Genomic DNA, 109,919 nt, shown 5'->3' with positions numbered 1-109,919 from the left:
TTAGATTCTATTGGTTCGAAACTTATTCTCTTTAAATATAATATTTTAAATATAAGTCTTATAAATAGAAAAAATTTATGTTGAAAGATTTTACTCATTAATAGATCGACTCAGTTCGATCTTGAATTATTGAAAGTTCATTACATTTTTGGATATCGATGGTGGGCACCGAAAAAAATCCTTCTTCCTGATGTACTGAGAAATGGAGTTAGCGCAGTAGCATTAGTATTCACCTAAAATTAAGAAGTTAGATGGGTAATCAAGCCGGGCCTTTACTACGGCATGAGATTTCAATTTGAGAAACTTGATTCTACAGGCGGATTCTGATATTGTTTTTCAACTTATTCTAGGACCTCGGCTTCCAGCAGGCTATAATGAAGCTATCGTTTGAGATGTTCGAGCGCTGCTTTAATAAGATATACTATCTTTCACAAAGGAAATAGTTGTGTGGATTGGCTGGCAAATTATGCATTCATGCTTCCATTTGAAATTCATAAATTTAGTCTCTGCCCTCATGGACTTGATCTCTTGTTATTTGGGGATACTATAACGGCCACTATACCTCGGCTTTGTACTGCTTGGTTTCATTTTTTAAAGAAACCAGGCTTCCACTCCTTAGTTCATCAAAAAAATAAAATTTTGATGTTTGATTCTCATTAATAAGACATTTCGTGTCCATTTGTAACGAAGGAACAAATATCTATATATATATATATATATATATATATGAAAGCATGATCAAGGTGACCTTGTCAGGTGGACTTAAAACGCTCCGTTGTTGAATGAAATTTTCTCGGTTTTTTGAAAAATTTTCTAAAAGATATAAATTTTTGAATTTTTAAAAATATATAATATAGATTTATGGGACCGTTTATAATTTTCTTTTTTAGCTTTCTTTAATTTTTTTTTCTAATTTTAAAATATTAAAACAAAATAAATATAGACTTGTGAGACCGGTCATTATTTTCTTAATTTTTTGATTTTTTTAAAAAATAATTTTTATTTTTATTTTTAAAATTCTAAACATATAGATATAGATTTATGGTAATGATTTATTTTCTCGGGTTTTGAGCTTTTCTTGGAAACGAATTTTAATTTTTTTTATAATATATATATGTATATTTAATTTTTATAGATATGACGTATTATACGTTTGTTCTTCAAAAAGCAAATCGAGTCATATTTTTTTATATAGATAAAGACATCATATACTATATATACAGTATTTTGTATGATGCTCTATAAATGGTGGATGTACCACACCGATTTGACTCTAAAAAATATTACTACCACTATCTTCAATTTTTCGCACGCATGCAAGTTTATTTTAGTTACATCCACAATCAAATTTTTGGAGGTGAGTTCTTCAACTTTTTTATTTTTTCTCACACATAAACTTTATAGAATTTTTGGATTATTCAATTTCATGTTAGTAGTTTAAGTGTTCAATTTTGATAATATTGAAGATAAAAATTCATCTTGTCATGGTTGACACTTTTCTTTTTAATTTTTAAGCATGATCTTGACAAATATTGAGTTTTTATGTAATTTTTTTCCTTATTTTATTCGTGAAATTTAAATTATCATTAGTCATATATGTTTAATAATATAGAGTTATTGATTATAAATTAGTATTTTTAATGATCTATAACACATATTTTATATGATACAATTAGTGAAACAAAATATCACATTTTATCCCATGCAACGCATGGACTGCATTATTATATATATCCTATCCCCACTTGATTCTGATACCATTTTTACCAGCCTTTGAGTTCTACTGGGTAGAAATGGTATCAGAGCCAAGTGGGGATAGGATGTATATTCCGTTTTTATTCTTAGATCCAGTAGAACTCATAGAACATGTCATCTAGGACCGCCTTCATGGCTGGTAGAAATTCATGTAGCGTTTCTCTTCAGGTGTGGCGAGGTACATATCTATACAATGAACTGAAGCTGGTAAACATAGTAATTAGGCAGCTATAGCGTAGGTCTCTCTAGGAGTCTAGATCCAATATCACAATGAACTGATGCTAGCATAAGAAGTAATGTTAGGGGGCTCTAATGTCCATCCAGTCGCTCTAATGGACCCTACACATTCACCGTTCATAGGAACCCGGGGGGAGTCCTAAGGTATTCCCGTTTGTAAGTCCCGACGGTTAGGGCAGTTTCAGGGAAAAAATTGGACAATGGCCCGGTAGTGTTATGAACACCGTCTAAGTAGATGGAGGTTATCGACTGGAGTAGAGTTATCCTCGTGCATTATCGTTCGTTTAGGTACAGCAGTTGGGATAGGAGATAGATCGATAGAGAGTCTTACTGAGTTTGTCTGCCTACTATTATTGTTAAATCCAAGTACAGCAGTTGGGTAAGGTATGTGCTAGATCTTGCAGGGAAACACTGTGTGAGGCTTCTTCCGATCGTCCAGGTATGTTTTAGATCTTGATCTTGAGAGAAGCTGGTAGGAGAATTAGATACGGATTAGCATCTTCAAACCACTAGGCTATTGGTTCTATAGAGCTCTAGAGATTTCGTCTAGGATTAGATTGGAATGCTGAAAAGGTAAGGAACTGATACGCTATTTGAATATCTTGATAAATATTTGAGAGACTGGAAGGTGTATTGTTTTGAAATATGGGTTTGTTTAAAATGATACCTCCTCATGCATGCGTAGGTTTCAACCATAAAATCGATAAAAATTCTCTGCATAAAAGAAATTCTTTTCATGAAAGAATTAATAAAAAAATATCTGAATTAAATTCCCAAAAAACACTATCTGTGTCAGTTGTCCCTAGGGTAGACACAGTAGTCAAGGAATTTAAGATAGATTACGATAAGCTTAGGAATGATTTCCTAGGGTCCCATAATGACGATAAAAGAAAATGGCTCCACGAGTCATTCTCTGAAGAATATACCAAGTCTCATATTAGGGTTAGTTGGATAGCATTCGTGCTAAAAAACTCCACAAACATCCTGTTTTGGGATTAGTTCGAAAACCATTTCGTACCAGAAAGAATGGTATGTGTAACTCAGAAAACCATAAAGTGGGATCTTGCCAATGCAGACCCGATTGAGTCAACACATCCACCCTTAGGTACCCTCAAAATAACCCATCAAAAAGAGGAGATCAAGGCTTCTCCTTTCAAAAAGAAAGTGGACGATTCACTGGGCCCCCAAAGATATTAAAAATATCTTTGAACAAAATAATTTCACAAACCAGTGTCTTTCCACCATAGGTTCCCAATTGGATAGGATAGAACAAGAAGTCACCAGGCCTGTAGCCAACCAAGTAGGGACCTCTAGTCGTCCAACCCAACCAAGGCCTGCAACCATAGATCCCAATCTCTAGGAAAAAAGAGTTTAATCAGGAGCTTGAGAGGAAAATAAAAAATATAAATCTCCAGGAAGTTTCCACATCCCAGAGTCTACCTAAAATGATTGTCCCAGACACTCCTCTGTCAGGAATAGAGCCGGGAACACCATTGAAAGCAACCAAACATAAGACACAAGAGTCTGAGGGCTCGAAATAGTGTGGCAGGAACCCCAAAAACCCTACTACACTACCATAAGTGCACCAGACCTAGTGCTAGAAGAAAAACCTAGCATAGTCCAAAATAGGTACAGTGCCAATGCCATCTATGAGTGGAACATAGACGGGCAGTCCGAATATAACATTCTGAGCGTCTTGCAGCAAATGACGATGGTGTTAAATGCTTACAAGACCCAGACCCGTTTGTCTGACCCAGCCATAGCACACATGCTCATAGCAGGGTTCACTGGTCAACTGAAAAGATGGTGGGATAACTACCTATCGCCCTTTCAACAAAAATGAAATCCTGACCAGCGTCAAGACAGATGAATCTGGTGAGATCATCTGGGATGCTAACAACGAAGACATCCCTGATACCGTAGCAACTTCAGTCTTTGCCATCTCCCAACATTTCGTAGGAGACCCCTCTCACCTCAAAAACAAAAACCTAGAGCTGCTGTCAAACCTAAAATGCAAAAGACTGTCTGACTTTAGGCAGTATAAAGACACCTTCCTCACTAGGGTCATGTCTAGGGAGGATTGTAACCAGCCGTTTTGGAAAGAAAAGTTCTTAGCAGGTCTGCCAACCTTGTTAGGAGAACAAGTCCGAAACGAAATCAAATCCATAAATCATGGCCAGATACCTTACAAAGAACTGAGTTATGGAGAGCTCATCAGCTTCATCCATAAGGAAGGTATCCGAATGTGTACTCAGCACAAACTTCAAAAACAATTGAAAAAAGAAAAGGCCCAGACCAGGAAAGAGTTTGGCAATTTTTGCCAGCAATTCGATCCCTCTTTTCAGGTCGACAAAAAGGTCGAAAAAACCAAAACCTGCAGTGGGGACTGCAGCAGAAAACATAAGCCAAACATTTCCATAAAAAGCCTAGATTTTCCTCAAAACCACAAATCGCTGGTAAAGAAGAGAAAAAATTCAACTCCTCTTACAAGTGTTTTAAGTGTGGGAAACCTGGCCATACCCAGAGGTATTGCTACCCCAACAAAAAGATTCATCAACTGGAAATTGATGAAGAAACCAAAAACCAGGTCTGCAACCTGTTGATAGAGTCTTCCGACTTCGAAACAGGATCCTCAACAGAGGATGATGACGGCCTGCAAATGGATGAACTTGATTGGTCGTCCGATGAAAAATCGATAAATGTCTTAACTAGAGATCAGGAATTCCTGCTTGAAATAGCGGATCAAATCCATAACCCTCTGTTAAGAAAACAATATCTTGAGAAGTTGAAACAGGGCACTCTCGATTGCGAGATCAAAACCCCTAATTACAACATCTCTGAAATCCTTAAAAGGCACGACAAGAGACGAGCTCATAAAACCTCGTTTGATGCCCAAAAGGAATTTGAAATTCTTCGGAATGAGATTGATTGTCTCAAGTTTGAGCAACAACAGCATTCCACGATAATTGGACGTTTAGAAGAGCTTATCACTAGGGCAGCAAAACCCTCAGCCAGCTCTGACCACGTCCTCATGAACCAGGACAAAAACCCAGAGGAGACTCTGGCCCTGGACCAAACAAAAAATGACCAGCATGAGACCTTAACCATGGTAGGGGAGCTCTCTCCTAACAGATGGTTGATCAAAATCACGCTTATCATAAACCATAATCTGTTTATTGATGCAACTGCTCTGTTTGACACAGGTGCAGATGAAAACTGCATTAATGAACAAATCATTCCTGCCAGATTCTATGAAAAAACAACTGAATCACTTTCCTCGGTCAGTGGTACCAAACTGGACATTAAATACAAGTTGAGTAAGGTAGAAGTTGAACAAAATAGAGTCCGGTACAAAACATCATTCTTGCTAGTACGAAACCTTAGCCATAAGGTCATACTAGGCACTCCATTCATCCAGCTTTTAAAACCGTTCCTTGTCACCTCATCTGGCATAGAGACGCATAAGCTTGAAAACAAAATAAAATTTAATTTCATCTCTGATAAATGTATTTACAAAACAGACTAATACATTTTGCGCAGGAAATGGCCGTGGAATCTGCTCAAGAGTGGTTACACAATTGGCTGCTTGAACTGTGGCAAGACGACAGTCTTGAGAAAATACAAAATGATATACAGGACGGGGAAACAGATTCCATGGATCGTATGTACACTGCATATATCCATAATATATGTGCCCTCATCGATCATCCTGTATCCCATGTGTTATGTGCTTTCTTCGACAGGCATTGCAAGGATTTTCCTCCGTGTGATACAAAACCCTGTTTTCAGCACATAAACTCCACTTTAAAAACCAGAGAAGACTATGAGTTGGTCGTTGGCCACTTGGTCTTCCAGGCACCTGGAGGAATTCCAGTAAACATAAATCTGCAATAACATTTGCTGTGACTTGCAGGATCATGGATTTTCCCTGGTTTGACCAAGAAAAAGGTGGCTCCTCCTCTAAAGGCCAAAAACATGGGAACTTGCCTCCAAAAAAGCGGTTCCAGTTAAACTCCAGCCTTACGGCTTGGAAGCCTGATCCCAGGCAACAACTCATCTTGGATAATTTATGGGCTTCCATAAAAGATCCTCAAAAAGGTGAGGAATCCATAAATGCATTGGTCCTTCTCATGGAGGAACAAAGCAACAGCAAGGTATCCATGCAGCAGGAACTTTGCCTGAAAATCGATTCGCTGCAACAAGAGCTATCCCTCCAAAAAGCTCAGACTCAAGCTTTCCTCCAAAACAGATTAGTTAAGTCCGATAATTTCACAGAGCACTTTGCTGAATTGCAGAGAGAAAACAATGCTCTGAAGAAAAAATTGAAAAAGAGTGAAAAAAGGAGAGATATTCTGGAAAAAGAAAAAGAGGGCTTCAAAAAAGAAATCGAAAGCCTCTGTGCAGAAAGAATAGAAGTCTTAGAGTTTTCTGAGATCTGCCTCAGAGAAAAAGACGCTCTTGAAAAAGAAAAAATAAAATTCAAGCAGGATTTGGAGTCATCATCAACTCCATCGATAATTTGGTCCCAGTATCTTTCAAAACCTGTGACTGAAAAAATATTTTCTAAAAAACCCATTGAGATCACTTTTAGTGGCATCTTTCCACAAGCTGGAGAAATCCTGTTCTTGTCAAAACTTCCTGAGGATCTCGTCTCACGAATCTATGAGGTGAGTCTCCAGGAATTCTCTTCAAACATAATTTCTTTTTTTACCAGGATCCTCCAGTTCTGTACTAACACACCAAAAGGGACTGACGGGTGGTACTGGTCATGGGAAAGAAAAAACTTTTTTAAAAATGATTTTGAAAAACCCTGCGACTTATATGGCGAAGATGAAAACCACGAAAAGGTGGACATCTTACTAATGGAAAGTTACAGGCACAGTCTGGAGTTCTCCATACCCAGATTCAGTTTTTATGTTTTCCCTTCTAAAAACCATTTCAATAAACACCATTTCGATTTTTGTGATCTTCTGAAATATGGGATTCTCAAATCCATAATCCTCAGACTAGAAGATGCACACCGCCCAGAACTCCAATCCCTCTTCGGGAACAATGCCTGGAGTCTGATCACCAAATCTTTGAGGCGCTCTGCCAGCCTCTCCATCCACATTGAATCCTCTCCTCCAGAGTGGGTTTCCCCCATAAAGGTTCAACCTGCCATCCATTACATCTTCATTTCCCCAGTAGTTTCCGAGGACATTTTCCCTCCGGAAGTAAGTTACTGGCCATGTGAAGGTCCAATCATATCACAGATCAGCAAATGGCGTGCTTGGGTTCAGACAACTGAATGGCACTGGCTCAAATATCCAGGGCACATTCTTCAGTTCTCAGCTTACAGCCAGGGTTCAGCACCCGTCATGACGAGTGGCTACAAAAGTTCGGTGAAGAGATTAAGATGAGATCCGGCACATTTTTACCGCATGAGCGGTTCTAATGTGATTGCTTAGCCTCTGCATACCGAGAGCGTCCGCCCACTGCTCATACACGTGGATCATTACCGGACAAAAAACCTTTCAACTCAAAGGCTATGCCCCACATTCAGCGCAATCTCTGGAAGCGTCCCACCACTACTCACAGTGGTACCATAACGGACAAAAAACCTTTCGGCGAGCGTGCCCAACATAAAGCAGCAATCTGTCACTATTTGCGACAAAAAAGGTCACTGTAGCTGCATAAAAGTGCACAGTATAAGAGTGGTCACAGTATAAAGCTGCACAGCGACAAGGCATCTTTCCATCGCCTATAAGAGTGGTCTCTCCTCCAGCATCGAGGAGGAAGAAAACTCATCCACCACAATACTCTCTTCCTCTCTTTCTTCTTCTTATATGTAAACATCCGGTTCTCATAATCCGGATCCTCCAACCCCCATTCTGTGTCTAAGTGTAAGCTCGGGTCGAGTTCTTACAGACTCTTCCCTTTTTCTTCTTCTCATGTCTTCTTTTGTTTTCCTAAACACCATGTACTCCCTTCCGCCCATCATGGGCTAAGTTTCTGAATAAATCTTCCATGTTGATCTTATATTTATGTTGATATTCTAAGCATATCAGATTCTTGTCCTTTCATTATTCCATGGCTATCCCTTACGATAGATCTTGGTTAGAAATGGACATATAAATGAGGCTTTCTTTGTAATTGTCCCCATAAGACAACTAATACATAGGAAGACCCGGCATGCATAGATAAAGAAAACCCCGTTTGTTTATTAGTGGCCCCTTGAAAAGCCACGCAAAGGAATAATAAGGATAATTTATAGTATACAATAAAATGTTATATAACCGAAGAATATTGACTTGGGGATAATATTAAATGATCTTTCGTCGAGGAGATTGGGCCATTTGGCCTACAATTCGAATTCAAACAGAGCCTGCACTGCAAGCAACCTGAAAAAAAATCATTAACAAATCGCATAGTTTTACTTAATATCAAGGATCGGAGTCCGTGATACAAATATTAATTCGACTTAAGTTTCACATGTATTCTGATGCAATCCATGCATATGAACTGCTAACACTATAACAAAACTGTGATATAAAATAAAAACGGATTTTTAAGACAGATTTTAAATGTAGATATCATAATTAGTCAGAGATTCGGTCCATAAATTCGTCCTCTTTTAGGGTTTTATGACACAATTCATGCATATAAACTGCTAACACTATAGCAAAACTGTGTTACAAAAAGGGAATTTTAAGATTGACTTTAAATTCAGATATTATAATTTGTCAGAGTTTCAGTTCATAAATTCTTCGTCTTTTTTCGGATCGATGCTCGTCACGTAAAGCACCCGGAGATAAAGAGGAGCTTTGCAAGGCATACAGTTCTTTTTCCTATCGCGAAAGGAGTTTCTTTCACTATCTCCTTACAATTAATCAAATGATTGCTTTGCACCCGAATTGACAGCCTAACCGGTGCCCTCCATATATTATATTATATATTATATTAATTAAATCTCTGCTACATCACTTTGATGATGGCCTTAAAATTAATTAATCAATTTATCGCTAAGTAATTAGCTAATCAAAGAGTTCCTCTGTTTTTAATTAGAGGCCAGTAAAATTCAGTATAAGAATCTCCCCAAAAAAATGTCCTTTGTTTTGATTTCATTATCACCCCGATTGATACAAAACAAGGTGCGTTTATATATATATATGTCGTGTTCATTCAAAGATTATCTTTAACTTTTAATAGATTTTATTTAATTTGTCTATTCGCTCACTTCCTTTTCCTATCTACGACATTAAGAGAAAAGAAATTCTCTACATGAAAGGCTAAAAGTCATGTAATGAACCTTTGCCCTAATAAATTATTTAGTTGTCTAATTTTGACTAGGGGACCCTAAAATGCATTTTATTATCAACTTGTCTATTATTCCATCAAATCATTCGTACTTTTATTTGAGGAATATTAATAGTTAATTTAATTTTGCTAAATGCCTATAAATAATATTAATATAATGGGGTTTCTTGTTAAGAAGGGAAAAATAATTAATCGGGAATCTCTTTACAAGAGTCAAGATTAGCCGTCTCGGTTTGGCTACATGGTGGACCATACATGAATGAACCGGAGCAAAACGTCCCTGTCGTTTAATAAAAGACTACATGTGTCGTTAATTATTTTTTCCCTTTGATAAGATCATAAGGTGTCTTTACAGCCTGTTACGTGAGTTTAATTTCGACATATAAGCCTTCATCGTGGTTATGAGGTTCTTTAAATGAGTCGGTATCTCATGTAGTACAAGTTAAATTCGTTTACATTGAATACGTACGTCATTAATTAATCAGCAAGTTATTTGAAGCGAAAGACCCTCTCTCTTGTTAGGTAAAAAAGGCTAACATCTATCTTTTCTCTTGGACCCTCCAAACCCAAGGATCGCAATCACATGGGGAAGAAAAAAAAAAGACATTTTTGATTTTATAAATTTAATTTTCAATTAATTTTGAATCTCTAAGTTTTATAAATGATGAATAAGTCCTATACGTTTGCTTCACCGGGTAATTTTGGTATATTTCGTGACTTGTAGGACAAAAAATATATTTCTTTTTCATAACTTATAGAACCACATTTTAACTAAAAGTCAATTTATAGGATCAAAAATATCTTTTTCAAAACTTATAGGATCAAAATTATTTTACAGAAACTTACATGATTAATTCAATAGTTTTAAATCTTATAAGATTAAAATTCACTTGATGCCAAATATATATAACCAAAATTATCTTTTTCCCCCGTATCGAAGCATCCACTCGTGAAATCAAGTGGCTACATTTACCTAACTTTTCTTTTGTTCTTAATAATATGTAATCTATGTGATCATACAATTTTAGGTGGCTAAATGATCGTGAATTAGTTGGAAAACCCCATGATTTATAATTATATAGCAAGCTACGGAAAGAAAATTCAAGGGCCATGGAAAAATCACGAGCTCGATCCCAACTTAGCCAGATGAAAATAAAAAATTACTGCTTATATGTGCGTTAGATGAAAATTGAATACTAATCGGGTTTTACTTACATCTGTAACCAAAGCATCCAGAGACGAGAAAATATACTATAGTTTTTATCATGCATACATGAAATTTGTATAATCTATGGTCGGGGGCCTTAATTAGATAGGACTTTGGAGTATTCATCGATAATTTTTTATAATCTCTTGGACTTTGGAACATTTCTTGAATTCAACTTAAGACTGAGGCCCAAGAAAGATTACACATATGAGCTTACCATTTTATGATGAGCCGAGAAAAGGTAAGCCCATATGTATACAGTTAGGGCCTCTATTGATCATGACTGTGCTTTTGCATTTTTATATTGGACCTAGGCATCATTAATTTCGATGAGTTAGATTTAAAATTCGAGCTTAAAGCAAAGTGAATGATGAATTTAGAAGAAAACTAAAGTTTTAATTCGAAATCCAAACCCATAATTTACACAACCACAAGCTTAACCACATCTTGCGAGCTTTTTACGCACCCAGAAGAAACTAAAGCAGGAAATAGTACGTATGATATTTGCGTGACCAATTTCACAATATACTAAACATCGGCTCGTTCGCATGACAATGTTCGCGGATTAATTTACTAGGCCGTAGGGTAAGATGAGTCCATCGCGATACCGCAAAGACCTTCCTTGGCGTCGATGTCTCTCTGCATTCTCACGTACCCTTCCTCTCCCCAACTAGTACCCCACGAATTCTTCACCAGCCAGTACTTCATCCCGTCCTCGGTTGTGTCATACCCGACTGCAGTCACCCCGTGGTCGAGCATTGTGCCACAGGAGCCAGTGAACACCCCGCCACTGTAGAACTGGAAGGATCCATCACCAGCATCGATGGAGACGGAAACCGGCTGGTTGGCCACTGCCTTAAGGAGGGCAGCCTCGCTGTTGGCCGGGACGGACTCGTAGCCCTTGATCTTGACAACATGGGATGCTTCCTTGGCTGAGTTGCATGTGCCATCGCTTCCAGCATAGGGGTAGTTGGCTTCTGTGGTGATGCCTTTGTTGTGGATGATGAACTCGAAGGCATCCTCCATGAGGCCGCCCTCGCAGCCTTGGTCCTCGCCTTTTATGTCACAGTCGACGAGCTCTTGCTCCGACAGTGAGGTCAGCTTCCCAGTGGTGAGCTGGTTGATTCCCTCTGTCGCCGCTATCGCCGAGAAAGCCCAACAACTTCCTGAAATCCCGGAACGTGGAAAGTACATTGTTAAGATAATTGTCACGTGTAATTTATGTACTAGGATTATTACTTGTGATCGTGCTTACCACATTGGCCTTGATCCTTAACTGGCGTGACGGCTCCTTTCTTTCTCCAGTCCATGGATTTCGGCACTGCGGTCACATTCTCATACCTGAATGACCCCTCTCCAGACCTAGCAACGCGGCGCCTGTATCCGTTCCGGGAAGCACGGAACTCTTCCGGGGTCAGGTCAGCAAAGGCATTAACACCGAGCACATACGGCTTCTCGCCAGCAGCATTAAATGACTCGATGAAGTCCACATTGCGGCTGAAGATCTCAAGCCGCCTCTGTCTCTCAGCGTCATCCTTGTACACACGCCCATACTGGGCCATCCACTGCTCATGTCTCTCTGCCATGGTCGATGCCTCCTGGAGCTTCCGGGACATGACCCCGGGTGCCAGGACTGCAAGGACAACAAGGAAGAGACCCGAGGCGCACAGTTGCTTCCTTGCGATCGAAGCCATTTCGTCAATGATCCGATGTCCAACCGAATGCGCTAATTCCTAGCTACTGAATTGTTGGAGTGAGCTATGTAATCTCTACCATTCAGAGAGGTTTATATAGGCAGTTGAAGTTAGTTACTTGCCAAATGAAACGGTTTGTCTTCTAACAGGTCTGCGTGCCGGGCGAATTCGGAATGATTTTGATGGCCCGTAAGCAAGTTGTGTTCCGTGCAAGCAGCTTTGCTGTGGACTCGAGAGTTGTTCCCATATGATAAAACATTTTGTATGGTTTTGCCTTATAATTTTGTTATCAACGATGTCTACGTTAAGCGTTAATGTAGGATTTTGTGTGCTTGTGCTTGTTTTCTTGAGCAATTAGAAGTGAGTTTCGTGGGGATTCCTTCAATTTTATTAATGAGTTCTGTTGTGTTTTTTCTTTCTTGGGCCAATATTCAAACGTGATTGTGGCGAATAATATCAATTTTAGATCAACGTGGGATGACTGCAAACTAAACGTCGGAATTTCAGTCGAAACAACTTTTTCATTTTCGTTTTGTTGTGCTTATAGGACCAACTTTGAGCTGGACCGACTTGGCTTGCAAGTCATGGAACTACGCCCGGGGATTATATGATTCGGGCAGGCTAGAGCTCGACTTAAATTGGCTAGACGACTTCCCTTAGATGATGATAAATTAGGCAAAACTCATACCCGAGAGTAAAGAATTAATATTGGTCCACATCCATATCGCAATTTAAGCGTGGGATTAGTGTATTTGGGGGCATCATTACAAAAAAACAGTATATATGGCTATAACATTCTCCGCAACGTTCCGATCATAATTATGAGGTAGAACTTGCATATTAGGCAGCAAAATAAAAGTATAGGAATTGCTGGGCACTTGCCCCACAATTCACCGAAATAAAAAGAAAAAAAAAAGGATAGGAATTGGAGAACCTCAATTAGACTTACGAGCCTTCACGGTCTCGAGCTAAGCACCCCTGGCTTGGGGCCTCAAGCTGAAGTTCGATGGAACAAGTAGACTCCGAGTAGCGATGGAGCTGAGTCCGAGTAGCTTGGAACCTCAAGCTCGTTCAAGTTTGACCATAACAATTCCGATCGAGTATGGCTACGGAGCCGAGTCCGAGTAGCTCACGATTAGTTTTCGCTCGACTATGCCTCTAGTGTACTATGTGCCCTGGGACAGCCCTAATTTTGGGTCCACTGCATGAGGTTCGCACCTCCTAAGCACATTTAATCGATGGGAAATTAATGATGACTTGTTCTCTGAAAAGTTCTGTCAATTAGGACCATTTTGAAGAACTTGGAGCCCCTTTACAGAAGAAACCTGTTTTCGGATTTTCCATATTTCTAATTCACATCGTCCCAAATTTACATATTCTAATTTTAAGATAAGAAATAAAAAGGAGAAGTTGGACTACAAAACGTCTTGTCAAGTGCAACCTGCAAGCTGCAAAGTTCTTTGTTCATTTTATTACTCAGCATTTTCCAAATTTTCAGCAAAAGAAAAACTCCAGTTTTCCAAATATTTTCGAGGTAAAGAAATGGAAACCTAAAAACATGCAAAAGTCAAACGGAATTTTTTTTTTCTTTTCCCAACGACGCTACAAGATATCCTTGGATTAGCGGTTGAAATTAATTATTACTCATGTCAGCTTAGCCCTAATACAAGTGCTTTCGTTGATTTTTGAATTTCTACGTTGCAATTAAAATTCATTTATTTGAAATACAGTTTATCAATTGTATTAGATCTCAATTTTTCCAGAGAAAAAATGATTCATTTCCCTATCTAATGTTATCATTTTGCAGGATTCTATCCTCACCTTCCTAGTGTCCATATATATATTAGAAGTCCATATTGCCTATGACTTATAGTGGATGGCTAAAAGGGGTACGCATGGTCTGAGAATCATCCATTATATATAAAATGAAACTGATCATTTATTATCTCATGACAGCATGGACCGTAGCAAAGTCATAGACAATCCCATTAAATAATCACCAAAAAAAAAAAAAGAACGAAAGCTAGAAACCTTAAAAAGGTTTTAAGGCTTAAAGGACAAGCAGCTTAATTATGTTTTGATATTCAACTATGTTCGTAAAAACAATACAATCAATTTTATCTTTGAAATCCAAACTTTAATTTCCAAATATTGGAAGTACCATGTGGGAATTCGAATCGGCTTGCGAAATCAAGAAGATCTTATTAGAATTCAATTCAATCATAGGTCAGTTTTTAAATTCGAAAATAACAATTCTGTAATTGTTGTGCTTTTCTTGCTTCAATTTTTTCTTTTGGAGAAAACTATTAATTTAGTCCTTGAGATGGACGAATTACATCAATCGGGTCCCTTACTCGAATTTTACATCACTCTAGTCTCTCTTTACATCAATTTGGTCCTTCTTAACATCAATTTAAACTTGTGAAACTTATATGACACGTCATCTTTTTGAAATTTTTTATTTTTTCTAAATTACCGGTTTTCGTGTTGTTCATTAATTAATGGTCACCCTTCTGGTAATACTTCAAGAGGATAAAAGTATTTATAGTCGTTAAAAAGGTTGTTTTATCTACCACGTACCTAATATAGGACCTAAACCATCAACATACCTGCAACTGCCGCCCTTCTGGCCCTTCCCTTAAATTACTTCTTTATGTAACCACAAAATGCCCATTGACAACACTTTGAAACTTAATCACTGCTATATTCCAAACTTAGCAACGAATCATCCCCTTATCGTTCGGAATCTGGGGAATGCCTCGAAGTATGTTAAGTCAGTGTTGCAGCTCCATAAACTAAAGTGTCCTGAATAGAGTCAGCTGCTGAACTAGTTCCACCACAGTTGCTGCAATGGACTCCGTCAATGTACGATGGAGGATCTGCACATTGCTTAGCTTCATCGGAATCACATTCCTAGTTTTTGCAGTAAAGCACAGCCACGACGGATCAGGCTTCTGGAGCCCTCAGAACATAGCCTTCGTGGCGAGACCCGCACATGAGTCCTCCTCAGAATCTGATACTCGGGTCAACGACCCTCCGAGCTTCATTGAGACGGAGAAGGAAGTGAAAGGGTTCTGGAGCCCTCAGAACATAGCCTTCGCGGCGACACCGGCACATGAGTCCTCCTCAGAATCTGATACTCGGGTCAACGACCCTCCGAGCTTCATTGAGACGGAGAAGGAAGTGAAAGGGGACGAAGATGAGTGTGATATATTTGACGGGAGATGGGTTTACGACCCGGGGTCGAGTCCTATGTACAGTGGAGCACAGTGTCCATTCCTTAGCGATCAAGTCAGCTGCCAGAGGAACAGGAGGCCCGATTCTCATTACGAGAGGTGGAATTGGGAAGGCAATCGGTGCAACATTCCATGGTGAGTCCTGAACGATCTTAAATCCTCAAAGGTACTACTGTTCATGGAGCTGAGACAATTACTCCTCTTTTTTTTTGGTGTTTTTAAGGTTTAATGGGACAGACATGTTGGAGAGACTCAGGGGAAAGAGAGTTGTCATAGTTGGGGACTCCCTGAACAGGAACCAGTGGGAGTCGCTTGCTTGCCTTCTCTATTCCTCAATTCCTTCGTCAGAAACGCACGTCGATGTAAGAAGCGGCACTTACAAGATTTTCCGAGCAAAGGTAAACATCGGAATCGAACAGCACGGTTCTGTCTCATCCATTAACATTGTTCGTCTTTCTTACTGTATAAATACACGAAGATGAGAACTGTTGAACTGTTTCAGAGCTACAACTGTTCAGTGGAGTTCTATTGGAGCCCATTTCTGGTTCAGCTAGAAACGAACCGCATCAATGGTAGCAGAGTCCTCATGCTCGACCGGCTCTCCACCTCAGCTAGGAGATGGAGGGGTGCCGGTGTCATGATATTCAACATGGGCCACTGGTGGGTTCACCAGGGGAAGCTCAAGTCGTAAGACTCCTGCCCCAAAAATTATCCTGAAAAAATCAGTTTAGCTAGAAGCTCATTGTTTCATAAAATGCTCGACTTAGAGAGGAAAATTTGCAGGTGGGACTTCTTGCAGTATAAAGGAGTGCTGAGACAGAACATGGAGATGGAGACCGCCTTCAAAAGGGCGATGAGGACTTGGGCAAGATGGATCAATCAGAATGTGAATACAAACGAGACAAGGGTCTTCTTCCGAAGCATATCGCCGGAACACAAAGGGCAGCGCTGGTGCCACAATGTGACAGAACCCTCCCTCGACCGGTCCTACAATACTTCATTCCCCAAATCCATTGCAGAGATTGCAGAGAGGACGATACAGAACATGAGAACACCGGTGAAGTACTTAAACATCACGAAGCTCTCCGAGCAGAGAAAAGATGGCCACCCGACAGTTTACACAACAAAGCAAGGGAAGCTGTTGACAGAAGAGCAGAGGAAGAAACCCGAGGTTTATTCTGACTGCAGCCACTGGTGTCTTCCTGGGGTGCCTGACACGTGGAACCAACTTGTATATGCATCCATGGTATTGGACAGCTCCAGAGACGGGTCTTCCTCTTCTCACACGATTAGCTTGAAGCTGTAATGGATCAAAATTCTTTCCATTTTCTAGTGGAAATAAAGGACATCTTGCAAAAATATTCAAGCATAGAACCAACAGTTTTTGTTGTTGCACGACCTCGAAAACACCCTTTCTGCCAATAGCAAAATCATGCAAAAATTCCGTTCTCGGGACCAATAATAGACGAAAAACGAAGATGAGATACAAGATATAAGCAGCACCCTGCTAACATAAGCAAATCGATTATTATTATTTTAGATTACGCACTTGATTCCAGAAAAAAAAGCTACAGATATACAGGGCTTTGATCATCTCATGTGCCCCATAGATTGAGCATATATTCAGGAATGTATAAAGCCGTTGTGAACATTTTTATGCCATCCTGCTCAAATTTCTACACCGGGAATAATTTATAACCCAGTAAATATTAACATCCATCAAGCAGGCAATCTTCAATCGCCTTCACCAACAAGGGGAGGCAGCATATACTACGGGAGAAGCTTTATTTACACTAGCTTAGTACTATAATGATAATGATGATATCAGTGGGTATTCAAAGGAGCTCCCATTCAGATTCACCTAGTTCGTGGTCTCGTGAGCTCCCTGAAGATTTCGCAGAACTGAGAGACGTTTTTGAGATTGGGGCCCGTTCATCAATGGATTTTGAATTGTCAGCGAACTGTGCAGCAAGCTGCTTATACTCTTGGGCTCTTGATCCCCTCTTTCTTGAAGAAAGAGCATCCCGAATCTTTTTCTACAAGAGGAGAGAGAGCTCGTGTTAGCAATTGTTGTTGTGCCTTAGAGACGGGCCATGGGCAGGTAAGGAAATGGAATAAATACCTTATACGGCCTGCTCTTGCCTGGTGATACAGCAACAAACTGCAATTCATCCTGATTCACAAAAATGCAAGATTCCTCGAGCTTTGCCTTCGCAGAAGAATCGATTGCTCCATCCTCTGTGAAATTGAGTAAAAATCATTGGAAACAATTCAGCAATAAATTTAGTCAAATAAATCCGATTACAATCTACTCCCGCCTCCTGGTCATGTTAAGGACAGAACTTATAATCATTACAAAATTTTAGCTCTTAGATTAACTAATACCGGTATTAGATAAGCCAATTTCTTTATCGAGATTGCTGCAGAAATCTTCATTCATGGAGGATGCTCCAAAAGAAACAGCGCTGTCATCCCATGAAATATCTGTAGCTGAAAAATGATTAGCACAGGTAGAAAGTCCAGCAATGACAGGCTAAAAGCAGATACAACTTTCCAAAGTAACAGTTAATTAGGGATCGAAGATTACTTACCCCGTGATACAGCCTTAAAGCCTTCCGATGACGAAAGACTCTTCACCCTTTCACTACTCTGAGCCAATTCAGTTTCCGACAAACTTGCCTTGGAAGGTAAACCATGCACTGAAGGGACAGGAACAGCTTCATTGCTAGATTCAGTCTCATCACTTTCTCCAACGAGATCACCCTGAGCAGATTCAGATGAAGCTAAACATGCAGGTGGAGACTCTTGATGAGACGTCTCAGAATTTCTTTTCAAAACCTCATTCACACAATCAGTATCCCCTGAGGAAACAGTTGCCCCTGCAGGTTCAACTGAACCCCTTAGCAAAGTCCCATTGTTGCACTGCCTTGGGCTCAACAATTCCGACTGAGCTTCTTTCTTAGAACCCATAACTGGAGATGGAAACGAATCATCTACAGCATGAGTTCGTTGAGTAGCATGATTTATCTCCACACTACCAGCAACTTTGGAACGTTTCCTCAATTGACCAATATCAACCTTTAAAGGTTCTTTCTTTATCACTGGTTTTGGCTTCTTACAGATGTCAACATCATTAAATTGTTCCAATATAAATTCAGAGGTTACGACTTTTCCAGGATCAAGAGAAGTTGGTGGAACCAAATCTTCCATGACATCTGAGTAGAACTTCTTGACACTTGTTCCAACAGTCTGGACCTGATTCTCCACATACTTAACAGTGTCCTGGAAAAAAGGACTCAAAAACCAACAACAACACTGGTCAGTAAAAGAACAATAGCACGAAAAACAAAAACAACATCAAGCGCAGAGCATTTATCAATAAGATGAAATCACCGAAAAGCAATAAAAAGACAAACCATGAATAGCAGCTCCAGCTACGTAGATGTTACCTGTCAAAACAGTACAAATTTGCTTTTAAGGTTGGTTGCAGAAGGTCGAGTTGAATACCTGATACATAATTTCTTCCACCTCCAAGCACATGGCTTCGAACTTCTGGTATATGTTTGCAGCCCATGTTATGCCTTTAACATCCATAGTATACCGAATAACTTCCAAACTGAGACGCCTGAAACTTGATGCAGCTATATCCTTAAGTGTCCACCGTGAGAGCTAAAAGGCGAAATCATCAAGAAATGAGAAAGACAGCACCAACCAGCCAGCTTACTGAAAACGGTTCAAAAACCTCTCCAGTATTTTCGATGATCAGATGAAACAAAGCCATACAAATCAGACCAAATGAATTAACATGTAATTCTAGCAGAAAATAAGCTGGAAAGCTCCATAGATATAGCAACACCAGACTTAAAATCTCATCAGTTCTCGAAGCAGCCTCCAAGAACCCCCAAATTAGATGAACTCGACCTACCCAGGGATCAATTTATTCGAGCTGCCCAAGAGTACTACTTCTTCTCTATCTTCCATTAAACATACCGAACAGAGGAATTTTACAGTTTTGAAGAGCTCAAAGAGAAGCTGCAGCTCAAATTGACATCAGAATCAAATTCAAGGAAAGCCCACCAAGAAACAAGCCAAAAACAACAACTTGATCAACTTCCCAGCACGATCGTCCGATTATAAGCAAAACAAAAGTGGGGCAGAAGAATCATCAAACATGTGAGGCCGCTGATGTTTTCATGATCATCCGTGCAGGGTGACTTACGTATAGTACAGGGCAAAGACAGCTCCGGAGGTGGGAAGCTCGGGGGAGTTAAGGATTGTTTGCAGAACCCAGCTTGGTTTTGCTTTTACAGCACACAAACGGAGAGAGAGATGGGGGAGGCGAAGTATGAAGAGCAGAGAAGAAAGGGCGGAACAAAGAAAGATGAAGAAGAAGAAGAACAGGGGAGGAGAGGGGGAGAGAGAGAAGAGGAGAAGAACGTACGGATTCAGCACCCTAGGTTTCTTTTCCTTTCCTAAATATGAAATATTGCCCAATTCACACGTGGCAAGAAATATATATCCATAAGAAAATTTATTCTGGATAAAACTATATTTATTTATTTATCCATAAGAGAAAATTTATTTTACGCTTTTTTGTAAAAAAAAAATCTTTATTTTAACCCAAATATTATTCTTGGAAAAATCATAATCTATGATTCACTTAAAAGGAATTAAATCAGAACTTAAATGGATATGATTGGTATAACAAGACGGATAATTATTCATGTCCCATATATTATTCGTTAATAATAATATTATTATTCAATTCTTGGAGCAGTTTTTTCCTTCTTTTTTTAATCCTCTTTGTCTCATAAATAGATTGAAAAAGAAAAAAAATATTAATGATGTTTTCTGAAAAACCAAGAAGCAAGAAAATAATGAAATATTGGATTTTCATATAATTCACTTTGTTGTTTTCCCTAAATAAAAGGGAGAATATCGAGCATCACATAATACCTCCGGCAACTTGCAAAACTCAGGTGAGGCTGCTGCTGGCCCACTACAAGAAACGCTCGCACACCCTCATACATATGTTAGACGCACGTATATGTCTATCCTGAAAATGGAAATTCTTGGCCAAATGTAATGGCTGAGAAAGATATCAAAACACTTGATTTTACCCATTTTACAATTGGCATATCAATGAACATTCCTAGAAAAATGTCATGGTAGAGAAAAACAAGAAAGCATCCCACAAATTATTTGGGTATTTACCAGATATTTACGGGACATATCAGAGTTACAAAGCCACGAACATGACTGAACATCGCAAGGCCTCACAAGATGAAAGGAAGAAAAAAAAAACCCGCAATCAGAATCAGATATCTAAGTATAAACAGGTGTCCTTTACACTCCAATTCACCCTGCTGTTTGAAAATCTCCGAAATCATCGTCGGGTACATCCTCCTCAGCGCATTGGTTTTCCTGAGTATGTGATTCTTTCGACTCTTCTTTACTTGATTCTTGGGCTTCGGTCTTCGGGTTCTCCACAGGGCTAGAGCTCAAAGGGAAGCTTAAAACAGCTTTCTGGATTGTTGCAGCTGGTGTTACCGTTGCTGCAGGAGGCGGCGGTGGTTTGAGACTAACAACCGGCTCCTTCCCATTGCCTTTCTCCTCCAAGGAAAGATTGCTCATACTTTGTTCAAACAACTTTGACTTTGGACTACGACCGCTTTTCTGCTAATATTTGCATGATAAGGTAACCCTATAAATTAGTCCGCCTAAATAGAAACGAATCAGGATTCACAGACGTGAAGGATCTCAGTGCTTACATTCTTAAGCTGGAGCACAATGGTCTCCCCTTCTTTCAAACTGTAATCGACTGAGGATGTATGCTGGTACTGCTGTTCCATCTCCTCAGCAGTCTTCTTTTTGTTCAAGTACCTTCACATCAATTTATGACAAATTAGGTAAGATTCTACTAGATAAAACTAATTTCTTTCAGTGGATATGCAGGAGAAAAGCTATAAATAGGCTCAAAAAAGATGGAAAGATCTATACTTCATATGGTCATGTAATGCAGCTTGGAAGTCATACGCCTCTGTTCTTTCTCGAAATCCAATGCCTATGAATGCATGCCGAAGTCGACCACCTGTACCATTCAAACCGATTAGCATCCCCTTTTTTTCCATCTTCAGTACTTCCTATTCTAATTTATTGCCAAAAATGGGTGATCCAACAGGTGGTCATTCTCTTTTTGGAACCACCAGCCACGTGAAAATGTTCATAGTTATTATGATCAGACTGAATGAGAATTTCAAGCTGGAGAAGAATCTTGAAAAGAAAGAAATAAACAGGATGGAGAGGTGATAGCTCACTAATGTTCTCTTCAACCCGAAGAACAAAATATCTGCAAAGGAAAAGGGTTCCATGTGAGCATAATTCAAGATCAATACTATGGTACTGGAAGAGAATCTGAAGCGAAACTTAATGCTGAAAGAACTCCAATCACGGAATTGATAGCATAATATTCTATCATTTGCATGAAATACTCATTTAAGTTTAAAAGAAGAATCAAACCTGCTGCTGTCAACTACAGGTTCAACTGGGTGTGGCTCCCCACTTCTCAAAAATGCCCGAGCATATAGTTCACCTATCTCAACAAATAAACAAACTTTGAGAAACAACAATCACTAATAACGCGGACCTATTTTCTATCCAGTAGCCACACAAATACAACCACACCTGTTGCCTTATCTTCAAGTCTAATAATGCACTCCTCTCCCTTGCTGATGACTTTTAGTGTCCCCTCCCAAGCCCATTTGTTTACATTCCATTCATCAGCCCTAAATGATTTTCATCGTTACGAATAATCACCACCAATCAATGGAAAGTCATCAAAGTCCACTCGCTCAACCATCTTTCAAGTAAATCAATAAGTAGAAGATATCATGAAAATTTCCGAAACAGACAAAAGGAACTAATACATATAACACAATTAAGCAACTCTCTAATGCAACTACGTTCACTTAACCCGCGATACAAACAAAAAGTTTGAGAGATTCAGCTAACTTTCAACCTGCAGATCATTAAAAGTCGAGCAAGTACCTGTACGAAGCTGTGGTTTTCCTCGGGGGTATCTGCAGAAAACACAAGCAAAATTCAGCTCAGATGATGAACAACACACCACCAAAAAAGCCAATCTTTATCAGCACCTCATACAAATCAACTACTTGACATTAGCATACAGAGAGGTTACTGATCCGTTGCTTCACCAATTCCTGCAATGCCCCAGCTTCTGTTACTCCAAGTCCATCACAAGCTCTCGAAGGCCAATCATAAAGGTACAAAATTCATGCAAACCCATGATTTCTTATTCATTGTCGAATCCATAAATCACTGAAAAATCCTAAATTCGTCTGATTTATTTAATCCGCTGACCCAATCCATCGACGTGAACAGATGAAACTAATACAGGGCACAAATTCACGAGCAAGCTCAGGGACCCAGAGAGCAGCATTGAGACTTCGTGCTCAGAATCAAGTGAACTAACTCACCAGATAAACGTAGCACTCGGAGACTTGGAACAGGACAAGCTCCACAGCTTCAGTCTCCTCCGCGTCGTCTAGCTTCTCCTGATCCTTTGACTTGCTCTGAGCCTCCATAGATGCCGATGCAGACCAAATTCGGATCGGTTCGAGATCAGTCGGAGTTCCTCCGAGAAGGATCGAATTTGTCTTCTTGAAGGGATTGAGCAAGAAATTCTCGGGGAGATCTCTGCGGGTTCTTCTTCTTTCCAGTATTGAGAGAAAAAAATAAAAAAATAAAAAACAATAATAATTATTATTCATTGATTATTATCCTTTTTATTTTCAATAAATTAATTGTTAGGGATTGGATGACTTTATTCCAACCGTCAAGGCAACGTTTGTTGGGAGGGAATCGGGTCGGGTTGGTAGGAGTGGGTGGGCAGGGAATAAGTTCGGTAAACAGTTCCTTCTTCGGGAATGCCCGTATTTCGCTTGTGGGCCTACTGGCCCGTTGATGGGCCCATAAAGTTGTTAGAAGTAATTATTTTTCTTAGGTATATACCCAGGTATTCGAAAGCTCAATAGATTCCGACTAATTCAGTTCGAGTCGAATCGACCCACTGCTAGGCAAAATTCTCCCAACGTGAATTTTCTCCATTCACAATACTCGAACCCCGAAATTTAACTTAATAAAAACAAGCGTTGAACTACTTGAAACAACTTACTTCAATTCTTATTTTTAGTTTATTATAAGGGGAGAATAATCATGATGGTCCTAGAAGTTTTAGATTTTTTTTTATTTTGAGTCTTATAAGTTTAATTTTGCAAAAAAATAGTCCTAAATCGGATGAATTTAACGGTGTTAAGTCCAAATCAGAGACTCTGTGACAGCGGGTTTCGGAATGGACTGAAATAGTCACTTTTCAAAACGATGCAGGACTGTTTTTCATAAAATTAAACTTATAAGATTTAAAGTAAAAATATACAAAACTTTTAGGACTATCTTCGTCATTCTTCCTTATTATAAGTGAACCCATGCCACGGACCGAGAGAGATGGGAAATATTGATGGTAATGAGTCCCTCTAGTTATTCGGAGCATTTGTTCCCAAGTTGAGGACACTGCCACGCACTTGAAACTCTCTTCCCAGTTAATTATTTCGAATTCTAGTACATATATTAAGTATATTGTATGGTGTCAACTATTTTTATTGGTGAGATCGTGAGATGTTCTAGACTTATCATCGAGACTATGTTCCTATTGAGTGTCATATCCTCAGATTCAATGATAGTTCACATAATTTCGTATAGACTATTTTGTGAATCTGTATGGAAATTCAATTTTTTCGTATCCATAGTTTAAACTTGTTTGGATTGCAAGGGTAGAGAATTATGTAGAGATGGGTTACAGAGAGTCCTAAACCTCTTGCCATGACTAATCCCCTCTCGTGTTATGAATCATATCCTCAAACTCAATGATAGCACATAACTTCGTATCGACCATTTTAGCGAGTTTGTGTAGATGACAAACAGGTATTGCTTACTCAGAGTTTGTTCAAGGAGTCCTGGAACTGCTCATTCTCTATAAGGGGCGGCTTCTACCATATTAATTTTTGAAAATTTTGTATCTCTTAAGGCAGTCGGATCACTATAAACTCGATTGTCGACTTAACAGTTCGGCGAGGAAATGCAAGGGTGATGACGGGCACTTGCCAACTATGTTCCACCAACTTCTATGAGTTGAAGAGCAGCCTACAAAGTATAAATTATAGCCCCCATCCATATGGATCGATGTAATATTTAATGAAGCATGACATTTTGCAAAATCTTGCTTGACTCCATTAAAAAATGTTATAGTTGAATTTCCCAAACAACTTGCAACAAGAGCAAAACTACCCTTGTAAAGACATTTCGCCCAACGATCTTCCCACTAGATGGAAAGTTAGATCAACCAAGTTCAAGACCCAGTAACGAATACAACGAGTCTGATGATTCTGACCGTCTGCAAGTGAAACTCATGCAATATCTTCTCCTCTCATGCCCTTTCACCACGTATGTCGGAACAGCCCGAACGCAACATAGCCACCTGAGGTTTTATCTCATCATATCTGCGGGAGTCCTTGGAACCACCGAAAGGACATTTACCTGACGCTGATAGACCATAACTGCTCTTCCCAACCGATCACATGGTAATGGCTCCAACTCAAGAAATGAACTACAGCAAAGCATTCACATTTACCTGCAAACTCCTTTGAAACCGTCAAAAATCCTGACTGACCCCTTCTGCAATTTTTTTATTTATAAAAAAACACCGCAAGTTGTTCATTTCAGCTCACCGTTGGTTTCGATTTCGTTTCGAATCCTGAGATGTTTTGCGGCCTTTTTTTTTTTTTTAATGATGTTTAAGAACCGAAGGAGTTACCAGAAGAGCAGCAAGTTTGGTGTGTGTTAGCTCACATTCTCATCTGTTCTAGCCTAGCAAGTTCTTCATCCTTCAGTCCCCCTCATTTTTCTGCAATGGAGAAAACTCGGTACACGATAAGGACGAAGAAGATTTCCTACAAACTATCCCCTCAGTCCCACCGGTTCGGTCCTTTTAGATGGAGGAAACCGACTGCAGCAGCTGAGACAAGTGCTGATTATATTCTTCGGAATGTGGACTGTGAAGCCAGGCCCGGAGAGATCACAGCGATTGCAGGCCCGAGCGGGGCTGGGAAGACTACTTTGCTGGAGATACTCGCGGGAGTGATCTCAACGAGGAGAGTCTCGGGTCGGGTCCTCATCAACAATCAGCCCATGAATAAGGCACACTTCAGAAGAGTGTCGGGCTATGTCACGCAGGACGAGGCTCTCTTCCCGTATCTCACTGTTGAAGAGACTCTGATGTATAGCGCTTGGCTTAGGCTGGGTGGTGGCACCGATGGGGCTAGGGCCCGGGTGAGAGAGCTGCTGAGAGAGCTCGGGCTAGAGCGAGTTGCGGATGTAAGAGTTGGTAGTGAGACTAGCCGTGGAATCTCGGGTGGCGAAAGACGTAGAGTTTCAATTGGAGTTGACATAGTTCATGAACCGGCAGTTCTCCTGCTTGATGAACCGACTTCGGGGCTGGACTCTGCATCAGCTCTTGATGTTGCCCTGCTGCTGAAGTCCATGGCTTCGAAGCTGAGGAGGACTATAGTGCTCACCATTCACCAACCCGGGTTCCGAATACTCGAGCTCTTCGATCAGATTCTGTTACTGTCTAGTGGAACTGTTCTTCACCATGGACCCCTTGATCTTCTCGAGCAACGGCTCATATTCTCGGGCCATTCCATTCCCAGGCATGTTAATGTGCTTGAGTTTGCAATCGAAGTGGCTCAATCCTTTACAGATTATACCATGCAGAATGAAATGGATGAAATTGATTTAGAGGTATCGAATTACGAGCTTTTCTCGAGAATTTCTGGAGAAAGCAAGATGTCCTATCCAAATTCCCGAATCAAGGAAGTGCTGATCCTTGGGAAGAGATTCTCCAGCAACATTTGTCGAACAAAGCAGCTCTTCATTGCAAGGACAGTGCAATCACTGCTCGCCGGGGTTGTGCTCGGGACTATCTTCCTGAATGCTAGCGACAATCCAAGCAGGGTCAACGTGCAGACACAGCTCGGGTTCTTCGCCTTCAGCCTCACATTCTTGCTATCGTCCACCACGGAGGGCCTCCCGATATACCTGCAGGAGAGGAGGATCTTGATGAGGGAGACCAGGAGAGGAGCCTACAGGGTCTCCTCCTACGTCATATCGAACGCTCTCGTGTTCCTCCCGTTTCTTCTAGTCATAGCCCTCTTGTATGCCATGCCGGTCTACTGGCTTGTGGGATTGAGGAGGGATACAGCCGCATTCATTTACTTCACACTCGTAATCTGGATGGTCCTTCTGGCATCGAACTCTTTCGTGGCATGCTTCAGCGCACTTGTCCCGAACTACATCATGGGGATGTCCCTGATAGCGGGGCTCACTGGATCCTTCTTCCTCTTCTCGGGGTACTTCATATCAGAGCAAGACATGCCAAGGTACTGGGTGTTCATGCACTACCTGAGCCTATTCAAGTACCCGTTCGAGTGCTTCGTGGCGAATGAGTACGGCGGGAGCCGGGGAAGGTGCGTGGCAAGCGTGGAGGGACAGTGTCTGTTGAGTGGGGATGCGTTCCTTAAACAGCAAGGTCTCAAGGAGTCCCAGAAATTGACCAACTTGGGTGTCATGTTAGGTTTCATTGTCGGGTACAGGTTCCTCTGCTTTCTGATCCTCTGTTACAGATCTTGTAGGACAAGAGGGTAAGGCATTATTTGATCAACAAAATGTAAAGAACAAGAAGATAAAGGTGAATTTTTATCTTTCGACTTGTCCCTCTATACTCTATATAGCGAAACGAATCGGCACGGGTTCTTGATTGATGCAATAATATGGTGCACAAAGTTTTGAAAATGTTTCAATCAAGGGCAGTTCGACGTCGTCGGTTCGATGCTTACATGGCTTATGGCGTATCAGTACCTATCCAACGTGACTCATGTCAAGTCGAACCCGCATATTTTTTTGAATAAATTTTTTCTAGAAAATAAGAAAAAAACCAAGGGGACAAAGAGGATCGAGCAATGGTGGTTGAGATCGAGTCCCCACCCACCGAAATTGGGACAATTCCCAATTTGGGAGATTTTCTCGATTCCGACTAGTAGGTGCTTGGATCCCGACCACTACCCCTAATTGGGGTCGTCGACACCCTCTAGGGTAAGGGCGACCCTAATTGGGGGGTGGTCGTTGGGATCAAGGCCCCCACTGCCCCTTCTCTTTGTATCTCGATTTTTTTTTTACTTTTTTTAAAATTATATGGATCTCACTAAATAAATCATGATGAGCCCCGTAGTATCGGTAGTACACGTCAGCACTTTCCATTCAAATAACGGAAAAGTTGGCATTGGGTCGACGGTGTTAGACTGAAATGGCGAACTGCCCTTGATTGAAACACGCTCGAAACCTTACGCATCAAATTGTTGCAATTTTTTCTTTTTATCCAAAAATTTTACACTTTAGAAATATTTTGCGCTCCTGGAGTAACTTACGCAGGCATTGGAAACTCTGAAAAAGTCTCAGTTTCGGTCAATATGCCGAGGATGCCTCGTGAACTGATGGAGAACTCGAGCTCGATCTCGAACTCGAACGTGACCCACCCCATAAAGGGATCTGTTCTGCTACAGTACGGATTCTAGCGCACGTAACCCTGCAGAAAAGGCCAAGTATGAAAGTCCTTTCTTAAGCTATGCGTCGTCCTTTCTCTCGCTCTCTGTCAGAGTCACTAGTGCGCGCTTCCACTGTTTCAGGGTCACCTATGGCGTATTTCGCATTTCGGTTGGCGGGGCCTCCACCAAGACTTTAAGGCCGCGACCCGAAACGGTCAGCTTAAGGTTCGTCCCGTCCACCTCGAGGTCCTGGAAGGCCCTCGTAGCCGTAAATGCTGGCGGCTTCCGCGTCGGCTCAGCTCTCGGAGCTCGCATAGTGTCGACGCCAGCTGTTAAAACCGGGACCACGCTAGACTTCGAGGCGTCCCTGTTCAAGAAGGAGAAGATCAACCTCGCCGGTCACGATAAAGTAATCTCTCTCCCTCTTCCTACACATATATCTACATATACGAGTCATATTGTCGTCAAGCATCAACTTTATGAATGAAATGCTAATGGGCTCTTTGCGTCCGTCTTCTTCATTGATTCATGCTACTAAAGTTGACGATCTTTGCTATCTATGCTAGAACTTTGCTGAATATATATATATATATATATATATGAAATGTGAGTATATGTAATAATTCTTATACCGGGTTCTTTGGTTGTTCTTCGAAATGTAGTATATTGTGAGAGGAGGGAGGGATTTGTTCCCGCTGTTGCCTAATGCTTTCAGGGGTATCAAGCAGATTGGAGTGATCGGTTGGGGTTCTCAGGTACTGATTGCTCTCGCACTCTTGTTCTTTGTTAAGCTTTAACGGAGACGCTTAGCTTCTCAATTTCGTAAAGTTATCATTGTTTTTCTTGTGTATCTATATTTTTTTCGGGCATTTTTATGTACTCTTTGCTGATTTTGTTTGTTAATCTTGTGTTGGGTGTCTAGGGGCCAGCTCAAGCTCAGAATTTGAGGGATTCTCTTGCTGAAGCAAAGTCTGATATTGTGGTCAAGGTTGGTTTTTTTCACCAGCAAGCTATTCTTTTCATTGTTTTTAAGGTTTGACTGCTCATGATGTCCGATTCTGTTGTTTTACCTTTTCTATTGCTTTTACAGATTGGACTCAGGAAGGGCTCCAGGTCGTTTGCTGAGGCTCGCACTGCAGGTTTTACTGAGGAGAACGGGACACTGGGTGACATCTGGGAGACTATTTCGGGAAGTGATCTTGTTTTGCTCTTTTTCTGATGCTGCACAGGTTTGTTACTTAAATTGGTTCATTTTCTATGAGCAACCCATTATTTTTCAACTGTCTCGAGTTTGTGAACCTACCTTATAGACCTAATATGTTCGCGTCTCCTGGAATTGTTGTATGACAGGCAGATAATTATGAGAAAGTATTCTCTCACATGAAGCCAAGCAGCATACTCGGGCTCTCCCATGGGTTTCTTTTGGGGCATCTGCAGTCAATGGGACTTGACTTTCCCAAGAACATTGGTATCATTGCTGTGTGCCCCAAAGGGATGGGTCCTTCCGTAGGGAGACTGTACGTTCAAGGCAAGGAGATCAATGGTGCCGGAATCAATTCCAGTTTTGCTGTGCACCAGGTGAACCATCGTATCCTCTAAATCTAACCCTTCAAATTGTGATGCAACTTCGTCTCATGTTTTGAGGAAGCTAATGTTCTCATGACTAGGATGTCGATGGAAGAGCCACTGATGTTGCCCTTGGGTGGTCGGTTGCTCTTGGTTCTCCATTCACATTCGCCGCAACTCTGGAGCAGGAGTACAAGAGTGATATATTGGGTGAACGAGGTGAGTTGGCTCGTTTGACTTCGAGAATTTTTCCTATATTCTTCTCTTTTAGAGAAAGAGGAAAACGGGGAAATAGGATGTTCGATTGCACTTTACTGCGCATGTAGATAATAAACTTTCTTTTTAAGTCAACATACTTATGTTCTAAAGAGCAATCCAACATATTATGAGGCATCTTGGATTATAAAATGTTCTAGGAAGGGGGGAAAATAAGGAGAAGGGGTAGCATGGGAATTCATTTTACTTCCATTTGTGAATTTTCATCTTTTCAAAGAAACAAACAAAATAGATGGAAAATGTACTGAATTATATTGCACAGCATGTTTCCTCATTTCCTTGTTTTATTCTGCCCTGCATGCATAATTTTGATTTTGAACTTTGTCGGTTGGTTCAGGAATTTTGCTTGGTGCAGTCCATGGTGTTGTTGAGTCCTTGTTTCGAAGGTATACTGAAAACGGAATGGATGAAGATTGGGCTTACATGAATACCGTTGAGTGCATAACAGGAGTCATATCGAAGACTATTTCGACAAAGGTTTGATTGTATCTTTCTCTCCTCCCTTTTTCTGTCTCTCTCCCCCTCTTCTACTAATACTTATAAGTGATCATTCTTCTATTGCAGGGTATGTTGGCTGTATATGATTCACTTTCAGAGGAAGGCAAGAGAGAATTTCAGAAGGCATATAGTGCATCGTATTACCCTTGCATGGACATACTCTATGAATGCTATGAAGATGTAGCCAGTGGTAGCGAGATTCGTAGTGTTGTTTTAGCTGGTCGTTGATTCTATGTGAGTTGATAATATTTCTCTTTATGATTAAATAATCTTTTTTAGCGTCTTAAATATTAAAATGTCTCTGGAGCTTGTAGATTTAGACCTTGTTGTGATCTGTCTAACTTGGACATGTTTGCTTTTTAGGAAAAAGAGGGCCTCCCAGCTTTCCCAATGGGTAAGATTGATCCGACACGTATGTGGAAAGTCGGAGAGCGGGTCCGATCAAGAAGACCAGCAGGCCACCTAGGCCCTTTATACCCTTTTACTGCTGGTGTCTTTGTAGCACTGATGATGGCCCAGGTTTGTGGTTTTTGTCTCCTTTCCTGGAAATTACTGACATTTGTTTGTGATATTCGTGCTCCTATTGTAGAGTATTGGATTTTATGCAATTTTCGAGTTCTTATGTGATAATCTCTATCTTGTAGATTGAGATCCTGAGGAAGAAAGGGCACTCCTACTCGGAGATTATCAATGAGAGCGTGATCGAGTCTGTCGATTCCCTGAACCCCTTCATGCACGCTCGGGGTGTTTCCTTTATGGTTGACAACTGCTCCACGACAGCTAGGCTTGGGTCGAGGAAGTGGGCTCCCCGGTTCGACTACATCCTCACCCAACAGGCCCTGGTGGCAGTTGATAATGGCACTCCAATTAGCCAAGACCTCATCAGCAACTTCCTCTCAGACCCAGTCCACAAGGCCATTGAAGTGTGCTCCCAGCTGAGGCCTACCGTGGATATCTCGGTGCCCCCAGAGACAGATTTCGTTCGACCGAGCTGAGACAGGCAAGCAACTGAAGCAGTAAATGCGATGAAGTGCGCAGCAAGTAGATGCAGTAGAGTCGACCCAGTGAAATCTATTCGAGAGGCTTGACCCAATTGTCTCCTTCTAGTAGTGCCATTCTCTTTGTATCTCTAGGATTGTGCTGTATGAAGGACAAGCCACTGTGAACCTCTTATGAGCTAGAATTTTGCGCAATAATATGTTTTTCACTAGTGAGTTGGGTGCTACAACCCCCCAACTCGTGTAAAGCAGAGCTTTGGGCCTACCCTTATGGATTTTGTGATGAGGTACCGACTTATCGTGATTCAAAGACTTTTAAGTAGCGAAAGTGAAAGTAAATATTCATCTATAGATGTGTTTGGTGTTTACAGTATTGATTTCTATTGAGACGCACAATATACTGGAGTAATTTAGATCATAACATCATCAATAGGGACATACTCATATTAAGCTGTGGGATAGGAAGCCTTCATTGCGATGCCGCAGAGACCTTCCTTGGCTTTGACGAGCCTCTGCATCCGTATATAACCGTGCTCGCCCCACTCAGTGCCCCACGAGTTCTTCACCAGCCAATACTTGACCCCATCCTCAGTTGTCCCATATCCGACCACAAGAACAGCATGGTCCATCACCGTTCCGCAGGGCCCTTTGAATATGCCGCCCTTATAGAACTGAAACTCGAACCCACTAGCGTCGATGGCAACAGAGACAGGCTGGAAAGAGACAGCCTTCATGAGAGCCTCCTCATCATTGGCAGGCACGTCCTTGTAGCCGCTTATCCTTGCCACAGGCTCAGACTCTTCCTTGACATTGCACATCTCGTCAGCAGCCGCGTAGGGGTAGTTGGCCTCAGAGGTCAGGCCGTGCTGCACCACAAACTCGAAGCTTGAGTCCATCCAGCCACCGTTGCAGCCCTGGTTCTCGCTGCCGACATCGCAGTCGACCAGCTCTTGCTCGGACAGGGAAACCAGCTTGCCGGTCGTTATTGCATGGATTCCTTCCACGGCACCCACGACAGAGAATGCCCAACAGCATCCTAAAGTTTTTCATCAAAGTAATGCTGGTATTCAGTTAGAACTTGCCAAGATCTTGCCATACAAATCGGTGACAGAAACGGAAAACGGCGGAACTGGATTAAAGGAAATACTGGATTACGGAGGATTTTTCGAATTTCCCGTCTTGGAATAAAGAAAAATGAGGGACTGTCAAGGTAGCTTATAATGAATCTGTTAATACTGCACAGATCCATGGGAATCTGTTTTATATAGAAGGAAATTTGACATGGAATGAGTCTGTTTCAATTTTGAGACAGAATTTTTCACAATAGAGACGGATTTTTGAAACTCATGAAACCAAGTACAATGAACACGGAACGCGTAACGGGTTAAGACAACTTGAATCCATATATGTAAGAGTTCATTAGGAATTAATTACAGCTTACCACATTCTTCTTGGTTCTTGATGGGAGTTACAGCTCCTTTCTCCCTCCAATCGACGGAAGAAGGCACGGAAGTCACATTACCGTACTCAAAAGGGGTACTTCCCAGGGTGGCCCCGATGACATCAGGCACCTTAAGCCCATTATGCATGGCCCTGAACTCCTCATTGGTGAGATCCGTGAACCTGTTGATGCTCAGCTCGTAAGGCTTATCCCCGATAGCATTAAAGGACTCGATGCGGACCACATTCTCCTTGAATATCTGAAACCGCCTCTCCTTCTCAGCATTGTCGCTGTAGGTGCGACCATACTGGGCCATCCACTGCTCATGCCTCTCGTGCATGGATGCATCGAGGAGCGCACGGGATGTGGCCTGGGAAGGATGAGCTCCCAGTGCGAGGATGATCACAGCCAAGAGAACTAGCCGGTTCGCGGGTCCCATTGCTAGGTAATTAGCTTAAAATGGAAAGAGAGAGACTGCCTGATGGATTGCATATGAAAATTAGAAAACACACATGGGCTTCGATTTTGGTCCACAAATTTATAGCCAAGAGACTGCATATGTGATCTGATTAAGTCGTTGTACGTGCCGGAGGAAACATAAATGTTTGTGATAGGGATGTCTTAGTAGGTGAGACAGAGGGAAGAGTCCATAGAACGTTTCTCTTTTCGGGTGCAATATCCCGTACGTTTCCCGAGCTTAAACCTAGTCTAGTTCTCTTTCTGAACCGTCCAAGCAAGTCATCTACGTTGAGATCATTAGCATATTTATATGAGAATTTATTATTCACAATCTTCCAACAAGATTTGAACTGAGACCTCAAGAAAGGGAGCAAACTCTTTTAACCATCTCGGCCAACCTCTTATGTCCAGTATGAGTGTGCTTTTCGATCAAGACATTCACGTGAAGAATTATTTGCTACTCTAAAAGAGAGACCATTGATTGGATCTTTCCTTCGTACGTTCCTCAGAGGTAGTTTTGACATGGACGTTTCTTTCTTTCTTCCCTTTGGCTTTACTGGTTGAGGAGGAACACTGATCGGACCTATCTCTTGACCCATGAATATCTAACAAGTCCATAAAGTCGGTTAATCAGGATCTCTGTCATGTTGAATGGGATGGCAGAGGATCAAACCTGGGACATAATGCAAACATTCCGTCAGATGCTTTCATTTATGTTCTTTCATTTTCACATGTTGTCTTGATTAGATTTCTCATGAACTCTTGAAGGATAACTGGTTTTAAACACATCTTCGATCTTTTCCAAATACGGAGCAAATTACAACATCACCATGCCCGGAGGTTCCCGAGATAATTTGGAAAGGATTTCTGCATTGAACGAATTTTGGATTCAGGATCTTTTACTTCTACACAGCAGTAGCCGCAGTACTATCCCAATGTCGCTCGGGCAGGAACGTATAACACCGCACCGCGAAAGGAGTACCTTCAGTCATATATTGGGTTCTCCTTCCTAGATAGCAACGGTACATTTGGCCAGCTGAGTTCTTTTGCCGCCTTTTGTCTTTCAAAGGCTTGCAGTCGATGTCGACAGGATGTTACCGAGTCGCCTTATTGTTCCAACGAGTCGCCATCTCAAGTTAGGGATAACAAATTCTGTCATACGTTAATCTCGCGAATCATCATTCCATTGATACTAGAGTTTCCGCTTCTAAAGTAAAAACACTTTTGCATCTGAAATTCGAAATCTATATTCGTAAGATCAACCATATAAAAACACATCAAACTAATCAAAGTTCGATTCCTTATTCAACTTCAACCACCATCCAAAGAGGGAAAGCAAAACTCTCCCAGTTTAAATTGGTATATTAAAGTTCAATATGTGGAATGCCAGTTTGACTTTCACTGGCCGGAAGCAAAGGCCTCGGTCGGAAAGCTCTTGGTGATGCCGGCGAGGCTCTTGAAGTGGACCTTGCCTGAGACAGGGTCGGCGGTGATCTCGCTCACAGGTGGCCACAGCATCAGCTCCTTAGCCTTGACACCCTTCAGCTTCCGGATCTTGCCCTTCTCAATGTGGCCGTAGATCTCCACGTCGTAGCTCACGAGCTTGCTTATCATCTTGAACTCGTGTTCCACCTTCTTCTGCTGCATTATCCACATGTAGCCCGTCCCTTCCACATACCCGACCTCCACCACATTTGCCAGCGGGAGGAGCCCCTGCGGGAGCTCAAACTTCTGCAGAAGGGAGATCGCCATCTTCATGCCTTCATCGTGGCCCTTCTTCATGATTCCTCCTTCCTTCTCTGCCATTGATGAGCGTTGAATTCGATACCCCTTGTTTATGTTATTCGATGAAAGAAAGCACGCTATATATCCGAGTGAATTGAGCTGATGAAGACAACGGTGATTATATACAAGTTCGGGAACGAGGTGGGATGGGGATGAAGGACAACATTGGCAGTGAAAACCAATGAAACCTTCATCGAGTTACTCGCCATTTTTTGCTTTGTATCTCACTCCCTTCCAGGTTTGTCATGGAGTTTCTGACCTTTCATGATTAATTTTCTCATAAAAGATCGATATCAACAGATGGAAGACGATACAAGAATATAATTCACATCAGAAGCTGATGATCGCATACATACTAATGAGCGAAAAATTAAACATTATGACTCATGTTCGGTTGGCCTTAATTTAACATTAATCAGCCAGTACGATGTTTATGTGAGAGTAATGTCATCAAATGGATTCAGACTCAGTTTACTTGGAAACAGGGAAGCATAACGGGACGGTAAGATCTTACTCATTGTTGGTCCATCGAGCATTTCCGAGAAACTGAGAACATGTTAACCTCGGTAACATAATTAGTTTCAGTCCATATGGAACGAACATGAAAATCGAAAAGAATCAGTAGCTCACAACTCGATAACTGATAGGAAAACCAAACTAATACAACTATCGATCTGGAGTTCAATATCTTCAACAAACCAAGGAAAACACATTGATATTCTACAGCACATCCACTGCAAGCACATCCAACCACCAATGCCAAACAAAATCACGACCATCTATGACACTGAAAATACAACAAATCCACGGAAAAATAAATAAGCTCATGTCTCCTCAGATTGTCAAATCAAAAGCGGTGGGAGATAATCTGCATCTCTTTCACTGCAGAGAAGGATGGCACAACACAATGAGTACGTAGGTAACAAGAAATCACGCATTAATGGCACTTCAACTGAAACGAGTAACTTACCTCTGCTTCCTCAATGCCACCGACTTTGACTCCGGTGTTTGCCTTAATGGAATCGTCTGCCATAGTCAGAAAAAGCATTTTTAATGAGAAATGAAATCCTCAAAAAAGGAAATATCAGTAATTATAGCGAAATTATATGATCTTAATCCTCAAATATGACTATAATCATCACCTCCTTCCTCAGGGATGTCAGAGGTCCATAGGGTGAGGTTGTCCCTGAGGAGTTGCATGATTAAGGTGCTGTCCTTGTACGACTCCTCATTCAGGGTGTCGAGTTCTGAAATAGCTTCGTCGAACGCCTGCTTTGCGAGGTGGCAAGCCCTGGGGAAGATACATACATCCAGCTTGAGCACTATAACTAGAGGCAAAACAACTCGGGCTGAAGCAAGTATAGTATCGTACAAACCTTTCAGCTGAGTTCATGATCTCATAGTAGAATACTGAAAAGTTCAAGGCCAATCCCAATCTGATGGGGTGCGTCGGAGGCAAATCGGCTTCTGCTATACTCGTAGCTGACTGCAACAGGTGAAGACCAAAATTAGGAGAGAGTGAAGAATAGATACAGCATGATGTTTAAACCCCAAAATGAAAACAGTGATATCCGAGAAAGAGGCAAAAACACAAACGCTTCTCGGTCTTGATGGTAATGATATTGGGACAAGAAACCACTCCTGGATTATAAGGTGCATGACATCTCGAAGTAAGGAAATGGAAGGGCTAACTAGCCACTTGCCTCGTATGCCTTCATCGAGTGATCAGCAGCCTCTTTCTTAGCATCACCGCTCTTGAATTCAGCAAGATATCTATAGTAATCTCCCTTCCTGAAAGTAACAAACATCTCCAATCATCAGATCACGTCAAACAGCGAAGGACATCTCTAAATCAGTCACAGATGAGTGCCGCACATCTTGTAGAAGAAAACTTTCGATTCGCCGGTTGACGCTGACGGAATGAGATGCTGATCGAGCACGACCATGATGTCACTGCAGATGGTCGAGAGTTCCAACTCGACCTTCTGCCGATACTCATTTATCCGCTTCACATTGACTTCATTCCCTCTCGTTTCTTCCTTCTGCTCTATGGAAGAAAGGATCCTCCACGACGCTCTCCGAGCACCGACGACATTCTTGTACCCGACCGAGAGCAGGTTTCTCTCCTCGACCGTCAGCTCCACATTTAGCTGTGCGACACTCTTCATCGCCTCCACCATCTCTGATAACAAACCAAAACAGGAATCAATCAGGCCGAGCAATTCCCGGACGAGACATAAGTCAAACCTCCGGAATCACAACTTTGCCGGCTCGTAATCAATTTCCCCGCCGAACTTCCATTCCTCTTCTGAAATCAGTCATAGCAGAATTTACAATTATCTAAAGCAGAATTGAGCTCTCCGACCGCAAAGTCCGAGCAAGTCGACTCAAGTCGCCATGGACATCAAATTCTCAGTCGCCATGAGCTCAGATGAGATTCAATTACGATCATACAGTAGAGAGCAGGGCAGAGCAGAACGGAGGCAAAGGAGAAGTGAGTTAACAGACCGTCGTAGCGCTCGGCCTGCTCGGCGAGCTTGGCGACGTAGACGAGGCCTTCGCGGGAGGAGGAAGCCATAGCCGGATCTTCAGAGTACTAGCTTCGGGAGCTTCGGCGCAGATCGAGGTGATCGGATTATCGGTGAGCTGAGGTCGGAGTTCGGATTCCGGTCGATCGGAGTCTCTCTCTCTCTCTCTCTCCCCGGCTGCGGCAGCTATCCCTTTACCTTCCCTTTCAATTCAACGGGTAAGCGGTAATTGGTCGAGGGAGTGGGATGTCATCATAATTAGAGTGGGGACCCCAAAACTAAAATGACTTCGCCCCTTATTGGATGGGGCCCGCCACGTGTCGCTCAGTTAAATACTATGAAAAGTCGTTCTTTTTCAGTAGTTAATTAGTTGCTTTTTCTCTTGGTAAAAAGGTAACTGGTGACTTCTTGTTTTAACCGTGTTTGGTGTTTTTTTTTTCTTCCTTTTAAATTTCGTTGTGTAAGTTTTTTCCCCGGGACATGGTATTTTACATGGTATAAGATTGGGGAAAGCATAGAGAGAGACAGGGCCATAACACATTGATGTTCCTTAGAATGCCCGATTCAATTTATTTGATTATCGACGATATTATAAGTAAATATTAAGTTGATTTTGTGAAATATCAAAATTATTTGTTCCTTTTCAAAAAGGAGATTTATGGATTTTTTTTCTTCGGAAAATTGAAAGTGCAGACTTTTTCCAAAAGCTATTGGAACTAATGATTTGTTTGGCCAATTGTAATTTGGAATCGGAAATATGATTATTTTTCTTCTAATGAATACATTATACTTATAATTTGGGAAGTGTGATATAAAAACTAATATCATATACTCATCAATTTGTCGGATTGAAATTTTCTAATTTTTTCGGTTACAAAGGAGGCTCATGAACTTAGTACAGTGAAATATAAATTATAAATATCTAATAAAATAGCACGGGTAGTCCCACTGAATATCGAACATGAGACCTCTTGATTATCAGGCGAAAGGTACACCATTATGCTATTCCCTCTCTTGATTGAAATTTTCTAGTTAGATATATAATTTGCATCCATCAATATTTATTTCCAAATTTAGTTCTCAAATTCAAAGTCAAAACCATCGGATTGTATTATTGATTTTTTTCTTTTCTTTTGGTTATAAGAAAGCTTAGGAGCCACTTATTGGGAAGCTCAAGAGCCGAAAATTGAACCAAGAAGTTGAGCACTTACACAACCATAAACATGGAGGTTCCTAACTGCGATCGCAGGATGCATCGACATCATTAACTTATTCAAAGACAGGATCATAGACAATATTGGGCACGAAAGAATGGAAACGGGCTTGGATGGATGGTCAGATTGCTTGAGTTCCTGTCAAGCCTCTTCTTCCAGCACTGATATCTCCAACATCGATCGCCAATGCCACAGGCTCCTCTTCCTCACGTCCCGTCCTCACCGCTAGCAGAACCCGAAAGCCTCTCGATCTCCAAATTTTCCCCCTCCTCCTTGACCTGCAACCGCAACTCTCCTCCTCTCCCTTACCTCACACCCCTCGATTTCCTCGTGTGGCTCCCCACAAAACCCGCACTTCAGCTCGACCTTAGCAGCGTACACCACACCCTTCACCTGCTCGTATTAGAATGCAAGCCTCAGGGCTTCGTAAGGGAGTCGGGATTCTGCGGGCCTATCCACTCCCTGAAGTCTTTCTCTGCGCCCATCGATGAACCTTGAGAAGTCTATCTGGAAGCCCGTGAAATTCGGGCCACATCTTGATGATCCTCTGAATCCTCAGTAAGTAGGAACGCACAGGCTCATCAGCCCCCTGAGTCAGGGTCGTAAGCTCTGATCTTAATTAGTCGACGGGGCCGACATTTTGGTAAGCCTGCACGAAGGCTAACTTGATCTCCTCCAAGGTGAGCAAAGGGTAAGGTTCGATGTTGAGATCGTACCTGCACAGAAAGTTGTTAGGACTGATAGACAATACAATGCAAATCGGGTTTGAGTACCACAACATCAAAACGATCAATGAGATCAAACAAACAAGCAGTCAGATACAAAATAATTTTTCACCCGTTCGAACAAATAGAATATGCTCATCGCAATCAATGGGTGAGATAGCATGCCCTCAATAAAAGACCATGAAAATATTGTAGTAAGCTTGTGATTACCACAAGGCTGCTTCATCTTCGAGTGTCACGGGGAAATCCTCATCTTCATCTCGACCGAGGGGACATTGTTTGCGTGACACACTTTCCCAAACCGACTTAGGTGTTTCAACGGACACTCACTAGACTTGCCATGTAAGACAGGCATTTTCGCTACATTGATGTACGATGCGGTTTGGCACTAAATAGGTTACGGAAAATTTGAATAATTCAATATGGCATTAAATTGCTGCTGCTGCCAACGGTGATGAATTCCGGTGCTTTAGGGAACGGGTGTTTCCGGATCCATCGTTCTCTTCAACTGATTCGGATTCTGCAAGAGAGTCCACACTCTAGAAATCACGACGTGAGGGCTTGTCTACTTAATTCATTCAATCCTTGAGCGAGTGGAGATGAAGAAGAGGTCCTGCATTCGTGGCCGTTTTGTCCATGATCGCAACCATCGTTGCTGTAAGGGGCCTTTCATGGTGGCGGCAATCGGGATCAGTTATCGAATCTCGAAATGTTCACCTCTTCTTCTTCTTCGGATAATTCAGGTGCTCGCTTTCTTGCCTTGATCCATATCAGTCGGCAGAGAACACAGAGGGCGGTTTTTCGTACTGCGATGTTGATGTAAGTGTAAGTGCCGGTTCGTTAAAGAGTACATGCAAAATAAGGGTCAAAATTGCATCATCCAGATAGTTTAGGGACTAATTTGTAATTTGACCAACACTTTACTGACCGGAGTAGTGGGGGCATCTGTGGCGCATTAACAAGCGCACAAGACGGGAGCGTCGACAAGCTCCAACGTCTGATATTTTCCCTTCCCCACGGTCGGTGGCAGCACCGGAAAGTTGCCCGTCACGCTCCGGTTGTAGCTCTCACCACCCGCCGGAGTCGAGAGATGGCCGTTCTGAGCTACATCTTGGTGATCTCCGCGACGACGCCGGCCTCCCCGGACTCCCCGGAGCTACCGGCGGGCCAGAGGCCGACCAAGATTTTATTGCCCAAGAAGAAGCCGATGAAGTGGTCCACCGGGGTGGCTCCGGGCGAATACGGCGGCCCCCCGACGACCTCTAAGCTCCGGAAGTACTGGGGCGGCGAGGAGGCCGACCCCCTCAGCTCGGACGACTTCATCTGGAACAAAGACTTTGTGGGTCGGTTCAAACGCATGATTGAGGACCCTGATGGCGATATCGAACCCACTTCCCCTGTTAAGGTCCCTTCCCTCTATCCCAATTGAAAAGGAATTATCTACTTGATTTGTCTCATCAAATCTGTGACAATTGGAGGAAGAATCTGTGATATTTTCATACTAGACATCGGGAAGTTCGTTAATTGTTGTTATCCTGACAGTACGACGATGGAATTTGGTAAACATTTGATGTAGGAAGGTTTTCTTTTTAGTGGGCACCTGCTGTTATTTGGTAGAGTATCTCTGGTGGTCTTATCTCTTTGCCTTTGCTCGTACAGGAAGAATCCTCAGGATTTCTAAGCTTGAACCGGGTCATGTCGCTCGACAGGTCTGCATCTGCCTCGAATTCGTTATTTTTCCGATGTAGTATCTTTTCTGGACTAAGCTGACGAATTTCATGTTGGGGGCTTACTGTAGCTTGGATGTTGATCTGAGCAAGGAGCTCATGAAACCTTCAAAGGCCGTTGCAGAGGAGCCTGTTGAAACGCTGACTCAAGTGAGATGAATGTATTCTTATCGAGAAACCAATTTCAGAAAATGATATGGCAGTAACTTCTTTCTCACTGCAATCATGAAACCATCATCAGAGCAATGGCACTGCATCACCGAGATGGAGGCTGGTGCCAACACGACGTGAGCAAGAAAAGTGGGATAGAGCGACCAAAGCTGCTACTGGAGGCAGTGTAAGCCACATTATCATGAAATGGGCAGACCAATTAATTGAAATTTTCGAGCTTCATGTCCATTGTTTGTTACATCTGGTCCAGGGCTCTTCCATTTGAATTTCTGCATACATTAATACATAATTCTTTCTTTAATATAGGATGTGATGTTTCGAGAAGCGAGGCAGCCTCGAGGTGACCCTGAGGTACTGGCTGCTCAGTCTAGGGAGCAGTACTTCAAGGTTGGTATAACAGAGTATCCATACACCTTATCGATTTTGGATTTTCCTCTATACCTGAACTCAATAAATGTGTTCCTTGTTTTGCTTTTTCAGTTGAAGAAGAAACTGCAGATTCTTACTCTCGGTATCGGTGGTGTTGGTCTTGTCTCAGTTTATGTTTCTTATACACCTGAAATAGCCGCTAGGTGAGACAAAAAATTTCTGATATATAAATGCATGTATATGCTGGATCTTACTTTATTAGTGCTCGGCGGTAAAATTTTAATACTACCATTGGTAACTTGTATTATATTACCTGTATAAGCCATCATTAATATGTTTTCGCCATTTCTTCTGTCAGCTTTGGTGCCGGTTTAATCGGTTCCTTGATCTACATGAGAATGCTCGGGAACACTGTTGATTCCATGGCGGATGGAGCTAAAGGGCTGATGAAGTGAGCAGAATATTATTCAGCTTCTCCTTTTATTCTTGTTTTTTTACCCCGCACTTCAGTGAGGATTTTCATGAAACTTGATGGATGAGTATTTTATAAACGCATTTTGTTTATACCCAAGCACTTGAGCTTTATTCATCTTCAATGAAGTAAATGTTGAATGCTCGCAGGGGCGCAATTGGGCAGCCGAGGCTTTTGGTTCCGTTCGTGCTAGTCATGATCTATAATCGATGGAATGCGTAAGTGCTAGTAGAGTCTCAAAATTATTACAGGTCATTGCAAGTGCTATGGATTCTGAGTAAAAAGTGGTTTGTTGTTCATGGGTACAGAATCCTTGTTCCAGAGTATGGAATGATGCAGCTAGAGTTGATACCGATGCTTGTCGGGTTTTTCACCTACAAAATCGCCACTTTTCTTCAAGCTATTGAGGATGCAGTTTCTACCATCGACACAAAGAATCAGGCTTGATATAACCACTCTCCCTTTATAGAAGAAAATAGCATTGGTCTCCTTTGCATCTCATAGAGGTAATAGTTGACTCCGTTGAAGTCATATATATTGACCCCATTTGGCTTCGTTAATGTTGAAATTTTCTTGTGACGAAGTGACAAACACAGCATCTACCATATCACATTTTTTTCTCCCGATTTCAAAATTCTAACTCAGTTTGCTTCTTGCGTAACGCATGGAATTTTAGACGACAAAGCTGCTTCCGACGAACCAGCACAACATGAAGGCGCACGACTGAATAGGATGCTTTGTGCTGCTTTGTCAATGTCTTTTCCCCTTTTCCATTGATAAGGGCAGGACAACAGAGAGTAAATAAACAGCTATATCTCCAAATTGACCGAAATTGTAATATTGAACTGAAATCAGAGAATGCAGAATTCAAAAGTGTTGGCTCCTGTACTTTGTAACAAATTTGTAATTCTCCTCAGGATAAACTCCCATCATTGAGAAATTTATAAGCTTTCATTGAATCGATAATAAGCTTTCCACCGAATGTCCAGTACAACACTGGAAATGTAGTACCTTATAGTAGAAAAGGATTACAAGGGGAAGACATAAAGATCCTCCTCTCATTTCATGGATAAAGAAGCATATCATACAACCAAAAGTTCCCTCTGACAAGTAGAGCTCTCTTTATTATTTATTGTTTACTTCGTACCTTTGAACCCACAAACAAGAAACAAGAAAAACAGAATAACAGAAAGGAGATCATTTTGCGAGACTACTTTAAGTCATGTGTATATATAAGACAACCTCAGTGACTTTCGGATTCTTAACCTGTATTCTGCATACCCGCAGCAATACCCTTCATGGTCAAGATGAGGGTGTCCTCCAGGCCTGGGGCGTACTCACTCATGGGGTTGAGCTTCACTAGCTCGGCAGCGGGATTGCTCATGGACTCCATGTACTCCTTGGACAGGTGGGGCCTCACCGTCACGTGGTAGTCCGGCTCTCGGATTCGCTTCAGTGTGTAGGCCTGGCACGCGTTCAGGGTCGTAATGTATGAGTCTCGGAGACGGAGCCTCTGCTTCAGGTAGGGGTCCCCTTCAAGTAGATCTTTGTGCCCAGCAATCTGCATAGAAAGATCACACAAAGGTGCATTATTTGCAAATTCTTGGTTCACGTGAAACTTTTGTTGGGGCAATCAGATGAAAAAGGAATTTGAAAGTGCTTTCCATGTAAGAATATTGAAGATCGAGATTAGTCTCAGAAAATTAACTCTCGCCTTCAGCATTCACTCAAATTTACCTGGAGGAGTAATTTCTCGGTTTCTACATAATTTGCCCTCAAGCGCTCTCCGAACGACCACAGCTCCTCAGACACCAGAAGCTTGTCATATAAGGCAGCAATGCCGGGGTCTCCCTTTGCAAACACCATCTCAATCAAGTCGATGGTGACTCTGAAGAAGGGCCATTTTTTGTACATCTCCTGGAGCATGTGGAGGTTCTTTATGTCCTTCTGGATAATGTGCTTGAATGCAGCCCCAAAACCAAGCCAGACGGGCAGGTGGAATCTTGTCTGGGTCCATGCAAAGATCCACGGAATAGCACGGAGTGACTCAATGCCCCCACTTGGCTTTCTCTTTGATGGACGACTCCCAATGTTCATCCGGCCATACTCCAGCTCAGGTGTAGCCTGCAAAGATCCAGAGATGAATGGGACATGAAACCAGAACTGTAGTAAATATATGTTCAGGTTTTTGATTGAATTAACTTTCAAGAATGTTATCTATCTTTCAAGATAGAACGCAAATTTCTAAAATCACTTAATAGCGGATGAGAAAAGAATGACCGCTTACAAGGCGGAAGTACTCAACGAACCGCGGCTCCTGGAAGACTATTGAGCGGTACTCCTTCGTGGCGATAACTGCCATCTCATCCAGTAGAGCCCGCCACTCAGGCTTGGGAGACACCGGGGGGTGCATGCCATGCTCGAGGGTTGCGGCTGTAAACCGCTGAAGTGTCCTAAAACAGAGATGCTCCTCCCCAAATGACTGCTCGATGACCTCTCCCTGGACGGTCACCCGGAGGGACCCATGGATCGTGTCTGGGGGCTGAGACAGGATAGCGAGATGGGTAGGCCCACCCCCTCTTCCAACAGTCCCACCCCGGCCATGGAACATCGTGAGCTTCACCCCATACTGCTTCGCAACCTTGACAAGCTCTTCCTGGGTTTTATATAGTTGCCAGGCGGCGGAGAGACGGCCAGCATCTTTCCCTGAGTCAGAGTACCCAATCATGACCTCTTGCTTACCATTGATTCGGTTCCTGTACCAGTCGATTGAAAAGAGACGGGCCACAGCAGCAGGTGCAGCCTCGAGATCAGCCAGCTTCTCAAACAACGGAACAACCCTCAAGGGCTGCTTCACACGGCACTCCCGTTGTAAGAGCTCGACCGCAAGGACATCAGAAGGAGCAGTGGCCATGGAAATTATGTAGGCTCCAAAGTTGTCCGAGGGAAGCTCCGCAATGACATGTAAAGTATCCAAAACATCAGCTATTTCTTCAGTTTTTGGCAGATCAGGGCCGAAGAGTGGGCGTTTCCCACTGAGCTCTGATAAGAGCCACTCCTGTCTCCGCTCCTCAGACCATTCTCTGTAAGACCCTATACCCAAGTGGTTTGTGATGGCATCAATGACATCGGTATGTCTGTCAGACTCTTGCCTTATGTCGAGCCTCACAAGGCAGAGACCAAAGGTGGAGACTTGTCGTAAGAAGTCGAGAAGGCTTCCGTCTGCTATTGACCGATCACCGCAGGCGCAAAGCGAACGGTAGCAAAGTTCAAGGGGCTCCAAAAACTGCAGATTTAAGAACATATTATCATCACTAGATCTAATAATAGACATAGATATCAGTAACTGCCAACTATAATGTGAGTGGAGCAAGTTACGCAGTTATAACTTGGTAGAACTTGGTATAGTTTTAGATTGCTTTTCGGAGGAAATGTTTTTTGGTAACTCATCTTTTTGTTACTAAGGGAAAAAAAATGAAGGAAAAAGGTCTTTGGATGCATCTTTTATGCCAGAAAGTATAAAACTGAAAAAGTGTTCCAAATGACCAAACAGAGCCTTGGCCATAGTCAGGTCAAAGAATTGGACCTAAGTTGATGAAAGATATGTGAAGAGAGACCCACCTGCTCGACATTTGTGAAGGTTGAGTCTTCGGGAATTTCAGAGATACCACTTGCTAACAATTGGCGAGCGCGTTCACGTGTACTGTACAGCTTGTCTCTAACATCACCAAGTATAACACGGTATGGCTCGTTAGGAGGAATCTGCTTCCAGAACTCTGCACCAGAAAGCCTTTTAATATTGAGGAAATTCGGGAGTAAAATTAAGAATCCACCAAAATGATGGAGGGAATATTTCAACAAGGTGAGATCACTAAAAAACCACATACCAATATAATGTTTTACATCTCTCTTCGATGACCTGTGAAGTTCATCCGCACGAGCTCGAAGCTCATCATTGCATCGCCACATAGACAACTGCCAGAAAATTTTGGTAGAAGCAAAACATGAATATGTTGATATACCACAATTTCTTTAGCTCTAGCGCTTTTTCTTTTTCTCTAAGTGAGGAATGCAATTTCCATATGCTAAAGAAGACATTTCCATACCTCAAACATCAGATCCTCGATCTGGGAAAAGTATAAGTTAGCAGCCATCATTCTAGCCAACAAGCACACATCCCTTGTAACCTCCGGAGTCACCCTTGGATTCCCTATACCATAGACACAGATGAAAAGGTTCGATGATAAAATACAACGAGAAGAAATATAGACATATACGAATAATCCTTTGATCCAACTTGACACTTACCATCACGATCTCCTCCCATCCAAGAAGAGAACTGAATTAGAGGGGCATTGTAAGGGACACGCTCGATTATCCCAATGTTCTTCAGAGCTGTGTCCACACGACGCAGGAACTTTGGGACACCCTTCCAGATTGTCTCATGGAAGTAGCTCATTCCCGCCCTCATTTCATCTTGTGGAGTCGGAGGAGTTCTCCTAATTTCATCGGTTCGAAATGCGGCTTGAATCTGCATGCATAGGAAAGATATGTTATCATACTGCCAATATGTAAGTGTACTCGTTGCAAACTCCAGTAGTCCAATATTGAAATTTTGTTACAAACAAAAAATTAAAGCACTGAAAATCAAAGACTCAAACACCATAACAAGAAGCTCTTGAATATAATGGGTGTTCTGCATGACAACGGAGTCTCTTTGGTCACAGAACACTAGAATTTCCTTTTCTTAACCACAAAGTGTGGAATTGAACTTCAGAAGGTCTTGTTTCCAATTTAGCCATGAAAACTCAACTTTCTACTTTGATTGAATGTAAGAAAAGAAATTTATGAGCTTCTGAACATGAAAATGAAAAATTGAAACAGTTCTTCAAAACAAAATTAGAAAAAATTTTGGCATCATCATACCTCCCTCTGCAAAGACTCATCAAGTTCCTGCTTGTCATCAGGGGTGATGTCCTTAGCATTCAACTGAGTCAAGCAATTTCGGATCCTGAAGAGCCAATATGGGGGTAAGCAACCAATTACTTAACAATAATAATTGAACGTACCTCAATCTCATAATTAATTTATCCAACCGACTATCCAACTACAAACTCATAGATGAACATACCTAGCATGCTTCTGAAGCAAAGATCTGCGGACAGATTGAGTAGGATGTGCTGTAAAGACAAGATCAACTGTCTGGTTCTTCAGAGCATCAAAAACTTCCTCGGGGGACTTCTTCAACTGGCCCACAAGCCTCTTCAGGGTCTCCTCAATATCGGACTCAGTTGTCGCATTGGCTTCATCAGCAAAATCTCCTTTCTTCAACTTAATCCTTCTCCTGTATGCGATCTGAACTTCTTCAGCCAAGTTAGCCAGACTAAGCATGTGAGAAAACGACTTTGTCACAACTATGGAGTCGCCAGGGTCCAAGCTCGTCAGCACTTTCCCGAGCTCTTCCAACTTCTGGGGATCCCGCTTCCCCTCGTACTCTGCTGAGAACTCATAGCACTCTTGAACCTAGCACACATGAACCCACAATTGAATCGACAGTAAATCAACCAACTGAAATTACCAAGCATGTTAGAAGGGACGACCTATATCGGCGGACAGTGTCAAAAGATCCATACGAATCGGTTTCTCTAACCTAAAAGACATCCACCAAACCGTTGCATGATCCGATAAATCTACCTCAAATAGTGAATCAATCATCCATGCCAATTAACAGAAACTACATCAACAAAAGGCTTAAGCTTTCAGATTGCAAGGGGCAGTCCCATTCAACAATGCGCATAATCTCTGATTTACAAGCTTTTCGAAGGCAAACTCCGACCTTAACCACTGAGACAACAAGCAAAAGCGAGACTTTTAGCGAAGGAATCATAACTACTAACCGTTTCTCGGATGTCCTCCCCATGTAAGTCCTGAAGGATGTCAAGGAACCGATCCAACAACAGGGCATCGTACTCCACGAGCTTGTCGTCCTCGGAGACCTTGCCCGGGGCCAGCAGCCTCAGCTGGGCATCAATCGATGCCATCTTCTCCAAGTTCCGAGCCGCCATTTCTTCCCGTCTCCCCTCCTCTCTCTATATATATGTATATATTGTCAACCGTTCCAAAGCTGCTTCCTTTATGACCAAGAAGGCAGAAGCTTCAACTGGGCACGAGCAAATTATCAAAAAACGCAAGGATTCGATTGGAAAATTGACCCAGAGAGAAAGGAACGGAGATTTGGGGTGGGGGAGGGAGGAGGTGGGAGTGAATCTCGTGAAGGGTTAGTTATATATATGGGAGTGGGAAGATCGTAGCAAAAAGGCACACCGCCCTTTCGATCTTTCCACGAGAAAGTGACAGGGGAAGAGGAAGGAGGATGATGATGATAGGATCACAAGAGATTGGACTCGCAGAGAGATAGAAGAAGACAGAGATCAGAGAGAGGCAGAGTGAAGCTGTGGTGGATTCGTGCCTTTTATAGAGAGCTCGAGCAGAATGGTGTGCATTTCCAACATTTTCTTTTTTTCTTTTTCTTTTTTCTTTTTCCGCCTCTTTTCTTTGGCTTTTGTCATTTTGTTTCTATTTTCTTTTTTTCTTAGGGCTTTTTTACTTTTTAAAAGAGTCAGACTATTACGTCAATATTTTCTTGGGAAAAAGACAAAAACTCCATTGTGTTTTGAAGTGGGAACAAATCGTACCATGTTCTTTCGTTTGAGACAAATCGCACCATATTCTTTACTCCGTCAAACATAGGGGGTTACGGCGTCAAATTATTTTTCATTTTTAGTCCTCAATTTTTAACCTTTTAATTATTTTGATTCTAAATCTTTTTCTTTTATCATTCATATCCTAAACTTTCTATTTTGTTTCATTTTAGTCCTAAACGAAAATTGAAAGGAGAGGACGATTCGGGGTCTCCGATTGGCAGCCCCAAATCCCGAATCGACCGAGGACCTCCGACTTGTCCCCGGTCGATTCAGGGTTCAGGGCCACCAATCGGAGACCCCGACCCCTCCACCGAGGTCGTCGGCGTCCTCTGTGGGCGCCGACGACCTCGGTGGAGGGATCGGGGTCGCCAATTGGCGGCCAAAACCCCAAATCGACCAGGGACAAGTCGGAGGTCCCCGGTCGATTTGGGATTCGGCCCGCCAATCGGCGACCCCGATCCCTCCACCGAGGTCGCCCGCACCCACAGAAGACGCCCGCGACCTCGGTGGAGGGGTTGGGGTCGTCGGTTGGCGACTCGAACCTCGAATCGATAGGGGACATCAGACTTGTCCCCGGTCGATTCGGGGCCGCCAATCGGTGACCTCGACTCCTCCACAGAGGCCGTCGGCGTCCTCTGTTGGCGCCAACGACCTCGGTGGAGGGGTCGGGGTTGCCGATTGACGGCCCTGACCCCTCCTCCCCTTTCGATTTTCATGTAGGATTAAAATGAAACAAAATAGAAAGTTTAGGAATGATAAAAGAATAAGATTTAGAACCAAAATGATTAGAAGGCTAAAGATTGAGGACTGAAAATGAAAAATAATTTGACGCCGTAACCCCCTATGTCTGACGGAACAAAGAACGTGGTGCGATTTATCCCAAACAAAAGAACAAGGTGTGATTTGTCTCAACCCCAAAGCAAAAGAGGGTTTTTGTCTTTTTCCCTATTTTCTTTTCTCCGTGAGATCCACGACTTATCCAAACTGTGAGAGTTTTACTCCCTAGTAGACTGACTCAACTCTACTATAAATTGAATTTAATTAGTTGGAGCCATTGGTTTCCAAATACCAAGGGGCTAAATTTAAAAAAAAGTATTATAACTAAAAAATATGTGTTGATTTTAAAATAAATTAGATGTTGTAAGATGATAATTTAAAACTGCTAAAATTATAATTGATACTTGACATAGAGAATAAATATAACAGTTTCCATAAACATTTATTAACAAATCGGTGAAAATTGCATTTGCAACAACAATAATTAAGCAAAATCAAGATTTTGAAATGATTAACAAGTGTGGCAAAAAAAAAAGTTAACTGATGCAGTGCACACGTGAACAACTTGTCACAGACCCGTTGATTCTGCAGAATACCGAAACTACAACTTTCAATCCCTATTAATTCTTCTAATTCTTAGGAAATTGGCATCCAATTCGAATCGAATCCGAGAATAGGCAAAGAGCACGGTAGCTCCAAAATTTATTGAATGATCAAAAAGACCACTGTTAAACCCTAGGGTTTTACAATGTTTAAATAGAAATTAAAACGCCTAAATTACACGAAAGACATAAAAAATTTCCTAAAATTGTTTAAAAGCCCAAATAATATAAAAATGTCCGTTTGATGCCTTAAATGATGGAATCCGGCCTAAATCTTGTCTTTTCACGGCCAAAGACCGTGAGTTGTGTTCCGGAGGTCGTTTCTCTCGAAACAGGGTCGTCAGAACATGTTTTTCTTGAGATACCGATTTGTCATGTCTTCTGCCGCATCATTCTCCCCAAGGTTGAGAGAATTCGCCATCGAATCGTCATCGTCCGAGCTATCACCTGCATAAGGAATCGGGTGATTCACATTAAACACATCGGCAGTACGAATGTGGCAAGGAAACTTAAGCCGATAGGCGTTCGGATTGATCTTCTCTACGACCTCTACGGTACCAATCTTTTTGGTAGCGAGCTTGTGGTAATCACCAACAGAAAAACTATCCTTGGTAAGGACAACCCAGACAAAATCGCCAACTTCAAACTCCACGTGCCTGCTCCTTCGGTCAACAGCGGTTTTGTATTTCCTAGCATCCTTCTCCAAATTATTTTGCACTGCCTCATGAATCTTTTGAAGCCCGTGAATGAAATCAGCCGCCTTTCCATGGACCCTAGTCTTATCCGACATGGGTAACAGATTAAGGGGACCTCTGGGAGTACACCACCTGGAAGGGACTAAAGCTGGTGCTGCGATTAACACCGCGATTGTGCGCAAACTCTGCTTGGCTCAACTTCTGGTCCCAGCTTTTCACGTGCTCCCCTACTAGACCCCTCAATGGATTGCCCAAGGACCTGTTAACCACCTCTGTTTGCCCATCTGTCTGCGGGTGATAAGCCGTATTGAAGTTCAACTGGGTGTTCACTATCTTCCAGAGGCTCCGCCAGAAATGACTCAAGAAACGGGTGTCCCTGTCAGACACAATAGAGACGGGTAAACCATGCAAACGGTAAGTCTCCTAAAAATACAACTGAGCAATCCGCACAGCATCAGTAGTCTTTTTGCATGGAATAAAGTGTGTCATATTGGAAAAATTGTCAACGACCGCATATATAAAATCATGGCCTCGCTGGGTACGAGACAAGCCGAGGTCGAAATCCATACTAATATACACATATGGCTACGAGGGAATCGGCAGGGGCATGTACAACCCCGCATTAGTTGCAGAATCCTTGGACACTTGACAAACCTTACAGTGCTGCACGTACTTCTCCACCTCTTTACGAATCATAGGCCAGAAATAGGATATCTGGACCAAATGCAAGGCCTGTCTCTCCCCACATGACCCTCGTCGTGTAGCTGCTGAATAATGTGGGTCCTTAAACTACATTCAGGAATATAGAGCTGATTACCCCTTAAAAGAAAACCATCATTTACTAACCTAACCCTCTTTATTAGCTAATATTACTTTTTATGAGTTATTATTTACTTGCATGTCAACTATCATATCATGCAATATGCATGATAGATTTTTAATGAGCTCAGAATCTTTACCAATGGGGAACAAGTTCAGAAAATCTACAAAAGTTAAAAAAGAGTATAAAAATTGTGCTTAAGCAATTTTAGAATCCCACTGATTGGATTGGCATTTATATGAGTTAATAAATATTACGGCATGTACTGTACCAGTGTACGAAATTCTCTAAAGATTTGCTAGATTTTAGATCCTACGGATATCCATATTCTAATTTATATAAATCTAATGAAAGCATTATAAAGTTAAAGGATGATAAGTAATTATTTATATAAGAAATTCTTTTAAGCGTAATTACACGCTCAATTTGGAGCCAAGAAACTTTTGTTTATTGAAGAAAACGTAACGCAGTGATACACACTTTCGTTTACTAATCGAGAGATTATAAATTTAATACTCATTATAGGACTACATGTGTCCGGTTATTAATTTTTTTGGATAGACCCCTTTGTTAGTTTTTAAAATTTATATTTCATTATATTATATTTATGAACATTCCTTATAATCGAAAAAAAAAATTTGCTTCCGGCGTATCTCAAGATATACTCATATGTCTCTCTTACTAGCCCAAAGAGAAGAAAATATTTTATTTACTCTGTTTATTTCTATAATCTCATGCAATGAAAATCTTTTATTTACTCTATCTATCTCATACTATACTCATTACTTGTACTCATATGCCACCCATATAACAAGCGAAAGAAAAAAGAATATATTTTATTTATTGTGTCTTATCTTATATATTCTATTACCATAAACTAAGCCGAATGGAATCTTTTTTATTATTTTTTGGATAATTGAAGGTCATTCAGCCATCAATTTGGGCCAAAAGAAATTAAAGCAGAGGAAACAAAAGGTATCTCTAAAAGAAAGAAAGCTAAAGCATAAACGAGGGGTAAAAGGTGGGATATTTTTCCAAAATAATCGGAAAATGGAATCCATTCCTCGTTGGAGAATTCATCGTCCTCAGAAAATCGAACCTACTGCATTTAAAAATCTTTCAGGGTACTGATCATATAATCTAGAGAAAACTATCAAATTGATAATCATATTTGTTCACGGCCCTCAAACTGATACATGAAAAAATTATACATCAATTTTATACACAACGTTCGTTTCAGTCTATCAAAATATCAAAAACGACGTCGTATTGATATTTATCTTTAAAAAATATAGATAAACAATTATGTCGTTTTGGACATTATAATAGACAAAATCAAACGTTATCTATGAAATTAATGGCAAAAATTTTTCATGTACCAAACTGAGAATTGTGGACAATATAATGCATCGATTTGATAATTTTCTCTATAATCTAATAAGGGATTGCATCGGACTAAAGAAATAGTTGAATGAAGAAGAGATAATAAGCGGAAATGAACTGGAAATTAAAGGAAAATGCATGCCGTGCAGTTGATGTCAATAGGCGAAAAGTGAGGACCATCAAATCGAGTTAAATGAGTCGACCTACCAGTACATAAGGTCGAAATATCGGTCAAATTGATAAGGTCAAGAAACCCTGCATATACATGCGGTCCTTGAAATTAAAGAATGAAATAACATGTCGTAAATTGTCATCGTTGAATGTGAATCAAGTAATCATCTTTTTTTCACAATTTTTTTCTTTCTCCAAATTTATATAAGGATTTTTCCTTGTAGTTAATCATTACAAACAGTCCGTTTTCTCACATGAAAACAAATAAAGGCCGTCGAATTAATTATAGGAGCGACTATATACCTGCGACGCTAGAATTTCTCCCACTTTTTTATTCTGTTTATTTATTACTTTTATTGTATTTTCCTAATTAAGATGGGATTCTTTTTCTTTTGTGTATTTTTGCAGCTTCCACCGGGCTTCCGCAGCAGTAACTCGAAGCAAGTGTGCTGGTTGAGAAAATCGATCTATGGTCTTCGGCAAAGCCTCGAGAAACTGGTATGCCAAGTTTGCAGTTGCCTCACTCAGTTATGGCTTTTCCCAATCGGAGGCCGATCATTCCCTTTTCATTTATTCACGTGGAGAAGTTTTCTTAAGGATATTGATATATGTTGACGATATGATTCTTACGAGTAACAATCCAATGGCTTGTCTCGAGTTTAAGCGCTATTTGGCTCTGCATTTTCGTATGAAGGACCTAGGTCCACTCAAGTACTTTCTTGGCATCGAGGTGGCTCGAAATTCTTCGGGTCTTTTCTTATCACAACGAAAGTATGTGCTTGAGATTTTATTTGAAACCGGTATGTTGGGCAACAAGCCCTCGGCTTTTCCCATAGAACAACAACATCATCCCCGATGCCAACTCGGGGGAGCTGATATCCAATCCGTAGCAATACAGGAGCCTTGTGGGAAGACTTACTTATTTAACTATCACACAACCGAATCTTTGTTATTTGGTACACATTCTTTCTCAATTTATGCAGGCTCCAAGGCAACCCAATTGAGAAGCAACGCTTCGGGTTCTTAGGTATCTTAAAAATAATCCTGGTCAAGGCATTTTTCTTCAAACACCACGGGACTTATGTTGGTTAGATGTGTGAAGACGATCGATCCGGAAGCGATGTGGGGTTAACACGATAAGATTCGACGCGCGAATGACGCTTTCCAAAGAGAATTATTTGCTCCCACACTTTAGTTGCTAGAGGGTTAAGGCAAAGTTCCTCCCGAAATACAACGAAGCTTTATAAATTCCTTCAATTAGCAAAATCGAGGAATTTCCTAATTCTCACTCTAACTTCTGGAATTTGTGATTAATCATTTGAGGACTATAGTCTCTCTATTTATATGCACTCAGTAGACACTATCGAACAGTCAGAACTCTTCATATTGAACGTAACTCTTAGATGGAACATCACCCATGAATGGACATTATCGAAGAGTCAGAACCCTTCGTATTGGAAGTAACTCTTATATGAAACATCACTCATGAATGGACACTATCGAAGAGTTAAAACCCCTCGTATTGGACGTAACTCTTAGATGAAATATCACCCATGAATGGTCACTTTCATATACATTACTTGTCTTGCACTCAAATGTATCCATTAATTAAATGAACATTCACTTTGTAACCCGAATTCGTCCAAGTACTCATGAATCACACTAAGTGATTCATGCATAACGATCATGCATAAAAAAGTGGTGTCCGCAGATTAAACCCTCCCTTAGTGCAAACTCTCAAAGTATCAACAAAGTGATTGATGGCTAGTCACTTGAACCATCACTCTTAAAGTCAATATCGGAAAAGTCGCACACATAATCGTAAAGTATTCGAGTAGGAGTTTTATTTACTTCAGCACCGTTATGGCCATGTGCTCATCCCGTTTCATGAATATATACGAGAAAAACCATAAAGAAAACTCTCGTTGAAGCGGCACCATTTCATGTCCATATAGGTGGATTTCATGACAACTAATGTCCATCCATTAAGAGTAAAACTCATCCTACTAAAACTCAAGCACTAAATCCTAATTCTTAGTGCACGGTGTCATTCGATAACTTGTTATTACCCTTTGAACCTCAAAACTAACTTTTGGCTAGAATGAGGTAGGGTTCACATTATCAATGACGCGATTATAATGGTTTTAAATCCATCTTAGCGGTGGTACTCTTAACCAAATCCCTTGACAAACTTTTCGTCAATGGGTCCGCTAAATTATCAATTGACCTAACATAGGTAACAGTTATCACACCGTCCCTAATCAATTATCTCACATACTCACGTCTCAAACTTATATGTCTAGACTTTCCATTATACACCTTATTGTATGCTCGAGACATGGTGGATTCATTATCACAATATACGGAAATGGCGAACCTACGTTGTAGCCACAACTTTATATCTAGTAAGAGATCTCTTAGCCATTACGCTTCCTTGCTGGCAGCCGCCAAGGCCATAAATTCAGCCTCCATGGTTGAATGTGAGATACAAGTTTGTTTCTTGGAGGCCCAACTAATGGCTCCACCTCCAATCGTAAAAAGCCATCCCGATGTGGACTTATTGTCACTTAGACTCGTAATCCAACTTGTATCTGAGTAACCTTCTAGTACCGCAGGATAATCATCATAGAATAATCCCAAATTTTTGGTCTTCTTAAGATAACCAAGAATCATACAAATTCCTTTCCAATGATCGGTACTAGGACAACTTGTAAATCTCGTCGATTTGCACACAGCAAATACAATATTGGGTCTAGTGCAATGCATTGCATACAGTAGACTTCCAATTGCGCTAGCATACTATAATTGCGCTATAACCCTGCCATTATTCTCACTTAACTTGAAGTTCGGATCGAATGGAGTGTTTGAATCCTTGATATTCAAGTGTTTGAACTTCTCCAATACTTTCTCGATGTTGTGAGATTGGCTTAGTGCAAAACCCCTTTCATGCTTTTGCACCTTTATACCTAGGATTGTATCTACCTCGTTGAGATATTTTATCTTAAAATTCGAGGCTAGATACTCTTTGGTCTCACGAACACCTTCCAAATTCGTCCCAAAGATCAACAAATTGTCCACATAGAGACAAATAATTCCATCTTACCTATTAGTGAATTTAGTGTAAATACACTTATCCGCACAATTATGCGAAAAACTATATGACAAAATAGCCGAGTCAAATTTCTCATGCCACTGTTTAGGCGCTTGTTTCAAGCCATGTAATGACTTGATCAATTTACACACCTTATGTTCATTCCCGGGAAGCACAAAGCCTTCCGGTTGCTCCATGTAGACTTCCTCTTCGAGATCACCATTCAAAAAGACCGTCTTAACATCCATTTGTTGCACATGTAACTTATGGATAGATGCAAGTGCCATAAGGACTCGAATGGAAGTCATCCTAGCCACCGGTGTATAGGTGTCAAAATAATCTAGGCCTTTATTTTGTCTAAATCCTTTTGCCATCAATCTAGCCTTAAAAGTCGGAGAACATCCGGTTGGGTTATTCTTCCTTTTAAACACCCATTTACACTCGATAGGCTTTGATCCTTGAGGAAGATCAACTAGGACTCAAGTATTGTTGAACAATATTGAATCCATTTCATCATTGATTGCCTCTTTCCAAAATGCCGCATCCCTATAAGCCATGGTTTCACCATAGGTTTGTGGATCATCTTCCACATTAAGCATTATGGGGATCTTTCTAATTACGGATTCTCTATCTCCCTCAACGAGATACGCTAGAGATTGCGAGGAAATGAAATCAGGACCAAAGTCTTTTTCTTTTCTCACTCTTTGACTTTTCCTCGGCTCCGTATCCTTATTGTCACAAAGACGTCTCTTGTTTTCATCACTTGAGATCATTGGTTCATATTCTTGTTCCGAATCCACTAAATCGTCGGAAAACTTACTTTTAATGAATACAACATCTCTCGTTTCAATTATCGTATTTGACACTAAGTCAAGAACACGATAAGCTTTAGAATGTTGGGCATATCCAACGAATACACCCTTAATGGCTCTTGGTCCTAATTTTGTTCTTTGTTGGTCGGAAACTCTTTAATAAGCCAAACACCCCCACACTTTGAAATAATCTAAGTTTGGCTTCCGACCCTTCCATAACTCATATGGAGATACCTTGAATTTTCTCGATGGTATCATATTAAGGATATGACACGCAGTCAATAATACTTCACCCTATAGGTTATATGGAAGTTTAGCATTTAACAACATCGAGTTAACTATATCCACTAAGGTACGGTTCTTTCTTTCCGTCAAACCATTTTGTTGCGGAGTATACTGCGCGGAACACTCATGTACCTTACCTTGTTCCTCACAAAATATATCACATATATTGGAAAAGTATTCACCACCTCTATCACTACGAAGCACTTTGATTTTCTTGTTAAACAAATTCTCAACCTCATTCTTAAAACGTTTAAACATACCAAAAGCCTCATCTTTACTCCTCATAAGATACACATAAGTAAATCTTGAGAAGTCATCAATAAAAGTGATAAAATATCATTTTTCACCTCTTGTTAGAATTCCATTTAATTCACAAACATCTGAATGGATCAAATCTAACACTTGTGAATTTCTTTCACATTTTTTAAGAAACGGTTTCTTGGTAATTTTGATTGAACACAAATTTCACATTTATCCACAAGTTTATCATCTCTTAGATTGATGTAACCATTCTTTTGCATATATTGTAAAGTTTTAAAATTAAAATGTGTTAAACGCGCATGCCACAAAGGATAAGATTCAACAATATAAACAGAAGAATTAGCTTTATTCATATCAATGCTCAACTTGAACATGCCCTCGCTACAATATCCATTTCCCAAATACATATCTCCCTTAAGCAAGACTAACTTATCGGATTCTAATATAACCTTGAACCCCTTGTTGCACAAAAGACTCGCAGACAGTAAATTCTTTCTTACATCGGGAACATGCAACACATTGATTAAAGTCAATTTATTCCCGGATGTAAAGTTGAATTCCACTGTCCCTTGACCGAGCACCTTGACCGATTGATGGTTGCCCATAAGTACCTCACGGTTTGCCACTGGTTCATAGCTCTTGAATTGTTGCCGGTTGTTACACACATGGACAGTAGCTCCGGAGTCGAGCCACCAATTATAGGACTTATCGGTCATGGCTATGTTGAGTTCGGTAATCATACCAATCTCCAAGCTCTCGATTCCTCCAGTAACCATGGCCACTAAGTCCATGTCCTCAACCATATTGGCTTTGGAAATTGTGGCATCTTTCTCCTTTTTGAGAAGTTTACAATCCTTAATGTAGTGCCCTTTCTTATTGCAATGATAGCAATTGCGAGACTTTCTCTTCTCGTCTTGCGTGTCCTCGGTCTCGGACGTAGCCTTTCGCTTGCCTTTCCGAGAGTTCTTGTACTCACTCACATGGTTCACCTTAGAACCTTGGGAAAGATACACCGCATCGCGCTTCCGAGTTTCCCCTTCAATACGCAAATGCCTAAGTATTTTCTCCACAGTGAAATCCTCCGCCATATGCAGGAGTTTCTTCCGATAATCATTCCAAGACGAGGGTAACTTAGAGATGATAGCCCCGACTTGTAGCGATTCCGGAATAATAACTTTCAGGTCACGAAGCCTGCTTACAAGGATTTGTAGTTCATGGACTTGATCCATGATAGGGACATTATCGAGCATTTTGAATTCGAAATACTTCATCATTAAAAAGTTATCGGTACCTTACCGCTCGGTATTGTATTTCTCCTTAAGAGCTCGTATTGTATTTCTCCTTAAGAGCTTTCCATATCTCCATTGGGGACTGCATCGACATGTAGAGATCGTATAGTCAATCGGACAAAGTGTTGATGATGTGTTCACGACATGTGAATTTGTCTTTCTTGCGCTTCTTCTTGAGTTCGGCCACCTTTGCGATTTCCTCGGGGGTTGCTTCGGGGGCGGGATCCTCCAAGGGTTGCAGGTTCGGGTCCAGAACGTACGCCACATTTAATACGGTAAGGAGGAACAACATTTTGTCCTTCCAACGGTTGAAGTTTTTGTCGTCAAATCGATCGAGTTTCACGAACTCTTGGTTCATCACTTTGAACGCGGTGGTAGCCTCCATCGCCATCTTAAATAGTTCTCTTTGATTGTTGGTTAGATGTGTGGAGACGATCGATCCGGAGGCGATGTGGGGTTAACACGATAGAATTCGAGGCGCGAATGACGCTTTCCAAAGAGAACTATTTGCCCCCACACTTTAGTTGCTAGAGGGTTAAGGCAAAGGTCCTCCCGGGATACAACAAAACCTTATGAATTCCTTCAATTAGAAAAATCGAGGAATTTCCTAACTCTCACTCTAATTTCTGGAATTTGTGATTAATCATTTGAGCACTATAGCCTCTCTATTTATATGCACTCAATGGACATTATAGAATAGTCAGAACCCTTCATATTGGACGTAACTCTTAGATGGAATATCATCCATGAATGGACACTATCGAAGAGTCAGAACCCTTCGTATTGGACGTAACTCTTAGATGAAACATCACTCATGAATGGACACTATCGAAAAGTCAGAACCCTTCGTATTGGACGTAACTCTTAGATGAAACATCACCCATGAATGGTCACTTCCATATACATTACTTGTCTTGCACTCAAATGTATCCATTAAATAAATGAACCTTCACTTCGTAACCCGAATTCGTCCAAGTACTCATGAATCACACTAAGTGACCCATTAATAAAATCCAATGAACTTGCAAACTATAATTTCCAACAACTTATACATTCAGGCATATTGTGATGCCAATGGGGTCGGTAGCCCGACGACCAGGCGATCCATTACTAGGTAATTCGTGACTATTGGTGGCTGTCCAGTATCTTGGAAAATGAAGAAGTAGACAACCATGAGTCGGTCTTCCATTATAGCAGAATACCGATCCATGGCTACCAGTACCGTAGAATTACTATGGCTAAGGAGTTTACTCGATTCACTAGGCATTCCTACTTCCCGACCCATGGTTTTATTCTGTGATAATTAGGTAGCGATCCACAATGCGGCAAACCTGGTTTTCCATGAACGGATCAAACACATCGAAATTGACTGCCATTTTGTCTAGACTCATCATAAAGAAGGATGTATAGCTATGCAACATGTCTCAAGCACCAACCAACTCAGATACGTCTTTACTAAAGGCCTTGGATGTGATCGTTTTCAATGTCTTATACACAAGTTGGGCATTCTGGATATTCATGCGTCAACTTGAGGGGGAATATTGATGTAATTGTTAGGATTCTGATTCTGTATATTATGTAAAGATAGCATGTACATTAATTAGCGTAAATAATTTCTCATTTTGTATTTATTTTCTGGGAAGGAGAATATCTTATTTTTTACTAGTCTTTGGCCTTTGTTGTATATGTACTCAGAGAGTAGATGTGAATTACTGAGAATAGCCATTCTTCCAAATTGCCTCTGCAAAGTTTATAAAAATTCCCATAAATGCTAAAGGGTTGAAATCCCATGGTGAGGCACCGTGCACAATACGGGCATGAACGCCAATATGTTTAAAAGTATAAATAGACGGGTAAAATTGAACAAGAATTCTCTTTTTCTACTATTTATTTTTTTGTTCAAATAATTGAGTCCTCCTTTGATTAAAACCTTTTAATAACATCATAGATTAGGTCACAATTTTCCACGCAGCACAATCACAGAGCTTTCCTCGACTACATATTTTCCTCTCATTAGTCATTAAATGCTCACTGCAATTACAATTTCTCTAGGTTACATATTGTGCTACACTTTTTTGTGTTAACTCATTTTTTAAAAAAATCTTTAAAGATAAATGTATATGACCATCTTCAATAATTTTCCATAAAATTCACGAGATGCCAACTTGTGACTACTAGGCGAAGAAGAAGAGGGAGCCATTTGCTTTTGGCTCTACTAAATTTGAAGGGGCAATTATTTATTTCCTTTTTTCTCATATTTAAATCTTCAAAATTTCCAAAGGGCATTAGAGCTTTCAAATTTTTGTTCACATAAAATGATAACAAAAAGGTATATTATTAATCAAGTTTATCATTAAAATGTATGTGTCTATATATGATTTTTTTTTGTTCTATCAAATAAAAAGTATATATATGTCCAATATTTTCATTTTTTTTTCAATATCAATTGTAATTGTTGAATGAGGGCCCATGAAGTTTGAATGCTCCCACAAAAAGAGTCTGAATTCAAGGATTGTTCATTCCAAAAGATTTTCTCCCTCTCGATTGCGTTGAAATATGTGAGTCTTGTTCAAGAAAAAGAGACATAAAATAAAAATTAATTATTAAATATTACTAATAATAAAAAAAGAAAAAAGAGAATTTCGAGGTCTCGTATCTGATAAGTGGTTGCCTCTATGGACAACTACTTATAAATTATAAGTGATAAGAAATTGGAAAACTGGTGGATGGCTTTGAATGTGGCCAAAGGGAATCTCAGCATATTCCAGAGGATAATATATATCCTATTTGTCAAAGTAGACCAACTCCACCAATCAAATATTGACCGCACTTTACGCTTCGATGGGAATCTGAAATTCAACGTTAAACATCGGTCTCAGATTACGAGTGATATGTCTACTATGCTTACGAACGGAATTGATTATAAGTAAACATCCGTGACTCTATATAATGTTGATCCGAATCTAACCAATATTATTCGATGACTGTCTGCATTTATATTATTTATGTTCGAAAGTTTGATTCATAAGTAATCACTTACATTTTGTTCTCAAGGATATCCACATGTTGGAACAACCTGAACGAAAATCTTTTAGGTCTAGCCTATTAAATCGACTGCTGAGGAATTTTGATAGCTGGACTCTCTTCAAATGTTAATATGCCAAATGAATAAATGATAATTCATTTCCTAATTAAGACACATGGACACAGATCTATCGTTGAATCATATATATATCTCTATCTATTTGTATGTCGCATCTATTTCCCGATGAAAATGTCATGCATTAGCATTAAGCACATATTAAGAGTTTAAGCGTCCTAATATATAGAAATTCAAAATAAGTTGCAATCGCATTGAACAAGATCATGTTGGTATGTTAGGATGTAACATGGCATGGTATTACATATTTAGGGAACAACATGAAATTGGCTTTCTCATCAATTGACTGAGATGTCCTCATGAAATATGTTTTTCCTCGACATGCCTCACGTGGTCAGGTCAATTATTTCAGCTTATGACTAATTAATTATTACGGCTTACAAGATTCTTGAAAAGTTTTTTTTCCCCCCTTAAAGCTTGCCACAGATATGGCAATTAATGCTCTACCCAAAGGCCTGGAACTGGCTTTGCCAGCAATATATATATTTTGTATATTTGCAAGTGTTTTTTATTTGGGATGAGTGGTTTTTTTAATAAGTAGTGCTTCTAATGATGCACATACTTGCAAGTGTTTGACTGTATCCATTTAAAATTTGCTAATAAAATCTCATGAAATGAAACGATGTCAAAAATCATAAGGCATAGTACATGCATGCACTCTATGTAGTGCAAGAGTTTGAAATTCTTTTCTTCTCCCCCAAAAAGTACAAACGTACAAACTTACTTGCAAGTATCTCATGACTAAGACTATAGTGATGATTTTTCCTATAGTATAGAAGCTCGAAATTACCTATTAGTACTCCTTAGTTATGATTGAACTGATGTTCAGATGAGACTTAATCTCAATTAATATGGTGAGAATATCGTGTAATTTTATCAAGAAATAAAAAGAAAAAAAAATAATACCTCGCTCAAAAGTATAACAAAATGGATGTTGTCGGTGCGTTTGGGATTTGGGCCTATGTGATCGCTAGTAAAGAATAAGATAAATTAATTAGGGCAAGGGGAAATTAATGTGTCTAATTTGACTCCTCTCACCACAGTTTTAATAATAATTTTACACTAAAAATGTTAAAAAGTACGACAATTGCAAAATTTAAGAATTGTTGTGATTTTTTGTGACAACAATTGTTGGCATAACATCCGTATGCCATGTTCATTGAGATCCCCATCAACAATTGTCGGCAAAGAGGGTAGCATTGAAATTTTGAAGATTTTAAAAGCACAGTCCCCCATTGCATACTTGCACGTCTTTCTTGTCAATTTTCCTCTTTAAAATCCTAAAACACAACCCAAACTCACATGATTAATTAGTTTTAAATTTATTGGCAAAAAAAAAATAAGAACATCATATTTTTCTTTTAATAGATTCATAAACTTCCCTTATAAACCTTTATTAGATTCATAAATATACTTTATAACCACAAACGGACCGGGTCTCTTCTGCGTATTTCTTGCTTTTAAAATTGGCAAAAATCGGTGCAATACATATGTATTTATTTATGGCATGTTAACATGTTATCCACGTCGAGTGTTGTATCGTTCCCCTTTTTAGGCTTGATTTGAGAGTATTGTTACTGAAATAAAAGTGCTAAAGTATAATTGTTGAAAAATAAGTACTGATGTTAGAATAAACAAAAATATTTGGAAGATAGTAATTTGAAACTGCTGAAATAAAAATTAATACTTAAAATCGAGAATAAATATAAGCAATTTTTATAAGCAAATATCAATATGTTTGAGAAAATCACGTTTCCAATTATAAAAATTAACCGAACTATGATTTTGAAAGAATTCGCCAAACACTACTTCTGCTTAAGACTCAACAAAATAAGCACTTATTCAACTGCCACCGTACTCTCAAATTAAACAAGCCGATCTTCTGCATGGTCGGTGATTATTTGTCTCGAATATGTCCAATATTATTAGGTCGCACTAGACAAAATTAAAATGCACATAAGCACACACAGTATTTGAAAGCATTAATCGATCGCTTGCGAATCGCTATACATATTAAATAAATCCCCACTTTTGTTGATTAAAAAACTGATCCAATATATACATGTCTGTGTACTTGCTTACTTTATGTATAACTGACTACATTTTACGTAATACAAAAGTACAAACATCACTATTATGCTAGTCATATTATGCAAGAGTTTTAGATAATCAAAGGATTATTTATTAATTATTCTAAAAAGAAAGAACATTGGTTGAGGCATCCTTGTCCACAAGCATTCTAACGGCACTCTATCGATCCTCATGCTGTTGTAAATATTCCCACGCGCACCTGCATCCTCTAAGTAGCTTTATCATCAGGTCATATATAATAATCGTAATCAACCAAAAGAAAAATCTTAACTTGTGTATTACACATCAAGACAAAATAATATTGGAGTAATAATTTCAAAAAAAAAAGGCAAAAACATATAAAAGAAAAATTTAAGGATCTGGTTACTATTAAAATATTAATCCTCAATTTTCATCTCCATTATTTCTCCATAAAAATTATAAAAATATATTTACCAATGTTAAAGTTACAAATTTTTAATTCATAGTAAATCAATCATTAATTTAGTATTGGTGCTCAAATCTTGTGGAAATAGATGAAGATTAATAAATAAGAAAAGAAAGTCATAAATTAAAAATTAGAAAAGGAAAGAATTGATTAATGGAGAACTAGAGAATTAATATTGTACAAATTTGAATAATATAAATGACTATTAGAGTATTAGAAAAATAGTTTTTTAATTGTACAAATTTGAATGGTGAAAAAAGAAAATTTTGTTTTAGAAAATTCATTTCATTTCTACATAAGTAAACATTTTTTTTTATATAGTTCTTTACATTATAGAAAATTTTCTTAAAACATCGAAAAATTCTTCAAAAGTTAAAATATCCTGAAATTTGATTTCAGTCATCAAATTGAAAGGATTGTGTAATCTAGGTGGGATTTAAAAGTAAAATTTCTCCAAAACCTCATTTTTTTTGTTAATGGAAGACAAGGGCTTAGAAAAGATTAGAGCAAGGAAAACAAATGACTACTGAGAGTTCCGCGGGTAAGAGTCAAAACCGAAATTTATAGTATATCATGTGAAGGTCTTCACTCTATTTTAATTAAACTATTTGATAATTAATCTAGAAAATTAAGGTTGACTGCCCGAAACAATAGCATAATGTCCCGTCTTTCTGGCATGGTTGGTTTTTCAAGTCAACGCATGCACTCTGCCATCATCATATATTCGTCCCCATAATTATTAGGCAGAAGCAATTTCTAAAAGTAGAAACTATCATTCAGTAGTTTGCTCAGAATAAGCATAAAAAAAATTGGGAAAGCCCTCAATCATTTTCTAAAATACAGCATATTTGACTTCTAGATAATGATTATACATCCATGTATATATGTATAGATCAGATGCAGTTTCCAGAAAATAAAATAAAATAAAAGAGTTGATACAGTGGTTGTGGCTATGATAGGTTGCCATGTACAAATGCAAATTGCATACCTATTACGTGAGAGTGTCGACAAAAAGAAACATCCTTGTCTCCCCACGCATTTGTCTAAAATAATGTTCGTGTCTGAAAATGATGCCTGGGAGGCAACATGCATGCATGTATACATACATAACTATATTTCCATTTCACCTGTATTTAATAAATTTGAAATAGTCCACAACATGTCACGCCGCATTCGTTCTCGCTTTTAATTTAAAGAGAGAGATTCATAATTCGAGTTCTTATTTATATCTTGATTTCTCGTGCGAGACCCATGACCACCTTTCTTTCCGATGGGATTTCTTTTGGTTCATTCCTCAAGAAAGAAGACTTATACTCTGTTTGGATTTCCAAACACTTAATTTTAATTTTAACTTTAACTTTAACTCAACACACTACACAATAAAAACACACATTTCCCAAGTCAAAAATTTTAACTTTAACTTTAACTCAACACACTACACAACAAAAACACACGTTTCCCAAGTTAAATTTATAATCACATCTCATTTGTCCTTTTCCATAATCAAAATCAAAATTAAAATCAAAATTACTTTAACTCTGAATCCAAACACATCCTTAAATTTTTTCGATCCTTTCACTTCCTAATGATAAGCCCCTGAACCATCGGCTCTCATGAATCATTAGCAATACCAATATAAATATAGATAAATTAGTCAGTCGCGAAGATATATCAATCAAAGATCATTTATGTAGGCCCACGGGTTACCGAGGTTTGTCGATTGTGTAGGTTGTGCCCCTTGGCGTGGTCGACATGCTTTAACTCTCCATGTCCCATTCCTAGCACCTCCAATATAGGCCATGAAGGGATTAAATCAATTATCCGAGAGTTAATGGGCTTATGAAGTGTTATAATCTTTTGTACAATAAGTAATTGAAGTACATCGTTTTAATTAGCTTTGGACCTAATTATTCTAAGCCCAATACATAACCAAAATGAACTGGCCTGCCAATATTAATGAAACATTATACAGTGGGCATCTACTTAGAAGATTCTAATTTTGATCTTGATTGATTCTTTGCTGGATTGTCATTGTCCTTTGTTCTTTTTTTTAATTAGGGTGTGTATTTTTTTTCCTGATTATAATGGAGGCTCTTAGAGGAAGAAAAAGCAAGGGATACCGGAAGTCCTATTAAGGTAAATTAAATCCATAACATTTTGGTTATGGAAAACAGTATGATGTGGGCCAAAAAAATAAAAACGGTGTGTTTTACTGCATTACACCCCTTTCTCAAGTAGAAAAACATTTTAATGGGGCTAGAACAATGTGAATAATTGAAAAATATTCCAAATAGAAACTGCTGACTGAAGATTATCCAATTCTTGTTTTCCAATGGCACGCACACTCATGAAGAGACATTGGGCCAGAGCCCAATTGAATGCATCATTCGTAGCCCAATACTTTGCAGAGTACCAGAACTATATTTTCTTCTCAGCTCCGACTGTTCATGTACAGGTGTCGACATTCCAGCAAGAAAAGCAAATAGAAACTTTATTAAGGTTCACTGGCTATGGCCATTCAAGGAAACACGTACACTCGCACATACGTACATGGCCCCAGCACCGAGCTAAGTAGTAAGCGCTACTCCCCCATTCTCGATGGTTAGCTCCCGTATCCGAACACTTAAGTGTAAGAGAGCCTTTTTCTTCCCTTTTATATGTTTTTTGTTCGGATTTAATGAACATTACTATTGTTTGGAACGTTCATATGCATCGGATCCTTTAAAGGATCCCCAGTACTCACGGATCCCTCAGGTAGTGATCTCTCTTAAAGTGATGGTGGAGTTATCCGCACTAACAGAGATGAGGGGGTGACTTTGGACGAATCGGACATCACTGAACAAAATGTTCGGCCCTGCGGAAGCCAAAAGACCCTCTCGTCTCATGGCCGAAAGCTCCGCAACACGGTGGAGAGCTTTCAGATCCCGCTTTAGAAACACCCATTCAGTTCCGAGAAGTGATTCTCCTTCACACTTGAGTTCCGAGAGAGCCATAACTTTCTTGACCTTTTAGCAAATAAGATCAGATCATGAGATCATAGGTTCATTAATTCTATGACATGCTAAGGGGCTTAAAGGGCATTGGCAATCCCATCTATTCCACATGGATCCCCTCATAGATTCGTTGGGAATGGTTAGGCCAAAGTGGAGTAAACTGGCAATTTCATCACTGACTTACGCAAATTGCATCATTTGGGTCCCTAAAAAATTGTTACATCAAATTCATCATTGGTCACATCAAATTCGTCAATCGTCACATCGAATTCGTCCCTCGTCATATCGAATTCGTCCCTCATCACATCGAGTTCGTCCCTGGGCACATCGAATTCGTCCCTCGTCACATCAAATTCGTCCATGGTAACATCGAATTCGTCCATGGTAACATCAAGTTTGTCCCTGGGCACATCGAATTCATCCATGATCACATCAATTCGGTCATCCGTCACATCAGTTTGGTCCTTGGTAATATCAAATCCATCCTTTCGTCAAATCTATCGTTAACACTGGACGGAAAATATCATATTCATCAATATCGTCCTTCTATGTAACTGTTCAATTTATTGCCAAATTTGAAATTGCCTTAATTTATTCTCTTTTTTTTGTCCACTCTTTTATCACTCCCTCTCGTCTCTGGTTCATAACTCCCACTCTCCCTCTCTCTCTCTCTCTCTCTCTCTTTCTCTGCTCTCTCTCTCTCTCTCTCTCATAACACCCTCCAAGCGGGAGCTAAGCGACGTTGTTTCCTCTTGGAGAAAGATCAGTTTCGCTCTCTCTAAGCTCTCTCTTTGTTTCGTCCTGATCATGGATGGAGACTTCAGATTCGTCCGCGAGCCAAGGTATGTCTCCGACTACCTATCACAAGCTATTGTTTTAAGCGAAAAGATGAAATTTTTGTTGACAATCGGAACATGCATTACAGTTTGGTTACTGTTTACGCATTCAAATTTTCTGAGTTGAGACATTGCTTTGGCTAACAAAACAAAAGGGGGAGTTTTCTAAGTTTTGGTTTTTCTGTGGTCTCTAGCAGTGGAAGCACGTTTAGGACAGTCGATGTGGTTATGCATCATGGTGGAAAGTTTGTTAGAGACCCCGTTTTGCGATATGAATGTGGTGTTGTGAAAGTGAAAAAGGATGAAAACATCAATAAATTCACTGCCGTAGGGGTTTTAGACATGCTTGGCAACACATATAGGACCAAACCCATTGCCTGCTTCTATAAAAATCCAATCTTTAGTGATTTGGATGTTGAACTTGAACCTCTAGCTAGTGATGATGATGCAAGATTGTTGTTTAATATACTTGTAGCAGTTAATGAGCTCTGTAGAGAGGTTCACTTGTACTTTGAGCACAATGTAGTAGATGTTCCTGAAGAAATTTCTTTAGATGAGGTTCGAGAGCTTGAGTGACAGAGAATGCAAGAGGAAAGTCATCAGGGAGAGGAAGCTGATCAGGGAGAGGTAGGTGATCAGGAAGAAGATGATGATCAAGGATAGAAAGATGATCAGGAAGAGGAAGGTGATTAGAAAAATGAAGGTGATCAGGAAGATGACACCAAAGATGACAACAATTACAAGCTGTGACTGAATGACAATAATTCAGAGGAGTTTTATGAGGGAAGAGTTGATTCAAGTGGAGGTGAAGGAGTACAAGGAGGTGAAGGAGAAGTGCGGGGAGGTGAAGGAAAGCACACTATCTGGGAAGAGAATGAAGAAAAAATGCAAGGAGAAATCAAGCTTTTCTACCTCAAAATCCATTAAGAAAAGAGGATATAAGAGCAAAGGAAGGTTCAAGGACAAGACAACTGCTGAGAGGGAGCACATGTTTACAAGTACTTTCAGCTTTGCACAGGAGATAGAAGGAAGCACTGCATATGGAATATACAGAGGTCCTGCTACATCTTCATCTGCTGCTGGTGCTACTACTGGTGCTGCTGTTGGTGCATCCACATCTAATGCCAACCTTGAAGAAGAGCAGGTATGTGAGGGCTATGAAACAGATGAGATGAAGTTAATCCATGATGAAGATTCAGACAATGAGCGTATCAGGTATCCATGTTTCAATCCAAAAGATTAAAGTAGTGTTGTTATCACTAAATCAATGGAGTTTGAGAGTTTGGAGCAGTTCAAGAATATTGTGAGAGATTTGAATATCTCAATTGGGAGGGAAGTTGATTTTGTGAAAAATGATAATGAAATGGTCAGAGCCCTGTGTGTTGAGAAGGATGTGGGTGGTAAGGGTAAGGGATGTCCTTGGGCCATACTATGCTCAGAAAACAAGACAAGTGAAGTCTTCCAAGTGAAGACTTTCCACTTTGAGCACACATATGCTAGAAGGATGACAAATAAGCTTGCAACAAGGGAGTGGATAGCTCTTAAGTTGGTCCCACTTGTCAGGATCCAGCCAGACATAACTAGACAGGTAGCATATAACTACATGATCCAAAGGTATAGAGTAAAGATGAATGATGCCATAATATCTAGGGCTCTGAAATTGGCTCATGAAATCTGTGAAGGCCAAGAGAATGAGCAATGTGCAAAGTTGCGTGATTATGCTCATGAGCTATTAAAGAGAAATCCTGGATCAATTATTGGATTGCAATGTACACTATATATTCATGAGTTTTATAGAATGTATATTTGTTTGAAAGCTTGCAAAATGGGCTTTCTGACTGGGTGTAGACCCTTGATTGGCTTGGATGACTGCTTCCTCAAGAGATATTATGGTGGACAATTTCTATTTGATGTAAGTCAGGATGGAAACAACTCTTTTTATGTGATAGCATACGGCATTGTGAATGTAGAGAACAAAGAAAACTGTATTTGGTTTCTTCAAAACCTAATGAATGATCTAGGGGATCTAGTGGAGAAGGGGTTCACTTTTATTTTAGATAGACAAAAGGTAACCAACCTTGTCCTTCACATGGAAATGTAATAACATCCTTTAGGTTCTCCTACTGGTAACTTATTTGCATTAAATCATTCATTTCTGATGCAGGGACTGGATAGTGCTTTGGAGTTAGTTTGCCATGGTGCACCACATAGATATTGTTGCAGACATATCTTTGCTAACTTTATCAAGAAATTTAGCAACACCCCAGAGTATGAAAGAGCATTATGGGCCTGTGCTAAAGCAACAACACAATGCCATTTTGCTAAAGCAATGATGGTGTTTGACAGGCTGAATAAGAATGCTGCAAAATGGCTCAATGACATCCCTGCAGATAGGTGGAGTAGGTCAACCTTTGATACTGTATGCAAGAATCAGGCAGTCACATCCAATATGTGTGAGCAGTTCAACGGGGCAATCCTCAAGTATAGGGGCAAGCCCATAATTACGATGTTTAAAGGGGTAAGGATGTATATTACTAACAAGATGGTGAAAACACAAGCATTGATTGGCTAGAGCCAAGGACCCCTCTGTAAACAAGTCCAAATGAAACTTGATAAACTGCATCAGAAGGCAATCTATCGGACTCCCCATTGGTCAGGGGATCCCAATAGAGCAAATTTGAGGTAACTTGTCCTCCCCATTCAAAGTGTGCTGTTAACTTGAAAGAGATGACATGTTCATGCAGATCTTGGGAGTTATCCGGCATTGCATGCGAGTATGCCCTTGCTTGCATCAGCCACAATAGTGAAAAAACTGAACAATTTGTCCACTATTGGCTAACCAAGGAGACCAATGACAAAATATACTCTAACTACATCAACCCTGCAGCTGGTGAAGGATTTTGGGAAAAAACTGGTTTTGACTCTATCCAACCTCCCATTGAGAAGAGAAAACCAGGGAAACCAAAAACCAAGAGAAAGAAGGTACCATAAGAAGACGATAATATGAAGAGGAAGCTTGGCCCTCCTAGGTGCTCCAGGTGCAAAAAGGTTGGACATAAGAAGACCAGTTACAAGGCTAACTTAAGTGATGAGGACACAACTGCTGGTACTAATGAAACAAGGCCATCTCATGTGCCAATTGATGGTGCAAATGAGGAAACCAGAGCATCTCCGGTGCCAGGTGAGGGGGGCTCAGCTGCTGCAGGTGACGGTGAAAATAATGCACCAGCTACTACTCAGGATGGACATTTTGGTCATTTCCCATCTCAACCTGAACTTCAATCAGCAGAACCCTCATAGACTGACCATCACACCACACATGTAAAATTTTAGTTTTTTTTTCAGCATGACATTATTGAATTAATTAACTTTGTCATTCTAATATCATTTTGCTTGATGTATAGGGTCCTTGGCAGCACTTTCCCTCTGCAGATGATCTTGCCAACATGCATGTTACTCATCCGGGTGGAATTGCATTCACACCACTGCCTGTGAGACCTAGCATGATGCCCCATCCAAGAGCTCCTATTTCAAAGGAAACCATTCAAGGTGCCAATGCTGGAATTGCCCAGAGGTTTGCAGCCTTTATGAACACATGAGCACCAAGGCCTCCTCAATGATGCTAGTTGCCTTTTCCTGCTCATTTTGGTTGCTCCTGATCTTGCTTTAGAACATACTCAGATGCATTTTAGATTATGAAGACTGTGAATATTAGAATGTAATTAGGTTATGACATAGATGGTTTTTTGCTGTGTTTTAGCTGGATTGTACATGTTGAAGACTATACATGTTGAATTGTACATGTTGGGTTATGCTGAAGGCAGTATGCTGGATTATGCTGAAGGCAACATGCTGGATTGTACATGCTGAATTATACACGCTGGGTTTTTTGTTGAATTGTTATATGTTAAAGTTGATGTATTTTGTAACTAGGTAACTCGGAACCTCTAACTGTAATGAATTTTATATTAAACTAATATTACTTGTCGCTAATTGGTTCGATTGCTTTATTCATTTTGAAATTATATCATTATATTCTCACACTGTAATAACAGTGCACAACAGATTTTGAGCCTATATTACAGCAAATATGTTATAGAGTGCTCAATCTGTTTCATTAAGGGTAGAGGACTATATTGATGTAAGGGATAAGGACTCTATTGATGATAATTGGAAACCGAAGTTGTATAAAAATGATGAAAAAAAGCCTAAATTACAAATACAGATATAAGGACCTTTTTGATACACATCAATCTAGGCCTCTCACTGAGTTTTAACGGCAATGGACCGTGGGATGGATTTGATGTTACTAAGGACCAAACTGATGAGGCGGAGGACCGAATTGATGTGATCAGGGACAAATTCGATGTGCCCAGGAACGAACTTGATGTGACCAGGGACGAACTTGATGTTACCAGGAACGAATTCGATGTGACGAGGGACGAATTCGATATGATTAGGAACGAATTTGATGTAACAATATTTTCAGGGACCCAAATGATGCAATTTGTGTAAGTCAATGACGAAATTGCCAGTTTACTCGGCCAAAGTGTTATACCGTCAAAGGTTCGATCCCCATCGCACTGGAAGGAGATCAACTCAAGACTCCACGGCCATTGTTCCACATGAGGATCTTTCTTAGGGCTAGCTAGAGCTCAAGGACGGTTTGTTCGACCTCTTGCCGTTTTTTGTAGAGAAGTTATTAGTCTTATAATAGTCTCTCAGTGATCCCCAACTGTGGATAGTTGTATTTCCTCTACCAAATTTCCCCATAAAATGAAAAATAATAAATTAAAAAAGAGAAGGGAAATGCTAGAGAAATAATAATGATGAGTTAGGGTACAATTATAAAGGGAAAATTTCTGGAAAAAGAGGATGATATGAGGAGTGGGGGCTGGGTGCATGCAGCTTTGTACAATGGCAGATCTCATCAGGGAGAAACAAACAAACAGTGATGCCATAAGGGCACCTTCACAATTCCAATTCTTGTCCAAATCTCATCATTATTATAATAGAAAAAAGAAAAATTCTATATATGGAGTCCTACCTTCATCAAGCAATTATTAGATATTCCCGAGTCACCATCTCCTTTAAACCTATCAAACAAATTGAAAAATTAAGGAAAACTAAATCGTTATTTACAATTTTAATACTCAGATATACGATCCGTTATGTTAATTCAAAGTCTAGACATACATATAATACGAAATATCATGTATATACATAATATGCATATATACGTACATACATAAATATACAAGCGATGAGTGTTTTTTTTAAAAAAAAATTTTGGGCAGGGTAGGGGGCAGCACCTTCATTGTCAACAAAAAGGGGAAGGGGGAGATTTGTGGGGCAAGTATCTAAGGCACCAACTCAAGTGAGCAAACATTTGGCTTAATGCCAAGAGAAAATATTCTCCAAGGGACACACCCGACCAAACATTTTTGTCCTCCCCAAAGCTTCAAAAGAAAGGAAAGGAAGAAAAGCACACTGAAACCCCTCCATTGAGAGTTTGTTTTGCGTTTCCACTGTTCAGTCGGCAATGGGGACCAAATTATATGGGATATCATTACACATGCATGTCCTGCCAAGGGCCCCTCTCCCCCCACCCCAAAAAAAAAAAAAACAGTTATGTCACATATATATAGTCTACACTTGTTGAACCATATATTCGCATTGTGACATATATATACACATAAGATACATACATACATACATATATAGATGAGTGAGATAGATAGATAGATAGATAGATAGATAGATATACCTTTCTGTACGTAGATATGTCTATTGCTTACAATTGATTGACAGCATTATCTTTTTGGTACCCCTTAGATCATGACATGCGATCGAAGTGATGATACATAACATATGCATTATATAGCCAGAAAGATGACTTGTTATAACTGTGTGGATCCTTTTAGGGGACAGATGCATGTGTGATGTGCCCATAAAATGTTGTCAGAAATTAATATCTTATGGATTCAATGGTATGCGTGGCATGAGTTCATTGGAGCATCACGCGACAAATGAACTGGAACTCATGCAATCACATTGCACCATTTATGTGCTCCATCTGCATGACACGATGAGACAAGTACGTCTGAGGAAGAGTGATCGATGATTAAAAAGAATTAAGACATTTTGCACAAAGTTTGCATATCGGCTAACATTGAAAGATAAGATTATTGAATTTGATATATTAACTCACCATATATAGGTGGATTTCGGGAAGGTATAGGATGGATTGCATCATGCATGTAAAATAAATTACTAATTAAAGTTATAGTAAATTAGCTAAATATTAAGTGATCACACGTATATTGAATGAGTTACATATTTTAAAAAAACTAGTTGAGGTAAATTAATTGAATTCCCAGTAAATTACCTGCAATTGAAGTAAACTACAAGGATTTTGAAAAAGTTTTACTTACATTGTTGTAAATTTTATTGATTTTGAGAGAATTTTACTTAAACATCTAGTAAATTACTTGATCTCACGATAACGTTACTTTTGATGATTGCATCAAAAAATTTCGCGTGAATTTCTCTAATTTTCACAATTTATATAAACGTGCATATATATATATATGATTTATTTGTACTAATTAGAATCCCCAAGATTCAAAAATACAATAAGGAAGTGTGCCTCTTGCATTTCATTCTTCAGACAATAAAACTTATGCATATATAGACGATCCTATTTATTGAATTTTCATTGATCTTATACAGATTCGGGTTTATTTTCACGTAAAACCTCAAACTGACAAGTAATGGTATCCAAGTCTCATATAAACTCAAGGATATTTCTGCATTTTTTTTCCATGTTAAATTAATACCCTCAACACTATTTTCATTTGACCTTAAGAATTTAAGCATATGATATATACTGAAATTACAAGACATGTTATTCACATCAAATTATTTCTTTTTTCTATGTAAGTAAACCAAGCTGAAATTGAGTTATTGACCCAAATAGACTTATTCTGCAATCTTATTCCCAAATTAGACTTCCCCATAAAATAGTTCCCAAACTAGAGTTGAAAGAGCCACATGGCAGCCATAGTTTTTGTTTTCTTTGAGAAAAATTATGATGGCCTCCTTAAATTATAAGATTGGAGTTTTTTTACCCCAAAACTGTCTTTTGAGAATATCTACCCCTAATCTACCAGCACATCTCCCCTCCCGCTACATTTTTCATCCAAACTAGCTGCCACAGCAGAATATATGTAAAAAAATTGCTTAGAAAAATAATAAATAATTTGATAGAAAATAACGATTTTATGGTTAAAATAATAAAATCATATAAAAAACTAATCACTAAATTTTCTTTTCGATTCATAAGGGTGTGGCTTTTCATTTAAATCGAAATACTGAATTCAACAAAATTGAAATTATTAGAAAATCAAAGAAATGTAGGTACAAGGAAAAAAATTATTTTTTTAGTTGTCCAAAATATATTTTCTTATTTTATTGATAATCATATTATTCTTATTATATCTTAATTAAAATAATATTAAAATTATTCCCAACTATTTTGCATGCTAATTTATTCATAATTTTCATGTATATATTTTCACAAGACATTAAAATGATAAATTATACCGTAAAATAAAATCTCAAAATTATATATATATATATACATATAAAAGATAAAAAAAAGGAAAATCAATACCATGTGACATGACAAAGTTATTTACAAAATTTATATATTGCATAAATAAAAAAACTAAAATCTTTAAAATTCACATAATATGACACTAATGACATGATGTTCAAACCAAAATTACTTTTGGTTCTGCATATAGCACAGATCCCACCTCTGGCTTTTTATATATATTTCCAGTGGTAGTTAGTTTGGATGGAAAATGTTGTGGGAGGGGAAAAATTTTCTTGTGCTGGTGGTTTATGGATAAATATTCCCAAAAAATAGTTTGGGGTCAAAAAGCATGGATCTCATAGGTTAAGGAGGCCAACGTAATTTTTCTCAAAAAAAAAAAAGGCATGGCTAACATGTGGCCCTGTCAAGACTAAATTGAAAATTATTTTGTGAGGAAGTCTAATTTGGGAATAAGCTTGCAAAACAAGTCTATTTTGGTCAAAAACTCGCTCAAACTTTTCTTTTCCCCCCTTTCTTTTTTAAATTAATATTCTTTTTGGGGATCAACATCTTCTTTTTTCCACTTCTTTTGGTAATTTTCAAGGTCACAATCAGTGCGTGCCCTTCGAGAGTAAATTTTATATATTTTAATTAGAAATATCTTAAGCAGCACATAGTCAGGCTCTGCATATAATCAAGTGCAATTAATAATTAATAATTATGAAGTGGGTCAAGGTGTAGGCAGCTATAGCCTAAGGCAAGCCCAGTTTCAAGGAGACTAGCTATTGCTGCTACTAATTAATAAACTGAAAATAGAAAACCTCATACATCACGGAGTAGGAAGGGAAAGAAAAGTGATACTTCCCATAGAAGAATATTAAAATGAATAGTTAACTTTGAAACCCTAATTGATCTTCGCAACAGCTAATAGAGACGTTGTAGAGAAGTAGTGATAATAATGGACCTTCAAAGAAAAGTCATCGCTGAATACATGCATGCTCAAATGTCACCTAACAGCAAACACATGCCTCTCCATTATTGACATCTTTTTAACAGCTCTTTCCCTTAAAGTGATTATAAATTACTTCAACATATAGGCTATAGCTAGCTAGATAGGTCTCTTACGTAGTCTTTGATTCGAACCAAGTTATAAATGATTATACTTAGTCTAAACTCGTCAAGATGTGAGCAACTAAATATGAGATTTGATTCATATTCTCATTAGCCATATCATAGATCAAGTTGAGCCGTGGGTGATGTAATTTAATGGAGATCATGGTTGTTGACGATGCAATGGGATTAACCGCGCATTCTTAAGCATAATGATTGTACCGATAGCACAGTGTGGTTGAAGACAGAGGCAGAATTAGGTTCAATTAGTGGGAGTATAATTGAGTCGGGAGAATAATTCACACGAGATGACAACCCATATTTCAGATGGTTACACCTGGAAGCGATTAATGATTTTTACCCGCTAGATATGATGATTGTCAACAGGTAAATTTCCAGCTCATTAATGACACGATTTCTGATAAAAGAAATCGTCGATAACATCTGAGAAGATCACCACATCCTATCATTTTTCATTTTATTTTATTTTCATCTGTGAAGCGCACTTTCCTTCTGTTCCTTTGTAGTGAATTTTATGTGCGATAAGACTCATACAGAATAAGCCGTCGCAGCTGTCATGACAGCTATATCTAACTTACATTGATCGGAATCATCCCAACTTCTGATGGGGGTCCACCGAAACATGTTCGAATATTTTATTCGTGTACGAATGCGACATGTATATGCCTTTGCTATGTGTGTATGTTCTTGCTCCAAGGGGAATGATTCCCGCTTTGGTGTGAGAAAATGGCTTAGAGGGAGGACCGCCCTCCGAACAAGCACACCTTTAAGGGCATCATGCACTTGAAGAAAAAAGGCGAATAATCTTGAAAAGCAAACAGTGAATATATATGAGGAAAGGTGCAAAGGACAAAACAGATGACATCTTGTGGTGAGAATTTAATCTAAAGCAGTCAATTTCCATATAGGGGAAAGGGAAAAAGATTGGCCAAAAAGAAAAGCCAAAAAGAAAAGGAAAGGTAATCTTTTTGATTCCATAAAAAGGTTAAAAAAGCACGGGGACAAGCCTAATTTTATCAGTGTTCAGTAGCACTTGAATTTCTACAAGTGGCGAGTAGTCTAGCCATCGCCAGATTTATTATAATATATTAAAATGAACCATTCATGGTCTTGCTTCTTTCTTCTTTTCAGCTGGTAAATTAATCACGGCCCTAACCACCGGAAGATTTTCCAAAAAGGGAAATTAGGTTTTTGGGGCTGGAAAGGTCATAAACATGGTGTAAAAATAGTTGGGCATTGGGGGATTAGTTTACCATGTATTGAACAGAAAAGTGCATGTTTGGTTGATTCAAGTAAATAAGTTGGATTTTTCCAAGGGAATTAAGTTAACCAATTTACTTTTTACATAATTTACCTTGAATTATGAGTACATTACTTGGAGTTTTTTTTTTCATAAATTACTTATCTGTATTTTGACTAAATGTATCGTAGAATTTTCAGGCATTAGTTCGTCCAAAGTCAACACTGCAGTTGTTAAACGTGCAATCAATGATAATCAAATTAACCCTCCTGGAATTGATTGATGTTGATTATCATCTCAATGACATATATATGAAATTTGCACAAAAGTGTATCTAGATTCCAAAATTAAATGTGTGGTAATATTAATTGGTGAGTATTTATCAGTGGGTGAATCCTCAGCTTTGCAGCCTATAATAGTAGGACTCAAGATATCTTTTGAGGCGAGTCGATTGATCAGCATAATACCAGGGAAATGTACCTTGAACCTACTTCGATCTCATGGCGGAAGGGACAAGACAGAACGACCACCTTACTAGAAAAGGTAAAGAGATTAGGGCAAGTTTAGAAGGATAGAGACAATTGCACATGTGCATACCCAAAAAAGGAGGAGAAGATGAGGAAAGCCCTATCTTGACAATAATTAAGTAGGCAGAAGTGCACACGTTCAGCTGCTCAACCGAGGCAATATCATTGCTGATGAGTGATGATGAAGTCATTAATTTAGAGATGAAGAAGGGGGCACGGCACGAGGGGGCAACGGACAATGTAAAACCAAAGCAATCATGAAAGAAGTGATCCCCCAAATCAATGGAGGACATGATCAGCACACGGAGAATATGGAGAACAGTTCATGTTTCCTTTTTTTCCCCCCTTTTAATTTTACTTATCGCCAAAAAATCATACCTCGGGTTTCATCCTACTTAATTTTACCGATTTTTTCGTAACAGAAAAACAAGTTAAAATAGTTTTACTGGGAAGAATGCTTTATAATTAAATGAAGGATATCACATCATTTTCCATTTAAGTAGTAAATTATTGAGTGCCGTTGCGAGAGAAAAAAGGAGATTCTCGTATAGTATGACAATCCGAGGATTCGGCACTATGCTCATCATATATATCTATGGCTGGTCAGAAATGGAGATGATTCTTGCAGTATCTTTCCAAGTGTTTCCTCTCTACGTATCCCTCTTCACGGCCCCCCCGCTTCTCACCAGTCCCCCATCTAGCAGTTCCGGATCAGAAGGCTTTGCATGTTTTTTAATAAAAATTAGATAAAAAAATAAAAACCGCACGTTGCACGAACGATTACTAAGGAATTTAACGTGGAAATCTTGAAATATCAAATTTTATTTGTATTATTAACTAAAACTGAAATTAATATTTTAATAAAACAATTAAAATCGAAAAAATTAGTTTGAAAAAGAAATTAGTTTAAAAAATTCATTCTACAAACTAAAATTGAACCAAAGAATAAGAATAAATAAATAAAACTACTGAAAGTTAATAAAGAAAAAATTTCTATTAAATTATGAAATAAAAATAAAAAATATTCAAGATATATAAATCAGAATAGTCTTACCGTCACAGAAGAGACATCTATAATATAACTCGAATAGAGATCATGTCAAAACAATCAATTTCGAAACAATTAATTTCGAATAAAGTTCATTCAGCAAATCAAAGTTCAACCGAGAAAAATAAAATTTTGAAGAAGATTATTAAAACAATCAAAATATCATAAAAATTAGTTTGAAATTTGCATTAAAAAATTCTTTCTATGAATCAAAATTCAACAACGATTTGGAGAGGACTATATATTTGCTCTCCTTTAATCGATACTCGGCTTAGCAAAGGACTATATATATATATACACGGAGGTTGAATTTTTCAGAAAACAACAATTATATATTTAATCTATATATACTAACCATTATAATTTATATATGTTTAATTGAAGTTGAGACTATATATATGCCATCTATATATATTTTGTTGCGGCAACTATAATTTTTATATTATATATATAGCAATGCAAATTATTGTAATGCCCTCATTGAGTTATATTTTATTATAATCTAAATATTGAGAGATTTATATGTATAATCTGTATATTCTATTGCATATTTTGTTTAATAGTACATATTTATGTGAGCCTTATGTCATATTTCATTCTCTCATATGTATTTGGTTGTGCCTTATATATAAAATTTATATATTTACTACATAATTAATTAATTAGATTTCCTTAATAATAATATAAAAAATTCCTTAGTATTAGTTATTTCCTTCCTTTATAAGAATATAATATTTCCTTAATGTAAATCGATGACGTGGCAACATGAGAAAACTCCTTTTTTTTATGATGTGGCGTTTAAATGTTGAGAGACTTATATGTATAATCTATATTTTATATCGCATTTTTGTTTAATCGTATATATTTATGTGTACCTTATGTCATATTTAATTCTCTTATATGTATTTAGTTGTGCTTTAAATATATAATTTATAAATTTACGACATAATTAATTAATTAAATTTTCTTAATAAGAATATAAAAATTTTCTTAGTATAAGTGATTTCCCTCCTTTATAAGAATATAATAATTTTCTTAATGTAAATCGATGACGTGATAACGTGAGAAAGTTTCGTTTTTTATTTTTAATGATATAGCGGCGTGAGAATTTGACTTGTGGTTTGTTTTCATATATATATATATATACATATATATATATATATATATATGATATTCTGTGTAATTTCTATTTAATTTATTGCTGCAACATATATATATATATAGATATATGCAAATAATCAGAATCACATCAAAGCCCCGAAAGAACACATCAGATATAACAAGCTTGTTTTGGAGAAATGGGATGATTTGCATGTTAGTCGGATGTGTACATTTGATACCCGAAACAAAGAAGTCGTGTACTTAAAAGTTAATCGTAGCTACCGTATTCGTAATGGGTCGGTCTTCTTATGGTCCAAATCACGTACGTAGTGAACAGCCATTCATATGTATGATTGTATATGTTGCTCATGTATCATATACAACATCGATCTTCCGGAGATAATTTATTTTTGCTGGAAAAAATTTTGAAATGTTTTCATTTCTCAATTCTAACCATTTCCAGAACTTTGTATCTCCAGTATATGAATCAATCTTTTATTCCAGTGAATGCATTTAAATCGATATGTTGTGCTTTCGACTATCATCCTACAGCATATGTACTAGACAGGATTGAACCCAAATTACTCTGTTTCATTTTCGTTCTAAGAAGAGAGATCAATGCTCGGGCTCCACTTCTATTTGGTGACTCCAAGAATAACATGGCACAGCGATATTCACATGAGGATTATAATCCTATCTGAAATTATCGGTAGCTTATTAGAAGCAATTTAGTATAGCCGTCCCTCTTTAATTATCTCTTTTAAGCGCATGGAACTCCAGTTCATTCAATGGAAATGAACGAAGGAAAGAGCGAGTAAAGGCTTAGCCACTTATGCACAAGATGAATGTGTTTTAAGACCGCACCAAGGATTTCAATCTAATGGGAACAGATGTATAATAAAGAGACTGAATCATTATATAGTTTTCCGATTCCGGTCATGAGAAATGTGTTGGCCCCTTACTTAGATCCGGCCTTAGGCCAAGACTTGGCTTGGTTTGATGCATGTCGTAGACAAGGGAAGCTGCTCTACCACAGAAGCGGTACGACGATGGCAGTTGTGATCTCAGATTCATGGACACGAATTCGGGCAGAAAAGGTAGAAGTTAAGGCATATGTGGATCCAAGGAGAGGACTAGACAGACCAAAGTCTTTTGCTGAATCAGCCGAAGGAAGTGTTACGGAGAAAAAGTCAGTGGCAAATAGTTATTATATGGAAGTGAGTGGAAGTCTGGAAAAGATGCTTTACTCGATGGAGATGTATCTAACACTACTAAAAGGTGCATGATTGAACGGTATATATATCGCGATTTCGATCAAGCTAAATCTAATGATTAACATGTTAAATGAAAAAAAAAAAAAACTTGTCATGAACTTTCAATTAATCCTGAAGACAGACCCTTATCGGCATATCATCGATGAACATTACATTTACATTGTACTTGAGCACTTAAACTTAATTCTCGTGTTGTGGGGGTTATCTTCCTTATGGAGCCCACAAGATTGGGTCGGGTGTCATCCCCATCAACAAATTGACGTGCACCTCAGTTTTCCTCACTCTCTAATCAGGAATCATGGCGACTATGAAAATATATATACTATTAGCAAGTTGGTCATGTATGCACAGGTCGTTCTTTTATTTTTATCTCGCGAATTTATTAATGAAGTTTTTTTCATTGTAATATTCAAGAATTCTCGAAACTGTTTGTTAATACTATCAAAATGTGGATTTTCTCCTCTAGATCTTCGTTTTTTGCAATCGGATAAGGCAGCGGAAGAATAATATTAACAAAATACTACGTAAAATTGGTTGAGCATGACAACCTCCAACTTAATGTTCAAATAATATTAGATGTCTCTTAAGATCGGAATTAATGCATGTAAAGAGTATTAGGTACAGTCTCAATGAAATAACCAAGGCGGGAGGAGTTTTTCGAGAACAAAAAAAAAATCAAATTACAGGAGAAGAAGAAATCTACTTACTCATTGATTTCTGCATTTGTATATTTTGATGAGAAATGTAATGAGGATTTGATTAAAAAAAGGGAATGAAACAATTTCTTTTAACTTTCATCAAGTAAATTAATCATTTATTTTTAAATTTAAATTGCCTAATAAATCCAAATGCATATATATGGAAAAGATATCCTTTTTTTCTTTTTTATTAATTAAACTTAAATAAAATATATAATATAGTAATTAAATTCTTTAAATATTTTTAATTATAAAATGATTACGAGAGTATTTCCTCATTATGTTCAGAATACAGGTTATGGTATATTTATATTGACATTAGATTTATCTCATGCGCCGGAAATTAGGAAATTCACACTTGATTAGTCTCTTGCTCCGCAAAATAATGCACGTATGTACCAATTTTAGATTTTTATTTTTATCATAATTTTATATGACAAGCACATAAAATGAGGAATTAACTCTCATTAATCTAGTATGTGTTATGAACCATAGTTACAACAATTTGGTAACTCCAAATCACCATGCCAATTAGGTCACCCAGACGAAATTTGCCAGTACACTGATCAATGAAGTATATGTCATATGTGTGTGTTATTTTTGTTAGTGTAAATCTTTTTTTAAAAAAAAACCTAAGTTCTGTAGAAATTTTCAGTTTTGACCTAAATTTTATTTTATAACAAAATAAGGTTTTGTTGTTGTCTTAGAAATGAGATACCGTCAAATTCCACTAGCGTTTTCCGTCCAATTGCTGATGTGGAGTTAACGGAAGTTAATGTGGACCTACTTTTGCACACGTGGCACCTTGTGGGACACCTCATAAAAAATTTAAAAAAATTTAAAAATAAAGAAAATTAAAAAAAATTAAAAAAAATTTGCAAAAAATTCGAAAAAGTTCACAAAACCTTCTGAAATTAAAATTAAATTTTGAAAAATGAGAAATTCAATAAAAATTCAATAAATTCCAAAATATCGGAAAAGCAAATAAAATTATTTAAAAATCAGGAAAACTGTAAAATGAGTAGAATTAAGATACAGAACTTGAAAAATTAAAATGAGAAAATTCAAAAAAATAAAATAAAATAGGAAAAATTAAATAATATTAAGGAAAAAATTTAAAAACATCATATTAATAAAATTTTCGTAATTCTATTAGTGAAAATTAATGAAATTAATAGTCGACCGTGCGTTAAAATTTGAATTAAAGAGAATACTCATAAAAGTTCAAAAAAATTATAAAATTTTAAAAAGCTCAGAAGAATTTTTTTAGAAATAAATAAATTCAGAAACTTGTTAAAAGTTTTTTGGACGTTCTTTAAAATTCAGAATTTTCTTTATATTTTTTAAAATTTTGGACATTTATTAAAATTTTCTTATATTTTATTCATTTTATTTTTATTATTTTAAAAAAATTTCTATTTGTTTCAAATTTTTTGGGAATTTTTCCATAATTTTGAAAATTTTGGAAAATTTTTATTTTACTTTTGCTGAATTTTATTTAATTTTTTATTTTAAAAATTTTGTTTACTTTTAGTAATTTTAAATTTTTGAGTTTCTTTTTTTTGAAATTGTTTTGTACATTATCATAATTTATTCATTTTTATTATTTTCCTTTTTTATTTTTTTTATTTATTTTTTGGAGTTTATTTATATTTTGATTTAATTTGTATTTTTTCAGAATTTTATTTTAATTCGAAAAATAGTTTGTGAACTTTGTTTATTTTTTGCAAATTTTTTTCCATATTGATTTTGTAATTTTTCTGAGCTTTATTTTTTCTATTTTTCTCTGATTTTTTTATGAGGTGTCACACAAGGAGTGGTGCCACGTGTGCTAGAGTGGCTCCACATTAACTTCCATTAAGTCCACAACAGCAATTGGATAAAAAACTTGTGATTTGTTTTGTTACAAAATAAAATTTATGTCAAAATTGAGAATTTTTGCAAAACTTAAGTTTTTTTTATTGTAATATACCCCTTTTTTTAGCACATATTTATGTATTTCTTGTCATTTTAAGCTGTAATTAGAATGAATCCTTAACTAATTCGGAATCAGGGACACCGTTTTTCTGATTCGGCGGACGTTATGTAGCGGCAAATGAGACAAACCTAATGCGTACGCAATCCTTGCGCTTACAGCAAGAATGCAAGCCTATGTCTTGGCAGCGATTAACCCAAAAATAAAAAATAAAAAAGAGCTCCTAAATGGCATTTTGAAAAATTTTTATGATTTGTTATCTAGTAATTTTTTATTTTTTATACTATCGATGATTTTAACTCATACAATTTTTTTATTTTTTATATTATTGATGATTTTAACTCATACGTTCAGGTCATCAGAGCTGCCTTATTTTCAGTGCAAATCTAACGGTACCGGATATCTAAGAAATTAAAGATTGGATACTTTTATGTACTTTTTTTCCATCATTAGTACCCCTTTTCTTTTTATTTTAGATACTTTTAGGTTTTCAGGGGCTGCTTTCCATGTCATGTATATATCTTTTCCAAGTTACATGATACGAAAAGGACAGGCAAAACAGCGAAAGGAAATCTTCAGGACCAGATCTCATTCACAGATATGTACATATATATATATATATGCGCGCGCGGCGCGCGCGTATATAGACATCCATCTACTCTTCCAATATAGACAGGTCAAATATAAACAGTTCACCATTCAAACATTTAAGCAATTATTCTTTCTTCTTCTTTTTTTTTTTTGTTATAGTGGACGTTTATATATAGATCTAGTAAGGGATAGAGGGACAAAGCAGTACGTCTGAGAAGTTGCACTTCATGAGAATCGAACTTGTTGGAATCTCTTGATTACACTTTGAGAGCGAGTGTAATTATGCTGAAGCAATTTCTCAAAAAAAAGAAAAAAAGAAGGTTAACGGCTACTATTTCAGCTTATTGTTTTCTTATTTAGACACGCTGGGAAGCTTATGAGCTTATGTTAATAGTTCATAATGATAGCATAAAACAGGCTTCTGATTAGTTTTATGGACTAATTAATTTTAAAAATTGGAAAGTGAATAGGATTGATGACAGAGTTAGCCTAAAGACATCTCATATGTAGGCCAACAGCCGCCTCATTTGGCACCCGATGAAAAACGAGTCTGATATCAACTTCATCGGGTGCGAAATGAGGTGGCTTTTGGCCTATATATATATATATATATATGATGAAGTTGATATCCGACTCGTTTTTTAATGACGGCGATCATGTGTCAAACATATCTTGACATTTGAAGCAAGCTAATTTGTATTTTTTTTCCATGAAACGTGTAGCTGAACGTTTAACTGGACTCTTATATTATTGGGCTAAACACGAAGGACGAATAAAAATAAGATATGCACATCGAAAAGGCAGCAAATTATATCATACATGGCCCCATCTCTATTGTCCAGTCATTAGGCCAATGATGTGAACTTCTCCTTCATTCTTCTTCTACATTCCACTCCCCTTATTTCTCCTGTTCTTTTACCTCCAAAATGGATCCATATTTAATTACCAAAATGAGAACTTAATCGAACTTCACCGAAGATTAACATTCGAGAGAGAGAGCGAGAGAGGGGGAGGGGGATGTCGGGAGAGGGATCTTCTAGATCGCTGGGCGACCACCAGCAACCACCGACCCCAAGCCGATACGAGTCACAGAAGAGACGGGACTGGAACACTTTCGGGCAGTACCTGAGGAACCAGAGGCCGCCGGTTCCGCTCTCCCAGTGCAACTGCAACCACGTCCTGGAATTCCTCCGGTACCTTGACCAATTCGGGAAGACCAAGGTTCACCTCCAGGGGTGCATGTTCTACGGGCAGCCGGAGCCGCCCGCTCCTTGCACTTGCCCGCTCAGGCAGGCTTGGGGGAGCCTGGACGCGCTGATCGGGCGGCTCAGGGCAGCCTACGAGGAGAACGGTGGGACCCCAGAGACGAACCCTTTCGCGAGTGGGGCGATCCGGGTTTACCTCAAGGAGGTGAGGGAGTGCCAAGCCAAGGCGAGGGGGATCCCTTACAAGAAGAAGAAGAAGAAGGATCAACAAGGTGGCAAAGGATCATCATCAAGTGACCAGTCATCGAGTCCTCCAATTCACTTCTCTTAATCATGGTTTGGAGTCAAACGGTAAGATTCTCCACTGCAACCCTTTCATTAATTGCGTCCTCTCATTTACATTATAAGAGACGATATCAATGATCGCCATCAATAATTTCTTGATTTGGTAGCATAAAATACGATTTAATTGTCTTGAAAATGTATATCAGACTAATTGTGAAACTCCATCAAATGTGCGTACATGTATATATACGCAAATGGACCATAATTCACTGATACATATTGGGTCATGTACCATTTGTCGGTCCGAAAGCTATTTATTTTTAATTCACCTTCTGAATTAAATTCTGTGTACAAGGTTCAACTCTAGCTAAAACATCTTTGTTCTAAGAAAACACTCAAAAGGAATATTGTTCTATGATATATATATATATAATAATTCCAAATAAATAAGAACGAAGGAAAACAATGTGGGAAATAATTGAAGTGTCTAATTTATAATAGAAGCCCAAAACAAATAGTCTATGTATTGGATGACTCCTGAGAATTTAGGATCTCATAACCTTGTTGTAAATTGGCCAGAGAAACACACTTGACTGTCTCTATTTCAGGTTATAGCGGATTATTCGATCATCGATCTAGATAGAGGTATGCCACAATTTTTTCTTCAATCGATCTATCTACAAATGCCTAGCTCAGACTGTTACACTTGTGTATCAATCACAAAAAAGAATTGCATTTGAACACACACTTGACAGAAAGGGGGAAAATGATTATCGATCACTGGCAAATGTACTGCATTCATCGCTGCCGTCTCTAATTGCATATCTAATAGTGACAATTGTTTACAATTAGTAAAATTAACTTTTCTTAGATTCGGGGTCCTTTAAGATTCTGATGAAGATATGGTTGCCCCCACGCACGGCCAATAGAAATAACAAAAACACTAAAGCAAGTTGATAGATACAATTTAATATCTATGACACATACATCATTCACAAGCCAATGATTAACCAAGTTTAAGGTTTCTTAATTGCATTATTTAATTGTTCGTACAGTGCTTTATCTATATTAAATGTAATCTATACATGCCTTAGCCTTTGATCACATAATAAGAAATTTATTTCGTCAAAATGCCATCATTGCAAATCCATTTATTATCCGTGAGGGAGAAAGAAAAGTTCTAATAATCTATGATATAAAATCAATCTTGGGTTAGTGCTAACTTAGAACACTCATAAACATGACAAAATGTCCCTCTCACTTATATAATCACTCAAATGCAAATAAATTTCCAAGTGAGGTCCTTGTCGGTGATAAAAAAATGCTCGTGAATCACGCATTGCTAGCTAGCTTGGATCAATTGACAAACCCTTGCTTTCTCTTCTTGTAGAAACATGAGTATAGCTAGGTTGTCTCATGTTGTCCTAATTTTCGAGAAAATTTATGATCATAAAAGATACTTCCAACACTTATGTGGTTTGAATTACATTACTTTGCTAATGAAGGCAGTAGAGGATGTCGAGATGCAACGATGCATCGGAGATAATCTTACGATTAATATAAATCATACTCTAGCGAATCATTCCCCATCAGATTTTCATTGACTTAGGGAAAATTGATTTGTGGAGCTTCTGTAGAATGCAGATGCAATGAATCTCATGCTATATATTTACCTCACTCGTGTATGTTCTTCGTTTGAATTATTACATGGACCTCTATGTCGAAATTATTTATGATTCCAGATATATGTTCAATGCACCCTAAGAATGATCTCAACTGTGTCGATCCGGGCGCAAGTTGGGAAGGTTAACTAATGCAAATGGCATTAATATAACTGTACTCTATACGCTTTTGAATTAGCCACCAACATGTTGTTTGGACATTATACGGATGTGTATGAACTTCAATTACTTTCTGAATTTTTTTGTATCACTATACGGTGATACAAACAACATATAATGAAACAAATATGTCTCACAAATGTTGTGTCTGGGCTGGTTTATCATTTTTATGTACCAATTTGGTACTTATATTATTAAATAATGGAAGAAGTTCTGTGTTTAGTTAGATACTTTTGTCTTGATCAATCCATCGTTCATCGGTCATATACATATATTATTTGAACTGTACGGCGTGTCTACCCACAAGTGATAGCACGGGTTTCCGAATCACTGCAATTTTGTAAATATATGCAACTTCACTTACCAACTAATTGCTTGTTTAATGTTCTCTTCTTCGTCATGCTAGAAGGTTATGGATGTTTCCTCTTCTGAGGGTAGATTTTTCTTCCAGCAAAAAAAAAAAAAAAAAGTGTAGATTTTTCATCTAGTAACCATCTTTTTCACTGTACATAGACCAAATCGAACTCAAAGATCACGTTTTCTTCAGATATATATCCTTTCCATCATAAAGAGATTAATTCTCGATCAATGAATTGATCCGGACAGAAAGCATATATATAGGAATAAAGGGTATGCCATCTATGTTTAGTCATCGTATCCTTGCGCCAAGGCAACGGGGTTAATTAACCCCTCTTATCTTTCTGTCATTCCATGAATTATTTATATATCCACTGGCTTGATTTGTTTTTGTCTTCCAGTTTCGTATCCCTTCTAGGTCTACATAACCCTAATGCCATATCTGATATGCCAAAATGGAAAGGAATGGAATAGAATCGCCGGGCAAAACATATCGTGATGATATCATTTCATTCTGTTGTACCGAACTCGCACTATCGTGACACTCTATGCATGTAGTGGCTCGATATATTTGTTGATTGCCCCAGGCTAGTTAATCTCTCTAGGTCCACTAATAGGCCTGTTTGCTGTTGAAAGATATTATTCACTCACCATTGAATTCCATGTCATACAAACGTTTGTCCTTATGATTTACGGGTAATATACATATATGTGTATATATACCCACAAAGTTTTTGCGGAACTCGTTCACCTGATGCTGATAACAACGGATGCGTGCATGTGCAGGATGATCACCGCTGTTGAATTAAGTTGGGATCAAACGGGAGGAATTTAACAGTACAAAACCTTGGAAGCATATGTAGCTATAGCTCTTGAGTGGGGGAATCGATGCTCGATCGCTCTGCAGGTTGATTGGCTTCTTCACTTTTTCAGGCATTGGGGCTGATCGCTTAGAGCCCTCCATCCATTCAGCATATATACTTCGAGATCAAAGTAACTCATCTGCATGATGAAGGCATGCGTACATTGCTGCGATATATATTAGAGATCTGTTAAGGGGTTTATGCAGCATTTTTAGTTTCCGTGAGATTTCTTCCTCCTTAATTTCTTCTGTTCCTTTTTCCTTTCTTTTTTTTTTTTGGGGTAATCTTCCTTTTTCTTTATTGATTTTTGGGGTTTTCTTCTGTTCATCTCTCTGATTATTTTTGTCTATGATGTGAATTTTTTTTTTGTAAAATGAACGGAAATGATGATATATATATATATAAATAAAAATTACATATCTGATCCAAATATATGCACCATGATTCATTTTAGGGTTCTGAATTTTCCTTCAGGAATCGCATATATATTCTTCCAGCAGCAGGTTTTATATATAAATAAATATATATATATATATATGCCGAGACTAATGATGCTCACGCAACCACTTAACCTTGATTATGAAGTACTTTCAATGAGTTTTGAACCTTTGCATAAAAGATATAAAATCCATTTATTAGCCGCTCCGCGTAGAGATGGATTTCTTTGAGGAAGAACTTCGATCATATTGAGCACATGAAATTTCTTCGAGAAGCTCGGAGGTTTAGGGAGGTGACTGCTCCTATTAGCCTACTCTTGGCCAGGTTTATCCCGACGCATCTCGTCTTTGCTGACGATTGGTTATATAACCGACCTGAGACCGCATAGATCATGGGCATCAACTCATAAAGTTACAATGGCAGCGTCCCACAAAAGTTATACTTCATTCTGTTTCCATTATCTGGTTGAACAAATACACCATGAGTAACCTTTTCTATCGTTTTTGAGGAGACGATTAAGACTGATCGATCGAGTCGAGCTCTGGCCAGATGGTTTCTTCAAAGCTGAAGTTGAACTGAGAGATCTAATATATTACATTGGCCGATAAGCAGCTCAAGAAGATTGTTTATTAACATGAGCTTAATACGATTAGGGCTGTCACTGAACCCGAAAGCATAGTTGACTCAATTAGGAGTTGCAAAAACTAGCGGAGCCGAAACCGAAGTGTCGCTTGATAAGTCTTATGACTTGCAATTCTTTAGCTAGATCCGAAAACATATCTCTTACCTACATTTCCTAGATTTGGAAATCGAATGGAAATAGTATATTATAAGTTTAAGTACTATAATTTGCCACTCTTTTTTCAGATCGCTTGATAAGTGGAATGGAAAACCAGTGGCATGGGTAGGGGCATATTTGTTATTCTGGGAAAAGTTCAAGGACCAAATCGTAATGAAGTTTTCAGGTGCGAACGAGCAGACGCTGTGAGAAGTTCTCCCTGAACATAAACGGATTGGCAAAAGAGAGGAATACACAGCCTACGACAAATCTTATAATACATAAGTAACGATTTCTCGAGTATCAATCCCAGGCAAACGGAAAACATATTTACGAACTTCCAAAAGCACAATCAAGAAAAGAACATGTAGTAAATTACGTCAAAGAGCTAGTCCCAAGAAAATTCGATCGGGCATCCTCTCCCGAGTAAAGCTGTAGTGAAATCTTTGCAGGTAGATGGTAAACTAACTATGTACTGATACTCTGAGTTCTAAGAGCATGCACATCTTCTACCTCGAGCAGCACCGCCTTTTTACGAGCAACTATCTGCAAGCAATACAAAGAAATCGAGTCTTAGAGGACTTTCTTTTCGAAGGCTCGTGATCTGAAAAGACTGCAAATAGCAATAGGACTCCAAAGCATATTTCTGTCAATGACATGCTTTCTCCAAATGAAGAAAGTGTCTTCACCTGCTCCTTAAATAGGTTGTAGCTCCAGTATGTCAAATAACTCATTGTGAAATATGTCAGCATTGATGTGAGCGCACAGTGAAAAACATCGCAAAAGCCGTGAATGAAGTAGTTGGAAACGTGCATATCGTCAAATTTAGTCCACACCAACCTTCATCAGAGCAAGCCAATCGAGAAGGAAACCGACGGCAACAATATAGAGGTGGAGGTCCAGACCATACCATAGAGCAGGCCTCCAGACAGTTCCTCCTTTTCAACACAGAAGAAATAACCTCTTCCACGTCTCAAGGTGGAAAAACAAAAGAACTGCATGACTACGATCCTGACTAAGAACGCATGACTGGCTCAACAACTAAACTTATCGGACTGCGTCCTCCTTAAAACTCGAGCCGAAAACCGGTGCACATCGACTATCACACTTCGAGTTTCATCTTTCTTCCTCAAAAGTTCCAACCCTAATCAGTCTTCTCATCAAATAGAGTGTGAAGCTGCATTAGCTCCACCAACGGTCTATAAGCACGAGGACTATAATTGACCTCTCGAAGTACACGAACATGTCTAAGATATTCCCGCACCACTACCTACTCTTAACTTCTCATTCATTTGCCAGTGTAAGTGAACAAAGACATATCTCCCCAAGGCACAAAGATGTCTAAGATATTCCCGCAGGCTCGGGTTTTTGGTCCAAAGACATCATATCCAACGGAATGAAACGGGGCCGGAGTTTGATGAACCGTCACACATGAACCCAGCTTATGTCTATGATACCATACATCAACAACACATGAAATTGAGGTAATTCGATCATTTCCCAGAACCGATCAATTATCGAAAATCAAACCTTCGGGAAAAAGGGAACACAAACTCTGCAAGGCACAGAGCTGAACTTCGCAACTCTCAACAGGATTCCGAAGATCAATAGCATGAAACTCCATGGTCATGATCAGACACAGAGAAAGGTAAGCAGCACTAACCATTGACCAGCCAAAGGAGAAGGCTGAGATTTCTTCTTCGTCTTCTCCATCTTCTGAAAATGGACCTGCATCTCGACGAACCACCTCATCCTATGCTGCTCCAGTTCCTTGGCGAACTCCATCCTCTGCTTCTCCAGCTCCACTAACTCCCTCTGCTTCCTCGTCTCCACCCTCTCGTACACCTCCCCCAGCCTCCTTATAGCCCTCACCAGCTCTCCGCTGCCTCCTGTCCTCTCTCTCCTCCCGCTGCTTGACCTCGATCCCGAGCCCTCGGAGTCTTCCCTCTCTGGCGGGGCGTATTTCCGCTGGAGGAACACGTCACCGGTGGCCAGGGATGGCGCCTTAGGAGCATGCTCCCGCACCAACCTCTTGAAGCTCCGGGGACGCACCGGCACGGCCGGGAGGGTGAACGGAGTCCGAGGTACGCCGGCGGCCGGAGGTGGGGACGGGTTTTGGTTTTTGGCGGGAAATTGGGGGCCAATCAGTGCGTCGAGGACGGGGAAAAAGGGCCAGGGACTGAGGTAAGAGCCATTGCTGGAGCCTAGGACCTTGGCCTTCTCGGCCTTGTACCGCTTCTTGAGCGTGTCGATGCGGTACTTGCACTGGACGTCCGTGCGGCGTGAGCCGGGGTGGTCGCCGCCGTGCCGGGAGTTGACGGCGTCGGCTACCTCCTGCCAGTGCTGCTGGCGGAGGTTGCCGCGGTTGACGCTGACGTAGCGCTCGCCCCATGCCTCGATGAGCGTGCGGGTGGCGTCGTCGGTCCAGCAGTCCTCGCGGGGGAGCGTCGGCGTCGCCGCCGACGACGGGCGTGGAAGCTCCTGTGGAGTCCCGTCACGGAGCTCCTCCATAGAGCGGTGAAGGAGGGTAGCGGCGAGGTGGCGCCGGCGTCCGATCGGTCGGGTGGGGCTGTGATACGGCGGCGTTTGGAGGTTTTGAATTGAGGTTTCGTTGCCGGGTACTGAACAGAGGAGGAGAGAGGGGAGAGAGGAAGAGAGCCTGTGCGGTTTTTACTTTTGACGTCTCCGTTAAGAGAGTAAGACGGAGACTCACGCCGTTAAGGGCGAATGGAAAAATTGAAACGTTTCCCGTCAAGGAGGACTGGAAAGAGATGGAGTGAGACCTCAGGGTGCGAAACTAAACTAAATAAAAACTCTTGTATTTTCATGGTGGAAATGATCCGTAGGAGCCCAACATAAATATATAATCATCGTAATTGTAAACCCGACTTACAATGCTCGAGAAGACCGAGTTCGTTCTTCGGAATCATAGCGAGAGAGCTGAAAGCAAGCGAAAGAATGGAAACGTAGAAAGCGCAAATGATTCACTGATCGGAGGCTGAGCTTACTTAGGTCAATGCACAGCACTCATGGCATGTGCCATTTTCATCTCGACTGTAACAGGAAATCTGAATAGATAACGAGTGATCTAGTTGAATGGCATGTTGCGTCGTTGACGAGCAACATAACCAGGTTTATCTCAGATGACACTTCAAGAATGGAGAGATAACAATTCAGTCAGAGCTTGAACCTGTTGAGATTCGAAGTGGGGAAAACACACAACAAATACCATAGAAAGCGGAGTGTGTTTTATACCCCTTCAATACCGTGGCTAGCACGTTAAACTTGACGCGATTTCACAGGAAAAAAAGCGAGCACTCAGGAGAGAATATGAGAAATCCGATAAGCCGCCTCATTTTGCAAAAATCCATAATCCAAAGGTAGTACAGTTTTGAGCCGGAGAGGAAAAGTTGCGCTGTGAGAAAACTCTACCGTGTCTTCTATACACAAGGGCAAAAGGAGGAAGTAAAGAGGGATGTCACTAGCAGAGCGAACATTCACAGTCGAGCAAGCGGGAGAATACTTCCTCGCAGGTCGGCCGTTCGTTTGGTTCTGCCCAGCAATCTGTGGATTGACAAGCAAGTATGAGAGAGACACGAGTCTCGAGAGGTTCAAGTAAAGAAATGAAGGTTCAATGGTTCTTATAGAAGAAGGGACCCTGATCCAGGTTACCTGCTATTAGACTTCCCAGTGGACCTCCAGGAATCTCGAGCCTGGACCCTTCGTTTGCCACCGAATAAACTACCTGAAGCAGCAAAGAATCAAATCCCAAGTCGCAATTAGCCTTAAATCGCAATGACTACGGGTTTCCGATTTGCTCTCAGAAACATCGCCAATGCAACATGAAAATAGATTAAATGAATCATTCGGTAAGCGATATATCATGGGGGCAACTGACCCTTTCCGGTGGCACGCCATCCCAAGGTCTACGTAAAGTGCAGAGCTCCCATATTATAACTCCGAGGCTGAAAATATCACATTTCTCCGTGAAGGGTTCGTTGCGTATTAGTTCGGGGGCCATCCACTCTGGTGTTCCAGCGGAAGAGGAGTCTCTCATGGGTGAGTCTGTCATTATCCTCGACAGTCCAAAATCGCAGATCTTGACAGTTTTTTGGTTATTTACGAGGCAATTCGCAGATTTTAGGTCCCGATGAACTATTTTCATCCGATGAATGCACATCAATCCCCTGAGTTGCACCGCAGCTTATTAAATAATAAACAAAGCAAATCCAGTATAGCTAGGACAGATATACTATCTTTACACTATACAGTCGAATGATGGTAGAAGGGACAACACTGGTTGCGGAAGGAGGGGGTGTTCAAGTATGATGGTAAAAGCTGATTGTCCGTTTGTTGTTTGAATCTCTATAAACATTGTCACGGCTTTACATAAAAAATCTAAAATTGGATGAAAAACTAAGTTTCATAGACTCAAAAACCTAAAAATTGCAATTTAGAAGAAGTAAAACACTTGTGTGAAGAGAATGAAAAACGGGACATGGTCTCTTCTAAGCAGAGATAAATTGAGGGCTGAATTAAAGTATTCCGTGTTGAAGAAACAATTAAAAGTTGTATGATGGTAAGGTCAGGCAAATGTACCTGCAAATATCACGCAGCATTTTCAGTCTTCTCCTCCAAGTAAGCTTCTTTTTCTGACCGCTCGAATGAATCAAAAAGTACAGGGATCCCATCTCCATGTATTCGGTGATCATTGACAACCTAGGGGGCTTTGTGCATGCACCCAAGAATAAAATAACTGCAAGAAGAGACATCTGAATGTCAATTATTTGCCAGTGACAAGAAGCTTGTCAGATCGAACTTCTCATTTTCCTATCCTCCTTTGGGAACCAATAGACAAACAGTATCTCAGGAAAAAGAAAAAACAAGACCATACAATTCTACATATGTATAACTTTAATGAATTGTCATGACAATGATATAAAGGCCAAGTACAGCAAGCAAAGAGAATTACCATTTGGATGTCGGAGGCGGCTGAAGAGAGAGACATGCATGCAGAAAGATGGCAGGCGTTCAGTAAGGAGGATAAAACAATTAACTAAGAATATGATCCTTCACAATTCAAAAGGGGACGGAAGAAAAACAAAGAAAAAGAAATTCTATTAGCGGAAAAATACCTTAGTATCGATATCTCATTGCAGAAGTCTTCCATGTTTTCAGCAGTCAAATCCTGCTCCAGGAAAACTTTAATTGCAACTTCTGTTCCATTCCAAACGCCACGGAATACCTCTCCGTAGAATCCTATCAAAATAAGGATATAAAAAGATTCAGCGTATAATTAAGTTTGCTTGAGGAAGTTGCATCTTACTCTAAATACCGAAGTTTGAATCGGCAAATATTGCCAATGAACCTCTAAAATAGACCAGTCAAAAACAAGATCATTAAATTATGATGCTGATAATTAAAACCTAGAGGATTTTGAAAGCATTCTCGTTAGATAATAATATAAGTGATTTACAAAGAATTTTTCATAAGCAAGCACACACTATACACTATAAACTGACACTGTTAGCAGAAAGTTGAAATAACCGTTAATAACTTATCCTCGACAAACACCAACCACAATACTCCAGAGAAAAACACGGCGAACTACTTACCAACGCCCACGCGAGTTCCAACTGTTAATTCTGAGAAGTCAATGTTCCATTCTTCATAAGGCAATAAGGGTTTGTTATGGAACAATGGTGATTCGAGAACTTTATTCCGTGTTGAAACCGATTCATCATTTTGCGCATAGTTAGCAGGTCCACTCCTTTCAGGTGTTTGACTGGCAAATTGATGAGGAGATGTGGGCAATGATATTGCCTTTTGTGAACTTACGTGCTCCCTGCCAAATGAGGGAGACATTCCACCAGATAACTCTTCATGAACATCAAAAGGGAAATTTGATACCTGAGGTCAGAGCAGTATTAGATAGAGCTAAAAAGATAAAGTATAGACTGCTTTCAGCAGCTTAGTCTAAAATACTGAAGCAGTGTCATATACTATGTGAAATTTAACAATTAAACTTTATATCCATTGCAAGGTCGTGTATTAATCTCTGTAGATAAGACCAACATCAAATGTCTGAACATACTTAGATACACTCCCTGTCTCATTCTCCCCGCACAAAATTTGATTCAAGGATGTAAATCCCATTTTCTAGAAGTACCATTGACTTCGGGAGCTTGATTCAACAAATCCTGAACCTCTTTCCAAAAAATATTCAGCAAGTTCGATTAATTTTTAGATTTGATTCATGTCATCATAAGATTCTCCGGAATCCAAAAGACCACTGATGCATTGCCTAACAGAGATACATATATGAAACCTCTATGACATTCAAGAACACAAATCACTGACCAATCAAAGAATCAATATAAATTTTCAAGAGCCATTGCCAATACAAGTATTATCTCAATGCTCCTTGTCATGTGTGCTGAAATCTCAATGAATCGCTATCATTACTTTGCAAGTTGTTTCTCACAAAGTGATAATTATTTTTACTTCCAACATGAATAAGCTTATTCATTTTTTGTTGTCAATGTCTACTCTGGACTTGATTGCACAGTCAAACAAAAACAACTAACGAAGAAAGATAACGAAGGAATGAGGCGTGACAGTTACAAATCTATAATTTCCACGAAAGAGGATTCTCTAGTATGATTGTGGGCCTGGAGGGGATGTTTATGCTCTCAATACAGTTTACCAATAAGCAAAAGTTGGCCTATTGCTCTCAATTCACAGGAGAAGTGTATATCAGTGCAATAAAGTTTCTGTGAAAACGCTGATCTAAGCCAAACCTTTTTGTGTGTTTGAAATGCTCCCAAGTGAATCCAATTCAAAATAGTGATTTTAATTAGAACTGCTAATTGATGGCCATGCATTGCAGGAAGAGGTTATGACTTCAATTCAATGACAGAAAAATTGAAGCCAAAGTATTTCTATGATAATTGGGTGCAATCTTAGAGAGAGCATACATTCTGCTGAAGCTCTTTATTGTTTCTGTTGTGTGAAGTATAAGCAAATGATCTATCATCTCCTTGAGCTGTCAGCGGTCGACTCTGTTTGAGGGTTTCATTCATCGCTCGCACAGCCCTGGAACATTTGATTCATGCAGATGAACACCAGCAACATCACATAAATAACATGAAAATGGTGAAAAGAGGCAACTCATAATAGAGTTGGGATGACCGAAAGATCCTCAATCGAACAAAACATCCCTTACCCGTTTAGCAGATCCAACAAAATAATACTATAGCCAACCGATACAATGATGTTGACGAAAAAGAGTTATTACTATTATTACTACTACTACTACTACATATATAAAAGTGTGAAGCTCACTTTTGTGTTTCTTGACTTTTTATAATTCCCATTTTGCCCTTCAATGTATCTAGACACCTCTAATAAGTACCAATTCCTCTCATTCAATGTACGAGGACAATCCTGTAATCTCTATTGCAGTCTTTAAATGTATGTGAAAAATATTTTAATTAATACCTCTTGATTATTCAGAAGTGTGACACTTCAATTTAATGGTGGCTTTTCATCAAATATGACCATCCAATAGAATACCTTTCTAGAGATTAAATGATAGAATTTTCCTTTCTATAATACACCTTTTTAAAATTATATTTTAAAAAAACTTATTTCTTTAATAAATTGCATTTTTTTTCATTTTTACCTCATAAAATGTTCGATCAAATATATCCTTTTCGCATGCAAAATTTTTACGTTCAATTTTAATCATTTATTTTAAATCCATACTAAGCAATTGTATAATGTATAAGTTAACATGAAAATTATGCTTAAACAATCTCCTTTATTCAAGTTACATGCAATACATCACAAATATTATATCATATCACTACATATCTTTCAAATAATCTTAAACTAATAAATTAATCACACTTATAATATAAATATATACAGGTTTAATATAACCAATTGCAAGTTTTGGAATTGAATAATATATAAGATCAGCCAAAGCTATAAATTAACATGTCCTTGAGTTCGATCAATCTTACTAGATCCATCGACCATTATGAAACTAACAGATATTAATTCTTATAAAAAATAAATATCAGCTTGATTTGGTTTTTTGAAAATAGATTGAAAGTGGTTAAGTCAATCTATATATAATTCAATTACAATTTCTCTTTTTACGCACACTTGACAGATGAGAACATCAGGTTTTTAATTCAATTAGATGATTTAATTTACTTTAAAACTATGGACATATCTTGATATCTAAAAATAATAAGGAAATTTGTTAAAATATTTGCTTTCAATCTAAAAATAAGGAATTTTTTCATATCTTTTCACTTAACGAAATTTGGATAAACATTTCTTTTTTCAGATTAGATCATTTATTAAATTAGTTAAAAGAGAATCAGTTTTAATAGCACTCCAATTCAAAATAAAATTACAATGGACATATATTTATGTTTATTTCATATGAAAAATAAGTTTTCAAGAGAATATGACAGTGGAATTCAACAGATAATTACATTTGCTAGGGAATAAATTAATAGTTTATATAATACTATAATTACATTTTCTATGAAATATTTGGATTTGATTGTCTTTCTGTCTTTTCTTTCCTTTTTAAAGTTCATTTAATGGTAATAAGCCTAAAAGTCTCTAGGATATGTTCGACGATTATATATATAGAAATTTATTAGTAAATGTTAAAAAAGTTTGACTTTTTAACATAAAATTTACTTTTTTTATAAGTGGCAACATAAACTGTATTTTATCTTTTTAAGGTTTTGATTTGAACCAATTTTTATATTAATCAATACATATATTCTCCAATATTTCCTTCTATTTCATGAATATTTTTATATGAGAATTTAGTATAATTTAAAATATCTTTAATATATTTAATGATATTTCTTTACAAGAGGTTAATTATTTTCAGTATTTTTTAATGATCCTAAATATCTCATGGGTGTAGATAAATTAATATTTCTTTAAAAATCGTTAAAATTATATCATCTTTACACTAATTTATATAAATAACTTTCGAAAATAATATAATTGAGTTTTATAGTTACAATTCTTATTATTGGTATCTCTATTTCATATGTCCCTATAATTTTCTATATTATCAATAAAAGATGGCCTATCACGTGCAACGCGCGTGAATTTACACTAGTCATTAGAAAAGAATCACGTTTTCCCATAAAGCTTTGGGAGCATCTGACTCAGCAGGATAAGTCTACTACATTTAGCATATTGACTTGTATGTGTACCCAGGAAAATTATTTGCCTAAAAATTACGTGACGATGGGTTACTCTTGACGTATATTTATGTGGTCATAGAAAGTTGCATCATCTATTCTTTTCTCTTCTTTTTTGGTAGAGAGGTACACACATTATCAGTGAACTATTTTCTCCTGAAGACCTACCCCATTTTATCATCATTACCTTTGTCTTTGATCAAAGATGTTGAAATGTTTAACTTATAGTTGTCACTTAACCATATACATGGAGATAACTACATCCACAAAATCACCGAACTATCAATGCTATCAGACCATCAACTTAATCATCCAGATTAAATCAGCAAAAAATAAAAGGAATTAATAATTATTTTCGATATAGGAAGGTCGTACACGTATTTCAGAGTATAATCTTCATTGTGAAAGGAAAGCTATCATTCTCCTTTGAGTTAATTATTCTACAACCTTTTTGGAAATTCATTACTTCTTATAGTATATTGACAACAAATCAGCTGACTAGTAGGAATTAATCAATATATTCTACAAGTACTCACATGAATTGCAGGGTATTTACTTCACGGTGGAAGGAAGGCTACCCTCCTAACCCAAACAACCGAGAAGTTTCTCTAGGTCCATACTTGTTTTGCAGGGCATATTATTTATAGTGAAAGAAGCTTCTGTTCCGAGCAGTTTTAAACCAAAATCAAGCTCAAACTTGACAATATAAACCTTGGAAGGAAAATTATGGTACATCAGGACCAAACATAATTGTAATACTGCAAATAACTTACGAGAAATAAAAGACAACCTTACTATATCATCACCAATTTCTGGAGTAATGCTGATGCTTCTTCTTCTTATCCTACGTGCTTCTGGGGTAGGTGTACCATCTGATCTGCATCTCATTCAACTCGTAATCAGAAAAATCAAACAAATTATGCATCAATACAGAGCACTAGCCCTCCAACGAAAAGAAAAAAACATAAGGTAAAAGAAAAAGTACGTTCTGCAAAGAGTTTTGGATGGAGATAATACCTAGATGCTGATAAGGGATCAGCAAAATCCACAATTGATTTTCTGTCACCACTTAATATGGAGAGTCCACGTCCTTGAAATGAAGGATGCTCTGGACTGGAAACAATAGCGAGTCAATATAACGTTCCAAAAAGAGAAACATTCTAAACCAAAGATAAAAAGTATTTATCAGATATTTTATCAAAAGGAAACACTATAAAAAATATATCTATCATCTTCTATCAGAAACTCTCACACAAGTTCACTAAAAGAAATATAGTTAATGGTTGGAGAGGTGAGGCCTAGTGATCGTTGTCAACTGACTTCAACATGACCTTTCTGTTTGATATACACTCTTTTAGTACATTGAGCAATAAATATCGTCAAATCTCCACTAAAGTTTAGAATGAGGTATCAAAAGGGGAGGGGGGAAAAAAAAAAGGAAAGATATATAAAGAGTGATGGAAGCAACAAATTCTTTCAGTGCAACTCCTTCCATTATTCAAGAGAAGGTCACGGTGAGAGAAGCCATTTATTATTACGATCCGCTAAAATTTATCGTTATTCTATACACTTACCCCACTTTTGAAATGATTGAAGTTTTTTTATTTGGAATTGTCTTAGGTCTGAAATAAAAATTTAGACAATCTCCAAAGAAAAAAGGCCTTATTGGAACAAAAGTTTACATATTACATTTAATCAGAGCAGAAAATAATCATTATCGACCTGACAATTTGGTTCCATTTATTCCTTTATCAGAAAAATAAGTAATTAATGAGACCTGGAACTAGCTGTCCGCTGCTCCGATACAACCTTTCTCCGACTGCGCCTCCAAAATGCTGTTGCAACATTGGGTTCACTCTGACACAAACCGCTGAAGCCCAAAAAGAAAAGGAAGAAAAGGCAGAGAAGAAATGTCAGTCCCTAAACTTCATACATTCTGGAGATCTTAATTGAATATTCTGGGATCATGCAGTAGAACATAAGAGAATACGTGGAGGCACCATATATATATACATCTTGACTGAGGGAAGACTTATATGTGTGTTGAAATGAATAGCAAGTATTACCTCAGTTTTCGGTCTACAGATGCACTTCTCAACATCACATTTCTTGAGGAAGGACTAGCTACATTAGAGGAAGCTTCAAATCTCTTGCGAAATCGAGGGCTCTCATCTTTCTCAGCACTGTGCCACAATAGGCAAATAGAAATCTAATTAATTCCAAAAACAAAATCGAGTAGAATTACGATATATAATGCAAAGCCTGCTGTGATACTTAAAATAGCCCATCTACCTTTCAGGGTCTATTCTCTCAGAGTACCCATACATAGGACTGTTTGGTTCGAGGGGTGAATCACAGGAGTCATTCTCTGCGGAATCACTTTCCCCAGCTGCAGATATATGAGTCATAAAAATGGCCTTTGTTGACCGTGGTATTAGTTGGCCCGGAAACCGCATTAGATCAACCACGAGTTCCACAGAATTTAACACAACTATCACAGACAAATGCTTATACGAGTCTACAAATTCAACACCCACATCATTAGGTAAACCCTGCAAGAAACAAGAATAAAGTTTAGTCGTAACAGGTCCCAGCAGAAACATAACTCTGGCAGCCAAAATGCTAAATTAAAACTTACCACCATGAGCCTACTCTCAAGACCTACTGTATCTGCAAGAACTTTGAATAATATAGCTCTAGGACGACATGATCCATGCTTTATCTGCCCCAGCATTTGCACCACTCGATTCTCAAACATGTGGAATGTTTCCTCTGCCACAGCTCTTGCTGGACTCTCGGAATTTGACCTTTTGTAAACGTCAGAAACCTGCTCCCACAATAGCATCAGCAACCACTAGGCTTTAACATTCGTTCATAAGTTTAGATAGTTTATAACTTTTTTTATTTGAATTTTTGAATGACAAGGTCGAAGATTTCTTAAGGTGCAAAGAATACATCTCCAAGGGAGGGTGGAAAAAAAAAATTGGGGCGTGGGGGGCAAGGTGGGGAGAGTTAACATATCTATCAGTCCATGAATATCCCACCTAGACTCTCAACTATACCAAACACTAACAACAGTGATACATCTATATATAAAACAAAGCTTAAGGATTCAACCCCCTCAAAAGCCCCAAGATTCCTCTCACGCCATATAATCCAAAAGTTGGAAAAAGGAACCATGTCGATTAATCTTCTTTTCTATTTACTAATAAAAATGCAGAGCCAAGCTCCCAATTCTCAATGTATGGCGCCATTTATAACCCAATTCAAGCCAATTAGCAGCAGCCCACATTTTACAGATCCAAGTGCAATGAAGAAAAAGAGTCGACAAAATTTTCCTCCAATTTGCAAAGGAAGCACCAAACTAATGTTTTAACCTGGATTTTAATTATATCGAATGTTAAGATACGACTCCATGTCACCTCTCAAGCAAAGAAACGCATTTTTAGCGGACCCTTGCCTTGGAAACTAGTCTGCCACCATAGAAAAAGATGGAACCCCTCGGCTGTCCCATATCAAGTAAGCAAAAATAATGGCAACTAATAGAGAACTCGCCAGAGCTAGTAAGGAATGAGCCAACCACATAACTGAACAATATCATCCCATCTTCATGGAATATTCAGAAATGGAGCATCAAAGCTTTGCCAATGAGATGGAAGTATGGAGCAAGGAAATATAACCCCATGCATGCAAGGAGAATATTTGAAAAGAAAAGCAGCATGTGCAATGGGTACTGCCCACATAATCTAGCTTTTCCTCTCAAAAGATGCATTCCAACTTCAGAAAAATGCATGAAGATAATTGAATGGCTTAATGTGGAGATATGAACGATATGAAGAACATAGAGGGGAAAGGGGAGGATTTTATATCACCACTCATCAAAAGCACTCACCAATCCAGCTATCCTTTTTATCACTGCAGCAGGATTTGAGTTCATTCCTTTAACCAGAGATAGAGTCCACTGCTTCAGCATCCATAACTTTTTGTCTTTTTTAGTGTCCACCAGAATGATATCAGCTCTGGCACCTTCTGCCCCAAGTGCATGAAGCTCTTCTAGCGTGGGAATATTACTGAAAAGGTCTTTGAGCCTTTTCTCCTGCACAACATAATATAATCTGCTAAGACCACAATTTGCATGATAACTCAAAGCCGTATGCATATGAGCTATCATATAATTTATTAAATAGAAGAGCAATAGAAAGTTGGAAGTTCAATATTGTGAAGAACAGAATATCTTCATTTAAAGCTTAAGCATTTATTAGATCATTCAATAGCAATACCTCTGCATATATACTGAAATCCAAGAAGTATGTCTATGAATTGCAATTTCAGCAAAAGCAAAAACTTGATATAGAATCTATCATAATAGTACAAACAGAGGCAACGGTTAAGCAACTAAATGAGACACGTTATCCTCAAGCCAAGTTCCATTAAACAAGAAGATATTGCTAACAGCAGGTGATCAACCAAAGAAGTATATCAGATTTGACATTCACCGGAATAACGGAATAGAATCCATCAGGGATAGGTTTGGAAAGCATTCCAGTACTCCAGAGTATTTGCGACGCTGTTTGTGATGATAAAACATCATGCTCTGCATCTCTGGGTGATTCTGTGGCATTTTGAGTTTCTTCTCGAGAACCAAGAGAAAGGGATCCGAATTTTTCGCCAAAATCTGAAGGCCACCATGCAACACTAGAAGGTCCTGGCTCTGAGGACCCTGTACCATCTCGTGTCTCTGCCATCTGCTCAAGTATTTAGGATGCAAAACCATTTCTATCCACTCCTTATCTCATAGATGGCATCCTCAGTCTTAACTTACTTCCTGTATAAGAACATGGAACCCTATAATTATATCCCTATTGCTCTTAGCTCCTCAAGCTGGGGTCCACACAACCTGTGAAAAGAAAACATATATCCCCGTCATATACATTTGAAACTTCGACATCCTTCTGATCTAGTCAAAGGGAACTTTACCCTTAAAGCATTTACCAGCAAGATTTTTTTTACTATCTCGTACATTAGATCTTTACTTAAATCTAGCATGATCCTGAAATACAAATCATTCAGCAAATATCCTGATGTTGCGATCATCACGATCATCCTACTATATGCAACTGATGATCCAAAAGCTTACAATCTCTCTTCTCAGTTTTAGTTCCAAGCTGAAATTTGTGCATCGACCATCAGGAGCAGAAGGAAATATAGTAATGCCTTTTCAAATGAAGAGTATTTCTTCTCAAACTAGCCAAGACCAAATATTACTGTTCACGATCACACTCCGTACTACAATCATGAATGCTGAATAACGAATAATAGACTAAAAGACCAAAGTCCATAGATCAGTTGGTATCCTCCATTTACATCTGAAAGCTAAAGCTTTGCTGAAATCTAAGTAGAGAAGCAGCAAGACAAGTCCACCGAAAATCGAAAGTCGGGAAATTTCCGGAGAAGAAACAACATTGTGCTAGAAAACTCAACATCGCATTGCGTCAAATCAAATTCCAAAACCCAATACAACAGACTTTCCATCAACAGACGCTTCCAACGAACGACCACAGCATCGAGCTAAATCAAACAAAACCGGCCGCAGCTCAATGCGAAGTCGATCATGCAAGCGCTCCCCGAGCAGAAAACCAGCTCGGGAACTTCGACACACAATTACACACCTACGCAATAAGCGTCTAAGAAATGCACAAGATTACCACTCACCGCCAGCAGATCGGCGCATTCAAGCCTCGGCAGCACTTCAACAGCCCGGTCGTCAGCTTCGGACGGAACAATCGCCGAGAGCAGCAGCTGCCGGCGAAGTGGTCCGGCGGGTTGGATGCAGATTTAGTAGGTGGCGATGAGCAAGTCGTTGCGGAGATGGGCAGGGGGAGAGTGTAATTAAGGGGGAGGGATACAAACGAGGCAACGAGCGTTTGAGAGAGAGAGAGAGAGAGAGAATGAAGAGGGAGAAAGATTTGATTTTTGGGCTAACTATTTGACTGAATCTGGCACTGTTGGGGGAATTCTCTCTGTACGGTGTTTGGTCGGACGGAAAAGGATTTCCGGATCCACGGCTGGCGTTTTCCGGGTTCCCTGTTTTCTTGGAAAACTATTCTTTTGTTTTGCAGCTGTGAGTGGGAAAATAATAGCCGGAATGCTGCACCGGTCCTTCGACTTTAGCTTGGAACCAGTTTAATCTTCAATCCGTTTTTTAGGGCTTAAATTTCGTCCTTGTGCCTTCGATTTTGCAAGAAAATTTTAATCAACCCATGCTCGGGTTGTGGGGTTTTCTCATGCGTTCAACTAACACATGGCATTTCTAATATGTACCCCCTAAGGTATCACTTCAATCGGCACAGCATCATATTGTGTTTTATCCTCAAAAAATTATGTCTCATATAATTCTCAATCCATAAATAACGCCGCATAATCTTGCTGAGATAGATATAAGTATTCACCAAGTATGTTCAGTGGTAGCAGTCATAATTATTTCTATTTTTGGTACTAATACAAAACTATAAGTCCGCTAGTTACTGTTTTTTGAAAAAATTTGGAGTTCTCATTTTTGGTATGTTAGCATATCCCATTACATATTTACTTCTTGCAAATAAGCCTCAAATACCAAAAAACAAAAACATCAGTTACTAAATAAAAATGACATTACCTCATTATGTCTTTGATAATATTTTAGTGATTTATCGATAATAGTTGAAGTTATCTTTACAATTCTCATTAATTACGATGCGATTTTTAGCGAAACATGGTATGAAACAATTGTGGCTTTGCTGCTTTGTAGGTAAAGGAACAAGATCTTACTCATTCTTAATACGATATTTTATACATGTCAGGCGGAAAGGAGTGCAAATCCAAAGTAGAGCATTGACTTGGGATTGCAAATTTCCATGGGACTAGATTGGTCACAAGGCAAAAGTACAGGGATGTAATAGCTAATTTTCCCTTCTCTCTTTTTTTTTGGTTGAAAAAAATTTCCATTCTGAAAATTTAAGAAAAAAAAGAAAAAAGAAAAATACAACTTTCAACTCACCCACCCAAAAAAAAAAAGGAGGACTAAAATTACAGAAGATAATTCTTTTTTTTTTTTTAATTAATTGTTCAATCAGTGTCTCCTTTTTCAAAGGTGTTGGGGGGAGGGGGAGAGAGGTCTCGTGCAAAGCGTGGGAGATCTTGATGGGGGGGACCTCCCCCAGTCCGACCCGACATCCAGCTGGCAAAGTCGATTTGTGGTTGGGGTCGCACGGCTTCCCTCCGCGTGAAGTCCCTTCACGAAAAGAAAAATTCTCATCTTCCCCCCGTAGCTCCTCACCTTATAACATACGCCAATATATCGGGATCCTCTACGGTTCGGAACGGTTGCATTCAACCTAGTTGTTGTGTTGCGGTTTCAATCTATCCCGAACAACAGTTATCATTAATAGTAGTATGCCGACCAGATTGCATTAATTAACTAAGGGAATTTCTAACCGTGAAAGAACACGAGTTTACTTCAGATCTGAAACGTTCATGAAAATTCATTCATACGATCTCTCTATAGAATATGAGCTCGAGCCTCAAGTGGAGGCGCAAAATTCCTTACGATCTTCCAATAAGCCATCTGTTTCTTTAACTTTCATACCAATCGGAGCCGAAAGGGGTCATCTGGCCATTCTTGTCCCTTCGCGGCCGCTGGCACTCTAGGCTTATCGTTTCTCTCGATTCATATAATTCCGAGATTGACTGTAGCTTTTGTACTCATGCCAAAGAAAGAAGCCTTACCACACATTAACACCTGTCTTAAACCATGTAGAATGATGCCGTTGGCCACACACCAACCACGATCAAACAAAAAAAAAATATCAACACACACGTTCCTTTCAAATGTAGAACTTCAATTCCATACGGTACGACTCACACTATCGGATCAATTTGTTCGAAAGTTATCGAACCGCAAGGTGCAAGAATCGATCTTGTTTAGTATTTACGTGACATTACGCGGTTTCGATATTCCATCGCGTGGGGGTAGCTGACGACGAACGCATCGCCGGACGAAGGTGAAAGACGGACAGCAGAAATTCAAATGTTTCGTACTGTTCTTCGTACGTTAGTCGTGGGAATGGGCTGGGCGTGGGCCCTCCTCTTCTGCAGCGGTCTGGTCTGGCACTCTGTATCTTTGCACGTTGGGGAAATGGAAAGGGAATATAGAAATTTTTGTAATTTCTGCTGTCAAAGCTTGCTGTCATGAGCTTAGCTAAGCCTTCCTTTTCCTTCATCTTTTTTTTTTATTTTTTCTTTTTTTGTTGGGGGGTGAATGCAGCTGCTCGTGCCAAGATTTATGTCATTCCATCCCAAAGAACATAAAATTTTCATCCGGTACGAACATGATCTTCGAGAGACAGAAATGGTCTATATATCACGCACAGTAATTTTACTACCCATCTATACTCTTAGATTATCTCCAGCAAGAGAGACTCGACCGAGTTTCTAATATGAGTCAATCTCTATCATGTAGACGCCACAAAAATTAGAGACGCTTCCAAAAAAAAGAGAGACTTTACACTCCAATTGTTGTCTCTCTTTTTGGCCCCGTAAGAGACTACATAGTAAAAACTAATTAAATTAATTAAACAATAAAAAAAATTAAATAATAGGAAATATAAAACAATATTTAAGTTGATAATAGAAATATTTTAATTAATAAGGATAATAGTACTAATATTAGTGTACATAAAATTTATAATACTTTGGAACTAATATTAATATTAGTTAAACTTTTCAAATTATTTAAAAAAATATATATTTTAGAATTTGGCCGTTTGCAAAGCCAATAATTGTTAAAAAAATTAAAAAAGAAAATAAAGAAAAAGGAAAAGAAAAGGGAAGAAATAAAAAAGAAGATGAGGATATAGGATTCGAAACCAAGGACCTCGAGGGCGAGGGAAGGGGGTGCCTTCCGTCAAACCTTTCTCTAACTTTTACAGCCTTTAAAATATTTCAAACGTAAATTTCTTT

The 109,919-nt window shown here is 38.9% G+C and overlaps 13 protein-coding genes, 1 long non-coding RNA gene and 1 pseudogene across 17 annotated transcripts; 5 read left to right on the top strand and 10 right to left on the bottom strand.

Moving 5' to 3' along the window:
* Positions 1–10,972: 10,972 nt before the first annotated feature.
* Positions 10,973–12,318, bottom strand: LOC116204955 (senescence-specific cysteine protease SAG39-like). The gene is made up of 2 exons (XM_031537341.1): positions 11,751–12,318; positions 10,973–11,661 (listed from the first exon to the last, which is right to left on the bottom strand). Exons 1-2 carry the CDS (start codon positions 12,187–12,189, stop codon positions 11,069–11,071), a joined length of 1,032 nt encoding a protein of 343 aa, XP_031393201.1. The 5' UTR covers positions 12,190–12,318; the 3' UTR covers positions 10,973–11,068.
* Positions 12,319–14,864: 2,546 nt separating this feature from the next.
* Positions 14,865–16,829, top strand: LOC116204953 (protein PMR5-like). Its single transcript, XM_031537338.1, has 4 exons — positions 14,865–15,560; positions 15,649–15,823; positions 15,928–16,112; positions 16,209–16,829. Exons 1-4 carry the CDS (start codon positions 15,040–15,042, stop codon positions 16,729–16,731), a joined length of 1,404 nt encoding a protein of 467 aa, XP_031393198.1. The 5' UTR covers positions 14,865–15,039; the 3' UTR covers positions 16,732–16,829.
* An 89-nt stretch (positions 16,830–16,918) lies between these two features.
* Positions 16,919–19,885, bottom strand: LOC116204954. Of its 2 annotated transcripts, XM_031537339.1 has the most exons (6): positions 19,645–19,885; positions 18,933–19,094; positions 18,017–18,707; positions 17,811–17,909; positions 17,548–17,663; positions 16,919–17,461 (listed from the first exon to the last, which is right to left on the bottom strand). In XM_031537339.1, the coding sequence occupies exons 2-6, from the start codon at positions 19,017–19,019 to the stop codon at positions 17,261–17,263; spliced, it is 1,194 nt and encodes a 397-aa protein (XP_031393199.1). In that variant the 5' UTR covers positions 19,020–19,094; positions 19,645–19,885; the 3' UTR covers positions 16,919–17,260. The 2 variants fall into 2 exon arrangements, with proteins under 2 accessions (XP_031393199.1, XP_031393200.1); XM_031537340.1 differs by lacking the exon at positions 19,645–19,885 and having other exon boundaries at positions 18,017–18,720.
* A 639-nt stretch (positions 19,886–20,524) lies between these two features.
* LOC116206286 (uncharacterized protein At1g03900) lies at positions 20,525–23,235 on the bottom strand. 2 transcript variants are annotated; one of them, XM_031539116.1, is made up of 8 exons: positions 22,922–23,235; positions 22,473–22,504; positions 22,110–22,210; positions 21,945–22,017; positions 21,743–21,774; positions 21,426–21,516; positions 21,197–21,308; positions 20,525–21,101 (listed from the first exon to the last, which is right to left on the bottom strand). In XM_031539116.1, exons 1-8 carry the CDS (start codon positions 23,213–23,215, stop codon positions 20,784–20,786), a joined length of 1,053 nt encoding a protein of 350 aa, XP_031394976.1. In that variant the 5' UTR covers positions 23,216–23,235; the 3' UTR covers positions 20,525–20,783. The 2 variants fall into 2 exon arrangements, with proteins under 2 accessions (XP_031394976.1, XP_031394975.1); XM_031539115.1 differs by having other exon boundaries at positions 20,525–21,104; positions 22,922–23,204.
* A 1,506-nt stretch (positions 23,236–24,741) lies between these two features.
* On the top strand, positions 24,742–27,306 carry LOC116203291 (ABC transporter G family member 10-like). Its single transcript, XM_031534966.1, has one exon. It carries the CDS (start codon positions 25,410–25,412, stop codon positions 27,201–27,203), a length of 1,794 nt encoding a protein of 597 aa, XP_031390826.1. The 5' UTR covers positions 24,742–25,409; the 3' UTR covers positions 27,204–27,306.
* Positions 27,307–27,517: 211 nt separating this feature from the next.
* Positions 27,518–31,756, top strand: LOC116204359 (annotated as a pseudogene).
* Positions 31,757–31,766: 10 nt separating this feature from the next.
* On the bottom strand, positions 31,767–33,505 carry LOC116203166 (senescence-specific cysteine protease SAG39-like). Its single transcript, XM_031534831.1, has 2 exons — positions 32,879–33,505; positions 31,767–32,473 (listed from the first exon to the last, which is right to left on the bottom strand). Exons 1-2 carry the CDS (start codon positions 33,315–33,317, stop codon positions 31,884–31,886), a joined length of 1,029 nt encoding a protein of 342 aa, XP_031390691.1. The 5' UTR covers positions 33,318–33,505; the 3' UTR covers positions 31,767–31,883.
* Positions 33,506–34,735: 1,230 nt separating this feature from the next.
* On the bottom strand, positions 34,736–35,143 carry LOC116204357. The gene has a single exon (XM_031536442.1). It carries the CDS (start codon positions 35,141–35,143, stop codon positions 34,736–34,738), a length of 408 nt encoding a protein of 135 aa, XP_031392302.1.
* Positions 35,144–35,679: 536 nt separating this feature from the next.
* On the bottom strand, positions 35,680–37,901 carry LOC116205890 (14-3-3-like protein D). The gene is made up of 7 exons (XM_031538583.1): positions 37,631–37,901; positions 36,998–37,304; positions 36,826–36,913; positions 36,499–36,608; positions 36,265–36,413; positions 36,093–36,148; positions 35,680–36,004 (listed from the first exon to the last, which is right to left on the bottom strand). The coding sequence occupies exons 1-7, from the start codon at positions 37,698–37,700 to the stop codon at positions 36,002–36,004; spliced, it is 783 nt and encodes a 260-aa protein (XP_031394443.1). The 5' UTR covers positions 37,701–37,901; the 3' UTR covers positions 35,680–36,001.
* An 821-nt stretch (positions 37,902–38,722) lies between these two features.
* LOC116202421 lies at positions 38,723–40,655 on the bottom strand. The gene is made up of 3 exons (XR_004156073.1): positions 40,518–40,655; positions 39,800–40,395; positions 38,723–39,580 (listed from the first exon to the last, which is right to left on the bottom strand). It is a non-coding gene; the product is annotated as an uncharacterized LOC116202421 (long non-coding RNA).
* Positions 40,542–43,264, top strand: LOC116202420 (protein CONSERVED ONLY IN THE GREEN LINEAGE 160, chloroplastic). Its single transcript, XM_031533965.1, has 10 exons — positions 40,542–40,994; positions 41,249–41,298; positions 41,388–41,466; positions 41,558–41,653; positions 41,794–41,874; positions 41,968–42,059; positions 42,215–42,307; positions 42,478–42,546; positions 42,637–42,834; positions 43,005–43,264. Exons 1-9 carry the CDS (start codon positions 40,680–40,682, stop codon positions 42,773–42,775), a joined length of 1,014 nt encoding a protein of 337 aa, XP_031389825.1. The 5' UTR covers positions 40,542–40,679; the 3' UTR covers positions 42,776–42,834; positions 43,005–43,264.
* Positions 43,265–43,354: 90 nt separating this feature from the next.
* Positions 43,355–48,780, bottom strand: LOC116202419 (phosphoenolpyruvate carboxylase 2). Its single transcript, XM_031533964.1, has 10 exons — positions 48,226–48,780; positions 47,460–47,851; positions 47,255–47,339; positions 46,637–46,859; positions 46,435–46,538; positions 46,216–46,303; positions 45,950–46,104; positions 44,616–45,614; positions 44,066–44,452; positions 43,355–43,889 (listed from the first exon to the last, which is right to left on the bottom strand). Exons 1-10 carry the CDS (start codon positions 48,391–48,393, stop codon positions 43,590–43,592), a joined length of 2,901 nt encoding a protein of 966 aa, XP_031389824.1. The 5' UTR covers positions 48,394–48,780; the 3' UTR covers positions 43,355–43,589.
* A 37,961-nt stretch (positions 48,781–86,741) lies between these two features.
* On the top strand, positions 86,742–90,891 carry LOC116206201 (protein LIGHT-DEPENDENT SHORT HYPOCOTYLS 10-like). Of its 2 annotated transcripts, XR_004156646.1 has the most exons (3): positions 86,742–87,466; positions 88,009–88,045; positions 90,385–90,882. XR_004156646.1 is itself a non-coding variant. In XM_031539010.1 (2 exons), the coding sequence occupies exon 1, from the start codon at positions 86,928–86,930 to the stop codon at positions 87,444–87,446; it is 519 nt and encodes a 172-aa protein (XP_031394870.1). In that variant the 5' UTR covers positions 86,755–86,927; the 3' UTR covers positions 87,447–87,466; positions 90,385–90,891. The 2 variants fall into 2 exon arrangements, 1 of the variants encoding a protein (XP_031394870.1); XM_031539010.1 differs by lacking the exon at positions 88,009–88,045 and having other exon boundaries at positions 86,755–87,466; positions 90,385–90,891.
* Positions 90,892–91,912: 1,021 nt separating this feature from the next.
* On the bottom strand, positions 91,913–94,354 carry LOC116203652 (trihelix transcription factor ASIL2). Its single transcript, XM_031535500.1, has 3 exons — positions 94,233–94,354; positions 93,341–94,191; positions 91,913–92,223 (listed from the first exon to the last, which is right to left on the bottom strand). Coding segments are annotated over exons 2-3 (849 nt in total). The 5' UTR covers positions 94,189–94,191; positions 94,233–94,354; the 3' UTR covers positions 91,913–92,222.
* A 481-nt stretch (positions 94,355–94,835) lies between these two features.
* On the bottom strand, positions 94,836–106,929 carry LOC116203651 (serine/threonine-protein kinase EDR1-like). The gene is made up of 17 exons (XM_031535499.1): positions 106,635–106,929; positions 105,419–105,819; positions 104,815–105,018; positions 103,561–103,749; positions 103,215–103,474; positions 102,989–103,105; positions 102,700–102,792; positions 101,940–102,035; positions 101,713–101,799; positions 98,655–98,772; positions 97,293–97,587; positions 96,813–96,936; positions 96,650–96,669; positions 96,277–96,433; positions 95,576–95,864; positions 95,350–95,422; positions 94,836–95,241 (listed from the first exon to the last, which is right to left on the bottom strand). The coding sequence occupies exons 2-17, from the start codon at positions 105,665–105,667 to the stop codon at positions 95,159–95,161; spliced, it is 2,454 nt and encodes an 817-aa protein (XP_031391359.1). The 5' UTR covers positions 105,668–105,819; positions 106,635–106,929; the 3' UTR covers positions 94,836–95,158.
* Between the last annotated feature and the right edge of the window lie 2,990 nt (positions 106,930–109,919).

The sequence above is a fragment of the Punica granatum genome, chromosome 4, assembly GCF_007655135.1.
Source record: "Punica granatum isolate Tunisia-2019 chromosome 4, ASM765513v2, whole genome shotgun sequence".
In the NCBI taxonomy this organism is placed as follows: Eukaryota; Viridiplantae; Streptophyta; class Magnoliopsida; order Myrtales; family Lythraceae; genus Punica; species Punica granatum.
This window is presented reverse-complemented; position numbering and strand designations above follow the sequence as displayed.

Bases quoted from the DNA above. Each gene is read 5' to 3' on its own strand.
- LOC116204357 (XM_031536442.1), bottom strand. From the start codon at position 35,143: ATGGCAGAGAAGGAAGGAGGAATCATGAAGAAGGGCCACGATGAAGGC.
- LOC116204955 (XM_031537341.1), bottom strand. From the start codon at position 12,189: ATGGCTTCGATCGCAAGGAAGCAACTGTGCGCCTCGGGTCTCTTCCTT. The intron at 11,662-11,750 runs GTAAGCACGATC...CCGGGATTTCAG, and splicing joins TAAGGATCAAGGCCAATGTG to GAAGTTGTTGGGCTTTCTCG.
- LOC116206286 (XM_031539116.1), bottom strand. From the start codon at position 23,215: ATGAATAATAATTATTATTGTTTTTTATTTTTTTATTTTTTTCTCTCA. The intron at 21,517-21,742 runs GTGAGCTATCAC...TGAATGGTACAG, and splicing joins TCGGGTTGAAGAGAACATTA to GTGGTCGACTTCGGCATGCA. The intron at 21,309-21,425 runs GTATAGATCTTT...ATTGATGTGAAG, and splicing joins GCATTACATGACCATATGAA to GTACTTGAACAAAAAGAAGA.
- LOC116202419 (XM_031533964.1), bottom strand. From the start codon at position 48,393: ATGGCGGCTCGGAACTTGGAGAAGATGGCATCGATTGATGCCCAGCTG. The intron at 46,860-47,254 runs GTATGATGATGC...CTATGCATGCAG, and splicing joins ATGAGTCTTTGCAGAGGGAG to ATTCAAGCCGCATTTCGAAC. The intron at 46,105-46,215 runs GTATGTGGTTTT...TTTCTGGTGCAG, and splicing joins AGATGTAAAACATTATATTG to AGTTCTGGAAGCAGATTCCT.
- LOC116205890 (XM_031538583.1), bottom strand. From the start codon at position 37,700: ATGGCTTCCTCCTCCCGCGAAGGCCTCGTCTACGTCGCCAAGCTCGCC. The intron at 36,414-36,498 runs GTTTGTACGATA...TATCTTCCCCAG, and splicing joins ATCATGAACTCAGCTGAAAG to GGCTTGCCACCTCGCAAAGC. The intron at 36,149-36,264 runs GTGATGATTATA...TGACTATGGCAG, and splicing joins TGACATCCCTGAGGAAGGAG to ACGATTCCATTAAGGCAAAC.
- LOC116203166 (XM_031534831.1), bottom strand. From the start codon at position 33,317: ATGGGACCCGCGAACCGGCTAGTTCTCTTGGCTGTGATCATCCTCGCA. The intron at 32,474-32,878 runs GTAAGCTGTAAT...GAAAAACTTTAG, and splicing joins CAAGAACCAAGAAGAATGTG to GATGCTGTTGGGCATTCTCT.
- LOC116204954 (XM_031537339.1), bottom strand. From the start codon at position 19,019: ATGGATGTTAAAGGCATAACATGGGCTGCAAACATATACCAGAAGTTC. The intron at 18,708-18,932 runs GTATTCAACTCG...CCTTTTTTCCAG, and splicing joins TGGAAGAAATTATGTATCAG to GACACTGTTAAGTATGTGGA. The intron at 17,462-17,547 runs GTATTTATTCCA...CTCCTCTTGTAG, and splicing joins GCAAGAGCAGGCCGTATAAG to AAAAAGATTCGGGATGCTCT.
- LOC116203652 (XM_031535500.1), bottom strand. From the start codon at position 94,188: ATGGAGGAGCTCCGTGACGGGACTCCACAGGAGCTTCCACGCCCGTCG.
- LOC116203291 (XM_031534966.1), top strand. From the start codon at position 25,410: ATGGAGAAAACTCGGTACACGATAAGGACGAAGAAGATTTCCTACAAA.
- LOC116203651 (XM_031535499.1), bottom strand. From the start codon at position 105,667: ATGGCAGAGACACGAGATGGTACAGGGTCCTCAGAGCCAGGACCTTCT. The intron at 101,800-101,939 runs GTATTATCTCCA...AATGAGATGCAG, and splicing joins GATCCCTTATCAGCATCTAG to ATCAGATGGTACACCTACCC. The intron at 96,670-96,812 runs GTATTTTTCCGC...CTCTCTCTTCAG, and splicing joins AATGAGATATCGATACTAAG to CCGCCTCCGACATCCAAATG.
- LOC116202420 (XM_031533965.1), top strand. From the start codon at position 40,680: ATGGCCGTTCTGAGCTACATCTTGGTGATCTCCGCGACGACGCCGGCC. The intron at 40,995-41,248 runs GTCCCTTCCCTC...TTGCTCGTACAG, and splicing joins AACCCACTTCCCCTGTTAAG to GAAGAATCCTCAGGATTTCT. The intron at 41,654-41,793 runs GTAAGCCACATT...TCTTTAATATAG, and splicing joins AAGCTGCTACTGGAGGCAGT to GATGTGATGTTTCGAGAAGC.
- LOC116204953 (XM_031537338.1), top strand. From the start codon at position 15,040: ATGGACTCCGTCAATGTACGATGGAGGATCTGCACATTGCTTAGCTTC. The intron at 15,824-15,927 runs GTAAACATCGGA...GAACTGTTTCAG, and splicing joins ACAAGATTTTCCGAGCAAAG to AGCTACAACTGTTCAGTGGA. The intron at 16,113-16,208 runs GTAAGACTCCTG...GAAAATTTGCAG, and splicing joins CACCAGGGGAAGCTCAAGTC to GTGGGACTTCTTGCAGTATA.
- LOC116206201 (XM_031539010.1), top strand. From the start codon at position 86,928: ATGTCGGGAGAGGGATCTTCTAGATCGCTGGGCGACCACCAGCAACCA.